This window comes from Jaculus jaculus, chromosome 1 (genome assembly GCF_020740685.1).
Source record: "Jaculus jaculus isolate mJacJac1 chromosome 1, mJacJac1.mat.Y.cur, whole genome shotgun sequence".
NCBI classification, from domain to species: domain Eukaryota; kingdom Metazoa; phylum Chordata; class Mammalia; order Rodentia; family Dipodidae; genus Jaculus; species Jaculus jaculus.
The window spans coordinates 48979398-49089877 of record NC_059102.1 but is presented as its reverse complement, the minus strand read 5'-3'; the positions used below and the strand labels follow the sequence as shown (position 1 = coordinate 49089877).

At 40.2% G+C, this 110480-nt stretch overlaps 1 protein-coding gene and 1 pseudogene across 1 annotated transcript; one reads left to right on the top strand and one right to left on the bottom strand.

The window, feature by feature from the left end:
- Positions 1–22090: 22090 nt before the first annotated feature.
- Asah2 (N-acylsphingosine amidohydrolase 2) lies at positions 22091–108797 on the bottom strand. Its single transcript, XM_004653001.2, has 21 exons — positions 108736–108797; positions 105826–105957; positions 101194–101354; positions 99428–99577; positions 90059–90235; positions 89024–89151; positions 86704–86781; positions 75539–75659; positions 73874–73999; positions 70253–70339; positions 67644–67748; positions 66774–66855; positions 48888–49003; positions 47636–47730; positions 45434–45473; positions 44610–44705; positions 40879–40974; positions 39666–39812; positions 28524–28583; positions 25462–25550; positions 22091–22286 (listed from the first exon to the last, which is right to left on the bottom strand). The coding sequence occupies exons 2-21, from the start codon at positions 105950–105952 to the stop codon at positions 22091–22093; spliced, it is 2277 nt and encodes a 758-aa protein (XP_004653058.2). The 5' UTR covers positions 105953–105957; positions 108736–108797.
- LOC105943713 lies at positions 35344–39499 on the top strand (annotated as a pseudogene).
- Positions 108798–110480: the final 1683 nt, after the last annotated feature.

Below are 110480 nucleotides of genomic sequence, written 5' to 3'. Positions count from 1 at the left end.
ACTTGCAAAGCCTGATGGCCTGGGTTCAGTACCCCAGTACCCACAAAAGCCAGATGCACACAACAGCACATTCATCTGGAGTTTGTTTACAGTGGCAAGAGGCCTTGGTATACCCATTCCCTACCTTGCAAATTAAGAAACAACAATTTTAAAGAAAAAAGGAAATCAGCATGGAGGGTCCTAGAAAAACTGGAAATACATCAGATTGGTGACACACAATTATAACCTCAGTGCAGGGGAAACAGAAGCAGGCAGATCCCTGAGGCTTGCTAGCCAATCAGTGTAGCCTAATTAGTGAGCTCTAGATCCACAAGAGAGCCTATCTCAAAACAGGTGGGTGGGATTCCTGAGGAACAAGGTCCACGATTACCCTTGGCCTCCACATGTACCCACATTCAAGTGTAGCTACACACATGTGCACCTGAGCACACACAAATATGCACACATACATATACATGTAAACATGCATTTAAAAATATACAAATGAATCCACCATCCATATGCCCACTCCCAGGTATTTACCTGAAAGCCTCCAAATCAACATAGCAGAGAGATACTTGCACATCAATGTTTATTGCAGCACTATCCATAATCGGTAAGTTATGTAACCAACCTAGGTCTCCAACCACAGAGGAATGGATAATTTCATTATTCTTGAAAAAAAAAATATGTACCGCTTGCAGGAAAAAATGATGCAACTGGAGATCATAACATTAAGTGAATTAAGCAAGTCCTAGAAAGACAAATATTACACATTTTCTCTCATTTGTGATTCCTAGATTTTAAGCATGCACATAAAATCATGTATCTATTAAATTAAATTAGAAATTACCTAGAACAAAGAGGGGTAAAGAGAGAGGAAAGGGAAGGTAGGGGTCATGGAACAAAAGACATATGTTCAATATACAATATGTATCTGTAAGAAAAAAATTTTAACTGTATCAATAGAGAAATAAAGCTTTAAGCATAGTCTGTAGGACTTGTGAGAAGCCATCTGCTTTTATCTAGTTCTACCACTAGACATGGATTTGGCCATATACATAAAGGCACTGTTCACAGAGAAGAATCTTCAATATCCACTGCCTATTTTGCCTTGAGAATGCATACTCCCTTGTGGCTCAGAGCAGAGTTATATCCAAGAAGTGATTTATGAAGAATTTGAGCCTTTACTTCTATTCCCCGAACTTAAAAGAGAATTCAAACACAATGATACCCTCTCTCGGACAGATGTAGTAGTGGCATATGCCTATAATTCCAGTATTCAGGAAGCTGAATCAGAAGGTTAATGAGTTCAAGGTCAAAGCCATATAGTAAATTAAGGTCAGCCTGAGTTACATGGTAAGGAGAGAGAGTGAGAAAGACAGACAGAGAGAGAGAGAGAGAGAGAGGAAGAGAGAGAGAGAGAGAGTTGGGGGGGGAGGGAGACAGCCAGAGAGGGTGATGACTATGGCTGAGAGAAATCAAGTATCTCTCTGAGGAGTGGCACAACCAAGTTCCAACCTCAGGAACCCTGACTTCAGAGCTAAGCATTATTAACTAGTACTATGGTGCAGCAGTCACCTTCTCTTTGTTGGGACAAAATACTGCACCAGAAGCAGCTTAGGGGAAGAAAGGTTTTATTTCAGACTTCCAGTGTTGAGGAGAAGCTTCATCATGGTGCAGAGAGCAGGCAACCAGCTCACAAGTTCACACAGCAGCAGCAGCGTGGGAGCAGCAAGAGCAAGGCAGCCCTCAGCACCAAATCGGCTGGACTCGCCGCCCTCAAGGTCTGCCCTGGGACACACCTCCTCCATCAAGGCTCAGCTTCCTTAAGGTTCCACCAGCCTGTGACTAGGTCGGAGGCTCAATCACCAGCACTTGAGGCTATGGAGGACTTTATACTTTCAGACCGCTGCAGGTGGCTGTGAAGGGGAGCACCCTCACATCGTCCTTTACACTGAAATGGTGAGAGTGAGTGCCACTGGATCTAACATGTCTATCATGAGAGGGCCACAGACAAGGAATAAGTAGTGTAAAAACATTAGAAACTGATTATTCGTGTTTAACGTGGGACTTCTTTACCAAGCTTCATTTGCTGAGGGACCACTCATAACACTTACTGACAAAGGCTTTCTCAAGACTACACTGGTCTGGGAACATTTTTGTCCAATCACCTCTTTCCTGATGTCCTCTCTGCACTGTAGTCTGAAAACCCTCCAACCTGCTTCTCCTTTCTTCCCCTCTGTCTTAAGAACTCTCTTGGAGAGTTCTTTTCTCTTGCATGTCTATCCCCATCTTGGCATCTGCTTCTTGAAAGACACAGAAGTGTTCCAAGAAAATAAGCAAGATAAGAGGGTCACATGCCTAGCTCCTCCACGATCCACCTGGCAAGGAGGACTTCATCCAAACTAGAATGTAGAGCACAGATAGCCCCTAGCACAACTGGAGGCCCAGCTGCTGAAAATTTTCATGCCACAGAGCTCAGAAGATGCCCTGGTAGAGAGAAAAGCTCCTGATAATTCCATGTTTCTGGTATGTAAAGATCTTTGAGGATAATTCTTACAAATACAACAGAGATGGGCAGTAGTTACTAAGATTTACTAATGTCCCAAAGAGACATCATGTTAAATGAGACAAGCAGCTATAGGCTAGTGGAGAAAAACAGAGGGCCTCTAGGATAGCTTATTTCTGGCAGGGACGATACAGACATAGGTGTTATATGAGACAAAACATATTCTACAACGTGGGTCATGACATCTACCACGGTCATATTCCTGTCAGCTAGTTTCCTATGTACTTGTGTGATTTTGTAGTTACATGATAATTAGAATAAGAGAATCAGAAACTCAGCATCTCATCTTGAAACCAATTCTACCCAGAGAAATAGCTCACCTCCCATTAACACATGAAGAAAATGAAGATCGGAGTCACACAGCAAGTGATGACGGAGCTGGGACGCAAAGAGCCCCTCTTGCTCTATTCTCATCTTGAGCATTAATGGTCAACCAACTCTCATCCATAATGTCTCAAAATAGTCTCCCTAAATATATCTTCCGCACAAGTGACCGTCTGGAATTATCTGTTCTTTGATGTCTGTTCCTTGCCGTCCAAGTACGAAATCTACACCCTCTTCAAGAAAGTGAGTTTGAAAATGGCATCTCCATCAATTAAGCTATAAGTGCTGCTTTCAGGACTAAGAAATCCAGGGCCTGTTACAGACATGGGATGGAACTAGAGGTGATGCACCTTGTAACTATTGAGTATTCCCCAAAAGGCTGGGGATGCCTCTCAGTGGTAAACTGATTGCCTAGCATACACAAGAGCCTGAGTGCATCCCCAGCACCACAGGGAAGAAAGGAAAGATGGGCAGGGGGTAAGTTTGAATCTCCCAGACAATGCCTCAGCTTAAGAAGTATGTATGTAGACAAATGTTATTTTTGAAGCATAAAGCCACCTATTACAAGCAGGATACAATTTCCAAAAGCCTCTGTAATATCTCTCTTTGAGGAAAGATCAACTGAAAATGAGAGTTCTTGTGACTCTCCTAGCCAGATCTTTTCCTCAGCCATGTTAAAAATAAAACATCCTGTTCAGAGGGATGTGTGGTATTATTTTGTTGTTGTTGTTGTTTATTTATTATTTATTTATTTGTTTGAGAGCGATTATGTATTTAAGAACAGGTAGAGAGCTGGGGAGTGGCGCAGTGGAGAAATCACTTGCCACACAAGTGTGTACCTAAGTTTAGATCTCCAGAAATACATAAAAGCCAGACACTGTAGTGCTAACATTTGTGATTCTAGTAGGCCTAGGACAAGATGGGAGAGGGACAGAAGCTTGTAGTCCAGCTAGCCTGGCACTCCTAGTGATGAGTGAGAGACTCTGCCTTAAAGTTAAAGGTAAAGACCAACACCAAAGTTGTCTTCCTACTTCTTCACACTTTCTGTGGCAGGTATATCAAATCACAAGATTGTCATAAGGAATAGGAATACACACACACACACACACACACACACACACACACACACGACTATAAGACCTTCTCAAAAGGATTTAATCAAAGCATATAAATGCAGCTAAATTGTGTACTTAAAATAGGTAGTCATCAGTACAAAGCAAGAGATTTCCTCCAGCTTCCATCTAGAGTTCTTCAACAAGCTTTAGATAACTTCCTGTCTGCTCAGTAGATGGCACTGCAGATTCAAATAGGGAACACTCCATGGTGTGACTGGATTCATTCTACAGTGAACGTTCTTCTTTATTTACCTCTAGTGTTGGGTGGACTCTCTTCCGAGAGGGAGCCTGCGCATTTTGTTGGAATGAGATACGAGGTCAAGTAGTACGTGACATAGTTTTTGGCTCCTCCAGGAAGTTCTACTTGTTTATTGGTCCCCTTGAAAGGGGGTATTTATAACTTAGAGAATGGCCTTTCAATTTATATATGCCTTTGTTTCATCTACATAATGATAAATCCAGGAGGTGTTTTATTTTTTGACAAAATCATTTTTATTTATAACACTTTTGTGAAGAGGGGTGGGGTGCATGCACATGTGTGTGCAGATGACCATGTTCTGTGTGCCTGAGGGCAGAGGGCAGAAGAGAATTTTGGATGTAGCACTGGGGTACAAGTATGTTTTGTAACACTTAGCTTTTTATGTGAGCTCTGGGGATGGAACCCAGGTCCTCAGGTTTGCACATCAAGCACTCTTGCTCATAAGCCATTTCTCCAGCTCTTATTTATAACACGTTTTGCAGTAGTATAAAAGTGGATATTATACAAGCCCAATAAATATCCTATCTCTAAAATGGAGGCATGCATAGAACGCCACAGATTAAGAAAGGCAAATATGGCCTATTTGGCCACTATCTTAGACCCTGTGCATGTCAAGCATTGGTCCCCAGTCTCAGCCACTTTCCTGCTGGATCTGAACAGAGGCTCTCAATTGTTTTAGTACGCTTCAAGAAGCTACTACTAGCCAGTCAACAGAGGTACCAAAGGTGAAATCCATTCTACCTACTTATACTACCTGCATACAAGTCACAGACTTCAAGGTCATAATCCTGGTAAGACACAGAGAAGTTAGGAACCATCAGAACTTACTAGATGGCCAGATGTAGTGATACATGTCTTTAATCTGAGCACTTGGGAGGCAGAGATAGGAGGATAGCCATGAGTTTGAGGCCACCCTAAGACTACATAGTGAATTCCAGGTCAGCCTGGGCCAGAGTGAGACCCTACCTCAAGAAAAAAAAAAAAAAGGCGGGGGAAAGACTTACTAGATGATTTATGACAGAATCAGACCAGGGATCCAGGACTTGTGGCTATAATGGAAGAATTTCTATTCCACTCTCAATCCCTCCTCCAAGTTTAAAGCTTAAGGACCAAGTTCAGGTAATCAATCACAAGGGTCTATTTGGTATCCAGGGACCATTCCTCATTTAAGAGAAAGGGAAGGACATTCAGAAATTGAATCCACAAGCAGGTGGTAGCAGCCTATGCCATTTGTGCAGGATAATTTTGTCTTGGTCCAAGATTATTTTACTCTATGGATCAAGAACAAGATGTCTCCTCCTAAGGCTTGCCACTTCCAAATGCCCAATAATTTTGTGACAACCTGATATCAACTTTGAGTCAAAATGGAAGGTCTCTCCACTAAGACTGCTTTCCCAGGAACCTTGTCAGATGTTTCAGTTTCTAATCTATTGACTGAAAGGATTTATGTAAAAGCCAAGGGTGAAACTCTTAACCTATACCCCTGATACTTTTCTTCTTAAACTACTGCTGACATCAGAAAAAGCATTTTCAGTGGGCTTCAGGGACACAGCTAGATAAAATCCAGATAGCATTTTAAAATGCATCTAGATATGGTATTATTGCCCTCCACTCATTCATGAGTTTGTCTAGCACTTTTTTTCTACCAAGACACCTTTCCATGCTCATCAGTCATACAAGTATCTGTTCTGTATATGCCCTTTTTAAGTATGTGAATGAAATATTTTAAGCATATAGAAAAGGCCAAAAGAGTAAAATGATGGATGCTCATGTGCCCACAATTAATCCCAATTCAAAGCTTGCATTGTTTCCTTAATTAATTCTTTTTGTTGTTGTTTGTTTGTTTTGTTTTTGTTCTTTGAGGTAAGGTCTTGCTCTAGCCCAGACTTACCTGGAATTCACTATGTAGTCTCAGGGTAACCTCAAATTTATGGTAATCCTCCTACCTCTGCCTCCCAAGTGCTGGGATTAAAGATGTGCACCACCACACTCAGTTCTAATTAATTCTTTTTAACAAAATAAGGGAAGAACTTGTAAGCCATTTCTGATTCCATATCCCCAGTTTACCTATTGCTTCAATCAGTAAATACTTGTCACCATTAGTAAATACCAATGTACCTCTGCTTTGGGAGTATACAGGAAATGAAACAAAATACCTATCTTTGTGGATCTTACACACCCCAAAAGCTTCCTTCATCCCATATTTGATATAAATAATTACATATTCTTTTGACTAGTGTATACATTAAATACTATATAGCATTCATTTGCATGTTTTCAAAACTTACGTAAGTGCTACTTGGCTAACAGGAAAGTATATGATTTGTAACTTAGCTTTTAGCTTCACATTTTGGTAATGACCTTGAGGGTGTAGTTCTGATTCACACGTGTTAATTATAGTATGCCACTTAATGGTGCATCATAATTTGCTAATAAATTTCCCCTGTTGCAAGGTATTTATTTTGTAATTTTTCAGAATTCCAAACCTACTTGAATATATAACTGAAAACTCCAGATGCTTGTGCCACCTACTGGACATGTGCAACCTTGAGCTTGCATCACCTTTGTGCATCTGGCTTTCCTGGAATCTGGAGAGTCAAACAAAGGCCCTAAGGCTTCACAGGCAAGTGCCTTAACTGCTAAACCATTTCTCCAGTCCCAGAGTGAGATTCCTATAGCTTCTTTCCTACTCTCACCCTCAGTACAATGCCTAGCTACAGAGCTCAGCCACTATGTGCTTTCTTGAATGCTATTCTTCCAGAAACAGCCAGAAGTTTATGAATGGATCACTCTAGCTTTTAGGGAGAATCAAAACTTCTTCCATTGGCCTGGAGTAAAGAATTTCTATATACAAGTATAAAATATAAAGACATGATACGATAGAACTGTGCCTTACAAAATATATGTAACTTCATTGGAAGAATAACATATAGCATGGTGCATGATGACATCTGTATTCTTTGCCACATACTTCATTATACCCATAATGCCCTTTTTCTTCTTTCTAACACAATAACTGTATCTCAACCTTACTTCCCAACCTTCATCTCCCACTAGAAGCACATCAGATGATGTTTAAAAGCATGCACCCTGGGCCCCTCATCCCATAAATCAACTGTAAATGTTTCAGGTTGTTTCATACCATCAATACATTTAAATACTTTTGTTAGCGGTCTCTCATGCATAGCCAAGGCTGACTGCCATAAAGCTAGATACATAGTGGCCATCAACTGTGGGCCATGGCACATTGCCTGCTATGCTAGCTCCCTGTCAATTTTTAGTCAGTATGCACACCTATTTGGGCTCTAGGCAAAGACATATGTGTCTCCTGCAGTTGTCAACTGATCATTTCTTAGCCATATCAGTGTTTGTATAGAGCTACTTACTTATATAACCCCAGGTTATATCCTTCCATGTTCCAGCAAACATGTGGAATTTCTGTGGCACCAATTGAATGTCATAATTATTTTCTACCTGTAGAAGGCTGAATGACCTCCAACCATCTACAGCATGTCTCATTTACCCTTGCTTAGCTCAACATCTGACATTGAGCTTTTATTGTGGTTTGTTTCCTTATTAGTAATAACACTGAATTTCACAGTGTTGTCTAAACTTAGGTCCTGGAATTAATACAATGTCTTTCAATCTATTTCTTCTCTATTTTTAACACTACTACTTGCCTTTTAATCTCTTTAACTGTAGTACAAACCTTCTGTTATAAGTATGTGAACCTGAAAAGACACAATCTAGATGTTTCATGTTAGGCTATGGAAAAGAAAGAGACTAAGAAGGTAACTGATTTTAGTGGAGGTCAGTGTTTTTAAAACAGAAATCGTTTTAGAAATTCAAATGACTTGATAAACCTTATAATGACATCTTTTGACTAGACATGTTGCTATGCTATGGGCTATACTGAGTACAGCATGTATACGTGGCACATGATAATCCATATTCTATTGACTATCTCAAATATGAGGTAAAGTATTATCTCGTGTTAGAGATAAGAAAAACCCAGAACACTAATGGACGTGACCTGGATGCATAGCTGATAATTACTATTTGTCTTTTTGGCATAAGCTTCCTTGAGTCCATTTATCCTTTTTTCTTCTTACCAAAATAGTAATTATGAGGGATGGGATTCAAACCCAAATTATGAGCTCCCAGACCATGTTTCACATCAGTCCCCTCTAGTATTGCTTAAACCATGGTAGATGGTATGGCATTGTCCCAGGCTACTGAGAAAAGAAGATGGATTTACATGTAACTGATGCTTTGTGCCATGTGAAGACCAGCAGATGCTACAGCACCTGCTCAGGTCTGAACTTTGCAATAGAGCAAGTGGAAGAGTGATGGTCAGAAGTGATCACAACCCCCTACAGCATTACAGGCAGATGTCAAAACCATACAGGAGCAATTAGAACCATAATCAAATTACAGGGGGCAATTTAATTTCAACAAGATGGCATCGTGTATTCCTTTTAATAATTGAAATTATTTGGTTCTTTCTGGTTTGTGGCTTTTTTGGCTTATTTAATACATTAATTTATTTATATTTACAGAATATTACTAAGTAAAACAAATTTGTGACTGTTTCTATGTATAACAAGATAGAAGAATATTTTTGTTGTTTATTTTTACTTATTTATTTGAGAGCAACAGATAGATATAGAGAGAAAGAGGCAGAGAGAGAGAGAGAATGGGCACACCAGGGCCCTCAGCCACAGCAAACAAACTTCAGATGCATGCGCCACCTTGTGCATCTAGTTTATGTGGGTCCTGGGGAATCGAGCCTCAAACCGAGGTCCTTAGGCTTCACAGGCAAGCACTTAACTGCTAAATCATCTCTCCAGCCCTAGAACAATATTTTAATGAGGAAAGATTATGGGGATTATAGGATCCATGAGCACTGATTTATTTTCCATTTAATTTCTATCCCAGACATTACTCAAGTTTGATAAACACCAATGTTAACATATGAACAGAGACTTACCAGAGTACACACAGTTCACCCATGATCTAATCATGGCCCCTATGCTTTAGTTCTCCAAGCCCCCGTGATTCCTGGATCAGCCTTGTACCTAGATCTACATTAGACATCTAGCTCAACACCCAATTTTTCTAGTATACTGACTGGTTTTCTCTACTTTCTCAGATTCAGAGATATACTTATCCATAGACCTGGCCCAGCACCACAGGTGACCCTTTGAAATGACCACCCATTTTAAATCTCAAAGAAAAATCAAGTCTGGGACATTTAATCCATCTGTCTCTAATGTGGCAAATTAAGAAATAATATAATTCCTACATAGAGGCACCAAAAAGTGGGACAGAAATGGCAGCAATTTTCCTTTTACCTGGAGCCTATTGTCGAGATACAAAAAAAAGATTCATTTTATTTTCTTCATTTCAGAAAGTTTTTAATAGTTATTTTCAGAAATGGTTATTAATCATGTCATGTTTAGGTACTAAGACTATTAAGAGTAAGCAAAATCCATAAGCCTCTATGTCAATGCTGATAATTGCTGGAAATAAAATGAAACAGGTCGGAGATAAAAGGGAAGGAAGCTACTTAGACTGAATGGTCAAGGAAGGTACGTGCTTCTAAGTTAGGGGCGTTCAGCTAGTTCATAAGAAGACAGCAGTGTGGAGGCTGGAGGGAGCAGACCGCCTAGTGGAGAAGACAAATGCAATGACAAATAACTGACAAACCTCTAAAAATTTGAGATGTCACTGTATGCTGTTTTACAAATGATAATCAATAGCATAACGAGCTAGAAATAATGACCTAGAAAAAATTAATAATTTCCGAGGAAATTAGAGAAACCAAGACTATTTAAACCATTGAGGAATGTAGAACTGAAACAAACAAAACAAAAAAGCTGCTTCAGAAAGAAAATAAAATTAAATGAATAAAAATCACCAAACCCAGGTGATCTCAGAGGAAAATTGTATGAAATATTTAAAGATCAGATAATCCTACAGATAACTATAATCCTAGAAAGCATAGAAAAATAAAAAATGCTTCCAACTTGTGAAGTTCTTTCTATATTGAGTACAATATTGCCATGAATACCTGAGTAATACTGTAAACAAACACACACACACAAAATATAACACAGAACAATGTCATCCTTAAATATTTTTGTAGAAATCTTAAGTGTCAGGGAATAGAACTCAGTACTATAGTTTCAAATGTGGTTTATTTTAAGAATGTAAGGATACTTTAATATTAGATTAATTTTATAGAATATTACATTAATCAAGTAAAGGGAAAAATTGTACAATCACTTCATAGATGTCAAGAAACAAGTTGACACAAGACACATTAAGAGAACCATGTTAAGAGAATTGTTGCAGTCCAGTTCGCATTGCTGGTAGAAATCACCCAACCAAGAGTAGCTTCTGGGAAAAAGAGATTTATTTTGGCTTACAGGCTCGAGGGGAAGCTCCAAGATGGCAGGGGAAAATGGTGGCATGAGCAGAGGGTGGACATCACCCTCTGGCCAACATAAGGTGAACACAGCAACAGGAGGGTGTGCCAAACACTGGCATGGGGAAACTGGCTATAAAGCCCATCAGCCCACCCCCAACAATACACTCCCTCCAGGAGGCGTTAATTCCCAAATCTCCATCAGCTGGGAACCTAGCATTCAGAACACCTAAGTTTATGGGGGACACCTGAAGAAGAACCTAGCATTCAGAACACCTAAGTTTATGGGGGACACCTGAAGAAAACCACTACATTCCGCCCCTGGCCCCCATAAACTGATAATCATACATGATGTAAAATGCAATGCATTCATCTCATTTTAAAAGTCCCCATAGTTTTTATCAATCCCAATAATGTTCATACATCCCCATAGTCCAAGATCTTTTAACTGAGCCATAATACCAAAACATAACCTCAAAAAACCCATAATGGCACAGAATAAATATTCACACTGCAAAAGATGGCATTGGGCATAGCAAAGAAACATTCAACCAATAAAAGATTTAAAACAACCAGGGCAAACATCAAACTCTGTAGCTTCAAGTCCAGCAACTCTAGCCAGTGACAAATCTTCAAGTCTGATAATTCTAACCAGCAACAAGTCTCTGGCATTTCAATTCCACCCCTCCAGCTAGGCTACTCACAGTCCTGGGATACTTCATCAGGGCCAGCAGCTCCTTGGCAGCCATCTCATGGTCCCGGCATCTCCACTGGGTCTCCACTGCAAGCCACAGTTCATCCTCATGACCCCATGGGGTCTCTATGCAGGCAACCAGCAAACCCGCTTCACACTGCCCATGGCCATTTCCAAAACACAAGACCGTGTTGCAAACTCAATGACCCTCTTTCCAGCATTTCTTATACTCCACAATACCAGGTAGGGTGCCAATTTGTTAATCCAGGGGGGAATAAAGCAGACTTTGAAGAACAGGACACTCCTTGAGCATCCAGGCCCTTTCAAAAGAGTCTACATTCTTCTTTTTTTTTTAATTTAATTTATTAGTTTTCTTTTCAGTAAATACAGGCAGTTTGGTACCATTATTTAGGCTCATCTGTGATCTACCCCCTCCCATTAGACCCTCCTTGTTATTGAAAATGGGTCGTGCATTGTGGAGTCTTCTTATTGCCCCAGCACAGGTCAGCTCGCCCAGTCTCAAAGGTTGTGATCTCTCAGTTGCAGCTGAACAGGCAACAGTTCACCCAAAGATTTTTCTTTCTGTGCCATATCCCTCTGCACATACCAGTTCATTTCTACGCCAAGCAACCCTGCACAACTTCTGAGGACATGGGCATAAGAGCAAGCTTTTCACACAAACTGATAGCTCAGTCCAGGCAAAGCTCTTTCACACCCTCATAAGCCAAACCTCACAGTCCATAGTTCTTACTGCCTTCAGGTCTTTCAGCTCTGACCAGGATAGACCATCAAGCTGTACTTACAGCACTGCAAAGCATCTCTTAGGCCAAGGTTTCAACTCCTTCCACATTCCTCTTGAAAATCAGCTACAAAAGGCTGAAGCCACATAGTCAGGTGTCTAACAGCAATCCCACTCCTCGGTACCACTTTACTGTTGCAGTCCAGTTCGCATTGCTGGTAGAAATCACCCAACTAAGAGTAGCTTCTGGGAAAAAGAGATTTATTTTGGCTTACAGGCTCGAGGGGAAGCTCCATGATGGCAGGGGAAAATGGTGGCATGAGCAGAGGGTGGACATCACCCTCTGGCCAACATAAGGTGGACACAGCAACAGTGCCAAACACTGGCATGGGGAAACTGGCTATAAAGCCCATAAGCCCGCCCCCAACAATATACTCCCTCCAGGAGGCGATAATTCCAAAATCTCCATCAGCTGGGAACCTAGCATTCAGAACACCTAAGTTTATGGGGGACACCTGAATAAAACCACCACAAGAATTCAACAAGGCTATATATGGTGACATGCCTGTAATTCAAGCACTTGGGAGGCTGAGGCAAGAGGATTGCCATGAGTCTGAGGTAAAGTTGGGCAACATAAACAGTTCCACATTATTATAGGCTAGTCTCAAAACAAAATGAATAGTACTCAATAAAATAATCTATGGATAATCCCTTGCCATAGTAAATATAGTCAGAGAGAGAGAAAGAGAAAGAGAAAGAGAGAGAGAGAGAGAGAGAGAGATACATTCCCAGCCAAACCTAGTACTTAGAAACACTAAAGCAAGACCAAAAAGTTTTATGTCTGTACTACTGTTTGGAAATCCTAGGCAGGATTTAAACATGAATACTGCATTAATTGCTAGCCTGACAACCAGCTCCAGGGAGATTACATTGGATACTGAAGACACTCAAAGCTCATCAAAGCAGGAATCCAGAGGTTGCAGAGAGCTCAACACTAAAGTAGACATATAACACGCCTTTAAAGACTAAGGGAGCATTGGAAAAGAGGGATAAAAAGATTCTAAGAGTCACAGGGTAGGAAGGAATATCATAAAGCATTGCCCTTCCCAGAGACTGACTGATGTGTTTATACCCCCATAGTGAATAACAATAGCCCCACTGAGGAGGGCCCTCAGAGAAATGGGGGTATGGGAGAGGGGATATAAGAGTATAACCCAATGGGAATAAGATCAGCATGTGATATGTTCATACAGTAAAGTCCATAATTAATAAAAAGAAAAGAAAATCTTAGCTAATACAATTAGACAAGATAAAGCAATTAGAACAGATAAGCTTATTAGAAAAGTAAAGATAGACCTGGTATGATTTGCAGATAATATAGTTATGGTTCAAAAATTCAGAATAGTAAATGAGAAGCTACTACAAACTATTAGAAAATTGCATAAGTTAAGAAGACATAATCAGCATATACTAAATCAATAGCTTTTATGTACACCGATAATACTGTGTTGGGAGAATAATAAAAGAAATATAATAGCTACAACACAAAAGCTAGCCATTGACTTAATAATAAATGTGTAAAACTCATATAAACAAAGTTTAAAGACACTACTGAAAGACACAAAAAGAGACAATTAAGTAAAATTCCAACCATATCCTTGGATAGGACTCAACACGAAGTTGTTTATTGTGCTTGAGTTCACTTACAAAATGAATTAAAACAAAGAAATACCAACAACCTTATTCAGAAGCCTGAGTAAGTTGATTCAAACATTCTTGTAAAATAAAAATAATCAGACAGGTGTGGCAGCGCATGCCTTTAATCCCAGGATTCAGGAAGCAGAGGTTGGAGGATTGCCATGAGTTCAAGGCCACCCTGAGATTACATAGTGAATTCCAGGTCAGCCTGGGCTAGAGTGAAAACCTACCTTGGGAAAAAATAATAATAATACTGAATATCCAGGAATATAAGAATATGCTTTAAAAAAACAGTAACGGAGAAAGAACCTTAGAAAATGTAAGATGTGAGTCTCTACAATTAAAAATTTGCGGCTGGAAAGATGGCTTAGTGGTTAAGTGTTTCCCTGCAAAGCCAAAGGAGCCAGGTTCAATTCCCCAGGACCCACATAAATCAGAAACACAAGGCGGCCCATGCATCGGGAGTTTTGCAGTGACTAGAATGCCCATTCTCTCTTCTCTCTCCCTCCCTCTCTCCCCCCTTCCCTGTGGTGGTTTCATTCAGGTGTCCCCCAAAAACTTAGGTGTTCCGGATACTAGGTTCCCAGCTGATGGAGATTTGGGAATTAACACCATCAGGAGGCAGTGTTTTTGTTGGGGATAGGCTTATAGGTATTATAGCCAGTATCCCCTTGCCAGTGTTTGGCACACTCTCCTGTTGCTATGGTCCACCTGATGTTGGCCAGGAGGTGATGTCCACCCTCTGCTCATGTATCATTTTCCCTGCCATCATGGAGCTTACCATTGAGCCTGTAAGCCAAAATAAAGCTTTTTCCCCAAAAGCTTCTCTTGGTCAGTGATTTCAACCAGCAATGTGAACCTCACTGCAACAGTAAAGTGGTACTGAGGAGTGGGATTGTTACTAGACACCTGACTATGTGGCTTTGGCCTTTTGGAACTGATTTTTAAGAGGCTTGTGGACGGATTTGAAACCTTGGCCTAAGAGTCACCTTGCAGTACTGTAAATACAGCTTGAAGGACTTTCCTGGTCAGAGTTGAAAGTCCTGAATGCAGTAAGAACTATAGACTGTGAGGTTTGGCTTATGAGGGTGAGAAAGAGCTTTCCTTAGACTGGCCTAGAGACAGTTTGTGTGAAAAGCTTACTGTTATATCCGTGTACTGAGAAGTTATGCAGGCTGCACTGTGTAGAAATGAACTGGTGTGAGCAGAAGAATATGGCACAGAAAAAAAAAATCATTGGGTGAATTCCTGCCCATTTAGCTGTAATTGAGAGATTACAACCTTTGAGATTGGGCCAGCTGACCAACACTGGAGCAACAGGAAAAGGTAGACTCTTTTGAAGGGGCTGAATGTTGAAGGAGTGCCTTGTTTTCCAAAGTCTGCTTTATTCCCCCTGGATTAACAAACTGGCACTCTACCTTGTATTGTGGAGTATAAGAAATGCATGAAAGAGGGTCATTGAGTTTGCAACATGGACTTGTGTTTTGTGAAGCAGGTTTGCTGGATGCCTGCATGGAGATCCCATGGAGCTGTGAGGATAAACTGTGGGTTGTAGTGGAGACCCAGTGAAGATTCTGGGACTAAAGGGAGATGGATACTAAAAAGACCTGCTGGCCCCTGATGAAGTTTTCCAGGACTGTTTGTAGCCTAGCTGGAGGGGCAGAATTGGAACTTGTTGCTGGTTAGAATTATTGGACTTGGAGATTTGTCATTGACTAGAGTTGTTGGACTTGGAGCTACAGAGTTTGGTGTTTGCCCTGTCTAAACCATGTGTTGCTTCAATATTTCTTTGCTATGCCCAATGCCATCTTTTGCAGTGTGAATGTTTATTCTATGCATTATGGATTTTTGAGATTATTTTTTGCTATTATGGCTCAATTAAAAGACCTTGGATTTTGGAGATGTATGAATATCATTGAAATTGATAAAAACTATGGGAACTTTTAAAGTTGGAAGAAGGTATTGCATTTTACATCATGTATGGTTATCAGTTTATGGGGGCATGGGGAGGAATGTGGTGGTTTGATTCAGGTGAACCTCATAAACTTAGGTGTTCTGGATGCTAGGTTCTCAGCTGACAGAGACTTGGGAATTAACACCTCCAGAGGCAGTGCTTTTGTGGGGGCGGGCTTATGGGCGTAATAGCCAGTGTCCTCATGCCAGTGTCTGGCACACTCTTCTGTCCCTTTTATCCACATGATGTTGGCCAGGGGGTGATGCCCACCCTCTGCTCATGCCATCGTTTTCCCTGCCATAACGGAACTTCCCTCTTAAGCCTGTAAACCAAAATAAACCTCTTTTTCTCCCAAAGCTGCTCTTGGTTGGGTGATTTCTAACAGCGATGCAAACCTGACTATAACACTCTCTCTCTTTCAAATAAATAAATATGAATACAAATATTTTAAAATTTGGATATATAGCCTAAAGAAACTGACTGGTGGAATAAAATGTCTAGAATATTCATAATGGAACAAAGTATTGATGAACAGATCCAAATGTATTCTAAATGTAATATTAAATATAGAATTTTAAATCATTTAAAACTCTATCAGTTTCATAAGTTAGTATTAGAACACCTGGTTAGTCATTCCGGAAACCTGGAGTGTGTATTATTGCATATACTAGGACAGTTTCTAAATGGATTATTACAAAGCACTATACAGTAGGTAGCTGACATAGAAGAAGTCTAATGTGTCCAAGGTCAAAGTGTCAGCAGGGAGGGTTTCTTGGGGAATATAAGAGAGAGCCTGCTCCAAGATTCTCTCCTTGCTTATGGTGGGTCACTGGCCACATTTGTCCTTCCTACATTTGTCCTTCCTTTGCTTGTGGAGACGTCCTTATAATCTCTGCCTTCATATTAACACTTTAATTCTTTCTTTGAAAGAAATTCTTTCTTATAAAAACACCAGGACACTGGGTTAGGGGCCCACCCAACACTAATATATATCAATTTATTACATCTGCAATGACTTTGTTTCCAAATAAAGTCAGAAGCACAGTCAGAGGGTCATACTTCAGTTAACCATTTTGGGGAAAAACAACAACAATAACAATACAATTTTAGTCTATGTTAGACAGAAAGCCAAAATACAAAGAGGATCACCATACCATTTTCCATAGGTAAGCTTATAAAAAGTCTCTCAGTTTACATAAACCTGTTGATATTTGCCCTGGCTAGAAAAGAAAGGGTCTAAATGGTAGACCTCATGAGGTTCTACACAGCACATCATATTAGATAAATTTCATGTTCCAGCTGTTGTAATCATGAAATGTTAGAGTGAGATATGAGGTAAAAGCTTATTTCTCCTAAATTATTATTTCAGATTAAACAATCCAAGAGGAATTTGACAACTTCAAACCATAAAAGAACCAAGGCATTGTTGTCTTTAACACAAAGTTGCCATCTTTTGGTTCAAATGATTGCCCAAGCTCTTGCCATCATGTTCTGTGCACATCTGATAGGAAGGGAATTCAGACCATGGAGTGTATGCCTACACCTTTTGTGAGCAGTGGTGAGAAACAGAACACATTACTTTGAATGGAATTCAGCAGACCACTGCACCCAGCTTCCTGATGTTGAGCTGGGCTCTGTCAATGACCAATGACTGTCACTAAGGGAAAATGGGAGAGCAGACAAGATGTGGTCACCACCAGTTCTGCCATACCCATTCAAACTAGCATATTTGCTCACCTCATGGCAAACCTTTTCCACTCTCATAAAATTCCTAACTTCTAGAGCCAAAGTTACTCCTGTCCATTTTCTGCACGTTTCTCTGAAATACTTCATAGCACTGGCTTCTTTGGAATTCTTCCTTCACACCCTCTAAGCACTGTTTATTCTTCTCAACAGAAATATTTTCTGATTCACCTTCTTCCTCTTCCTGAAAGTGGATGTTTCCAAAGGCTGGGAATTCAAGTCTTCTTTTGTCTCCTCCATACACCTCTTCTCTCTCTCTCTCTTTTTAGCAAAGTCAACTTCTTTGACCTCAGCTTGAAGTTGATGTTTCTTATGTCTCTTATCCTGTGTCTTGTGTTCTACCAGGGCTCCACTCCCTCTCTCCCTACTGGGCTGGCTCATACCATCCCAACATGTTGACGAAGTCTCTGAGGTCGAAAACTAGATTTATTATCATCTCCCTAAACTTTGCCTCCCTTTCCTCTGATTCTTAACTTGTATTCTCTTTATGTACAGGCCAAGATACCTAGGCATTTATGTGTGTGATTTAGATTTAGAAACGACGTCTCCAGATATTTACTGTGTCTAAAGTGCTTCCTCCTCCAACCTCCCATCCCATCAATCAATAAATGTGTCCATTTTAATTCTAGACTTTTATATACCCACACTTTTCTGAGTCACTCCTAAAGCCATTATGCTGGTTCTTTTCAAACTTCCATTATTTCTGGGTCTATATCACTCTAGCAATCTCTGTTGTCTCCCCATTCTAATTCAGACTATACTCACACCGGGGATGTCAGAGCACAACTTTGGAAAGGATGGGAAAGCATAGCCACCTGGAGCCAATCATGAATCAGTTCTCAACCAAAGAGCTTTATATTCAGTGTCTACTATTTTCCAGATTCTTATCTTATATATTAGCTAACAAAGTTAATAGTTGGGTAACATGAAGCACCTTGTGGCAGTTTGAATGTAATCTCCTCCATAAACTCGTGTGTTTTGAATTCTTGGTCCCAGCAGATACCAATTTGGGAAGGTTGTGGAACCACTGGGAAATAGAGCCTTGCTGGGGGAGATGTGTCCCTAGAGACCAGGCTTTAAGGTAACAGAGCCCAGCTCCAAGCACCTTGCTTAGACTACTTCCTCCCCACTGCTGTGCAGATCTACTCACAGGCTGTCTGCTCTTGCATGCTTTCCCTACCATGATGAAACTTCCCCTCAAAACTGTAAGCTAAAATAAAATTTCTCCTTCCATTAGATGCTTCTTATGGGTATCTCATCCAGCAATGAAAATGCAACTGCTGCACACCTCCACATACCCAACTCTGTGCCAACAACTTTACCTTATTTCAATTTTATAATCCATATAGGTAAATATGATTATTTTTCTCATTTTAGAGTATGAGAAAATTCATCCAAGTTCTCACACTACTTAATGATAGAACTAAGAGTTGAACAAGTTAGTTTCCAGAATATTATCTCTTAACCATTACCTTCAAAAAACCGAAGGTCATTAATACCATGACCAGTTCATAAACCAAGGAAAGAAATAGCCTTCTCAAGATCACAGCCATTATTCAATTCAAGTTGACACGACCCCAGAGCTAATGTTCTACTTCACTGCAGCTTGCTATTCGTATCCCATGGCTATAAGCTACCCTTCAGTTGCTGTGAAAGTCTGCTGTATTTGTTAATGATTAAAAGCAACTGTTAAGAGAGACTGGATCTCTGACAACTTGGCATTATATAGATAAGACACCCCAGCACATATGTGGATGGCTTAGATGTTTAGAATTTATAAGTATTTATGGGATATCACCTAGAACTTGTAGCCCCATCTAAAATGACAGTGGTATTCATTTGCTTATACTTAATTCTTCAGTTGGTACAATTTTTTTTAATTATATATCTGAAAACATAAGATGGACAAAAAACTTCATAAATTAAAAAATCTCAGGCTACAAACATATAAAGGCTAAATAATGGTGTGACACTAATATTGGACACTAGAACCCTAAATCAGTTTCCATGGTTACACAAAAGATGTGTTTTATTATAGAGCAAAGGGCCAATGCATTCAAGAACATTTATGCTATAGGCGAACAGTCTCAAGGATGAAAATGGTAACATAAAACCAAAATTTTCATCCTTGAGACTGTTTGCCTATAGCATGAGTGTGGACTGGAAATGATAGCCACTATTAATTCAATCTTGGTTTCTTTGTTTGCAATTAGCCCATAAAGATATTTCCTACTTACTTACCTGCCTAAAGAACTCACAGTTGCTCAATAAGTTCACAAAATACCAACCACATATACTTTCCCAGCATCTGCTCTTCAGATGTTGGGAGGAAACTGATGAAATGGTTAATTTTGTTGAGTGGCATTGACAGGGGTTCTTCACATCACCCTCTTACTTAATCTACAAATAACCTACAATCATATCTGCTTTTTTTTTTAAAGAAAAAAAAAAACATTCTTTGGGAGGTTGGAGAGATGGCTTATCAGGTAAGGCATTTGCCTGCAAAGCCAAAGGATCTCTGTTTTGACTCTCTCTCTCATGTAAGCTAGATACACAAGAGGGCGCATGCATCTGGAGTTCGTTTGCAGTGGCTGGAGGCCCTGGCACACCCATTCTCTCTCTCTCTGCCTCTTTATCTTTCTCCAATAAACAAATATTTTTGTAAAGAAAGCATTTTAAAAAAGCATTTTGAGTGTTGGTCCTCACCTTCCACCTGATTAGATGCAAGGTCTCTTGTTCACCATTCCATGCACCGCACTGGCTGGCCCGTGTGCTTCAAGGACTCCAGGTGACTTGCCATCTTGCCTTAGGTGTGCCAGCACTATCAACACCCATCAAAGCATCTGCACATCCACATTCTACACGAAGTCTGGGCATCTCAGTGCAGGTACTGAGGCTTGCACAGCAATTACTTTATTCACTGAGGCATTTCCTCAGACTTAGGCCTTTGAACTTTTAGACTAAATAGGATATTATCATCAGAAAACATGATTATAACCCCTGAAAATCCTGATTAATTAATTCTTCAACATTCAACATGTGCAGAAATATCCTCCAGAGGACTGATTTACTAAATAACGGTCCAAGCTCTTCTAGTCCAATCTACTACATTTAAGCAGTAAACCGTCCGTAAATAAAGGCTGGCTTACCCATCATTGTTTTCAAAACTTAAAGTTTATTTTTGAAATGAGGGTTGATTTTCTCTTAAAATTCTCAAGCTTTTACATACATACAAAAATATGAGTTGAGGATTTGAAGTTTACTTTGTACTCTTGGAGCTCCTAGTTAAGTTAGATAACTTTAAATGCAACCAATACCTTCAGGTAAATTGATGTTAAATTGTCATAGATCATTAATTAGGCTGAGTATTTCATAATGCCCCCAAATTACTTCCAGATTAACACTTGCCAGATTATCTGGGGCTTCTTTCCTCCCAAGTTATATTATTCAACCCAGAAAACATACGAGACTTAAAAAATTGGTGATGTTTAAATGTCATTTAAATGTCGAGAATTTGTATGTCCAGTTGAATATGTTATCCTTCAAAATGGCCACTTACACACTCATATCAATATGATCTCAGTTATTGTGCAGACTCAGGCACTAGTACAATGCAGGGCATTTACATTTCAATAAATAGTCTACATTTACAGGGGCATGCGAGTGAGTCAAGTAAGTGACTAGTGATTAAATAACAGAAAAAAAATGCACTTCTCTTTGATGACTGTAGATCCAATGTTTAACACTTTTTGAGTAAATCTTGGGGGTGAGATACTATCTAGCAGGATAAGGACACTTAGAGAAACAGAAGGCATAATCAAATGATTGCAAGTCTGATATTCTCATAATCAGGCTCTGAAGGCAATTCCAGAACTGAGTGGGGCATAAGCAACGACTCTGAGCTGGGCAAACCAACTCCACAGTGAGTGCTGAGGCGTGACATGCTCACTGAACACAGGAGAAGCCAGCATGCTAGTGTTCTGTTTCTCAGTGGAGCTCACACATCTGTGGCAAGGTTACATGATATTTGTAAGTAACACTAGGGCAAGATGTCTGGCAACTTTATTCTACTCTTTAATCAGTAAAGCTTCAACTTTCCCCATCTGTAAAATCAAGAATCAACCTAGACGATTTCAACAAAGTTTTCCAATACTAACATTCAATGATTCTATAAATAAATAGATTAAACATTGTTCACATATTGGCAAACACTCTTGTTGGCATTTCAAAGGCTTCATATTGAAGGGAATTAACTTCTAAATAATCTCAAGGCCTCAAGGAAAACCATGCTTCAGGATGGAGACCATAAGGTACACGGCTGCCAAAGCAAGATAAATGGGACATTTTTATATTTATCCATTCATTCATATTCTATTTTTGTCTCTCTCACTCCTTCCTTCCCTCCACTCCCTCTCCTATAAGAACACACATACAAACACAGAAACACGTACTTCTGTCCCATTAGCAGTAAACTATCTGTCCCCTAAACAGGGACAATTATAGAAGTCAAAATGGTAGTTCACATTCCTGTGAAGTCAGTTCTATAATGTACCTAAAGCAGTTTTTAAACATCTGTCAACTTTTCAGTAAGTGGTTACAACTTCAAAAGCAGAAGAAGTGCCTTCAAATGGAAGGATGACAGCTGGCTTCAGCAGCTGATCCTGCTTCCGGTTGTGTCCAAAATATCGTATTCTGTAGATTCCAGGTTGAGCAGTATCTGGAATATGCCATTCTATCGTTGCATTGCTCCGACCTAGCAATCCTTTGTGCCAATAAAACCTGTTGAGAGAAAAACAAACAAATATGTGGTTAGAAAAACATATGTTTATTCCTTCGAGGAATATTCAATATTCATATAACGAGCAGGACAAAATTCTAGACACTGAGGTTATAGCAATGAACAAGACCTAAATAGCTATATTTTTAATTTTTTGATGCAATCCCAACAGACTTTTTTTAATATGTATATTTTATTTTTATTTATTTATTTGAGAGAGAGAAAGAGGAAGAGGCAGAGAGAAAGAGAAACTGGGTGCACCAGGGCCTCTAGCCACTGCAAATGAACTCCAGACTCATGTGCCCCCTTGTGCATCTGGCTTATATGAGTCCTGGGAATTGAACCAGGGTCCTTAGGTTTCACAGGCAAATAACTTAACTTCTAAGCCATTTCTCCAGCCCCCCAGACTGTCTTTTATAATGCCAGAAGAGGGGTAGAATTGCCATGTTAGGGCCTTCAGCCACTGCAATTGAACTCCAGACATGTGTACCCCTTTGTGCTCATGTGTACCCTTGCATGCTTGCATCACTGTGTGTCTGGCTTACATAGGATCTGGAGAGTAGAACATGAGTCCTTAGTCTTCACAGACAAGTGCCTTAACTGCTAAGCCATCTCTCCTACCCATTATTTTCTTTTTATTTATTTATTTGCAAGGAAGTGCCAGGACCTCCTGCCACTACAAACTTGCACCACTTTGTGGATCTGGCATTATGTGTGCACTGAGGAATCAAAAGTGGGCTTTTAGGCTTTGCAAGCAAATGTCTAAATTGTTGATCTCTCCAGCCCCTAAATAGTTGTTTTCTAGAAGAACAACTTTTAATAGGAACAGCTACTTATAGAAACATCTTTCCAACTCCCTTACTCTATTCATCCCAGAAAGCATTATCTGACATTCATCACACTGATGTCTCCGCTTTCATTGCTACAGACCCTCTTCGTCTTCCTCAGTCTCTACACCCCTGACACTTCTTTTCACATATAAATGTATATGTTGTAAAAACTTGTATTTAGTGAGCACACATATCAGACTTTTCTATCCAAGAAGCACTCACTGAGGATACTGTAGTGATATAGAAATGGGTTAAAGCTTTTGGAAACTTCTGTTCCACCAGGGAGTGGAGGCAGATAAAGGCAATAAACAAACAAATACATTTTATAATTTTAAAAGGAGAAAACACAATGAAGAAAGTAAATCAAATGCTTCTGAGAGATGGCATTTATACTACGTCCACAGCAATGCAAAGGAACAGCATCTTAGAAAGAAGAAACAGAGAGCACAAAGTATCCACATCAGGAACAAACACAATTCAGGGAAGGAGCAGAAGGCAGGTTGACAGGAACAGGGCGTAGCACACCATGGAAGAGTGGGTGAGAGAGCACATGAGCAGTCAGGCTGGTCTCTGCAGACCATGAAAGGGTGCTGAGACACTGCAAGGTACAGTGAGACTAACAGGACAAGGAGAGGAGCAGATGCCCTTCTTATGAATAAGGTAAAGCCCTTGGACACAAATGATGGACTCAACAACCTCTGCTTCCCATGATAGATCACTGCTCAGTGTGAACCTTGGATGATTATTTGTGAGGAGCCACACAAAACTAAACACCTCCTTAATTCTTACTGCCATTCTGAGTTTTTGCTTTTACAAAAGTGAATTGCTCCTTTTGATGATAAGAATAACCATTTATTTCCAACACCAGTCTAAGAGATGTCTTGCATAATATAAGTACAGCTTGATGGACTATTCTGGTCAGAGTTGAAAGACCTGACCAGATTGCAGTTGAATGCAGTAAGAGCTATGAACTCTAAGGTTTGGCTTGTGAGGGAAAGAAAGAGCTTTGTCTGGACTTGGCTAGAAGCAATTTATGTGAGAGCTTGCTATTATGCTTGTGTCCTGAGAACTTATGCAGGGCTGTTTTGCATAGAAACAGATTTATGTGAGCAGAGGTGTCTCTTAAGCCAAGATTTCAAGTACTTCCACATTCCTCTTGAAAATCAGCTCCAAAAGGCCAAAGCCACACAGTCAAGTGTCTAGCAGCAAACCCACTTCTGGTACCTACTTTACTGTTGCAGTCGGGTTTGCATTGCTGGCAGAAATCACCTGACCAAGGGCAGCTTTTGGGGAAAAGGGGGTTTATTTTGGTTTACAGACTCAAATGGAAGCTCCATGATGGCAGGGGGAAATGATGCCATGAGCAGAGGGCAGACATCACCCCGTGGCTAACATATGGTGGACAATAGTAACAGGAGAGTGTGCCAACACTGGCAGGAGGAAACTGGCTATAATGCCCATTATCCTGCCCCCAACAATACACTGCCTACAGGAGGCAATAATTCCTAAATCTCCATCAGCTCTGAACCTAGCATTCAGAACACCTAAGTTTATGGGGGAAACACCTGAATCAAACTACCACATGGACTTTAGGATACAAATATTTTCTTATTTTAGACACATTCTGAAAATCTTGAAATAGCAATTCAGCTGAGGAATTTGGTAGTGAAAGACACAAAAAAAAATTCTTTAAAGAAAGTTCATGATCTTATTTCTACCTTGCTTCAATCTATAAGACTTAAATGTTAAGCCCTCTGTGTTTTATGGCTCAAATGAAGACTTAATGATCATATACAAACACACACTACACATCAGAAATAGAGTCATTATTTTCCCAATAGGAATGTCAAGCTCTACAGAGACATTTCAACTCCTTTACCCAACACTACACTTCCTTCAACCAATCTGTAAGAGGGCTGGTCTTTTTATTGGGCAGAGGGGAGGGGACCTATGACTGTGGGAAACAAAGCTAACAAGACATCTGTAAGATTGGAAGTTGAATGGTGGTATAGCTCTGTGTGAGGGCACTTGCCTAGTATGTACCAGACTGTAAGTTCTCTCCAGAACCACTAGAAAACATACCATACCATACCATAAACCAGAAGCCAAAGAATGGCAGCCAACACCTTGTTAACATTTAATCTTAGAGCTACCTATACGAGGTTGGTTTTAGAAAACACAGATAAAACTAATTCTAATAAATGAATTGCATGTGGCAAGAAGTATCCTCAGGAATTTGATATCATAGATTCCATGTACTGAATTAGTCTTCTAATTGGCCCTTGCTGCATTACTAAGCAACTGTTTTCAAGGTTTGGCAGGCAAAATATCCAGTAAATGTGCTTACTTCGTTTCCCAGGAAGCATCATTATACATTATCTTCCAAGTAGCCGTACTGTCCTCATATTTCTCCACAGTGAGGAAGGTCACATGGGTCTGAAATACAATTAATATAACTTATCAGGCACGGCAGAGTCCCAGAGAGATCCTGTCTGCACTGGCTCCCTTTGGCCACATGCCAATTTACCAATACCTACTATGAATAGGCAGTAGAATCTCAACTCAATTCTTAGGTGTACCCCTTGAAATTCTACTAAATGCCTCCAGAATGCTAGCTTACAACTTTAAAAATATATGACATTTTAGAAATGAACAATATACTATGGAAAATTGAAAAAAACATAATTATGAAGCTGATAGCAAATTTTTCAAATTAGGATTGATGGAAAAACTAACTAAAACCCAATTTTAAAAATTACATAAGGGGGGCTGTAAAGTCGGCTTAGTGGTTAAGGTACTTTCCTGTGAAGCCTAAGGACCCAGGTTCAGTTCCCCAGTACCCATGTAAACCAAATGCACAAGGTGGCCCTTGGGCCTGCAGTTTGTTTGCAATGGCTAGAAGCCATGACACATCCATCCTCTTTCTCAAATAAGTAAATAAATAAAAATTTCTAAAAAGAGATGTATGGCCTTTTATATTATTGCTCTATAGTCTGCGGCTTTCTCCATCAGAAAATGATTTACGAGGAAAAATGGAACTTTCTTCATGTCTCTATCTCTAGGTAAGTGAATTATTAGCTTCTTTGTCTCTGTGAGTGAAAAAACTGAAAGAATACATGAACATTTCCTGTCCTGGAGTGCTAAAGGCAGTTCAAATACTTTTGCATAATGGGGTTCTAAAAACCATATCATAAATGGAATTTATTTCCCATTGTAAAATAGCTGTAAGAGAGCAATTTGTTTCAGCCCATGAATTCAACTGCAAATAAAGAACAGATTTGAATAATATGATAAGCTAATAAATAAAAGAAGTAAAAATTTCCACTTTCCCTCAGTCTTAAATATAGGCCTATGTCTTACTCACCTTTACTCATCATAGTCCTTTGCACCTGTCACCCACAGGTCTTCACATAACTCTGCAAAATTGATCACTTATTCGAAGTTGACTTATGTAATACCTTAAAACTCTTCTCTAATTATTTAGCTGATGATGACATTGTATAAGGAGTCATTCCTAACCATGGTTATGTATAAAGGGTTATGCTATACATTTAGGGCAACATGACTTTGGGAGGGCCTTAGATGGAGTAGGAGCTATGGTGAGCCTTAATGAGTAAGTCTAGAGTAGAGGTTATAGAACAAGTCTAGGCTACCAAATACCATGGACAAAACATGTGACTACTCCTTTCCTGCCTCTCTTATTCTCTTGCAGGTACAGTTACATATTGAATATATTTACATATTATATCTCTCTAGGTCTGAGCTTACTTATCTGTAAAGTCAGGATAATAAAACACAAGGTAGTAATGAGGATTAAATGAGTGCATGTGCTGGTGTATACAAAGTACTTAGCTTAGTACCTGGAAACATTGAGCATTCAACAAACAGAATAAAGATAATATGATTGCCAGTAATAAAAGGTACTAGACATTGTTCTTCACCATCTCAGAGTGTTCTGAGAAATCAGTTCCATTCTTTTGATGGTGCTCTTGGCCTTCTGCTTTCCTGCCACCCCATAGTGATGATGAAAATGCTTCTGCACCCTACTAAGCCTGCACCTTTGAAATCTTCAGAAAATAATGTTATGAACATGCAAATAATTTGGCACAGATTAGCCTCTGAAAGAAATTATTTCAAACAGATGCATACTGACTATCCAAGTAGTAGAATATTTCTCCCAATTTTCAGAGTTGATGATGTCATACTGCTACAGTTATTGTGGCAACAGTGGCATTTGAATAAACAGGAATGGAAAGAGTCATTTGAAAGAAAGGTATATGGGTCCTAGAAAAAATAACTCATCAACAGAGTAAATGTATCCTCAGTCATGGTTAAAAAATAAGTAACCAAGAAATCACTTTCACTCTTTTCCTCCATAAATTACTTTAAACTTGGCAGACATTTTTGTGATTTTGTGTGTGTGTGTGTGTGTGTGTGTGTGTGTGTGTGTGTGTATGTATTGGTGGTGGTTTTCTTGTTTTATTTTATTTAGCTTTTGAGACAAGGTCTTACTATACATTCTAGGCTTGCCTCAAACTTATTTTATGGCCAGACATAAATATGTATATATGTTGTATATATGTATGTGTATATATTATATATAATTTATCATGTGCATATTAAACAAAAAGTTGAAAGTGCTTTGTAACAAACCATCAGGAGTAAGTAACTCTGAAAATTATAGTTTTGGGAAGAGAGGCAATTTCATATTCTAGTTTATGAATTTCCATACTTTATCATTATTTTGAAAATTTATCATTAATTGGAAATTTTTTATGTCATTTTTTATAATTAACAAATAACACTCTTAGTACCAGCAGTAGAGAAAGGGAAAATGTTCAATCAAAGATAAAATAAAGCTCACTGGACGGAACCCAAACCCATAACACATCCACCAAGGGACGTGTGATTATTCCAAATCAGAAAAGATAGGTTCAGAGGTAGCAATGTTGAAAAGGGTTGAAAAGGCCTCAAGTGGTAAGGAAAAGGCCTAAAGACATAAGTTTACTTATGGTGCCTTTTCAATATGTTGTAAAATTTAGTAAACTTCTAAATTTAAATATGTAAATGGATTGTATTCCAATTCATATTTTCACAAGGGATAATATAGACCTGCAGGAATTGTACTATATATGACTATAAGAAAATCCTGTTAGAAAATCTTGTGTTTTGTCTTCCAAATATTCAATTTCACATTAACTCTACCCATTGAACATTTTCCCACCTCACAAAATGAGATGGATAAAAGTGGATATATTTTGTCTTTATGTTGTTAATCTGTGGGATGTTCAAGTGGATGAAAGACTTAAGAGTGGATATATTTTGTCTTTATGTTGTTAATCTGTGGGATGTTCAAGTGGATGAAAGACTTAAGAGTAGATTTAAATTTGTAAGACAAATTATGTTTACCTGGTTTTCTGCTGAATTCTTTGGGTTAGCACCTACAAATGTAACTGCAGCCACTTCTCCCTGAAAATAAAAAGTACATTTAAAGAATTCTGATAAAAAGATTTTTGTAGTGCTCAGGGGTGAAGCATCCTCTATTTGTTCTAATATCCTTGGTGCTGAGATAAGAACTAAAGTTAGATAACCCTAAAGCAGTTCAAGGGTACAAAACTAGGATTACAGAAGATATTTACAGGGACTCTATGCATAAAAGATGAAAGAAGACAATCCCAATCTTGAAAGCATAGAAGAGAATAAATTTCATGAGGAATAGATTCACAAAGGGTACTAAGAAGCAATCCATGTCCAACACAGTAAACCAGCAAACCCCTAGTACAAATGAGGGTCAAAGAAAAAAACAAACAGCTGTCCAAGAAACCCTGAGAAACAACCAAGAAAATATTAATAATTAACAAAATGGGGCTGGAGAGATGCCTTAGCAGTTAAGGTACTTGCCTGTGAAGAATTAGCAAACTTTTCTTAATCATAGGCTTATTAATGTTAATGAGCTCAGGTCACTAAACAAAAGACTCACACTAGCTCCTTGGATTGGGGAAAACAACAAGATTCAATTATCTAGCTTCTCTATGAAACACTCATTGACAAGGACATCCATATTCTGAGCAATCAAGCCAAACTGAAGACAAAGTAGCATGACGATATCTGAAGAAGCCGACTTCAAACCAGAGATAAAGAAGGCCACTACACAAAGAAAGCAATTCACGAGAAGATACAGCAAGACTGTAAGTGATGGCTCAGGCACTGAATCCCAGTACTTGGGAAGCTGAGGCTGGCAGACTGCAATGAGTTTGAGGTAAGCCAGAGCTATTAGTGAGTTCCAGACCAAACTGGACTATAAAGTGAGACCAAGTGAAATGAAGAGAATGGGGCTGGAGAGATGCCTTAGTGGTTAAAGCACTTTCCTATAAAGCCAAAGAACCCAGGTTCAATTCCCCAGGATCCATGTAAGCCAGATGCACAAGGTGGCATATGCATCTGGAGTTCGTTTGCAGCAGCTGGAGGCTCCAATGTACCCATTCTCTCTTCTCTCTCTCTCTCTCTCTCTCTCTCTCTCTCTCTCTCTCTCTCTCTCTCCCTGTCTCTCAAATAAATTAAAATTAAAAAACATGTAAACCAAGAGAATGAATGAATGAAAAGGAAAAGAGGATAATATGTAACTATTGAAAATATATATGCACTAAGTTTGGAGTTTTGATTTCATAAAATAAGCACTAATGTACATAAAAGTCAGATAAGCCCTAACACAGTAATATCCAAATTTAATATTTAACTGGGTCTTCCAAATTGAACATTAACAAGGCAATTGTAGTCCTAAACTATATGATAGATCAAATGGGCTTAACAGACATCTACAGAATACTCCATTCAACAGATGAACTAAACCTTCTATTCAGCAGTCTATGGAAATGTCTCAAAAACAGATTATACTTTAGCTATGAAAATGAGTCTTAAATACAAAACAACCAAAATAAGTTTTATATCTTATTAGATCATAATAGAATGAGATCCTAAATAAATAGCATCAGAAAATACACAAATAATTTGAGACTCAACAATATATTCTTAAATGAATGGTGAATTTTAAGTTCCTAAAATCAAATGAAAATGAAAGTACATCTTATCAGAACCTTTGAGATGCAGCTAAGGCAGTTGGTAAGAGAAAAGGTTACACTTTAAAGTGAGTTCACAAGTAGTTAACTTAATGATGTACTTGAAGTTCTTAGAAAAACAAGAACACGCCAAACCCAAAAGCAATACATGGTGGGAAGCAAAAAGAATGGAGGAGAAATTAATGACATGGAGACTCAAAGGACAATACACAGAAAAAAGTCAAAGAAATGGGTCTTTGGACAAAGAACCAATCTCTAGCCAATCTAACCAAATGAGAAAGAAGACCTAATTAAATAACACTAGAGATGAAAAGGGGGAGTTACAACAGACCCTAATGAACTCCAGAACAGCATTGGGGAATACTTTGAAAATTTTTATTATATTCCAAAATGTCAAAAAAAAATCTGGAAGAAATGCAAATCCTTGTGACCTACAAGATGAAATTAAGAAGACATAAACAGTTCTATGTCCAGCTTAAGAAGGAAGCAGTGACCAAGAGTAAAGCAACAAAGAAAATCCCCAGTGGATGAATTTTAAATCTCTAAAGAGCTAACACCAAGATCCCCTGATGTTCTATAAAGTAGAAATGGGAAGAACACTACCAAACTCATTCTATGAAGCCAGCATTAATATAAAAACTACATAAAAACCAGATAAGGATATACAACAGAAAAGAGAACTATAGACCAATGTCTCTGATGAACATAGACGTAAAAGTTCTCAATAAAACACCTTCAAAACAAACACAAGGAGGAGGCCAGGGCTGCTGGTCACTAGGCTGTGGGGTGGCGGGGGGCACTACTGTGGCCCTGTCCTTCTGTCTGTCTGCCCAGTCATGGCTGCGCCAGCCCTGCCACCACTACCAGCCCTGTTGATATTGCTACTGCTGCTATTGCTGTTACCAGGTGCTCTTGGTGAGGTATGCATGTCTGTCAGCAGCCAAGACCACCCAATACCGGAGTTCTGTCCTGACTTCTGCTATGGTTCCTCACTGCTGCTTTGATGTGCTGAAGAAAGCCAAGTGGGTATGTGTGCCATGCCTGACTGCAGAGTTTCCAGAGACACTGGAGCAGCAAGGCTCCGCGCTAAGATTTCGGTCAAGCTTTGACAGTGACTGCCTGTCAGGGATCAGAGCAACTGCCGCCATTGGCCTGACCATCTCTGTGCTCTCTGTTGTCACCATCATCATCTGCTTTACCTGCTCCTGCTGTTGTCTGTACAAGATGTGCCGCCGACCACATCCTGCTGTGACCACTACCACATCCACCACTGTGGTGCATGCCCCTGACCCTCAGCCTCCAAGTGTGCCCCCTGGCTACCCTGGACCAACATACCAGGGCTACCACCCCATGTCCACCCAGCCAGAAATGCCAGCAGCACATTACCCAATGCAGTACCCCCCACCCTACCCTATCCAGCTGTTGGGCCAACCGACCTTACCATGAGACCTTTGCTGGAGGTGCAGCTGTGCCCTACCCTGTCAGCCAGCCTCTGTATAACCCAGCCTATGTGGATCCCCCAAAGGCAGTCCCATAAGCATGTGCCCACCTCTCCAGATGCCACTTGATGATGTCATGTGTGAGCGAGTGCTGCCTTGTGTGTGGTGTGTGTTCTATTTAGACAAGTGGCTCCCTCTGATGCTGACCAGGTAAGGGCATATTCTTGCCAGAGCTGGTCACTTGAAAGTATGCTTCCAGGAAACTCAAGCAAACACAGATGATGCAGGACGGGAAGGGTCTTTTCCAGTTCCTCCCAGGGTGACTAGCTGTGGCCTGTGACATTAAGGTAGCACAGTTTTTTGAAGGCACATGTCCTACTTTGGGGAGTAAGCAAAACTTTTTTTTTTTTTTTAGTGAGAGGGAATTGGCATGCTAAGGCCTTAGCGACTGCAATTGAACTCCAGACATTGTGCCACCTAGTGGGCATGTGTGACCTTGTACTTACTTCACCTTTGTGTGTCTGGCTAAGGTGGGATCTGGAGAGTCAAACATGGGTCCTTAGGCTTTGCAGGCAAGTGCCTTAATCACTAAGCCATCTCTCTAGCCCATCAGCTACTTCCTGAGACTATGGATTATCCCCAGGGCTTTGAGCAGGTGTCCTGCTCCTCCCTGGCACCCATCTGATCGGCTCCTGATGGTAAAGCACCTCAGGCAGAGTATCCCACCCCCTCACACTGACAGCTTCTGTCTACACTGTCCCCACATCCTTTCCTCTGGGACTGCCTGAAGGGCCACATCTACTCCCAGTTCAGGCTGTCTGTGGGAAAGCTTTTTGCCCTTGTCACCGGGCCCATGCCACAGGTAGGCAGGGGTAGCCTCTGTCTACCAACACACTCAGGTCTCCTCCCTGCAGTGTTTACTTTTGGCCAAACATGTTGCATGCTTTTGGTTTTAAGATGTGTTGTTGTTGTGAACTTTAAATCCCTTATTCCTGGAGGGACATTTACCCCCAGGGGGGAGGGACAACCTTTAATAGTCCCACTTTCCCAAAACCAGCCTCACAGAATACCTGACTCCTGCACCCCAGCCCACTTTTTTCTGGCAGCAAGTACATCAGGGCCAAGAGGCTATCTGGACCAAAGGAGTGGGTAGAGGTAGGAACCTCGGTGTCATCTCTGACCTAGACATGAATACCTCAGTGTTTGCTGCCAATGTTTCACCAGATGTCTTAGCATCGTGTCTGTTGTGTTTCTCAGCATCTCAGCTCTGTGCCCATTTATAATAAAAGCAAACATTTGGAAAAAACAAACACAAGAACACATTAATATCATATACAATGACCAAGTTACTTTCATTTTAGGACGCAGGAGGGTTCAATGTACAGACACCAAAGAATGTAATACAGTACATAAATAGACTTAAGGACAGAGATATTGCAATGGGTACAGAAACTGCCTTTGACATTTCAACATCACTTCAGGGTAAAAGCCATTAAAATAACTAGGAATAGAAGGAACATACCTCAATATATGACAAAACTATAGCTGACATCATACTAAGTGGGGGAAAACTAAATGTATTTCCTCTAAAATTAGGAGTGAGACAAAAGTGCTCACTCTTTCTGTTCTTATTCAACATGATTAGTTGTAGCAATAAGACAAAAAACAGAGAGATTAAAAAGAGCATAAGTAAGAAAAAGAATTTAGGTAATCATATTTGCAGAGGACATGGACCTAAACTTAAGACTTTTCAATAACAGTCAGTTTTGACAAATACTTTCAGCAAAGCAACAGGATGCAAAAGAAGCATACAAGAAGTAGTAACTGAGAAAGAAGTCAGAAAAACATCCCATTCACAGCGGTTGAAAACACAAAGAAAGAAGAGAGGGAAGGAAGAGGAGGGAAGGAAAAAGAAACCTAACCACAGAGGTGAAATAAGATTTAAAAAATGCCCACCACGGCTCAGGGAATTTGCTGTGGAAGAGGGGGCAGAAAGATTGTGGGAAGCACAGGGGAGGAGGGAACATCAAGAGGCAATGTCCACTCACAATGACTGAGTGCTACTCTCACAACCCATTTCCCTCAACCCCATGGTGATACCAGCAATCCCACTGACGAGTCCCTCAGCAGATGAAGACAGGGAGGAGGGAAGTAAGTGATGGTGCCAACATATGATGTGTCCATACAGATTTGGCTTAAGAAAAAAAAACCTTTTAATCTCAGCAGAAAGAAATTAAACAGACAATTGACAATAGAAAGGCCTCCCATGCTCATCAGCACAACTGATATTGTGAAAGTAGCTATATTGCTGAAAGTGACCTGCAGATCTAATGCAATCTCCATCAAAATTACAATGACGCTCTTCACAGAACTAGAACAAATAATATGGAATTCATATGAAAGCATAAATGACCCCAAACTACTAAAGCTATTTCAAGAACAAAAGCAATGCAATGTCGGAGGGATCATGACACATGAAATCAAACTATACTACTGAGCCACAGTAACAAAACCAATGTAACACGGGCACAAAAACTGACCTGTAGACAAATGAAATGAAATCAAGAAACCAGAAATAAAGTCACATAGCTAAAGTCACTTATTGTTTGACAAATGTGTCAGTAAAAACATTCATTGGCAAAAGGACAGCTTCTTCAACAGAGGTGCTGAAAAAGACTGGATATCTACATGTAAAAGGATGAAACTAGATCCATATCTCTCACCAAGCAGAAAAATCAATTTGGAATGGATTAAAGAACCCAACTTAGGACCTAGAGCCTACTAGAAGAAAACATTAGACAAAACACCACAAAATATAAGCACAGACAAAAACTTTCTGGAATAATCTCAAGTAACACAGGAAGTAATCCCAGGAGCTTGATGGGATTACAGAATATGGAAAGGCACTTCATAGCTATGAAAACCATTGACAGAGTAGAGACACCCTACACAACAGAAGATCTCTGCCCACTAGACATCCAACTGGGGAGTAATATCTAGAATATATAAAAAATATTATTCCAAAGATTGGGTCTGAGGAGATGGCTCTGTGATCAAAGGTACTTGCTTGCAAAACCTGACAGCCCAGACTACCCACATAAAGCCAGAATCAAAAGATGAAGCAAGTATATGGTGTTCTTTTGCAGTGTCAAGAGAGAGACTATGGTGTGTGTGTGTGTGTGTGTGTGTGTGTGTGTGTGTACATGCGCGTGCACGCACGCGCGCGCACACACACACACACACACACACACATACAAATAAATAATTTTAAAATGATTTCCAGACATCATATATCAAAACATAAATCATCCAAGCAATAAATGGGCTAATAAGTTGAACAAGATGTTATAAAGGAAGAAATACCAATGGCCTAGGGAAATACTTGAAAAAATATTTAACTTTCCTTATCATGAGGGAAATGCAAATTAAAACTAAATTGATGGGCTGGAGAAATGGCTTAGCAGTTAAGCACTTGCCTGTGAAGTTTAAGGACCCTGGTTCAAGGCTCGATTCCCCAGGACCCATGTTAGCCAGATACACAAGGGGCGCACATGGCTGGAAGCCCTGGCACCCCCATTCTCTCTCTCTCTCTCTCTCTCTCTCTCTCTCTCTCTCTCTCTCTTTCTCTCTCTGTCACTCTCATATAAATAAATTAAAATGAACAACAAATTTAAAAAAATAAACTAAATTGAGGTATCATTTTCCCCAGTCAGAATGGCTATCATCAATATAACAAATGCTGGTGGTGAAGATATAGACAAAGAGAAGCTCTTATATTCTGCTCATGAGAATATTAATTTGTACAGCCAATGTGAAGGTTCTCCAAAAACTAAAAATAGACCTACGAAATGAGTCCACTCCTGAGCATACAACTAAAGGGTTCTAAGTCAGAAGACTTCAGAGATACTGGCACATTAATTTCTATTGCTGCACTATTCACAATATCCATGTATAGATCCCACCTAGATGCCCTTAATAAGTGATTACATCAAAAATATGCAATATGTATACACAAGGGAATTTTATTCAGATAAATTGAATTTTATTCAGTAAAGGATAAAGGAAACTTTACATTTACAGGAAAATGGATAGAATAATAGATCATGTTAATCAAAATAAGAAAGACTTAGAAAAATTCACATCTTCTCTTATATGTGGTATGTAGGGTAATAGATGCATCTATGTATGACATGAAAGTAGAAATGAAACTATGGGGATTATATGCACTCACTTACACAAGTGTGTGTAAGACAGAGAGGAAGAGAGAGGGGCTTGGCAGTAGAATGGGGTCTATGGGACAAGAGAAAGAGGTCTGGAGGGAAGGGGAACAAGAGAGGGTAATGGACTATACACGTCATTAAAGCAAAAGGGAGGCTATTTGAGAGAGGAAGGGGATTGGCAACAAAGAATGGGTGCTAAGAGGAATGTGGGAGTGAATAAAACAAATAAGGAGGGCTGGAGAGATGGCTTAGCGGTTAAGTGCTTGCCTGTGAAGCCTAAGGACCCCGGTTCAAGGCTCAATTCCCCAGGACTCCCTTTAGCCAGATGCACAAGGGGCGCATGCGTCTGGAGTTCCTTTGCAGTGGCTGGAGGCCCTGGCATACCCATCCTCTCTTTCGCTCTCTATCTGCCTCTTTCTCTGTCTGTCACTCTCAAATAAATAAATAAAAAGTAACAAAATTTTAAAAAAACAAATAAGGATATAGGTACATAAAAGTGTCATGATAAAATCCACTTCTCTACATGTTGATCAAAGAAGTTAATGTCAAAAAGAAGGAATTTTTATGACACAGAATCAAATGAGAACAATCATTTTCTACCTCTTATTTGTCTAAGCTCAGTCTGATCCCAGCCACAGAACGTACTGGTCTTGGGTGTTTCTTCTCACGTTTTCTTTGGTAAACTTGGTTGGGGGTGACTATTCCCAGACACTGCAGTATTGATTCCCAAGGCACTTAGTACACACCAACCTAACAATGTTAAAAGTAACGTAAAGCCAGATGCACAGATTGGCATGTGCATCTACAGCTCATGTATAGTAGTGGGAAGCCCTAGCATGCCTATTTCTATGTCTGTCTCTTTCTCTCTCCCTGCTTGAAATTAAGTAATAAATGAAATTACTTTTAAATATAAATAAGCCAGACATCATGGTGCATGCCTTTAATCCCAGCGCTTGAGAAGCAGAGGTAGGAGGATTGCCTGAGACTACATAGTGAATTCCAGGTCAGCCTGAACTAGAGCAAAACCCTACCTTGGAAAAAATTATAGATAGTAAGAAAGATATAGTTATAGACTTATGCTATGAAAAATCCTAAGTGAAGGGCGAGAGAGATGGCTCCGTGGGGGATAGATGAGAACCTTGAGCTCAGTGTCCAGCACCCATGTGAAAAGGGATAGCTGTACAAAGTACTAATCCTAGTGCTGAGGGTGGCAGAGACAGAAGGCCCACAAGTGCTCACTGATCAGCCAGTCTAGCTGCAAAAGAGCATGACCTCCAAGTTCAACTAGACCTTGTCTCAAGGAAAATAAGGGGGAAGAGTTATAGAGGAGGATGCCAATTTCTTCCTGTGGCCTCACTTATATGCCCACAAGGGCATTTATGTGTACACACCACACACACACACACACACACACACACACACACACACACACACCTTATATACATACTTACCACACATATTAAAGACACACCGGCCAGGCGTGGTGGAGCACGCCTTTAATCCCAGCACTCGGGAGGCAGAGGTAGAAGGATCACTGTGAGTTCAAGGCCACCCTGAGACTACAGAGTTAATTCCAGGTCAGACTGGACCAGAGTAAGACCCTACCTCGAAAAACCAAAAAAAAATAAATAAATAAAAATAAAGACACACCAAAAGAATGAAGAAAAAAAAGAGCTCAAGTGAATACACTTTTTCACATATAGCTGAACAAATAATTAAAGAAGATATAAAACAAACCCTTTCCATACATTTTCATAAAATGTGAGAGGAAACAGTTCCCAGCTCATTGTTTGTAATCCTGATGCCAGAAGCAGGCAAAGAAGATGTGTGAAAAGTACAAATATTCCTCATGGGCATGAAACTCCTGGGCAACATATTAGCAAATCAGACTTAGTGCATAAAATACATTAACCACCATAACTAAATGGATTTAATATCTATAAATCAATTAATGCAATATGCAATACTAATAGACTGAAAGAGGAAACTACAGGACCACCTAAGTATCATAGAAAAGAATGTGTAAAAGCCCAAAAGCCACTTCCAGAACAATCTCTCAAGACACTAAGCATACAGAAAACTATCTTGATCTAATTCAAGTTATCTACAAAGGTCATGGAGAAAGCATAAAATTAAATAAGGAGACTGAATACTATTCTCTTAATGTCAGAAAGGCTACCTAGTCTCACAAATACTATGCACAGTTGTCATGGATTAAGTATGATGTGTCTCCCCAAAAGGCTGACGAAGACAGGGATTCCAGGGAGTGGTTCTACTGAGAGCTTATTGGATTATGTGATCACTAAGTTCATCAGAAGGTTAATCTGAGGTTGTGAGTTCATACTGAATGGACTATTAGAAGGCAGGGTCTGGTTGGACAAAGCAGATCACCAGGGACAAGCCTTTGAGGAACCTGGCCCCTTCCAGTCTTTCTGTCTACTTTCCCAGCCACTACTAGGTAGGCAGTTTCCCCTTTCTGCCTCTCCCTGCCTGAGCCCAAAAGCAATGGAGCCATGTGACCAGAGGCTGAAACAATTGAAACCATAAACCAGAATAAATCATTTCTCCCTTTCATAGTTAATCCGCACCATCAACTTGATTAATCACCCAGGAAAAACATCTCAGAGTGTGTCTATGAGGGCGTTCCTGGAAATACTTAAGGATGGAGAAACCCCATGCCAAAGGTGGGCAGCACCGTGCCATGGGCTGGGAGCCTGGGCTGAGTCGGCAGCGGGTGGAGCACCAGCAGGCACTGCTCGCTGCTTCGTGACTCTGGACACAACGTGACCCGTCACTTTACACTTCTGATGCCATGCCCACTCTACCTTCCAACTTTAGCCAACACTTAAACCCTCCTTCCTTGGGTTGCTTTTATCAGGAATTTTGTCACAGAAATAAGAAAGTAACTAATAAAACACTTCCTTAAGTTGTCTTGGACACTCTAGATCATTTAATAAGAAAAGACCATGCTGTACTAAAAAGAAAGGAATAAGTACACCTACTTTATTTTCCAATTACATGATACTATGTATAGAAATTTCCAAGGAATCCACACCAAAAGAAAAAAAAAAACACCTGCTGCAACTAATAAATTATTCAACAAAGTTGTAGGATACTGACATAAAATATGGCACAAATGCTGTTTTTCTGTGTGCTTTTCCTACCCTTGATCAAAAGTCAGCTTGCTTATTCCTATGAAGGATTCTTTAACCATCCATCATAAATTCATTTCAACAATTGTCACCAGGAAAAGAATCAGTATTTCCTATTCTCAGCAGAGATAAGGACAACTATCAAAAATCGTTGCTGGGCTGATAGCACTCCTACCAACACTGAGAACATCCCTAAAACTCACCCAACTTTCTGTAAGAAATGTGGCAAGTATGAGTCTCACAAAGTGACCCAGTGCAAGAATGGAAAGGGCTCTCTCTGTGCCCAGGGAGCACAGCATCACAGCAGGAAGCAGAATGGCTTCGGTGAGCAGACTAAGCCTATATTCTCAAAATAGGCTAAAAAGACGAAGAAGATTGTGCTGAGGCTTGAGTATTGAGCCCAGCTGCAGATCTAAGAAAATGCTGGCTACTAAGAGATGGAAGCATTTTGAACTGGAAGGAGATAAGAAGAGAAAGAACCAAGTGATCCAGTTCTAAGCCAATTTTGCTATGAAGACCATAAAATGAGATTATATTTCAAAAAAAGTCATTGCTGAAGCTCATTCGTGGCACAATTTGAGCCAGATGGTGACATTAAGCATCTTTCCCCTCACTTCCAAAAGAAAGTCTCAGAAATATTTTAATGCTTCTCGTTGAGTCTTACCACTCTGTATTTAGGTCTTGGTGGCTGCAGGACATCCCCAAAATGTTTGCCAATTGGTGTTCTATCAACAATATTCAGAATAAATGGGGCGATCAATTGTTTGAAAAATGGAGGCTCTGGCCCACTGCTCATGTTGGCTACTGTGTCCTGAAATAGAAAACATTTGCTTAATAAAGATTCAGAAAACCTTTCCCCACATCTGTACCAGAAGACACACCTCCTTAAAGGAAGTGTACATGCACATGTAACTATATACATACACTCCAAAAGCTAACAACGTTTAACAGACTAGGAAGGAGACCTGGCTAAAAACTAGATGCCCCAAACTTAAGCTTTTGTCAGGGGAAGAAAGTGTCAGTGGAAGGCAGCTGCTTTACTCTCTTGGAGGGTGTAGTGCAAAATCACAGAGGAAGTATGGAACTCCACTACTGTGGATGAGATTCTGGACACCGGTTTTTGACTGTTTTGACTTGAGAAAGGTACTCAACACATGAGCAGCCTTCATAGCATGACACTGGGCTTAGTCTTGAAATTTTTACATGCTGAGACTCTTTTTCATTGTGTTGTGTGTGTTTGTTTAGATTTTAGTACTTTGAGAATGTATCTTACTATGCAATTCAGGCCTGCCTAGCTTGGTACTCATGATCCTCCTGCTACAGCAGCCTGAGTGCTGGGCATAGCCACCCGGGCCAAGAAGAACATAACTGAAATGTAACTGGTAGTAAAATTCAAGTTCAATCAACATCTTTTAGTAATGGCATCATTTTTCTCATATGTGTTCTACCTCTATACTTATACAACTATCATTTATAAGATGATATGATTATTTTTCTACATTTTTCAGAAGACAAAAAATTCCTGAAGATGATCAGTGTGTAGAATTGCTATAATAAAGTGTTTTCAAATACTTGCCATATTTTGCCCTTCTAAAGAGTAGAATATGTCCTCAGTGCTTGGATGCCTAGGATGCTCATTTTCCTCATTATAATGTCTTTGTTATGGCATTTCATGTGTGTGTGTGTGTGTGTGTGTGTGTGTGTGTGTGTGTGTGTGTTATAAAGGCTGGCAAAGGATGCAACATGTGAATATAAGGATGTTTCTTGCTTTCCTTTGCATCCTCACTTTGAGGCAAGCATATATACATAAACACACACACACACACACACACACACACACACACACACACACACGGAGATACATTCTATTTGATTACCGTAGCAATTGCCTTAGCAAGGGCTCTGAAGAGCTGGATGTAAGCAGACAGAGTATGTGGTCCATAAATTGTAGATGCTGCCTCATACCGCTGAGCCTGTAGGAAGAGCAAGGAGAGATAGACAGTTCTACATATACCAAGCCATTTATAGAAGCTACATCTTTTTGTATTTTTTTATGAGAAAGAAACAGAATGAAAGAGAGAGAATTGGTGTACTAGGGCTTCTAGCCACTGCTATTGAACTCCAGACACATATGCCATCTTGTGTGCACATGTGATCTTATGCGCTTGCATCACTGTGTGTCTATGTGTCTGGCTTACATGGGATCTGGAGAGTAGAACATGGATCCTTAGGTTTTGCAGGCAAGCACCTTAACTGCTAAGTCATTTCTCCAGCTCAGAAGCCAAGCATTTTAAGTGAGGGTGATCTCTGAACATCTCACATTATACAAAACCAGAATAATCTTCAATATTATTTGTGAAAGCAAAGCAGGCCTTTCCATTTACCAGCCAAAGTGAATCAGTCTTCTCCCCATTGCCTTCATTATTGAGGCAGCACTACACACTGCATAAGACGGTCCTCTCAACTAGCCCTGCCTTTCACTCAAGCCCTTGCCTCGTCACCTACATCTCTTATATTCCACAGTAGTCAACTAACAATGTCCATTAATGTGATACATCTACTCTCTGGGCTCTTGCCCAAGTGGTCCTCTCTATAGAAAAGACTTTCTGATTTCTTAAGCTTTTTGTTGTTGTTGTTGAGAAAGAGACACAAAGATAGAGAGAGAGAATGGGTGCACTAGGACCTTCAGCCACTGCAAATGAGATGCATGAGCCGCCTTGTGCACATGAGTGACATTGTGTGCTTGTGACACTGTGTGTCTGGCTACATAGGAGCTAGAGATTCAAACAGGAGTTCTCAGGCTTCACAGGCAAGCACTTTAGCTGCTAAGCCATCTCTCCAGCCTGACTTTTTTATTTTTCAATCTACTTGAATAACATTTATCTTTTGTCAAAAAATCAGACAGCTGTTACACCTTCCTGAACATTTGCCAAGCTTCATCCTCTAACACTCAGCCCAGACCGATGCTTGCAAGAGGAGCCCTTGTTTTCAAACCATCCAGTGAATGCCTTTCCACAAATGGGGTCATCTGCTTTCCCCTTTTCTCCCACTCCATTAGGGCAGGAGCAGACTCTTTTTTTCACTGTTATGCTCTGCGTAAATGACTAGCAGTGTGTGTGTGTCACAATACTTGTCTGTTGAACTAATCCACTCGTTAAGATTTAATAGTGACTCTTGTGGGAGCATAATTCCAGATAAAGAAACAAGTTAGTAGGGGCTCTTAGCTTTGTGCCATGAACTTTGTTACTGAGACAGAGAGCTGTATCCCTCTCAGAATAAAGGTTCTAAGTGCATAAAACAAAATATATGCAATTGACAAAATAAACTAAAAGGAAATGCATTTATTGAGCCACACTAACAAATGTTATGATATGGTAATATATATTTCATTATTATGCTATTTAAGAAGTAGATCTAATAACTATTGTAAAGCAAACATACAAATGAGATCAAAAAATATTTTCATGTTTGTGATAACTGTGTGTCATATTAAAATATCTGTGGCCCACATCATAACTGAATGAAATGCTAAAGAACAGAAAGAAATGGAAAATGACTATAACTGTTCCTACCTTAGTTTACCTCTGTTAAGAACCTTTACTCAATAAGGGTGTCTTTTGGATCTAGAATGTACCCACAAAGGTGCATAGGGTAAATTTTTTGTTCTGAGCAAACTGCCATTAAGCGTCGGAGGAATCTGTAAGAGGTGTGGGGTTCTAGGAAAAGGTCTTCAGGTCAGGGGTAGTAAACCTAAGCCTTTTTCTCTCTCCATTTAGCTTCTCGGCCATGAGATAGATGGTTTTTCTCCACCTCATCAGCCTCCCCAGCAAACATTCAGAAGCAATGACTCCACTAGATTGTGTACTGATGCCTCCCAAACTGTAAGCCAACACCAGCCTTTCTCTTTGAGCTGAGTGACTCAGGCAATCTTTACAGGGATAAAAAGCCAAAAAATGGAAAGGATTTCCCAGAAGTTAGGAACTCTCAAAGCCAACAAAGGGCAGCAGAGTAGATTCCACTTGTCTTACCACTACATATTTGCCCAGGAGTTGGCCATATGCCTCTGTGTGGGCTGTCATGATATACCAGCCAATCAAAAACTATTCATCTTCAGGTTTAATTGCCATTGTTAAAAAATGTTGCTTTCTACCACTGATAATTGGTTTCAGTCTATGTTTAGTTGGTCTCCATGGCTAACTACCCTTTTCTCCTCTAATGCTGGCCCCCTGATTCTACTACTCTTGGGCCTTACCATAGGACCCTGCATTATTAATGCTCTAAGTAGCTAAATAAAGAAGAAAATAAAAAAAAATAAAAAAAAAAACCAACCAGTCAGGCAGGTGGTTTTAAGGGCAGTGCCTGCCACAAAGTTTGAACAAGTAGTTATTTTGATTTTGTTCTTTTTATTCTTGTCAATGTGTTGAGTACAAGTAAAACTCTGATGGAAATGTATGAATGAAAGCTGGTTCTCCTATTAAAAAGACGTGTCTTTAAAAAAAAAAAAAGAAGAAGAAAATAAGTTCAGTTAAACTCATTCTATTGTAGATGCAATACACCTATCTTAGGCAAAACACCCTAGACACTGTTCTTCGCGAGTCAAGGATTTGACTTAATGTCATATGGGGGGGGGGGGAATAAAAAATTGAATGAAAAGGGACACAATAGACGTGTTTAAACATCCACCTGTGCAGCCCTTGCCTTTAGGCAGACATAATGGAGGTCACTACCTAAGATGATCTTCCTGACAGATAAAGGAAAGGATTCAGGAATTGTCACCACAGGCCTTATTGAAAAATGCGTGTCTACCATTAGCTAAGGAATGGGATGACCTCTCTGTTCAATGTACCATGACCTTCCTGTACCTCTCTGTTTCTACATACCTTTGTGATGACATAGCATAGAATGTTTCTTGCTTCATTCTGTCTAACTTTGTATTTTAACTTCCATCCTGTCTTTACAATGAACATCTTGTGGTTTTCTCCAATAAAAGCTGACACTCCCAGCAGTTCAAGGCTGCATCCTGAAATCCCAACCTCTGGGATGCAGACCTGATGCACCAGTCTCTTTCTTTCTTCTTTTTTTTTTTAATTTTCTATCTTTTTTTTACACAATAAAACTTTGCCTCATAAAAAAGTATTGCTTTCTAGACTCTTTATGAACAAGAGAGCAGTACTAGTTATGAGCCTCTCTTACTCCATGTATGATTTTGTTTCTTAGCCTCTTTCATCATTATAACAATACTCTGCTTCAGAACATGCTACAATTTAAGATTACATTTTCAAAATGTTTAAAAGTGCATTCAATAAATAGCAACTGGAAAATTCTGTAGAAGCTTACGGTGCCAGTTGCATTATGGGTACTTATGTGTCACATCCAGGTTTATGACTACTGACAAAACAATGTTTTTAGTGATGATGGATGTCAGTTAGACTGTAATTCTGACCTTCACCTGGAAATGGTGAAATAAAACTCCCAAATACAACCTTTGTCATATTCTCCTATATTACTGACCTAAAACAAATTATCTCTGAAAAACATGTTAAAAGAAGCCCAGAGATTCTGCATTTGGCTCAATAATCATTTAAATAACAAGAGCTTTTTACTTTACCTGGTATTCTTCATAAGTGGTAATGTAATGTGAGTAAACATTGCATAGACCCGAGATAACAACAGTCATATTTCTGATCCCATACGATGCAAATTCCTAGCAGAGAAAAGTTCATCTATTAATTTTCTAACAAAATTACTCTTCTTCTAAAAGTTATGTTTGTTCTAGTTATATCAATATGAATTTTAATTATTAAATGTTTCTCTTAACAAAATTATTCTTCATAAGATCTCCAAGGAAATTATCAAAAAGTTATTGATGTAAATTTAGAAATAATTCCCCAAAGTTGGTCATAAATATCTTAAAGATTGCATTAGCAGATATAGGATCATTTTATTACTAAACTACAGATATTTTTAAACCAATTACCTCAAAATATGAGCTTTTCTAACCCATATTCTTATTTAAAGTAAGAGGACATTTGTTCATCTAGCATTTTAGAACCATCTATAATACTTTCTGAATATAAGCAAAATCACAAATCTAGATGAAAAAATAAACTTGTAAAAATGTGATAGATTTTCTTCATATTGTTCATGGAGCTTCAAGGTACTAGATAAGTAAACCCAAAGGATTATTTACTATTTAATCCATGTAGCCATTATTGATTTTTAATTATTTTATCAAAAAATATTTAACCTGATAATTCCCTCTTATAGTACCAATATTTCTTATTCACCTCTAAAATACTAATTTCAAGAACTGTCAAGCCCACTTTTCTTAGGAAAGAACAATTTAAAAGACATAAAATCATATGGACAAGGGAATTCTTTCCTTTTCACCAAGTAGGAACATCTAGTTGTTTTACTTCATGTTTAACTTACTGTTTTAACTGCTTCTCGAAGTCTTCGTCCAGACATGGTTCTGAGACAAGAAAAACAGGATTCTGTAAATGTTCTCCTATTTAGAGTGCATGCAAAGTACCCAGAAAGATGTATAAAATGCCAAAAAGTTAGTCTGGCTCATCACACATTAGTAAAATATGTAGGGGGATGGAGAAATAGCTTAGCAGTTAGGACCTCAGTTCCATTCCCTAGTACCCACATAAGCCAGATGCACAAGGTAGCATATGCATCTGGAGTTTGTTTGCAGAGGCTGGAAGCCCTGGTGCACCTATTTTCTCTCTCTCTCTCTCTCATAAATAAATAAAAATAAAATATTTAAAAAATAGGTGGGGACAATGATGTAAAATATTGAGCTTTTTTTTTTTTTACTTGACTGTCCTTTCACCAAAGAAAATGCTGAGCTGAAAACAGTCATTTAGTCAAAAGAGGGAAATAGAATCAGAGAATATCACTGGGGAAAAAATATGATCTTCAGATGTGGGGCACAACTCAATGGGACACCTTCCAAGCAGGTGCAAAGTCCAGGATTCTATCCCAGTATCACAAAAAAAGAAAATGGCAACATCACCTTCTTTCATAGATTCAACAAAATAACAAAATATATCAGTTTTGTTGTATGTTAGTAAGAGCTGATTCAGCAAGGAAGTATATGACTTGTCCTACCTACAAATAAGGACCACTTCATTCCTATATTTAACCCTTCAGTAAAACACTGAGCTGGGTACGGTGGCTCATGCCTTTAATCCCAGCACTCGGGAGGCAGAGGTCAGAGGATCACTGTAAGTTCAAGACCACCCTGAGAATGCATAGTGAATTCCAGGCCAGCCAGGGCTATAGTAAGAATCTACCTCAAACACACACACACACACACACACAGAGCATTTGCTACTTAACAGGCTCACTTTTAGGTACCAGTGATTTAATAGTATGGAACTTACATTCTAGGAAGGGAGATGACCAACCATCAGATTAAAAAACAAGATGACAAGCCAGGCATGGTGGTGCACGCCTTTAATCTCAGCACTTGGGGGGCACAGGTAAGAGGATTGCCAAGAGTTCAAGGCCACCCTGAGACTACATAGTGAATTCCAGGTCAGCCTGAGCTACAGTGAGACCCTACCTTGGGGTGGCGGGGGATGTGACAAGATGACAATAATCACTATGAACATAATAAATGAAGATGAAGGAAGTGGTGGTGGTGGTGGCAGCGGCACTGGTGCTGATGTGACATGACACTGGTAGGTACAAATGGAAATGATGAGCTGAACAAGCATCCCTATTAGATGATATTTCAGCAAAGGATAAAAAACAAAAGGATTCAGCCATGAAGATATCTGGAAGGAGTATATTTTATGCAGAAAAAAAAAAAAAACCCAGAAAGTTCTCAAGCCCTTCCTTTCTCGATCTAGCAAGGGCATGTGTAATTCCCTCCATACAGAGGGAGATGATAAGAAATTACATCAGAGAGCTTGCTGAAGAACATATTGCATGGAAACTTGTAGGATAATGTAAGGATCTGAGTATTTCCCTGGGATGAAATGGAAACTGGTTAGGAGCTTTTGAAGAGAGAATTGGCAAGACATAAGTCATGTTTTAAGGGAACTCATCAGGATGCTGTGTGGAGAAAAGACTACATAGCAATAATAAAGATGGGGCAGACCCAACAGAAGGTTCTGAAATAATCTGGTTGAAGGAGAACATTGGCCTGAGGGGAAAGAGAGGACTGAATGTGTTGGGCAGACTGCATAGAATTGACTGAATAATTGAAGTAGGAAAAAGAGAGAGACTTTGGGAACAATTTCAAGAAAACTGTTATTTACTGAGATGGGAAACATAGAATAAAAGGTAGGTTCTGTGTTTTTTATATCAAAAACTGCACTTTCAATATCAGAACTAATTGCATGAAGTCCCATATTTTTACATTATTTCAAATCTATGTACCTGCTTAAGTAAACCTACTGCACTGTCTTATAAATTTTCAGGTGGGCCTCACCCTGCCCACTGGAAACAGGCATAAAGAGATTTGTTCTTCAGGGGTCCTCACCAAAAGTGGGGCAAAAATATTTGTCATTATTATTGATTAACATGGTATAGTAGAGATCAGTAGACAACTGTGTTCACATAGAATTGATTCCAATAGAACACATTTTTTTATTAAGAAAAAATTTTTAAAGAACTTACGTAAATTCTCCAGGGATAGCAGCTATGGCCAGTGACCCAATAGTGATAATCTGAACATCAACAATATCTGGATGCCAAGGATGAGGTTTTGTTAGCTAGGATCCCAGAGCAAGGAAACAGTGTTAGATGTATTATGCTTCATATGAACAATAGTCATTCACACAAGTTCTTTTATTTAAAAAATTCCCAATGCCTGAAGTTAGTTTTGCTTTTCTACTATAACATAGGATTTATTTCTAATTTATGGCATAGCATTAAATATACTCTGTGCATATCCATGTCCTTGTGATAACATGTGAATCTCAAATGCTAACATTACATGAGCCTCAACTTATCAGTGAAGTCTTGATGGATTTGTCATTTTGGAATAAGTGTTCTTCCAGCATAGTGCGAGTGACTGTTCTTTTACTCAATGAATAAGGAATGACGTGTGGAATAGATTAATGTAATTGTTTGCCATTTTCACCATAGAAGCATTTTAAGTTTAGAATTCCCAACTCTTGCCTTATCTGGAAAGTTTCTCCAAGAAAGACTTCTCCTCTTCCATATTCAAATTACTGTAATCTCTATTCCTTTGTTCCCCTCTCTCTCTCTCTCTCTCCCTCTCTCCCTCTCTCTCTCTCTCTCTAAATATATATACATATATGTGTGTGTGTGTGTATTCTTCCCTAAGAATTTAATAGAATATTAGAAAAAAATCTATTTTTAAAAGTTGTTCTTCAACAATCCATATTTCTATGTATATTGAAATGATCTTTTAAGCTTAAAATGTAAAAAGTTATGTTCTATGGGAATGTTAAATGAAAGTGCCTTTGATTACTAGTTTTGCCTCCAGTGTGAAAGAATTGACACATGAATATGGTTGTAATATGACCCACATGTTTTCCTCTGAAAAGAATTCTCCTCAGATTGCTGACCTGGAGCTTGAATAAGATGAGTGTTAATCTTGTTCTTTCTTCCCCACTGTTCCAGTTGTCTCATTTACATATCAAGACTATGGCAAGATAAGGCGGTATGTTTGATAAACACAATTCTATTCCTCAGGGTTAGATTTGTAGGATTTAAGCTTTTAATACTAAAAAATTTATAAGGGAGCATATATTAAAGTTCCCAATAAAAATTATTTTTAAAAAATTTATGAGGGAGTAATTAAATATCTCCTATTTTAATAGACATAGTCTATTAATTATCTGATTGCTAACAAATTAAAAATTATAATATACTGTTCACTATGATAAGTCAAATATATTACCTCTCCAGTATGAAGTAGGATTGGCTTTGGTTTATGGCATTCTTTAATTTCTTCAGATGGCCTGCCCAGTAGCTGATCTCGAATGGTATCCCAAAATGGGTCTCCTTCTGTTGTTCCTATTAGAGTTGTTTTGATTAATATGGTTCCTTGAACTAACTCTCTGAAAAAAATCATTATTTAGACAAACATTGTACAAAGTCCTTTTAGAAGTTTCAGACACTTTGCTAAACTAATTAATGATTTGTGCAATAGAAGAGGCAGTGTGCTCTGTGTATTACAAAAAAAACTTGCCAATAATTAGGCCCTCAGTTTGGACAAGACAGTAAGAGAATATACTTTATTTAATATCTTCAGAAATTTTGATCTATTATCCTTGCAAATAAAGACCATTTTATATAATTAACAATAAACTTGTGAAATAAATCACATTTTCCTATTCTAAAAACTAACCAAGATACCTCTAAATTATAATACCAGTTATCAGTTGTCTGGCTTATGGTCATTGAAAGACTGCCTAATCATCATTCAAATCACACACACACACACACTATTCACATGAGTAACAAAAACAAAAAATAATCATAAAATATATAACGTAAGAAAAAACTTTAATTAACTATATAATCTGTGAATTAATAATCTATAATCCAATGGGGAACTACAACAATTGTAAGCATATATTTGATTAGTAGCAAAACAATAAATACATAAAATAAAACTGATAAAAAATAACTGCTTGGAAATGAAGGAAACAGAAAATGATTCACAATAATCATGGGATTTTCAATAATAAATATAACAACTATATCACCCTAATACCAAAACTAGAGAGAGATACAACAAGAAAAAGATATATATATATATATATATATATATATATATGGTCCTATATCCTTGATAAATTTAAATGCAAAGCTCCTGAACAAAACCCATGCAAATTAAATTCAACAACACATCAAAAGCATTATCCACCTTGATCAAGTAGGCTTCATCCCAGGGATGAAGGGACGGTTCAACCAACATATGGAAATCGGTCAATGTAATACACCACTTAAGTAAATTTCATCACAAGAAACACATGATCATCTCTATTGATGAAGAGAAGACCGTTGACAAATATACCACCACTTCGTGATCAAAACACTGGAAAGAGTAGGCATGTAGGATTTATATCTCAACACAATTAAGGTCCTCTCTCTCTCTATCTCTCTCTCTCCATATATATATATATCCCCTTAAGCCAAAATAATACTTAATGGGGAAAGACTCAAGGAGTTCCCATTGAAATTGGGAACAAGACAGGAGTGCCCACTGTAATAGCCCAAGCAATAAGACATGAGAAAGAGATAAAAGGGATACAAATTGGAAAAAAATAAGTCAAGTTAGCCCTATTTTCAGATGACATGATCCTATACATAGGTGACCCAAAAGTCTCTATCTCAAAATTTCTAAAGGTAATTAATTCCCTCAGTAAAGTGGCAGGATACAAAATCAACACATACACACAAAACAGTAGTCTTTCTATGTGCAAAGGACAAATGTACAGAAAAAGAAATCAGTGAGGTTGTTCCATTTTCAATAGCAACAAAAAATTAAATACCTTGGAATAACACTAACCAAAGATGTAAAAGACTTATATAATGAAAATATAAACCAACTCAAGAAAGAAATTGAGGAGGACTTGAGAGAATGGAAAGACCTCCCATGCTCCTGGATAGGTTTAATTAATATTGTTAAAAAATGGTAATTATACCAAAATCAATATACAGATTTAATGGAATACCAATAAAACTTCCAGCATCATTCTTCACAGAGATAGGAAAAACTGATCTCAAAATTCATATCATGAACAAGACAATGGTGTCCACTCTCCCCACTTTTATTTAATATAGTACTGGAAGTTTTATCCATAACAATAAGGCAAGATATACATATAAAATGGATACAAATTGGAAAGAAAGAGAGCAAGTTACCATTATTTTCAGATAACATGATTCTATACATAAAGGACCCTAAAGACTCTACCAGCAAACTATTAGAGCTGAGAAACACCTATAGCCATGAAGCAAGATACAAAATAAACACACAGAAATCAGTAGCCTTCCTATATGCTAACAACAAACACACAGAGGATGAAATCAGAATCAATCCCATTCACAATTGCATAAATAAAAAATACCTTGGAATACACCTAACCAAGGAAGTGAAGGATCTCTAAATGAAAACTTTAAAATATTCGAGTGAGAAATTGCTGCAGAAGATACTAGGAAATGGAAAGACATTCCTTATTTTTGGATTGGAAGAATCAATATTGAAAAAATGGCAATCTTACTGAAAGCAATCTACACATTTAATGTAATACCCATCAAAATTCCAATGGCATTCCTCATGGGAATAGAAAAAGAAATCCAAAAATTCATTTGGAAGCACAAAAATCCTTGAATATCTAAAACAATTTTGAGCAACAAAAATAAGGCTGGTGGTATCACCATACCTGATTTTAACCTATACTACAGAGCCATAGTAACAAAAATATCATAGTACTGGCACAAAAGCAGACATGTAGATCAGTGGAACAGAATAGAGGACCCAGATAAAAGTCTGGGCAGCTACAGCCACCTGCTATTCAAAAAAAAAAAAAAAAAAGCCAAAAATACTCATTGGAGAAAACACAGCCTCTTCAGCAAGTGGTGCTAGGAACACTGGATATCTATCTGTAGAAGGATAAAATTGGATCCTTATCACTCTCCATGTACAAAAATTAAGTCCAAATGTATCAAAGACCTTAATATCAGACCTGAAATTCTGAAACTGCTAGAGGAAAAAGTAAGGGAACCCCTTTGACATACTGGTCTTGGCAAAGACTTTCTGAATATGACCCAAGTTGCTCAGGAAATAAAACCACAGATTAACTGCTGGGAGCTCATGAAATTACAAAGCTTTTGTATAGCAAAAGACACTATGAATACAGCAAAGAGGCAATCTACAGAATGAGAGAAAATCTTTGCCAAATATTCATCTGATATAGGATTAACATTTAGGATATAAAAAGAACTCAAAAATTAAATAATAAGAAGTCAAACAACCTAATTAAAAATGGACTATAGAACTAAATACAGAGTTTTCAAAAGAAGAAATAGAAATGGCATATAAACATCTAAAAATATGTTCTATATCCCTAGTCATCAGGGAAATGCAGATTAAAACTATGTTGAGATTCCATGTCATTCCTGTCAGATTGACAACCATCATGAAAACAAATGACCTGCTGATGAGGATGCAGAAAAACAGGAACCCCTTCTACACTGTTGGTGGGAATGCAATCTGGTCCAGCCATTGTGGAAATCAGTGTGGAGGTTCGTGAAACGGCTAAAAATAGATCTACCATATGACCCAGCTATACCACTCTGAGGCATATATCCTAAGAACTCGTCTCACTACCTTAGAGATACTTGCTCAACCATGTTTATTGCTGTTCCATTCACAGTAACTAGGAAATGGAACCAGACTAGATGTCCCTCAACTGAGTAGTGAATAATGAAAATGTGGCACATTTACACAATGGAGTTCTACTCATCAGTAAAGCAAAATGAAGTTATGAAATTTGCAGGAAAATGGATGAATCTGGAAAAGATTATGCAAAGTGATGTATCCCCAGCCCAGAAAGCCAAATACTGCATGTTTTCTCTCATATGTGGATCCTAGCTACAGGTGATCGGACTTCTGTGTGAGTAGAAAGAAAACTCAATAGCAGAGCCCAGTAAGCCAATAAAGGAGATATAAAGAGAACAGAAAGGGAGAATGGGGGCACTTAATAGGGTGGTATTATGTAAATATATAAGTAGAAAAACAGATTAATTAGGAGTGAAAAGGGCTAAAGAGACTGAATAAAGGAAAGGTAGAGGTAGGGTTAATCAAATTCTAAGAGGATATAAATAAGTCATAGGGAAACCTACTTTTTCAGACAATGGAACATACACGAGCCATCGATTGTTCTTAGAAAATTTTTGATGCTGGAGATGGAATACCTTCCAGTGAGCTGTTTGTCAGGGAGGTGCCTGATGCCCCCAAAACATTACAGGCTATTGCTGAGGCCCTTAGTTTCTCACCAGGAATAAATGGTAAGACCCTATTGCTGAAGACTCCACATACTTGAGCTGCAAGGTTACTGAGAACCCCTGCTGGAGGTGAGCTGCAAACCACCTCTATGTAGACCAGCTGAGAGAAAGCTGAGAAAAGCCATGTTGCATGCATTTCAATGGGAGAAAAAAAATCACCAGTGAAGATACTCAACAGTGGACACTGCAAGCCTTATATTTGGCCAGCCAGACCAAATGAGCCAACGGGTACAATAGTGGCACATCTGTTATGGGGCAAATCAACCTTCCTCTAATTTGACTGGAGGCCTGCTCCATGGAAGGGAATACATCCCTGATATGGAACACCTACAACAGGGGTAGTCATGAGCCCTAGGGGTGTAACATCCGCTGCTATCTGGCTAAATGTATATACTCTGCTCACCAAACTGCCCAGTAAGCACTTCTCTTAATGTCCATATACATATATTAATGTTACTCTCACTTTTGGTTAGAGAAGCTTCTCTTTTCAGATGGCAGTGACCTCAGGATGACTCAGAAGGCACCATGGTGCTGAGAAGAGGTGGAAGAGGAGTGCTCAGCACTGACATATCTCTATCATACCTTCTAAGACTCAGGGTCCATTGTGGAAGAAATGGCAGAAAGAATGTAAGAGTCAAAGGAAAGATAGGACTCCTAACAACGTGCTCCTCCAGACACAAAATGGCCTGGATATCCATGACCTCACAGTGCCTGACACTACCTACACAAGACTATTATAATAGCAGTAAAGATCATGACATCAAAATAAGAGAGAGACTGATTGAGAGGGAGAGGGGTCATGATGGAGGGTGGAGTTTCAAAGGGGAAAGTGGGAGTAGGGAAAGAATTACCATGGGATATTGTCATGGAAGTTTTACATAAATAAATAAATAAAAAGTTATACAGAATGGCATAAGGTCTCAGATATCCAAAAATATCCTCAGTAAAAGCAAAACCTCTGTAAGTATTACCATATCCAATCTAAAGCAATATTACAAAGCCACAGTAACAATAACAGCATGGTACCGGCATAAAAACAGAAATGTAGACCAGTGGAACAGAAGTGAAGACCCCGACCTTAGGTCAAGTAACTGCAGCTACTTGATCTTTGACAAAGGTGCCAATAGTGTAGCCTGGAGAAAAGACAGCATCTTCAACAAATGGTGCTGGACAAATTGGATGAACAAATGTAGAAAAATAAAACTAGACCCACTCATCTCATCTCATGATACAAAATAAATGAATCCCAAATGGATTATAAACCTCAATATGTGACCTGAAACTCTTCTCCTACTGGAAGAAAAAATAAGAGGAACTCTCCACAAGATAGGAGTGGGGAAAGACTTCCTGAACAAAACTGCAGCAGCCCAGGAAATTAAACATTCACTGAACCAATGGGATCTCGTGAAGCTAAAAAGCTTTTGCACAGACAAATAGACCATAAACAGATTACCTACTGAATGGGAGAAAATTTTCACCAGCTATACCACTGACAGTAGTCTAATATCTAGAATCTACAAAGAACTAAAAAGTAGACATCCCACTCCAAAAATGGGGCAGAGAACAGAATAGGGAGTTTTCAGAGGAAGAATCATAACTGGCTAACACACACTTAAGAAAATGTTCAACAATCCTAGCCATCCTGGAAGTGCAGATTAAAACAACTATGAGATCCACCTTACTCCACTAAAGGTGGGAAACATTAAAAAATCAAAAACAACAAATGTTGGGGAGGATATGGGGAAAGAGGAATGCTTTACTGGGCATTTTCCTAAATGTTCCATACTTCACTACAGTGATATTTTCTCAACCATGTTTCTAGCTGCTCAATTCATTATAGCTAAGAACTAGATCTGACCCAGATAGAAGTTGTGGAACATTCATAAAATGGAATTCTACCCAACAGAAAAAAAAAAAAGATACAATAAAATTTTTAGAAAAATGGGCAGACATGGAACAGATCATACTCAGAGAAAACTCACACAATCACAAAAAGACAAATGCCGCATGGTCTCACTTATCTGTTGTTCATGACCTGGACCAGCTCAAGTTGCTGACATATCCGATAGATAAGTCAATGGTCAGACAATAAGGATGGAAGGGTTTGAGGGGAGGAGAATGATAGGGTGGGGAAAAGCAAACACAAAACTAAATCCAAAATGAACTGGTACCATAGAAACATTTATCTTTGGGGGTAGACTAAAAGATAGAACCCTCGACAGGAGTTAAGGGGAAGCATCTGAAAAGAAGGGCACTGTAGAGGGTAGGATGAAACCTAAGCTTAAAAGAAAAGTTGGGTTTTTTTTTTTGTCTCTGCCATGTAACTCCTAGTAACAGAAATTAATTGCTACCCATATGAGCTGTTGATCAGAAAGACCTACAAGGTCCCCAAAACAAGACAGGTCTCTGTCAAAGCACTTGATTACCCACCTGAGGAAAAGGGTAAGACCCTATCACTGAAGACTTCATAAGCTGTTGACACAGAACGTGGCGAGACCTGACTGGAATCCAGAAGAGAGACAGTCCCCAGACAGTTAGCATGTCTAGTGCTGGGAAGCACTACCTGAGCTGCTGGGGGAAAGTGGCCAACAACAGTCTGAGCAACCAGAGGTCTAAGCTACTCGGAAGCAAACACCCTGACAGGATGTACACACCAGTGCATTAGTGGCACACAGCCTTGGTGGGTAACCGATAGCTTTCTGACTGGCTAAGAGATCCACTCAGTGTAAAGGAGCCCATATCTGGAATTGGAAACCAGATCACAATCTTATGGAGACAAAACTTATGCTCTCCAGTGTCAAGTTCTCACTTGTCTTTGGCTAAAAGAGGGGCTACAGACATCAAATTTTCCCTAAATTAACCCCATTTAAGCTGTTGTAACTTCACTGTCTGTTGGAGAATCTGTTTTTCTTTTTCAGAATTTAATAGGACCTGAGGAGATAAACTACCCCTCACACTTCAGCCAAGCAACAGCTGAAACCACAGAGGAACTGAGGAGATGAGCAAGAGTGCTGCTTCCATGGTGAGCCTGACAATCAGCACCAGGGTGAAGGAAACAGGCCCAGAGAATACTCAACACTTACCAAAACAGAAATCCAGAGGCTCCTAACACAACCAACACGGCTCAGGGAATTTGGTGGAAGAGAGGGTGGAAAGATTGTAATAGCCACAGATTGAGACATCATGTTCAGAGGCATTCCCTCCCTCCCTCCCCACCCCCCCCATCAAAAAAAAAAAAAAAAACCTGACTACTGCTCCCACAGTGCAATAACCCACAACCCCATGGGGAATACCTGCAACCCCACTGAGGAGGGTACTCAGAGGAATGGAGGCTGAGAGGGAAAAGGGGGTTCCAACACATGATGTGTCCATATAAAATTTGTTGTTAATAATAATGATAAAAATTCCGGGCATGGTGGCACACACCTTTAATTCCAGCAGAACCCCTACATTGGATCCCTGACTTGTGGAGTGAGGGCTTTTATGGTTGGAAAGGAAAAATGGAAGCCATTAAGGCTCCCGAAGAAAATAGTGAATCCAAAACAGTATTGCAGCCGGGTATAGTGGTGCATGCCTTTAATCCTAGCACTCAGGAGGCAGAGGTGAGAGGATCGCCATGAGTTCGAGGCCACCTGAGACTACATAGTGAATTCCAGGTCAGGCTGGGCTAGAGTGAAAACTTACCTCAAAAAAAAAAGCAAAAATAATAATAATAAAATAAAATATAAATAAACAAGACAGAGCCTTACAGGGTGTAATATACACATTTTAGTTAGAACTAAACATTCAATCATTATTTATTCTCATTATTTTGTTCACTTAGGAATGTCTGTAGTTACTGCTACCTAATGCAAGAAAAATCTACTCTGACAAAAGCTGATAGCAGCACTAATCTATGGGTATAAATATAGTTATTGAACTGGAGAGATGGCTTAGTGGTTAAGATGCTTGCCTGCAAAGCCTAAGAAAGCTTGTTTGAATCTCCAGGTCCCACGTAGCCAGACATACAGTGATGCAAGCATCTGGAGTTCATTCACAGTGGCAGAAGGGCCCTGGTATGCCCATTCATATCCTCTCTCTCTGCCTCTCTCATCAAAAGTAAATAATTTTTTGCTTATTTTTATTTATTTATTTGAGAGTGACAGAGAGGAGGAGGAGGAGGAGGAGAGAGAGAGTGAGAGAGAGAGAGAATGGGCACGCCAGGGCTTCCAGCCACTGCAAACAAACTCCAGATGCATGCGACCCCTTGTGCATCTAGCTAACGTGGGTCCTGGGGAACTGAGCCTCGAACTGGGGTCCTTAGGCTTCACAGGCAAGCACTTAACCACTAAGCCATCTCTCCAGCCCAAAAATAAATAATTTTTAAAAGTTGTTTTAAAGTTTCATCATTTTTTATCATTACATGTGTGTGTGTGTGTGTGTGTGTGTGTGTGTGTGTGTGTGTGTACAGATGTTTGCATGCCTCAGATCATGTGTGAAGGTCAAAAGTATTCTCACCTTCTACCTTATTTGAGACAGGGTCTCTTGCTCATTGCTTCATGAACCAAACAAGCTGGCCCACAGCTTCCAGTATTATTCTGTCTCTCCCATTTTGTCACAGGAGAACTGGGATTACAAATGCTCAGTGTTACACTTGGCCTTATATAGCTTCTGGGGGTCTGAACTCAAGTACCACACTGTGTAGCAAGTACTTTTACCTACTGAATCATCTCCCTAGTCATAAACATAGTTACTGCGAAGGCAATTTGGAAGCTGGAAAGATGGCTCAGTGGTTAAAGGTACTTGCTAGCAAAGCCACACATAAAACCAGACCCACAAAGTAGCTTCAGAAGCTAGAGTTCATTTGCAGAGGCAGGAGGCCCTGGTATGCCCATATGTTCTCTCATTTTCTCCCTCTCTCTCTCTCTCTCACTCTCTCTCTCTCTCTCTCTCTCTCTTAAGTAAATATTTTTTTAAATAAGGCTATTTTATGCACACAATATGTCCATTTAACAAAACAATAACAGTAATTCCCCAATAGATCATGTGCCCTCCTCAGGCATGGGATTCTGACCTGGTTACAGTACCAGATGTGGATTCTTTCCCACGGAGTCGGCCTCAAATCCAATCAGAAAGTAGTTGGTTGCCCCCATGACAGACTTGCCACCATTGTACCAGTGGGCATATCATGCCAGGTTGGTCAGTAGGGCTGCATGCAGAGTTCAGCTAAGTAAGACTAATGATAACAATTCTTCCCTAGCAGTCTGCATAGCACCTCCCAGCTAGCCAGTAGGGTTAATTTCTCTCTGTGTGTAATCAGAATGTGTGGAGTCTTTAGAAATAGGGTTTTTGCAATGTAGTTCAGATGGGCAGCTAATAGCAGTAGCACTAACCTGAATTGTCCTAGGGGTCTCTGAGGGTCCCCTGGCTAATAGGAAGGTAGTTCATCACTGGCATTTAACAACCTGTGGATTCTGACAGCTGCTTTATCTACTCATGCAGAGTACCTCTCTTTTTGATAGAATTATTATACACCATGAGCAGTGGAGATTTTCCAGAAATGGAAGATTTATTTAACATTCAAAAACTGATTTAAGGCGCTAGAGAGATGGCTTAGCAGTTAAGGCGTTTGCCTGCAAAGCCAAAGCACCAGGTTCAATTACCCAGGACCCATGTAAGCCCAGATGCACCAAGTGACACATGTGTCTGGCATTCATTTGCAGTGGCTTGATGCTCTGACACACCCATTCTACCTCCTTCACTCTCTCTCTGCCTCTTTCTCTTCCTCTTTCTCTATGCTTCTCTCTTTCTCATATTTTAAAAATTGATTTAAAATACAAATTTAGAACTTCTAAAAATAATGTGATTACCTCAATAGAAAAAAAAAAGCCTTTGAAAAAGCTCCATTACTATTTCATAATAACTTAATGCACATGCCTGATCATGAACGACTAAATATGTTCTCCTGCTATCAGGAATAATAGAAAATTTCTATTATTTTTACTCCTACTTCAACAATGTGCTGGAAGTTCTAGCCAAATTAAAAAATAATAATATCTGTCTGCAGATAAGATAGTTTTATAGAGAGAGAAAAAAGTAGTTCTGGGCATGTAACACAACTGGTAGTGCTTGCCTAATATGCAAAAGGCCCTGGGTTCAAGCCCCAGTACCACACAAACTGCACACGGTGACACGTGTGTGAAATCTCAGCACTGGAAGGGAAGAGGCAGGAAAACCAGAAGTTCAAGGTCATCCTCGCTACACATGCAACCTGTTGCAGTCAGGTTTGCATTGCTGGTAGAAATCACCCAACCAAGAGCAGCTTGTGGGGAAAAAAAGAAGTTTATGTTGGCTCACAGACTTGAGAGGGAAGCTCCGTGATGACAGAGAAAATGATAGCATGAGCAAAGGGTGGGTATCACCCCCTGGCCAACATCAGGTGGACAACAGCAACAGGAGAGTGTGCCAAACACTGGCATGGGGAAACTGGCTATAACACCCATAAGCCCACCCCCAACAATACACTCCTTTCAGGAGTTAATTCCCAAATCTCCATCAGCTGGGAACCTAGCACTCAGAAAACCTAAGTTTATGGGGGATACCTGAATCAAATCACCACACAACCTCTCTCAAAAAGATAGAAAAGAAATCTAAATAATCAATTTATAAGCTATTAAAAATAGCCAGCGTATTCAGTAAGGTTGCAGAACATAAGACCAATACACAAAATCAATTGTATTTCTGTACATTTGCAATGAAAACTCTAAAAATGAAATTAAGAAAATAATTTCATTTTCAATGACATCAAAAACAAAATACTTAGAAATAAATTTTACAAAATAAGTATTAAACTTTCTCCTGAAAACGATAAAACATTGTTGAATTAAAGAATTATCTGGATAAACAGATGGAGTCATGTTCCTGAATCGAAAGCCTTAATATAGTTAATATGGCAGTATTCTTCAAGATAATTGATGCAAACCTACTCATAATCTTATTTGACTTCTTTGAACAAATTTACAACCTAGTTTTGACATTTCTGTGTGATGAGAAACAGCTCAAATGAGTCAAAACAACCTTTAGAAAGAATAATGTAAAAGAACCTATAAGTCCCAATCATATTGGAAATCATTACCATAAGCAAATTTTGCCTGACTCAGAAAAGACAAATATCACATGTTTTCTCTCATAGGTGGAATTTATATTTAATGTTAAAGAACTAGAAAGGGCATCATGTGAGAGAAAAAGAGGGAGATGGGAAATCCAGCAGGTAACAGGATGCACTTAAGCAATGAATCCATGTGCCCACTGATCTTTACTGGCTATGTCAAAGGTCAATAGATGCAAAATGGAATTTTCAATAAACAGTGCTGTGATCACTGAGTAGCTATGTGCAAAGAATTAAGGCAAGTCCTCAGAGTAAATACAAAGGTGAGCTTGAACTGGCTCAAGGCCTGTATTGATGAGATAAAACATTGAAACATCTGAAGAAGTAGAAGGTCGGCACTCTTGAATCTTAACTATGGTACCAAACCACTAGCAAGAAAAGAAAAAGTGCTTTGGACTTCATAAGAAATAAAGTACAATAGTGTTTCGAAGACTATAATCAAGAAAAGAAACGGGAAAAAGGAAAGTAAGTAAAAAAGCAACATGCATAATGAAAGAAGTTATTCTCTAACTATATATCTGATAAGAAACTTATACACAGTACACATAAAGAAACTCATAGCTCAATAACAAAAAGTTAAGCCCAAATTTTAAAATGTGAAAAATAGGAATATCATCTCTCTAAGGAACATATCTGTAAATATATATGTGTATGTAATATTCAATAATCACAAGAAAAGATATTTGACATAATAATCATGGAGATGAAAACGGGAAATACAATAATATATCATCTACATACACTATGGCAGTAGAATGTCAGTAACTGCAAGTATTGACCAAGGTGTGGAAAGGTAGCAAGTATATACTGTAACCACTTTAGAAGTTGATCCAGCAACTCCATTATTCAGTGTATAACCAAGAGGAAAATAAAGATACAGGCCCCCACAAAAATATATGCACAGGCAGTTACAGCAGCATTATTCATAATAACCAAAAAAATAGAAAAATCAAAATGTTCAACTAAGCAATGTGTAAATAACATCTTCTATATTGATGCAATGAGATACAATTCACCCATAAGAAAGCATAGAATGCTGCTCTGTGTTCTACATAGAACTCCAAAAGTGGGATACTGCACAAAAGATGCCAACAAAAAGGTAATAATTGTGTGCTACTACTTATATGAAAGTCTAAGGAAATGTAGAGATGGAAAACTTAGTGGCTGCTAACATATGGGGAAGATTGGAGAAGAGGGCATGTGAGAGCTACAATTTGTGGTGTTCTTGAGAAGTGATAAAAGTGTTCTAAAACTGACCACATGCAAGAGGGTATACATGTACACACAGGGGCTGGGAGATTGCTCAGGGGGGAATGTGCTTGCTGTGTAAGCAGGAGAGCCTCTGCTTGGATTCCAGCTTGCACACATAATCCCAGTGCTGGGGAGGCCAAAACAGGAGGATCTCTAGGGTTTGTTGGCTTGCCAGTCTAGACGAATTGATGACCTTTAAGTTCAGTGAGAAGCCTTGTCTCAAAAAATAACACAGAGAAAAATCAACTCCTACCAAATCAGAGAGCCAGAGACCCAGAGGCCCTCAACACCTCATCACTGAAGTAGACCAAAAATGAACCCAACATGGCTCAGGGAAATTTTGTGGAAGAGGGGGCAGAAAGAATGTCAGAACCATATGTTGGGTCATAATATGTAGAGACATTTATCCTACCTATAACTGAGGGCTAACTCCACAATGCATGACCCATATACCTCAACAAAGAGGGGCCAAGGGGTGGGGGTAAGTCATGGATGAGCCTAATCATGGTACCAATCTGACTGTATTTGCTGAATACAAAACTAATTAATAAAAAAAATTTTTTTAAAGGTAGAATGTGGCTGAGGGAAATAACTGCCTTCAGCCTCTGGCCTTTGCATTCATGGATGCTTACCTGAATACACATGTGCCCATGCATGTACAAACACATACACATACCACATACACCTGGCTAAGATGATTCACTAAATATTTCTTAACAAACCTGTTACCAAAAACGAAACCATTGTGTAGAACATTACGCAAAGCTTGGTGAGCAATGCCCCAAAATAACTTGCCAAATATATCAAATTGAAACAAGATTCATTAATTTTTAAATTCATACTTCTAGTATATATGTATGAAATAAGCCAAGATCTTACTTAGAAGGGAGACTCTTCCATTTTCCATTTAACATGATAATGTATATTATTACAATAATAAAGAAGTGACATAAAATAATCTTTCATAATTTTGTGAACATATATGCAGGAAGAGGACCTGGGACAATAGACATTGAGCATCTGAAGACCCCTGACTCAACTAATATTGGCTCCAATGAATTACTCAGGGAGTCACTAGACCAAACAGAACAGCTTGTTCAGGCTTCTGATTTTTTTTGTGTGTGTGTGAGGTAGAATCTCACTTTAGCCTAGGCTGATCTGGAATTCACTTGGTAGTCTTAGGGTGGCCTCAAATTCACTTTGATCCTCTTACCTCTGCCTCCCAAGTGTGAGATTAAAGGCCCGGTCCTTGTAGACTTCTAAAGGCTCATATTATTGAATGAAAATTCCCTTCCAACCTCCCCAACTCTACTCCAGCCCCAATCCAACTTCAGATTATTCATCTGTTTACCCCTGTTCATTGCATCACTACTCACAATTAATGAGTCCACTAACTGGTGAGCAGGTAAGAAAATGTGATGTTTAATAAACAGTGGAACACTATTCAAGCACAAAAAAAGAAATCTTTTAAGCACAAAAGAAAGAAATTTTGTCAGTCACAGAAACATGTGACATCAAAATTAAATTAAATAAGCCCAACACAAAAATACAAATATCACATCATTTCATTTATGTGTGGAATAAAAATACCAAGTCAATAGAAGTAGGAAGAGAGCAGGGAAAGCAAAGTAAGGAGAGATTGGCTAACAGACACAAAGCCAGATAGAAGGAATAAATTCTGATATTGTGTTCATAGAGGGTGATGATAGTGGACAGTATTGTACAGTTCAAAATAGTGAGATAAGAGGATTCTGAATATTGCCATCACAAAGAAATCACAGATGTTTAAGATGACTGATATGCTAAACATACTAAGTTGATCATTACATAATATATAAATGTACCAGAACATCACACTGTATACCATAAATAATATGTACAATTACTAACATAATTGTAAAATAAATATACCAATTATACTAAGTTACAAAAGACACCTACTGTATCATCACCCCAAAATATTGACAGTAGATCTCTCTGGTTTTGAATGAGTTTATTAGAGATGCGGCAAGCAAATGTAAAAGAACTGGCTAGTAGCAGATCAAGAATAGAGGATCAATCCAAGCTCATCCTCAGCAAAAGAAACACCTCTGGAAGTATCACCAACCTGATCTAAAGCTATATTATAAAGCCATAGTAACAAAAACAGCATGTTGCTGGCCTAAAAACAGGAATGTAGACTGTTGCAACAGAATAGAGAATCTGGACTTTGGGTCAAGTAATTATAGCTACTTGATATTTGACAAAGTCCCTGACAATGTAGACTGGAAAAAAAGACAGCATCTTCAACAAATAGTGCTGGACAAACTGGATAATCATATGTAGGAAAATGAAACTAGATCCACACATTACACCATGCACAAAAATCAAGTCCAAATCTATGAAAGACCTCAAGATAAGAGTGGAAACTTTGCTACTACTAGAAGAAAAATATAGGAGGAACTTTCCATGATATAGGAGTGGGGAAATACTTCCTGAACAAAACCCCAGTAGCTCAGGAACATAAACAATCACTCAACCATTGGGATCTCATGAAGCTGAAAAGCTTTTTCACAGACAAACATACAATAAGCAGAGGCAATAGATTACCCACAAAATGGGAGAAAACTTTTGCCAGCTTTACAACTGACAGAGGCCTAATTTCTAGAATCTACAAAGAACTTAAAAACCTAAACAATAAAAAAATCATACAACCCACTCACAAAATGGGGCAGAGAACTGAACAGGGAGTTCTCAGAGGAAGAACTCCAAATGGCAAACACACACTTAAAAAATGTTTAACAACCCTAACCATCAGAGAAATGTAAATTAAAACAACTATGAGATGCCGCCTGATCCCAGTAAGGATAGCAAGCATTAAAAAAATCAAATGAAAACAAACGTTGGCGAGGATGTGGAGAAATAGGATCCCTCATTCACTGTTGGTAGGACTGTAAGATGGTACAACCACTATGGAAAGTAATATAGAGGCTCCTTAAAAGGTTGACTATAGAGTTACCAACACACCCAGTTATTCCCTTTCTGGGCATTTACCCTAAAAGCTCCATGCCTCAGTTCAGAGATACTTACTCAGCCATGTTGATAGCTGCTTATTTCATAATAGCTAAGAACTGGAACCAACCCAGATGTCCATCATTAGACAAATGGATAACCAAGATGTGGTATATCTACACAACAGAATTCTACAAAGCAGTAAGGAAAAAATGACACAATAAAATTTGAAGAAAAATGGTCGAACTTGGAACAGATCATTCTTAGTGAACTCATCCAATCATAGAAAGACAATCATCACATGGTCTCACTCATCTGTGACTCCTAACCTGGATCTTCCCTAGATATTGACATACCTAATGGGCATCTTGAGGACTGGACATTAGGGAGGGTGGGGCAGGAGGGGAGGGTAAGGTGGAGGTGGATACAAAACTAGACTGAAATGGAACTGGTACCATAAAGTCCTATATCCTGAAAGAGAGTCTAAAAGGCTGAACCTTCATCAGGTCTTTAGAGGGAGCACCTGAAGCAAAGGGCCCTGGAGAGGGTATGATAAAGACTAACCTTAATTTTCTCCTATTTCTCTCTCTCTCTTCTCTCTTTCTTTTTTATTTTTTTAAAGATTTGGGTATTTTTATTTATTTCAGACAGAGAGAGGGGTGGGAGGGAGAGAGAGGGAATGAGAGCGAGAGCATGGGCATGCCAGGGCCTCTAGCCACTGCAACAAACTCCAGATGCATGTGCTGCCACATGCATCTGGCTTATGTGGGACCTGGAGAATCAAACCTGGGTCCTTAGGCTTTCCAGGCAAGCACCTTAACTGCTAAGCCATTTCTCCATCTCATCTCTTTCTCTTTTATATTACCTATCTTTTTCTTCCTTCTTTTCCCTTGGCGCTGGTCTATAACTCCCAGCACCAGGATGTGGTTAACATCCACAATGAGCTGTTGATCAGAGAGACATGCAAGGTTTCCCAAAAGAAGACAGATTTCTGTCAAAGTACTTGATGACCCACCAAAGGTTAATGGTAAGACCCTACTGCTGAAGACACCATATGCTGTCAGCTCGAAGCATGGAGAGACCTGGCTGGAATCTGGAAGAGTCAGTTCCCAGACAGTTAGCTTGTCTAGTGCCAGAAGGTGCTACATGAGCTACTGAGGGAAAATGGCCAACATCTGTCCAAACAAATCATGGTCTAAGCTAATTAGCAGAAAACAACCTGACATGATGCTCACCCAAGTGCAATAGTGGCACACAGCCATGGTGGGTAACCAACTGCTCTTGGATTGGCTAGCAGATCTGCTCAGTGGAATGGAACCCATAGCTGGAACTGGGAAATAAGTCAGAATCATAGCCAAAAAAAGAATTTGCTTTCCAATATCAAGCTCCCACCAATCTTGGGCTATAGAGGGCCTACACCTACTAAATTCTCTCTAGAGCCAGGCCTGGTGGTACATGCCTTTAATCCCAGCACTCAGGAGGCAGAGGTAGGAGCATCACCATGAGTTTGAGGCCACCCTGAGACTACTGAATGAATTTCAAGTCAGCCTGGGCCAGAGTGAGACCCTACCTCAGAAACCAAAAAAAAAAAAAAAAAAAATTCTCTCTAAACTAAAATGGTTATCCCATTTATCCAGTGCTGACTTCGCTCTCCATTGGAGAATCTGCTTTTCTTTTTCAGAGGGATGCAGAACCTGAGGAGAGATTCAGCCCATGGTGTCTCACCAGGGCCCTAGCTGAAGCCCATCCCTAACAAGGAGGGTCCCTTTGGATGGTGGAGGACAGAGATGAGGTTAAGGATGGTACCAACATGTGCTGTTTTTCACACTGAGTATGTACATAACTAATAAAGAAAAAATGGTTGAAAAAAAGAGTAGAGCATCAAGCCAGACACAGAACCTCCAGCAGAAATGACTGACAAAGCCCCAAGAATAAAAGGTCCTAGTAGAACACTTTCTCCTCAGGTGAAGCTTCCAGTTAGCATTTCCCATCACAGACATTATTATACCATGGCAGGAACAACAGTAATTTTAAGTTTTGCAAGGGAGTGGGGCAACAGACTGCCTGGGAAGTAGCTTACCATCTATCTGTTCTCAAGGGTTAAGTGTTTTGCACTCATGCACTGTTTTTCTGTTGTCCTTTCATCCTGTGACAGGGCCAGGGGTCTCACAGGACCCTTTGAAATAAACATGTTTGGATCTGAGCTGGAGGGGGCTACCACATCATTAGTACCTCAGTAACTACTAATCTTAACTTCTATTCTGGGCACCTTGCACACCTGAAGCCTCCTGAGCTTAGACAGACAGTAATAAGTGCACCACCTGCAGTCTAGCCTTATTAGAGAACCCGGAGGCATGCATGCCCCTGCCCCCTCCTCACCCTGTGTAAAATTGAGGCCCGAAACTCCATCAATTGTGCCAGCAGCAAAACTGTAGCCCAGCGCTGGTTTACACGTTTTCACCTAAAGGAAAGATGACAGAATGAAAAGCAAGGACAGAAAAGTTAAGACACAAGTAACAATGTGGTCATTGCTGCATTCTGCCTGAGTGACACGATGAAGGTCCTCAGCCACAGGCTGGGGCGTTTCAAACTATAAAAGCATATTTGTCCAGGCATGGTGGCGCATGCCTATAATACCAGCACTCAGGAGGCAGAGGTTAGGAGGATTGCCAAGAGTTCAAGGCCACCCTGAGACCACATAGTGAATTCCAGTTCAGCCTGGGCCAGAGTGAGACCTTACCCCATAAAACCAAAACACACACAAAAAAAGCATATTTGTCCTGCACTCTTCGGGGAGGAATCTACACATATGAACTTGGAAACAGCTCAGCATGTGCACATTGCTAATGGTTCATTTGCTCTGAATTGAGCTGAGCCGTCATCCAAATGGAGGCTTGGGAAGAAGGCAGAGCTCAGTGGCCTTGCTTGCAAACCCTTACCTGCTACAGAGAGAGGCTGCCCTAGCAGAATGCTCTCCTACTTCACAAAGAGGCCAAGAGCTTGAGCATGTGAACTGTCTCCAATCTACTTGGCCAGAAGGGCAAGACTGAATTTTGAATGAATCCCCTGCCTTTGTTCTGATTCCCTATGAAATCTTAAGGAGAAAGAGATGGAGCAAAACCGATCTTTGGGATGTTAATCTGCTATCTTCTGTGATTGCTAGCTCTCTAAATAAAGTGCAGCTTAATAATTCAATTAATGGTCTTTTACTTCTGTGCTTAGGCAATACAGATGGCTTATAATACTTACTGCATGCGTGGCATTAACCTGGACGGTCACATCTGTCATGTTCACCCACTGGTGAGCAGCTGCCACTGGTCCACTTACCTCCTGGGAGGCAGAGGTGTACAGCTCCTAGAAAACCCACACAGGCTTACTGTCCTGAGGACAAATGCTGAAGTGCTATCAAGCATAATGCTCAATCACATCCTCATTGCTGGGGCAAAGTACCCAACTAGAAGCTCTTAGGGGAGGAAGGTGTTTATTTTGGCTCATAGTTTCGACAGCATATATCTATCATGGTGGGAGAAAGCATGACAGGAAGACAGCTGGTGCCACATCTTCACATCAGCAGAGAGGAAGCAGGAAAGTGCAAAAGCTAGACCATAACATCCCTAAGCCCACTGCTAGTGACATGACTCTTGCAGCTCCACCTCTTAAAGACCATCCAGTTTAGACATGCAGTTCTCAGCAGCACTGAGAAAGACACTTGTTTAGCTGGCTGCTTGAAAGCAGCTGACCCCCTGCTTGGTCCTTTCTGCCAATGGCAGTTGGTTCCCAGAAGCGTGAAACCCCCAGGACCGTTGGCCTGCACCCATTCCTCCAAAATATGAAGTTACAGTGAACCATATGTGGCCCAAAAGGCCCCCAGCTTCCCAGGACTGCAGCTCAAGGACATTGAAAATGAGCACTGGGGTGAGACCAAGCCTTTGCTTTGCCAGGATGACGATGTCACTACGGAGTATCCCTCTCTGGGCCTGTGAATCCTCCCACAGGACTGGTGCCAAGCAGTGACTTGAACATTTCAGGTCTCTCTCTCTCTCCCTCTTTCCCTCTCAACCTCTCTCTCTCATTCTCTCCCTCCCCCCCCCCACTCTCTCTCTCTCTCTCTCTCTCTCTCTCTCTTTCTCTCTCTCTCCCACACACACATATGCACAGGCCACCCTTTGATGTTTTTTCTTTAAAAAAAAAATAAGGTCAACTGGTGCCTTTACAATCCTATAAGAAATATGGAAAACATTTTGAAATTTTGTGCTCATTCATCCATATCATCCCATGCAGCCAAATCCTCCTGAGCACAAGGCTCTCAGCCTTCAGCCCAACCCATTTCCACTCTGTCCCCAGAAGCCACATGTGAGCTCTCAAGATAAGCGGCCCCAGCTGCAGCCTGCCTCTCCAGATTAAGAGGAAAGCTGAGCCCCGCTGCAAAGGGAACCCAGATCTGTACACTTCGAGGTCCAAAATGAAATCCTGACACCAAAGTGTGTCACAGGCACACCCTGTCCTGCACACCCTGTTCTCCCCTAAGCAGCTTCTAGTTAGGTGCAGAATAACCCACAGCAAATAAAAATAACTGACTGTTGCTCCCACAACACATAAACCACAACTCCCTGGGGAGTACCTGCATCCCCACGGAGGAGCATCCCCAATGGAATGGGGGCAGGGACATATGAACATCTTGTTAATAATAATAATAAACATAAAGAAGAAACTGAAACCACAGCGAATGGTGGGCTACTGCTACCAATTTCATGTCTGATGTTCTTAAATGTGCCTTTCTTCTTGAATTGTCCTGAAACAGGATCTCTGGGAATTGTTTATTTACTTACACACGCGACAAAAGATTGAGCGAGGTGTGAGAACAAAGAAATTTAACTCTCTTTACCAGACACCTGTTGGTTGGAAGTCAGTCTCTCTTTAACTTTTCCCTCAGAAATGCCTCTTAAAAGCTGATGCAAAGCAGAGGGACAAAGTGGAGGGTAAAATTTAGATGGAAGAAGGCAAAATAGTTCGTAGTGATCTCATGACAAACTAAGTTCTCCCTTCACTACAAAGCTTCGGTGTGTTTTGGGGTGTCTTTTCTGTGGGGAGGGGCAGGAGAGCACGGCTGACAGGATTTCACGTAACCCAGGCTGGTCTTGAACTCACTGTGTAGCACTGACCTTCTGATTCTCGTGGTCCTACCTCCCAAGGGCTGGGATTCTAGGTGGGTGCCACAATACCTGAATTTTTATTTACTTTTTATTGGTGTATTTATTTTCACAATGCTGGGCACGGAATCCACAGTTTTGTGCATGCTCTAGAAATACTCTAGCAAGTTGGCTACATTATCAACTCTTTTCACCACAAAGTGTTTTAAACGAGCAAAGAAAAGAATGATTTTGTCCCTTTCAAAGAAGCCTGGGAAAGAATGGACATCCATTATGTCTCAAGTATTCCATTCAGCTCTGTCGCCTGAGGCCATGTTCAGAAATGGTCAGTTGGCTTTGGCCAGGCAATGACCTGAAAGATTTCTGAGAAATTGGATCAGATTGGTCCAATGTAATGTTTTGTTAATTGAACACTTCAAAATCTATCTGTCTCCATCTGGCTGAGGCAAGAACTCTGACTTTCCAAACATTATAAATAGAATGTTTTCTTGACTGGTTTTAAATGTATCAAGAAGGCTGACCCCATCAGCCAGAGCTTCTGTGTGGCTCAGGAGGGCAACCTTCCAACTCAAAATCTTCCAGACTTCCTGGCACAGCCTGAGCTTTCTCTGTCTTCCTGGCAACTATTGACTTCCTAATGAACAATGTCAGTGGGTTTTAAAGAACAATTTTAAATGAAGATGAAAAAGAGTTGGGCCCCTGGCCTACCTTTGCTTTCTGGTAGATCATCCGTCCAATAATTTGGGTGCTGTCTAGCATATCATGTCCAGGTCCGTGGGCTATACACATGCTAGACTGGAAAAAAAAAATGAGAAAAGAGGTCTCTGTCATAAAATGAGTGGATGTTTTAAGAAATGGAAAATTACAACTGAATCTAAGCATTCTGGCATTTCTCTTCAGGTATTTTCTCACTTTACCAACTAGAACAAACATAATTATATATGCAGTGGTAGCATTGTCTTTAGAGCTCATCTATTCCAATGACTTCTTTTTTAAGATTAGGAAACTGAAACTCAGCTGGGTGATGAGACTTGTTGCGCATTTCACAGGGAGCTAACCTCTGAGGTGAGATGGAAGCCAGGCCCTGCCCTTCCTTGTATCTGTACTTGCTTCCTCTTGCCTAGGGCTCTTGCTCATGATTGTGATAACCTGGCATTTCGTTATGATTAGAACATGAGCTGTCCTTCCAAGGAAAAATGTCTGCCACTGTACTTCTTTCTGATCAGAAAGTTTAAGAGTGTCAAATACTTAAATATTAGTATTATCAAGAACATAATGAAAGTCTACATAGGTGAATATATGTTATAGTCTGAGGGCATGAAAGACTCTTATAATGATAATAAGGAACAGGCTTATTAATTTGATAGCATGAACATTTTAAATGTATATTATAAATATGGAAGGGAAACACATGTAAAGCTGAAAGACAACTGATATACTAGGGAGTTTGGATTTAATATTTATGTGAAATGCATTCTTATTTTATTAGAAACTTGAATTTTTTTAAAAGGAAAAAGTACTCCTTGTATGGCTGGAGAAATGGCTTAGCAGCTAAGGCACTTGTCTGTGAAGACTAAGGACCCAGGTTTGATTCTCCTGTACCCACGTAAGCCAGATGCACAAGGGAGCACAAGCATCCAGAGTTCATTTGCAATGGCTAGAGACTCTGGAATGCCCATTCTCTCTCTCTCTCTCTCTCTCTCTCTCTCTCTTTCTCTCTCTCTCATAAGTAAATTAAATATTTTTAAAAGTACTCCTTGTATATCCAATGGGGATAAATTCATTAAACCAGTTTTGGGTATTTCAATGTTTATTGCAGCACTATCATAACAGCTGAGACATGCAGTAAATCACTAACTGCCCACTAATGGATGAATACATAAGGAAAATGTGCTATACCTACACGATGGACTGTTACTCGGCCATAAGATAGAATTAAATGCTCTCACTTGGATCAACATGGGTAAAATGAGAAGTTACTCTGTTATGTGAAACTGGCCAGATCCTCAAAAACAAATAACTCATTTATGAAAACAAAAACATCAGTTCACATATGAATGGAGTAAGAGAGTGTATGCTAGAAACTGGAAAGGGCAGTGGAAGAGAGATGGCAAGAAGTTAGACAGTGATGCCACAGTATTAGACAGAAGGAATTCATTGGGGTTTTCTATAGAATAGTCAGGCAATAATTGTTTACAACAATCTAGGCTACCTTTCAAAATATTGTAAGAGTAAACAAAATATAAAATATAGAAATGACTAACATTTGCCTTTAATCCCAGCACTTGGGAGGCAGAGGCAAAAGGATTGCCATGAGTTTGAAGCTACCCTGAGACTACATAGTAAATTTCAGGTAAGCCTGATCTAGAGTGAGTCCCTACCTCGAAAACAAAGAAAGAAAGGAAGGAAGGAAGGAAGAAAGAGATGTCCTTATTAATACCTTTTGATTGATGTATATTGAGTTGAGGTTTCTCTTAAGAAAAAAACATCCTAATGAATACACCATGGGATACACATGAAATTCACTTAAAAATTTGCTTAAAAAGGTAATTCACTTAAAAAATGCAAATGGCCATTCAATATTAAAATATATTCAACCTCATGAAAAATGAAATGAAAATTAAACTTCAAGAAAGGCCTCTTATTTTAAAATGATGACATTGTGCTTTATTTTAGTGAAGATGATGTAATGGGAAATTTCTGAAAGTTAAATACTTCTATAAAATATGATATAAGAGTTGAATTAAAGATTCTATTCCAATATTTGAAGGCCAATAATCTGTACAAGGCAATAAAGGAATTGCTGAGAACTCACAGACCCATGGAATATGTCTGACAAGATAGTGATTACAGCAGAAGGAAGAAGAACAGGAGGGAAGGAAAGAAAAACCCACGAGCAGATCATCCACTAACTAGGAAACAGTACTTAAACTAATGAAGCCAGTGTAACAATGTTTCAGAGCATACATGTTGGAAATGAGAACAAGGTCACAGAATGGTGTTACTGTGTTACAGTACTATTGTCAATTGTCGACGTGACATGGAGCTAAAAAGCTGTCTTCAAGACTGCTCACCCGGGTCTGGAAAGCCACCCCCAACCCTGATCAGAAGGACACAGAATTGAGGAATGCTGTGAATCTTCTTGTAACTTTTCTTACTTATATGAATAAAGGATGCCCATTGTAGAAAAGTATGGAAGTGACTGAGTAGGAAAAAAAAAAAAAACTACTGATAACAGCACTACAATAAAGTATTGCTAACAATTAAATATGCTTGCTTCTTTTTACTATTACTATAACATTTGTTTTCAGAAAGCTACAGCTATAATGAGGGTGCAATATTGAATCTAAATTTTCTTACTCCACATTGTGTATTATATGATGTTCTTCACATTATTAAATACCCCAACATGCAACACCACTGCATAGCATTCTGTTTCAAGGAAGTGTAATCAACTTGACTTTGTGTGAAAATTGGCAAATGAAGAATAACACAGGTAAATGTCTGCATAAAACAGAAAAGTACAGTACAATTGTCAAAGCCATGTTGCTCAGTGGGTGGCTTGCCTAGCCCAGAGTGTGTAACACACATTGTAGTACTGGGAAAGGCTTCACTGACAAAGGAAAATAAAAACCCAGAAACTGGTATCTACTGACAAGGTCAAGGTTGAAAACAGATCTAAATGAATTCCAGGAAAAGTAGGTAAATAAACTGGAGTATAACTTTACTTGTGGACTTTCAAAAATTGCCACAGGACATAGGAATAGATATATCACTAACAGAAATGAGATGGAAATCTCAAGTCTTAGAATCAATAAATCAGTCAGAAAATTTTCTTTATTAAGGCAGATAAACATTTTGACAATGGAATGAGAAAAATAACTTCTGAAAAGGACAGGTGGGTGAATAAGGACTTATAATTTTTAATTTTCTGCCTTATTTAAATTTTTACTTAAAAATGAGTTTTAATTTTAAAAGAAAGAACATAAAAATCTGATTTTTAAAACCTACATATTTAATAATCAGTGAGCTATGAGTAGCAGGCAGTTATGATACAAACTTTAAATTTCAGATATTCTAAAGCAATATGTTTTAGACTACCCAAATTTGGGGCAATGTACTTAATTTTTACCTTTAACATAACCATCAATCAAATAGAAAACTGCCACTTAACCCACACAAAATTTACAGAGGGTAAGACAAGTGCTTTGGAGGTGAACAGGGAAGAGCAGACTTGAGAAGAATGTATTTATAGATTAATGAGGAATGCTCAAACATGAGAGATACATGACATCAAAAGCAAAGATTTCATGCACCATAAATACCTACCCCACCAATGGGACAAGTGCTATTGGGATTGTCACAAGATTCGCCTGTGTTGACGCAGTGTGGACCGAGAATGTTGGGGGACACGTCTCCTAGGTTGGATGACGCAAAACCTGCTACAAATGGCCCCTGCCAAAATAAACACAAAATAAACAGCTGCCTGTTAGTCTTCTTATTTCCCACAGTGATTTTCATTAAAAACACAAAGATCCAACCCACTGAGACACACTTTTAAAAATCACTTGCAGACAATAAAAAGAAGATGGACAATCTCCTATAAATGCATTTTTTTCTGAAAAGGCTTATATTGCACTCAAAAGATATGCATGTGTATGTTATTACTGAAAATATAACAGTCAACAAAATCATTTCAAGGAGGAGTATTTCAAATGCCTGACTCAAATAAAAACATTTTGACAAGAAATACAGTATGCAAAAAATTGAGTCTAACCCATCTGTCTATGGAGTTTTATCCAGGGCCAAAACATCTATTTTCCCTTTACAAACAAAAGCCCTATTGTCTTAAAAAGACAAGTGCACCAGAAGGCTTTCCTATGGCAAAACCACCTACACTAACCACTCACTGACCAGCCCGCCTTCTGTGTGCTCAGCGTGCTCTCGAGAGCCAGGCTAGAGACTCAGCCCTGATTCATCTGGTCTACCATTTCACCCTCAGGGTCTACATTTTTCTTAGGGAAAGACATAGGCAAACCATGCTATAGCATGTGCCCTTTGCAAACATCAATAAGAACCTCTTTTCCCTAACAGGCAAGCTATACACAAGGGTGTGGAGGTATACTCCCCAAATCCCAAGACTCAGGAAGCTGAAACAGGAGGACCATGAATTCAAATTCAGTCTGGGCTACATACTAAGAACCTCAAATATAGAAATAAAATGGAAGCTAACAAGAGGAATTAGCTTTGTCAAAAAAGAAGCTAAAAAAATCAGACTGAATTTTCATGGAGGTTAGTGTTTTTAGAATGGAACATTCATGCTCCACAAAGGCCCGGGACTCTTGCCCCATACCCTGTTTTTCTGTGATACTTGTGTTCAGTGCTAAGCAGAGTGGAGTCCTTCTTCCCTTCTCTGTCTGCTGTCACTGGTTACTTAGGGCTAAAGAGCTTTCTGTAGCAATGGATTTGCTTCCTGATCTGATTCCTTATCTTGTCACTAGGCGAATTTCAAGGTCACAAGGAAGTCTCATGGGTTAGGGTTGTCTCTGAGTTAGGTTTTATTATAAAATGAATTAGTTATAACAAGATAATCAGAAGGAATATCACATTCATAAAGTCTAAACTAGTGAAGAAGAATCATCATCTGTCCTTGTTCAGTGTTATTATAACGTGAACAAGGTACTCAATACTTTCATATCTCTGAAAACGAAATTGAACATCAACACCATTTACTGTGTTTCCAGCTTGATCACAAACTATTATATATTGCAAAAATCTTGAACTTGAACTTTCTTATACAATTTGTTGTAACCTTATGAAACTATCAATATAAGGAGTAACCACCACAAGGATCTGAACTTTTCCCTTCATTATTAGGGAGAAGAATGAACTCTCTCCATCCAAGCATAGCAATGAGGTCCATCATGGTGCTTCATTCTAGAAATCTGAACCAGCTAAGTGTTGGGTGAAGAGTTCCATGACAGCCCTTCTTACCTGCCCAGGCAGATGCCCTCTGTTCTTCTCCTGCTCTAAAAGGTAGGCTGCATAGCCCACGTTGTCACTGTTGACAAGGTGATTGGTGTTGTTCATGCTGACCGGATGGATGGCAAACCAACTGTTCAAAGCAAGAGCCGCAGGTCAATCCAGAGAGCTGAGACTTATGGCGACCACACAGCTTGGGGTTTTTTTCTCCATGAGGAAAAACTATCGTAAATTCTAGCCATTCCACATTTAGGGTTTTTTTCATTGTTAATGGGCTGAAGTGACAAGTCATCTACTCAAGAAGTCTGATCACTTACTTTTAAAATTACAGAATTTCTGCAGGGGAGATAGATGCTCAGCTGGTAAGAACATCTGCTACGTATGAGGGGACCTGACACAGACTGATTTGCTCTGAGTTCCTTTCCTCAGCACCCACATAAACAGCTGGGCATGGCCATGCACAGTAAGTAGGGAGCAGAGAACAGAGTATCACTGGGTCTTACTGGTTAGCTGGTCTGACAGAAAAAATAGAATGGCTGCTCCAGGTTTAGTCAGACTCTGTCTGAAGGAAACATGCAGAGGAGTGATGGAGAAGGACACTCATTGTTCTCCTCTGGTCTTTGCCTATGTGTGCACGGGGCAGGTGCATCTGCCCACACGTGTGCATACACCATACACCGCACTACACGTTCTACACACATACATGCAAAAAATTCAGAACTCCATTTTCATGAACATTGCGTCATCATCATCCTCATCATCTACAGGTTTATAACAGTCATCAAGGCTGTTCAGTTACCAGATTATATACTTAAATAATCGGGATACAGACTTTGTCTCTCAAGACAGGCAAAAAAAAAAATTCAAATCAGTCCAATACAATTAAATTGGCATTTGTTACGGGTTAGCTGTATGCCAAGCACAGTATAGTGGCAATTTCCTCCTAGAATCTTATAGAAGACAGAGATGTGAACAATTGCCCTTAACACAGTGGGACAAATGGTATAAAGTAATAGGCATAAAGCATTTGGAGACCACAGATGACTAGCAATTAATTCTTACAGAGAGGAGGAACAGTGGAATAAATGCATGAAGGCATAAAAGAGGACGTTATGCATAATTCATTCTGTCCTTGTGCATAGTAATACCTTGTTTAAGTACAGAGCTATACAAGTTACAGACTAATTGCACATCTGTTCCTTTATTTCACAACCCCGATGGGTTATTTTCCTCTATCTGCATAGGTGACTCAGAGGAGCAAGATGATGGCCCACTTGTCTTAGAAGACTGCCGTGTCTGGGTTTTGGGACGCCTTATCTCACAGCATTTAAGGTCAAATTCTCACACAGGTGAAAGAGATGCTGATATGGTTTGGTTATAGGCTCGTGTATCTGAGCACTTGGTCCCCAATTGAGAGCACTCTTTAGGGAGGTTACAGAGCTATTTAAACATGCCGCCTCGCTGGCAGATGTTAGGCCATAAGTGTGGGGCTTTGAGAGCTACAGGCCAGCTCTGCTTCTGGCCTGAGCTCCCTGCTTCTGGGTTAACGAGCTTTGAGGGCTTCCAGCCACGTGCTGCTACACATGAACTCTACCACACCCTTCCTTGCCATGATGAACCAAGCTTTCTTAAACTATGAGCTAAAATAAATCCTTTCTCCCTTCAGTCATTAGTATCTTGTGACAGCTTTGAGGAAATTTAACTGGAAGAGATGTTGGCAGCAAGAAAGACCACAAGGCAGGTTTAACTAGACTGCTCAAGAACAAAAGCCAGTTCATGAAGTTTCACATTAATTTATGCATTTTAAAACTCTTTTTGATTTAATTGTATGATGAAAATTTACAAAACATTTTAGCTTATTTTCCTACCTAAATGACATAGTACACAAAACTAAACATTTATGCAATGAGTAAGCAGACATTTTAGGGCTTTGAGATGCCCTCGTGGGTCTCTGTTCTCATTGACTGATAGAGGTAGGGTAGAGGTGTCAGACCAAAGCCCAGTGAGCGGAGCACATGACAGGAATGAGTAATTCTGAGAAGAACAATAAAGCTGGTGCTGTCCTGTAGAGAACTGGAGGCACCTGCAGACACTACAAGCTGCAGCCTCCACAGGCTCCAGCCACTGTTGCCTTGTGGAAACGCAAGCCTGTGCTGCAGCTCTCCCAACACACACACGCACACACACACACGCACACACACACACGCGCACACACACTTAAACAAATAAAAATAAAGTGTAAAACTTTATTGATATGTTGAGTTAAAATTATACACAGATTAAGTAGTCAATCCTTTGCAAGAAATGATTTTTAATTTTGTTGGTTGGAATAATAAGCTGTGGTTATATGCTTTTTTTAAAAAAAGGATGGCTTGACTAGGTAGAGATATACACTGAATCTAGTATATTCACTAGTATTCACACTAGTATTTGTGGAGAGCAAAACGAAAAATTTTGCTCTTGATAAGCCTACAGATTCGGTCTCTTATTTATTCCATCTAATTTAGGAATTATAAAATCAACCAAACTCTTGCCCTCTAAACTTGAATCCCAGGGTAAATGAACGAAGTTGGCATAATGATGTGGGTCCCCTGTCTGGAACAAATGTCCCAGTCTCGTGAGGGACACTGATAATGAGGGAGGCTGGGCATCTATAGGAACTCTATAATTGCTCTAAAATATAGCAAAAACCTATGCCTAGCACCGGGGCAATGCTACTTCTACAAGTTTCCACTGGTCAAAACAAGACCAGGGCCAAAGAAGGAGTCCCGGGTCTTGATGAGGATGGGCAAGCTCATGTGGGATGAGAGGGACCATCAGCATTGTCATCAGATTACTGAAAACTGCAATCAGCCATTCGAAGATACATTTTAAATCTCTACAAACTTCAAAAAGAAAAGATGATAAGAGTGATGAGAGATAAGAATGCACCATTGGAGGAGACAGGTAGTCCAGAGTGGGGAAGCGCACAGAAGTCCAGCTGAGAGCCAGGCGTGGTGGCGCACGCCTTTGATCCCAGCACTGGGGAGGCAGAGGTGGGAGGCTCATGGTGAGTTCGAGGACACCCTGAGACTATGTAGTGAATTCCAGGTCAGCCTGGACTAGAGTGAGACCCTGCCTCAAAAAAGAGAGAAAGAAAGGAAGGGACGGAGGGAGGGAGAGAGGGAAGAAGGAAGGAAGGAAGGAAGAAAAGAAAGGAGGGAGGGAGGAAGGAATCCAGATGATCAAAAACAAACACTCAGCCAAAGAACCATTCGATCCCCTCAGTGCATGAACGTAACACTGCTAACACATCCTGCAGTCGGTGCATGTTCTTGTACACAGTGAGGGAAAACAAATCAGTGCCCGTCTTTACAGAATAGCCTTTTATTCCTGCCTGTTTCCCATGGAATGTTCTGGATGGGAAGAGGAACAGGAAAGCATGGACTTTCCACCCATAGTGGATTTAAGGTAGTACAGCTGTGAGTACTTTTCTCTTCTCCTATCTGCTTTCCTACATTTTTTTATGGGGAGCACATCTCATTCATAGGCTGAAAAATAAAACTTGGAAAAGAACCAATAGTTTGACAGGTTTCTTTGGGTTAAGAAACTTCCTAACAGTCTACCCAAGTCTTGCAGTCAGGTTCGCATTGCTGGTAGAAATCACTCAACCAAGAGCAGCTTGTTTGGGAAAACAAAAGGTTTATTTTGGCTTACAGACTTGAGGGGAAGCTCCATGATGGCAGGGCAAAGCGACGACATGAGCAGAGGGTAGACATCACCCCTTACAACAGCAATAGGAGAATGTGCCAAACACTGGCATGGGAATACTGGCTATCATGCCCATAAGACCACCCCCAACAATACACCACCTCCAGGAGGATTTAATTTCCAATTGCCATCAGCTGGGGAACCTAGCATTCAGAATACTTAAGTTTACTAGGGACACCTGAATCAAACCACCATACCAAGGTACTCAATAATGAAGTAAGTAACTTTCCAGGTATCTCTCCAGTAATTGAGCAAGTCCAAGGTCCTCCACCAACTGGTTTTTATGGCTTTGTTTCCCAAGCTTGGGACAAATCTATCAGTCAGCTGTCATCACTGTGTCATCTGAAAGCTCTGATCCAGCAGCACCTTCCCTTTGTAAGAAAATGGAGCAGACACATGACCCGGGCTTCACTGGACAAACAAGGTAGCCCTGGAAGATTAGGATGAGCGGCAGTACCAACCTTCATCACAACTCCAAAGAGGCAAGGGGTTGAACCACAGACACTGAGGGCAGGCCTTCCAAACCAGTCAATGCTGGTGATAAGACAAGGAGGGGCTGAGGAGGGGGAAAGAGGAGTGAAGAATGATTTAGGAAGCCAAGCCCAGCGCTTAGCACACCCCTGTAACCCTGATACTAGGGTGCCTGGGGCAAGGGAATTGTGAGTGTGAGGCTGACCTGAACTAAATAATGAGACCTTGTCTTGAAAAGAGAAATAAGTGGGATGGGGGAGCTGGAAAGCCTGCTGGGGAGCATCTACTGGGTGTGGCAGCCCCAGGCTGAGGGAAGAGAACCCCATCTCAAGAAAATGCATGGCTGGGCCATGGAGAAAGATACCCACAGTTCTCCTCTGGCCACTGTTCACCCGTGTGCATGTACTGTGGGCACATCTGCACCTGCATGCATCACACATATCATATTATCACACATGCACACACACACACACACACACACACACACACACACACACACAGAAAGAGAGAGAGATGAGCAAAAAATAAATAAATGTCTTAAAGGATGTTTTAGCAAGCCTGGTGTGGTACTGCATGCCTTTAATCCATGGGAACTCGGGAATCAGAGGTGAGAGAATCACTATGAGTTTGAGGCCAACCTGAGACTACATAATGAATTCGAGGTTAGCAAGCAAGACCCTACCTTGAACAACCAAATAATAAAAAAAGAATGTTTTAGTGAAGGGCAGCCATGGAAGTTTTAGTATTTGCTATTTGAGTGGCTTAAGTGAACTTAGAAGAAAGAAGGTAGGGTGGAGCAGAGAAAGATGCCAAGTGCAAGCACAGCAACTCTGAGTTCTAAAAGTCAGTATCATTTGAATAGATCAGTATTATTTCAGGTTGGATTTTTCAAGGTCTATACAGTATCCCAATAGTTTGAACACATCGGTTCCCCTGTTTTTAAGACGTTCACGTATGAGGCCCCTTATAAGGCCCATTTCTGTAAGAATTAAAGGATTTTCAACATATAAAACAGAAGGTAAAGGAGCAACCATCCAAAGAAGAGAAAGGAGGGGGGTGGAGAGGAGGAGAGAAAGGGAGCGGGAGGAGAGGAGAGGTACTGCGGATGGGGAAGGGAGGGAGTAAAGGAATCCATGTCCTGCACACAGAAGCAGAGGCAGGCCAAGGGAAGAAAGGCCAGCCACTGCCTGCTCTGCTGCAGCACGCCTCCGCACGTCAGCCTGTCTTCCCAGCTACCACTCCCAGCTGTTCCCGGGGTGGCTATGTGACAAGTGGCTCCTCCACTCACCAGAACTGCTGCTATTCAGGTTATCTGCCTGCCTGACTTTTTTTTCTTGTTCATTTTTGAAAAGCCTGTTTTGCTTTCTTCCTTTCTGTCCTCTTCATACACATGCTGTCTTGCATCAGAATCTCTTAACATTCAGTTTTGTTTCCACTAGAGGCTGACAGGTGGAAGTGATTTCTAGCATCTGCCAAAATGGAGCTTTTAAAATGCTACGCAGCTTATATTTTAATTCAGAACTCAGAGCATCCTAAGCATGTTGTTTCTGCTTGGAGGACAACCATTTTGTGCTTTCGATCAAGGGGGGAAAGGCGGAGATAGAAACACATGTCACAGAGGTCAGCTGGGACAAATGGAGGGATGGCCATTGTAGAGGGTTCCGCATGGCTTATAGAATAGTCCACACACATTATTCTGTTTCATTTTGCACATCATTGTTCTTCCTAATCCTTCAACATCCTCACCACACCCTCAGCCTAAAGTGCTCTGGGAGAAGATCAAAATATTTTTGGGAGGTTGGCTTCTTTGAAACAAGTTGTCACTATGTATACCTGACTGGCCTGGAACTTGGTAGGTAGACCAGGCTAGCTTCAAACTTGCCACAGTCTTCCTGTCTCTGTCTTTATAGTGTTGGGATCACCCATGTGGACTCTCATACTACCTTGGCAAGATCAAAACCCTTATCCTGTCATCTATCTCTGTCTCACACACCCTGCCCCTTTGTCCTCTGTGCTGAGACATGCAGATAGCCTATCAATTCTCTGAACAGAACAGGACATTTTTTGCACGTGCTTCTTTGCGTACATCAAATGTTCTTTTCCATCCCCCATTTGCCAGTCAGATCTTTTTCTTCATTTCTCATCTCTGCTCTCCCTTCCTTGGAGAATCATTTTCTAATCTCCCTGGCAAGATCAAATGCTTTTAAGAAAATTTTACATCTGCTCCTTTCTCAGTGCCTAACCCAATTCTCATTTACTTAAACAATGCCTAGCATTTACCCCAGTTATAACTATCCGTGCATTTGAATCCTTTCTATCTGTAGATTGTAAATCCTATGCAAAGAGCAACTATGTCTTCTTTCATTCATGATATATCCCTAGGAGCATGGCTCTGTTCAGAATCCATATAATCTACAGACAACAACAGAATGAAAGGATCACCACCTCTATGTGAAGACAAGATGGGATATCCACATTGAGAAATGTGGGGACTAGTTTCAGAGTCTAAGGAGGAATAGGCATTTGATTTCAAGGTACTTAAGGATCTTAAGACAAAAGAATACATCATACCAAGGGCTTAAGTATTACATGGGACATCACAGGTGCCCAGTGGAGGCTTGTTGACTAAAGAAATGAATGTGGGATAGAATGGCTAGGTCGAGTCTATGGCCATGCCACCCTGGCCCAATCTCAGCTGATCTCAGAAGCTAAGCAGGGCCAGGCCTGGTTAGTACTTGGAAGGAAGAAGGACTAGGGTGATGGCTCCATGAGTAAAGTGCTTACCATACAAGCATAAGGACCTGAGTCTGGATACCCAGCAAGAGCTGGGTGTGGTGCTGCATGCCTGTAATTCCAATGGCAGCACTGGGGAACCACATACGGGAGGATCCCTGAGACTTACTGGCTGTGCCGGCTCACTAGTCTAACCAAATCGCCAAGTCTTAGGTTCAGTAAGAAACCCTGACTCAAAATAATTTTTTAAGGTGAAAAAGAAATTGAGAAAGATGCATGACACTGACTTTTGGCTCCTCTGGAACACGTACATACCCCCACACATGTGCACGCATACATCTATGAACCTACATAACACATGCACACATACACGTGCCAAAAGAAAAAAGAAGAGAAGGTAAGAAAGAATTATGAACCTGAGTACAGTTTTCATGATGAAAAGGATAGTCTTGGCTGTGACACTGGGCAGATCACTTCACCTTTGTTCCCCAGCTAGGCAGAACTAGACAACCTCGGTGGTCTGCAACCTGATATTCCGTATTTCCCACCTCCTCATCAGTGGGATCTGTCGAATGTCAGGCACCTACATATGGTGGCTCAGTGATTCTGCAGCATCACATGACTTCCTGTTTTGGATCATTTTGAGTGCATTCAAACAGTAATTCTCACAATGCAACAAGAGGCAGTTGTAGGAGCAATTACATCAAAGGCAACATGTGGCAGCTATAGACACAACGGAAAGTTACTACGGGATGTTAGCATCACAGATGGAAAAGCTTAGCTATAACCTTGACAAATGACCCTGGGAATCTCCACTTACATGCAAAGGAGCAAAGAATATCTGGCCAAAAAGGTAGCATGTTTAACTGTCTGAACACATTATTAAATGATTCAAAACTAGAAGAAAAAAAAAAGGTAATTTTAAAAAAACGAAAATGAAAAGGACTGGAGGGATGGCTAAGTAGTTTGCCTGCAAAGCCAAAGGACCCAGGTTCAATTCTCCAGGACCCACGAAAGCCAGATGCATAAGGGGGCACACGTGTCTGGCGTTTATTTGCAGTGGCTGGAGGTCCTGGCACACCCATTCTCTCTCTCTCTCTCTCTCTCTCTCTCTCTCTCTCTCTCTCTCTCTCCCTCTTTCTCTATCAAATAAATAAATTTAAAAAAAAAGAGAACTATGAATGGCTCTAATCACTCAGCCAAGAGTTAAACAGAAAGTGTAAGGGTAAGGGATCTTCTCCCCCAAAATATGGGCTACTTGGTGTAAGTAGAGATGGAGAGACGGATGTCCCTATCCTGACTCTTTCCTAGCCAGAATTCTCATTGATGTGCTCTGTAATCTACAGTCCAATTTCCCAGCCACACCCTGACCCAGGCATACATTGCAGCTTTGCCTGCCTCTCTGAGTACTCCTTGACTCTTTCAAAGTCCAGCTCAAACTTCATTTTCTCTCAGTGAGGGCTCTTAAGAAGAATTCAATGCTACCTTCTCCAATGTCCAGTGGCCACTTGTGGGTCGTTTGGTTTATAACATTGTTACTCATCTGTTTATCTTATGTTCTGCTGCAGTCACCCAACTAGCACGCGAGATCCTTGAAGACAGGAACTATGTGTTTTCAATCTTAACATAAGCCCGAGCACACCTAATATTTAGAAATGCCCAGTCAAAAGCTAGGGAACAACTAAGAAGGAGATGAATTAAAAGGGAAGAATGAGTTTTATCCTGTCAGGAGCAAAGTTTATCAGGGCCATTGAGTGACCCTGCTTTCAAACCAAAAAAGCTAAATTCATTGCTGAGAATATCAAACACTGGTGTTTGAAGTTTATTTGTTATTGTTTTGTGGGTCTTTTAAAAATATTTTATTTATTTATTTGCAAGGAGAGAGAGAGAATGAATGGGCACACCAGGGCCTCTAGCCACTGCAAGCAAAGTAGATGCATGTACCATGTGGTGGTTTGATTCAGGTCTTCCCTATAAACTTAGGTGTTCTGAATGCTATGTTTCCAGCTGATGGAGATTTGGGAATTAAAGCCTCCAGGAGGAAGTGTATTGCAGGTTTATGGGTGTTATAGCCATTTCCCCCTTACCAGTGTTTGGCATACTCTCTTATTCCTGTTGTCCACCTGATGTGGGCCAGGGGGTGATGTCTGCCCTCTGCCCATGCCATCATTTCTCCTGCCATAGTGAAGCCTCCCCCTCAAACCTGTAAGCCAAAATAAACCTTTTTTCCCCACAAGCTGCTCTTGGTAGGGTGATTTCTATAAGCAATGAGAACCTGACTGCAACAGTAAAGTGGTAATAAGGAGTGGAGTTGCTGCTAGACACCTGATTATGTGGCTTTGGCCTTTTGGAGCTTATTTTCAACAGGAATGTGGGAGTATTTGAAACCTTGGCCTAATCAACATCTTGCAGTGCTGTAAGTACAGTTTGATGGGGCTTTTTTTTTTTTTTTTTTTTTTTTTTCGAGGTAGGGTCTCGCTCTGGCCCAAGCTGACCTGGAATTCACTCTGTAGTCTCAGGGTGGCCTCGAACTCACAGTGATCCTCCTACCTCTGCTTCCCGAGTGCTGGGGTTAAAGGTGTGCACCACCACGCCTGGCTTGATGAGCTATTCTGGTCAGGGTTGAAAGACCTGAATGCAATAAGAACTATGGTCTGTGAGGTTTGGCTTATGAGGGTAAGAAAGAGCTTTGCTTGACCTGGGCTAGAGGCACTTTGTGTGAAATGTTTTCTATTAGGCCCATGTCCTGAGAAGTTTTGCAGAGTTCCTTTGCATAGAAATGAATTGGTGTGAGCAGAGGGATATGGCACAGAAAGAAAAATCTTTGGGTGAACTACTGCCCATTCAGCTGCAATTGAGAGATTACAACCTTTGAGATTGGGCCATCTGAGCAGCACTGGGGCACAGGAAGAATGTAGACTCTTTTGAAGGGGCCTGAGTGCTCAAGGAGTGTCCTGTGCTTTAAGCCTGCTTTATTCCCCCCTGGATCAACAAATTGGCACCCTACCTTGTATTGTGGAGTATTAGAAATGGAGGAAGGAGAGGGTCATTGAGTTTGTAACACAGTCTTGTGTTTTAGAAATGACCATGGACAGTGTGAAGCAGGTTTGCTGGATGCCAGCATGGAGACTCCATGAGGCCATGAGGATGAACTTTGGACCACAGTGGAGACCCAGTGGAGATGCCAGGACCATGAGATGGCTGCTAAGGAAAGCTGCCAGCCCCGGATAAAGTTTTCCAGGACTGTGCGTAGCCTAGCTGGAGGGGCGGAGTTGGAATGTCAGGGACTTGTTGCTGGTTAGAATTACCAAACTTGGAGATTTGTCATTGACTAGAATTGTTGGACTTGGAGCTACAGTTTGATGTTTGTCCTTCTTAAATCTTGTATTGGCTTACTATTTCTTTGCTATGCCCAATGCCATCTTTTGCAGTATGAATGTTTATTCTGTGCCATTATGGATTTTTTTGAGGTTATTTTTTGCTATTATGGCTCAGTTCAAAGGCTTTGAATTATGGTGATGTTTGATAAAAACTATGGGGACTTTTAAAGTTGGATGAATGTATTGCATTTTATACCACATATGGTTATCAGTTTATGGGGGTCAGGGATAGAATGTGGTGACTTGATTCAAGTGTCCCCCATAAACTTGGGTGTTCTGAATACTAGGTTCTCAGCTGATGGAGATTTGGAACTTAATGCCTCCTGTAGGCAGTTTATTCTTGGGGGCAGGCTTATGAGTGTTATACCCAGTTCCCCTCACCAATGTTTGGCACACTGTCCTGTTGCTATTGTCCACCTTGGGTTGGCCAGGGAGTGATGTCCATCCTCTGCTCATGCCTTTGTTTCCCCTGTCATCATGGAGCTTCCCCCTCAAACCTGTAAGCCAAACTAAACCTCTTTTTTCCCCACAAGCTGCTCTTTGTTGGGTGTTTTCTACAAGCAATGCAAACCTGACTGCAACACACCACTTTGTGCATCTGGCTTCACGTGGTTGTTAGGGGACCAAACCCAGGTCGTCAGGCACTGTAGGTGTGTGCCCCAACCACTGAGCCATCTCCCAATCACACATACATATTTGAATACTCAAAAAATCATGATACTCCTTTTTCATCCACTATTATAGTCTCTTTCCTTCTTCCCATAATTAAGGAAAGACACCAGACAGAGAAAGAAAAGGGAAAAAAAAAAAACAAAGGGAATGTGGGAGAAAGTGGTGGAATACCTGACGAGGCCTAAGTCCTCTCCATTCAAGTTCACCATTTTCAAGACCACCATTTCCTTGTCTGTGTTTGAAGAATACCTAGTCAAAAGAACAAAGAAACTGGTCAGTTTATATTAGAGTGGCCCTCAAGTACTGTAGACAATGGAAGAAGACCAAAAGAAAAAGTAACAAAAACAAAAATACCTCTTAGTAAGTGATATTCCCTGGCATACAATACTTCTCCATATCCTGACACTTAACACTTCAGTATTACCTTAGTAAGTTCCCTGGCAGGGATGAAGAGATGGTTCAACATTGCTTGCAAAGCCTGCTGGCCAAAGGTTCATTTCCTCAGTACCCATGTAAAACCAGATGCACAAACTGGTGCATGTGTCTGGAGTTTGCAGTGGCAAGAGGCCCGGCCCAACCATATTCTCCCCCCCTCCACTCTCAAATAAATAAATAAATAACCCTTTTAAAAGATTCCATGGCATAAATAGTCCGCCACACTGTGCCCAATACTACCTCATTGTCCAGCTAAACAGTTGCCTTGCAAGAGGCTAGAGAGATGGCTCAGCAGTTAAGGCACTTGATTGCAAAGCCTACTGGCCTGGTTTTGATTCCCCAGTAGCCATGTATACCCAGTTGCACAAAATGGCACATGCAAATGGAGTTCATTTGCAGTAGCATGAAGTCCTAATATACCCATTCTCCTGTTCTTGAACTCTCTCTCCCTCCTCTCTCTGTCTGTCTACTTGCAAATATATATGTAATATAAATATATATAAATAAATAAAAGAAAATGGTTTGCAAGCATAGTCCATAGTAGGGTGTTATATCAACTAACTGAAGCTAAAATATATTTATACAAAATGTGTGATAGTATATGACATACATCTGTTTCTTGCAAAAGGGAATTGTATTTGAAATTTCTACTGATACCAACTTTTACTAGACTATAAAATAGCCTGAAGGATGCAAACTTAAAATATTCAAGACTTGTAACTTAAGTCTTGTTTTGTTTCAAGGAAAGCAGATTATGTTTTCTAAAAATAAACAGCTATGAAAGCTACAAAATATGTAAATTTAATGTGTCAAGTCATCATGTTGAAACTGAGCTATTACAGTAAACTGCCACACTATCTAAGTATGTCTCTATTCACAAAGCTGGTTCATCACCTTAAAAAATTATCTCTATTAATCTTTTCACTGAGTTATGTTTTGTGTCTTTCTCTACCTTCTAGAGTCTTTATTGTTTTGTTAATATACTTTACTTATTTATTTGAGAGACAGAGAAAGAAGTAGAGAGAGAGTGAAAGAGAGAGAGAGAAAATGGGCACGCCAGGGCCTCCAGCCACTGCAAACGAACTCCAGATGCATGTACCCCCTTGTGTATCTGGCTTATATGGGTCCTAGGGAATTGAACTGGAGTCCTTTGGCTTTGCAGGCAAATTCTTTAACCACTAAGCCATCTTCTCCAGCTCCAGAGTCTTTATTTTTTTTAACATCCCTCCTTGCTCTACCAGGGAAGACTAAGATGATTCTTTTGAATAATATAATAATAATAAAATATAATAATAATAAAAGAACTGTTCATTAAAAAAAGCATGTTCTGCCAGGTGTGGTGGCCCATGCCTTTAATCCTAGCACTCGGGAGGGAAAGGTAGGAGGATTACTGTAAATTCGAGGCCACCCTGAGACTACATAGTGAATTCCAGGTCAGCCTTGGCTAGAGCAAGACCCTACCTTGGGAAAAAAAAAGTATGTTCTATACATTTTTACTGCCCATTTTTAAAAATATACTTTTATTTTATTTGAGAGAAAGAGGCAGATAGAGATGGGCGCTCAGGACCTGCATCCACTGCAAAAAAACTACAGATGCATGTGCCCCCTTTTGTATCTGGCTTATATGGTTCCTGAGGAGATGAACTCGGGTACTTTGGCTTTGCAGGCCAACATCTTAAGCACTAAGCTATCTCTCCAACCCTTATTCCTCATTTTTTAAATGAAGAAGCTAAAAGTTGATAAATTAATTAAGTCCCTAAAAGTCACACAAATAGAAAATAATAAAGCTAATCTGAGATCACAGTTGTACCCAGGGTCCTTCACGCTTCTGTGTTGTCTCCCAAAGCCAACAGAGCACAGAATGGATTTGTTTTAAAAAGGTCTTTGTTTCTACATTCACTTTTTGTTTATCTTAGATAAACATGTTTTAAATTATTTGATCATTAACCTTATTTTAGAATCCCACTTCACACAGCAATTAAGAATTCTGAACTTAGACTTTATTGCTGTTCTCGAAAGGAAATGGGGGCATATTATGTTGATAATTTCCCCTCACCTAGCTCTCTCAGAGGGTGGATTCTTAAGGTAAGAAAAAGGGCTTCGGTTGATCTGTACTCCAGCAACATTTCCTTTGTTGATAAAGATTTTGCCTGGTTTCATATTTGTATGTGCCATCTCAATGCTCTGAAAGTTAAAAAAAAAAAAAAATTGTAAGCTACGTATCCTTGTGGAGAAGAGTTATCTATACAAGCAGAAGAGTACAAAGCAGAGAACTTCCTTTGTTTGTAATGTGCCCCCCACTATAGTGAGTTTGAAGCCAGCCTGGGCTGCACAGTGCAACTCTATTTCAAGACAAAAAAAAAAAAAAAAAAGAGGAGAGCAAAGGGGACGGAAGGGGAGGGAGAGTGTCAGTGGAACAACAGATACTTACCCTCCTTTTGTCTGGCATTACAAATTCTAAAGAACAGCCACATCTCAAGGATTCATTGCTAGTTGCTGAACGAAATTAATTGCTTATTTGCTAAATTATCTTTCTTTAGATTTATAGAGTGTCTGTAACATCAGAATGTGCAATGCCCTCCTTCCTTTCTAATCCTGGATGGCAACCAATGTAAATCATGAAAATTATGATGGTATTTAACTTGCAGAATAGAAGCATAGTATAACTAGCACCTGCAGGCAAGGATCTACTGCAGATGTTCTGGACACTGGGAGAACAAAAAGATCCCATAACCTGGGTAACGAGTGTCCAGCGAGGCATAGGGCCTTCTGTATATTGTTCCACTGCACATCCCTATAAAATCCCTGCCACACCTGAGTTCCTTAAGGGATTTTTTTCCCCTTTTTTGGAAGTAGGGATTGTGGCACCTTTCTCCACAACATCCAGGGTCCCAACATCTGAGTAAGCCTTATTTTCTTCCCATCAGGTTTAATTTCCAAATCACAGGCTTTTGTACAGTAGGTTGACATCAAGAAACAGAAATGTAGGTAGGTTCTAAGCCTGTGCTTAGACTCAGATCTGATAGGTACTTTCTCTGTACCATACCAAAGGAGTCCTAAAACACCTTAGAGCCTCAGGCTCTTCACCCACCTTCACAATACCAGAGACCATGTACTCAAAGGTTCGATTGCTAAATCCTTCACTGGCAAGTACAAATAGAGTATACTGAAAAAATCCTGCCGGAGCTGAGTGTGTGTGAGTGCCACTCAGGATGACGTTGTCTCTTCGGTACAGGGAGCCATATTTACTCTTCAGTCTGTTTAGGACCTTAAAGGGAAACGAAAAGAGAACTAAGAAGTAAAATCCCATAGAATCTCAGCTCAATCACAGGTCCATCCCACTGGATTCTCTTTCAAGAGACCTTCCACTCTGTGTGAGAGCTGCCCATCATACTAACACCAAGTACAATAGTGGTCCCAGGGGCTAACATTTTGTAGACTTGCTATGTGCCAGCATAATCCTAGATATTTATATACATTGTATTGTTTAAAATATTTACAGAAACCAAGAAGTAGGAATAGCTCAGAACAGTGAAATATATAGAAGTTAAATGATTTTCTCGCTGATTCAAAGGGTAGTAGGGCTAACTCCACATCCAAGTCCTTCTAACCAGAATTCTTACCTCGTCCTCATTCAACATAGAGTATATTAATATCTAGTCATCTGTTTTAAGCATGAGGAGTAAGCAAGTTCCTGCTTTGATGGTAATTTTATACTAATAAAGAAAAAGAAACAATACACATATACTATTATATCATCTAGTACCATTGATGCAACATTTTGGATCCAGGGCAAGATTAACTGCCATAAGGATGTAGAAGATCCCAGGTCTCTGGACCTCAACTTTTGGGTCCTTATCCAAATTAACAAAGAATTGAAAAAAACAGACTGTGAGAAGGGCAAATTATGAATCATGAGATTGATTTTAGGGAGCATTTAGGATCAAAGGGGAAGGCTAGCTGAAAGACTCAAGCCAGAAAGGAATTCTCCCCCTTGCCTGGCTATAAATGGGATAGGAGGAGAATGGAGAGAATTTCCTTCCCAGAGAAATCTCCAGGGAAAAAGCCTATGGGGAAGATACACAGACATGCACATGCACACACGCACGCACAGAAAGAAAGCATGACACCCCAAACCAAGAGACACTTTCACCTTCACCTTCACAAGGGGGTCAGAAAAGACTAAGAAATAGGATAGTAAAGGACTTTTTAAAAATCATGCATGTAGTAAATATATATATATATATATATATATATATATATATATATATATATATATATATATATACACACACACACACACACACACACATACACAGAGAGAGAGAGAGAGAGAACAAGCAGGAAAATGCCCAAATAAAAAAATCCCTCCCTCTTCCCAGCCTGAATTACCAAAGCAAGGACCAGGAGATTGAGACGCCAGGAGAATGAAAATGGGTCAAGCAAGACTTAAACACGTGCCAGGCCAATTTATGGGTTAAATATCCAACTAGGGACGAGCCTCATCATCCTGCTCAGATGTGTAAGGAGAGACCCAATTGCTTAGTGGACTCCAGAGGCTGACTCAGAAGGGAACAGCCCACCCAGGTATGCCAGGCCCAGGAAAAGTTGAAGAGAAAGCAGGAAGCACTGCTGAGTTGATGCGTGAAGACATCTTTAAAGAGACAGGATCAGACATGAGCTCTAGTCCTGCCAGGGCAGGAAGGAGGCATCCATGTTCTCTTGGGCCTTTGTCCATGGCTGACTGCCTATAAAAGGCTATCTTCCTCCTGATCCTCCTTCATTATGAGGGGAAAAAAAAAAAAAAACTTCTGGGTAAGGAAGAAGACAGTGTTGGGTTAGTAGTGAAGAAAGACCTTTTTGTGCATGTAGGTGTGAATAGAACGAATGTGTGTGCATGTTTGCATGTGAATAGGTGCATGTCACTGAGGGGGTGTATATGCACTTGCGTGGACACCTGTGGGGGCTAGAAGTCAGCATCAGGTGTCTCCTTCTACTACTCTCCATCTTATTGTTTGAACTAGAACCTCTCACTGAACCTGGCATTCACCAATTCAACTAGACAAGCTAGCCAGCAAGCTCCAGGGAGCTGCCAGTCTCTGCCTCCTCAGTGCTACAATCACAGGCACATGCCACCATGCCTGGCATTTTAGCTGGGCACTGGGGATCCAAACTCAGATCCTCAAGCCTGCATAGGAAGCACTTTACAAGCTGAGCCATGTCTCTAGCCTACGAGAAGATCTTTCTGAAATGGGACTCTCTTTGGCAGAGGCTTAAATGAAGAAAGAAGCTGGTCATGCTGCCTCTGCAGAAAAATCATCTACACACAGTGAATAGACTCCGTAAAGGCCTCTGAGCTGCTCCCCTGCCTCACTTTCCAAGCTGAAGAACTCACTGTTCTCTGAGTAGGCTCTTACACCACTTGGAAGGAAGGCGTCCACTGTGGGTGAGGAACGCCCTCCACTCACATGAGGAATCCTACAGAAGTATGTGCGGAGAAGAAGCATCCCATAGCACTAACATGCTAGCCACATGAGTCAGCAACCTTAGAAAGAGAGTCACAGCTTCGGCCAAGCTTCCAAACCACTGTAGCCCCAGCCAACATCTGCATGCTGACTCAGCACAAGACACAGAAGGGGTAATGTGAGACTGCTGCTCTAAGGCAAGTCAGAACTGCCCCACCTGGGATTTCCAACACACAGCTCTCCACAGCCATCACACGGGATTGTTGTTGCTTTGAACCACTAGGTTTTGGGATGATTCGTGGTTCAGCAATAGATGCTTAATACAAAGGTCCTCTATAAATGTTCATCCAAGCCTTTAAATGCTGCTTTCATATGGTGCGCCTGCACCAGTAAAAGACAGAGGAAGTTAGTGTTGCTGAGTCCCTACTTCTCATTGCGTTGAATCTCCTAAAGCATAAACTTTGCTCTTCACTGTGGCTTCTATGTGACAGAACACTGAAAGAATCCAGCAAAAGTGTCAAGCTCAGGGGCCAGGGAGATGGCTCAGCAGGCAAAGGCACCTGCCACAAGCACGAGGGCCTAAGCTTGATTTCCTGGGAACCACATGAAAAAGTGGGTCTCACGTTTCTATAACCCCAGTGGGGAGCAGAGACCAGGGATGTGCACACACTCACCAGCCAGCCAGCGGGACAACGAACCTCAACTCTGAATTCACAGAGACCCTTTTCAAGGGAACACCTGGCATTCTCCTCTGGCCTTTACGTACCCGCCAGCACATCTGCACATACATGTTCAATACACCATCCACACCCACACTCACATGCACACCACACGACAAATGTACACGCACAAAGTGTCAAACACAAAGCAACCTTTAGCAATGTCCACTTTGAGTGTGACACCATTTGACAGAGTGTCTCTGGAAAAATAAGTACCGTTTGCCAATTTCTGTGGTGTAAATGCTCTCACCACAGTCAACTTCAAGCAACCAACTCATCACTGGTCCATAGGAGCAGCAGCTTATATGCTGAGCAGTTCCCATACTTGAGACATTCATTCAATCACTTCTACTTGAACTGAAGAACTATAATGCCCTCGCTCATCATGAGAGCATTAAGGCAAGAAAACAAAAAAAAGATTTTGTGATTACTTTTGCTTCCCTTAACCTTGCCATGCTTCAAAGACAAAAGTTCAACAACAATGCCCACACGAGCAATGCTGCCACACGAAGGGAGTGTGGACAGCACATCCTGTGATATACATAACTAACAACCCCTTTGACCTCAATCTTCATCCCAAAAAGTTTTTGTCTTCCTTCTATTTGACCCTAGGTCTGACCTCAAGGCCTTATCCCTCTCATACATTTTCTGACACAGTAACTATCTCATTTATGAAGAAGAAAGGTCTATAAAGAAAAGGGACATAATGGTGCTAAACTAAAGTCCAATGCTAATATTCTTCAAATCCCCAACTGAGACAGGAAGGTAGTAGAAAAACACAACAGAACTACAGATGAAGTTTAGAGCCACCAACAACATTCATGTTTTTCCTAATGAAATATAACACTGGGAATTTAAAATTATTTATTTATTTATTTATTTGAGAGTGACAGACATAGAGAGAAAGACAGATAGAGGGAGAGAGAGAGAATGGGCACGCCAGGGCTTCCAGCCTCTGCAAACAAACTCCAGACGCGTGCGCCCCTTTGTGCATCTGGCTAACGTGGGACCTGGGGAAGCGAGCCTCGAACTGGGCTCCTTAGGCTTCACAGGCAAGCGCTTAACCGCTAAGCCATCTCTCCAGCCCAACACTGGGAATTTAGAACTACGTATATTTCCTCATGGCTACTCAAGAATCAAACTCTTAAGGAGATAGTACTTATGAATCTTGAATTTTAGAACAAAAAGATACAAATAACGTAGAGATAACTTAGGAAGCCAGGCACATGGGGAGCAGAATAGAAAAACTGCTGAAAAGTCATCCTATCTTCCTGCCCCGCCTCGTGGCTCAGAGACCTTCCTAATCTTCATTCCATGCTGGAAACATCACCAGTCTGCATGCTGACACTGACACCCTATCTGAAGCCATAAAGTGTATAAGCACTGAGCTTATCTTAGGGAGGATTAATGCACTTACTTAGCTGCATTTATTTTTCCACCTTCCCTTAGATTGACTTGGGAAAGCTAAGTGGGTCTCAGATGGCAGGAAGAACTGAAAACAGAAGAAGAGGTTCAATGGCCAATAAACTCATAGCATCTAGAGACCACACCATTAACCCTGCTATCATCCTGTCTCCATCCCCAATGCTTGCCTTTTTTTTTTCTTTTCACAATTTTTAGTAACATTTTCCATGATTATAAAAAATATCCCATGGTAATATCCCCCCACACACACTTTCCCCTTTGAAATTCCATTCTCCATTATATTATCTCCCACCAATGCCTACCTTTTGAATCTCATGTTCTTGCTAGTGACTCCACCAAACCCAATCAGAACCATGTTTAAAAAATATTTTATTTATTTGCAAGCAGAGAGAGAGAGAATATGGGTGCATCAGGGCTTCTAGCCATTCTAAATGAACTCCAGATGCATATGCCATTTTGTGCATCTGGTTTTACATGGGTACTGGGGAATCGAGCCTGGGTTGTTATGCTTTACAGGCAAGCGCCTCAACCACTAAGCCATCTCTCCAGCTCCAGAACCATTTTTGATTCCGCAAAAAAGCAGCACAGTGTCAGGCGTGGTGGCACACACCCTTAATCCCAGCACTTGGGAGGCAGAGGTAGGAGGATTTCTATGAGTTCAAGGCCACCCTGAGACTACATAGTGAATTCCAGGTCAGCCCCGGTTATAGCGAGACCCTTTCTTAAAAAAAAAAAAAAGGAGTACAGTGGTGCAGTGGTAATGACCAAGGGCTGTGACGTCGGGATACTAACGTTCAGATACCAGCTCTGACAATCCCACACCATGTACATCTGCTGATTAACTTGATCATCTGCAAGCTGGTATCTTAATCTTTCTAGTGCCAAAGTAATAACACCCCACCAGAGCTGTTTGGAGAATGAAGTTAGTATATGTGAGGTGCTCTGAGCAGTACTGGCTCACCATGAGCACTAAGTCAGCACTTATGTCAGTCCAGCCCCAAATGTTATTGGCATTTACTTTCATGACCTATCACCTTATAGTCTCAGAGCTGTCCATGGGTTAAGATGTTTGTGCCAGCATCACATGACTTTGGCAGCTCCAATGCCCTTGTCACAACCCTAACTTCCTTTTCTTATTCCTTAAGTCCTCCAACACCTTACAAAACTCCCTTGAATTAAATGTTTTTGGTTTCAGCACATAATATGATCACTAGTGTCCTAGCTGGACTCTTATGAATACAGCCTCCATATTAAAGAATCTAGCGATGAATTACTTCACCCCTAGTTCCACATTATTCCAATCCACATAAAGTATCACTATATAATTAGAAATATTATACTAAAATTGTGTTTATATTACTCAAAAGTGTTCTATGACTCCACATTACCCATATAAATTAAAACAAAATAACATCCCAGGCCTCCATAGTTATGACCAACACAACTTCAATGTATATCTCCAATTATACACTTCCCTATGTCCTAATGAAACTCTTCTGATTCCTAAATACAAAGTCTACATCCCTCCGTTATGACTCTCTGTGTTCATGCTGCCCCTTAGCTCTGACCTCTTCCTCTCCACTTTGACCATTTGGAATTCTGTTCATTCAGTGCCTCTTATACTTTGAAAATGCTTTCATTATTCCCATTTTGTGCATCTCCTTGTGATAGTCTTAAAAGACAATATGTTCAAATGTTTTTTAATAAGTCTCCCTTCAAACTAGAAACTGTAGCCAAGCATGGTGGCTCTCACCTATAATCCCAGCACCTGGGAGACTGGGTCAGGACGATCATGAGATTGATCATGAGTTAGCCTGGGCAAAACAGTGTATTCAAGGCCAGCCTAGACATACACAGTGAAACATTGTCTCAAAGAAAAAGTAGTATTAAATTTCCATTTTCCTTTTTTTTAGTTTTTAGTTATTTATTAGAGTCAGAGAGAGAGAGAGAGAGAGAGAGAGAGTGAGTGAGAATGGGCATGTCAGGGCCTCCAACCACTGCGAATGAACTCCAGAAGTGTACACCCCCTTGTGCATCTGGCTAGCATGGGTCTTGGGGAATTGAACCTGGATCCTTTGGCCTTGTAGGCAGATGCCTTAACTGCTATGCCATCCTCCAGCCCTCCATTTTTCTAATGTGTAGGCTGGACTTGCTTAATGAACAGAACAGGGTAATGGTGTGTGACAACTGAAAGTGGGCTGTAAAAAGCTCTTGTCGCTTCCTCCATGATTTTTTCTTGAGTCACACTCTCTGGAGGAATCCCTCAGAATATGGAGCAAGGAACTCGGGTTTTCTGCCAACAACCACATTGGCAGCCTAAGTCAAGCGTTCAAATGTCTGCGTTTGCTGTCATTATCATAGCTGCCAGAGAACCTAAGTCAGAAACATGCAGCCAGCCCAGCCCTGAATTCCAGTCTCACCGAGCATGTAGGATCATAAATGTTTATTTACGTGGTGATATTTTTGGTAAAGTATTACATGGTAACAGATAACTAATCAATGATTGTACTTTACTCCAGTGAATTGTGGTTGTCTATGCGCTTATGTTACAGCCTTTTCTCCTTGACCTCAACTAGACAGTGGCCTCCTGAGGGACATGGATTATGATTCCATTAGCTGTGTGTCCTCTGCAAACACTAGCAAAGTGCCTTGAACAGGTGGACGAGGCACTTTTCCTTCTAAAAGAATAGTATCTAGGCTTGGGATGTAGTCAGTTGGCAGAGTACTTGCCTACCGTATACAAAGCCTGTGTTCCAACTCTTAATGCTGCGTGAACCAAGTGCTGTGATCCCAGCACTCAGGAAACAGGCAGGAGGATCAGAAGGCCAAAGGTCTTCCCTAGCTACCTAGTGAGTTTGAGGTCAGCCTGGGATACATGAGACCCTGCCCCCCCCCAAAAAAAATGTAAGGGGTAAGGGATCATTCCACTGGTATAGCACAAACATGAGGACCTGAGCCTGACCCCCAGAACCCATGTAACAGCCAGGTGGGATGGCCTGTGCCTATAACTCCAGGGCTTGGGAGCCAAAGACCAAGGATCCCTGGACTTGGGGGCTGCCTTCTTAGCTAGTAATTTTGTCTCAAAACATAATGTGGAGAGCGATTAAAGAAGAACTTAACATTACCCTCTAGTTCCACATGCACACAAATGTGCATCCACACATACAGGAACACACATACACACATGCATACCACACATACATATAAACATGTGCAAAAAAATGTCTCTTTAAGAACGTAGGTATATGTTTTCATAACTAAGCTCTACCATTTTCTAACTTTCTGAATTTTGGAAAGTGTCCCAACCTTCTCTAAGAGTCAGGTACTTTATCCATGATAACGTAAGAATAGCAGAGCCACTTCACATTTGGTTTTAGCACAGGAAAGAGACGGGAGAGGCTTTCACAATAGTCCTCATAAGGGAACATTGGAGCAGTGCCTTTAGGTCATCTCACTGGGGCCCCTCCACAGCAGAGCAACAGTGTTTAGCAGGGGAGGCTGACTAAATGAGTTACTGCATGACTGATATCAGTCACTACTCTGCCCAAGCTTCTCCCCTTTGTCACGTAGTGGAAATGTGAGCACCTGTGGAGCCATCACTTGGTGACCAGGTCCTACACAGAAAGAAGAACAGGGTAAACCCTGAGACACTAGCTGAGAAGACAGACTGAGTCCATGGCTGTCACTTCACTTGTCCTTTCTCTCTCTCCTCTGCCCTGTCTTCCCCTCTCTTCTCTCTTTCTCTTCCTCTGCTCCTTTGTCTCTCAGGTACCTTTGGACCCTTTATGTACCTTTCTGCTAACCTCATCTTTCCCCACTCTGAGCTGGAGAGATGGCTCAATGGTTAAGAGTGCATGCTTACCCCTGAAGCATGAGGACGTCCTGGGCAGAGACCACCAAGTTAAACTCCCTAGAGCCCACATGAAAGGTTGAGCATGGGGAGCTAGGGAGATAGATCAGTAGTTAAAGGAATTTCTTTGCAAAGTTTACCATCCCAGGTTCTATCCCCCAGTACCCACATAAATCCAGATACATAAAGTGTATCTAGAATGTATCTAGAGTTCATTCTCAAAGGCAAGAGGCCCTGACATTTCTATCCATTTCCTCCCTCTCTCCCATATACTCACTACCTCCTTGTAAATAAGTAAAATAATTTTATTAAAGTTGGACATAGCCATGAATGCCTGCCTGTAACTCTGGACTGTATCTGGTAGAGATGGCAGAATGCCTAGGCTCACTGATGGACAAAAGGCCCTGGTTGAGAGACAGACTGCATCTCAAGGAAATACATAGATGAACGAGAAGGATACCAGAGGTTGTCCTCTGTCTTTCCCATGTGCATAGGGTACATGCATCTCATATATATGCATACACACATCCCACACATTATTCCACACAAATTTCAAACTCATATAAAAATTATCAAACTAATATAACAAATCCTCACGTGCCTGTCACCCAGTTTCTTCAATTCCCAATTCATGGCCAACTTCACTTCAATGCTGTACTTTCATTTTAATCTGATCTTATATCTATTTTCAGTTGCCTAAGACTTTGAAAGAAAGATTAATTAGATGGTTAAATGGAAGAATACATGTGAAGGTGAGTGGGACATTCAAGAAACATTTCCACTCATAACAATGAGGACCCATCAGCATCACTAGAAACAAGTTTTGATCAATAACACTTAGATTGTCATCATGGTGATCCTTCTCCTTATATACTTGTCTGTTATACTATCAAGAGCTTACAGAGCTTATATTGTCAGTTAGAGAAGCATGGTAGATGAGAGACAGAGTTCCCATCATTTGCCCCACAGATTTCTTTCCTTCCCATGTTTTCATCACTCACCTCCAGCCTGAGTCTTTGGGAAACCATGCCTATCTCAATGGTGATGAACGCCATTCTACTTGACCCATCAGGCTCTGCCACGATGAAAGCCCGACTGTACAGTCTTGTGAGAAGACCCCGTGCATTCTGGCCAGATTTTCCATAGCCCATCTGAAGAAAAAGAGAGCCTCAGAGTTGCTGTGGCTTACTCCTCTGCTCTAGAATCCAGGCACCAATATACAAGAACAGAATATGCAGGAACACACAGGGAGAAGCCACATGACACTGTGACTTAATGAGATAATCGAAGTGTTTAAAAATATAAATAAATAAGCCGTAATCATAATTTTGTATATTTATATTTTATACATTTTATAATATCTTTATTTTTGCTTATATTTTAGTTTTTTATAAAATAAAGCCTTCTGGCTTTAATATTCTGTGCAGAAAAACAACGTGAAGGTAAAGTGCTGATCAGTCGGGTAGAAGCCTTAATGGGCAACTGGCAAGGGGTGGCGCTGGTGGCTCAGACATTCCACTGCTGTACCTTTGGGGGCTGTCTACTCCTTTCAGGTAGAAGCTTCTCTTCTAAGGTGAAATAAAGAAGAAATATTTCCCTTACCCATGCCCCACATGGCTCTGGAACAGCCTACAGATTGGAGGCTCTCATGCATTGTTTATATGGTATGCTAAGTTGTTTTCTGAAGAAAATGGTCTTATGATCAGGTAATATTCACTAAGTCTACCTCACTCCACTTTTACCAGTTTATCAATCTCTAGACTAAGCCAAGAGCACATACTCCTGTTCTAAGACCATTCCCTCACTGTGTCTTAAAACCCTACTGTAGCAGTTACCTTCTTGTTGCTAGGACAACACACCCAACCAAAAGCAGCTTGTGGGAGGAAAGGGTTTATTTCAGCCTTTATAATTTCAATGGGAAAGCGTAGCTTGAAACTGGCTCACATCATCATATATCAACAGGGAGACAGCAAAGAGTATGAGCTGAGCTATGAGCACTCAGTAGGGATGGACAAATAAACCTCAAGGCCCTCCCCCAGGGACATATCTCTTCCAGCATGGCTCTACCTCCCAAACAGCCACCTGCTGAAGACCAAGCATTCAAAACACATGAGGCTATGGGGGACATTGCACATTCAAATCACCACATCCACCCATAAAAATTAAACCCAGTTCCTATACAGTTCTCTGTATCTTGTATAAGGTGTTCACTTAAGTACCACATTCTTGCTTGAGTCTTCAGCACAGACAGCTGGAAGTAATTGTTAGAACATAACAATCATTTGGTGGAAGGGAGCAAATTCCAGGGGACACCTTTATGCTCTGGTTTCAAGTAAGTAGTGACCTAAGTGGGTATTCCATCACTGTGTCCTTATGACAGTTCAGTCTATATAGAACTGCTTTATTTGGTTAACATGACATTGACCTATAATAGATTTCCTGTTTTTACTAGAGTTAACTACATTTTTTTTTAAATGAGGGACTTAAAGCCTCACTTCTGTAACCTAGAGATTCTCTTAATAAAGTAGATGGGGAAGACATGAATATATGGTACCATCCGTAGAAAGTGATCAATGGACTTCACAAAAAGTTATAGTTAGATAAAAATTTCCCTCTTCCTTCTAAAGCAATATTAGTAATGATAGACAGCAGAGATAACAGAAAAACTGGAAATAATGACAATGAAATGATTAGGAATGAATGGAGGATGCAAAGTAATGAAATTACTTGCTTCACAGCCTCCTAAAGGAGCCTAGCATTTACCTACCAAAGCAATATCTGCCACTTGTCCTGTGCAATCAGCTCGCCCAACGCCAATATAGTAGCCACTGAAGTTGTTGGGAAAAGGAGGGTCTGGAATGAGAGTCACTGGAGAGGATTGGGTGGCCATGGAGCCCTGGGTGGTTGAAAATCCATGAATTCCTGAATCTAAAAACAGAGTAAGATATGAGAAGAAAACACTCTATTCGACTCACTTGGCACCAATTAGAAAGTATAGGTTCAGATTCCTAAGGAAAAGTATCTCTCTCTCTCTCTCTTTTTTTTTTTTTTTTTTTTTGGAGACAGGGTCTCACAATGTAGCTCTGGATAGCTTTAAATTCAAGATCCTCTTACCTGGTCCTCCCAAGAATCACCATACCTGGCTTTATATATTCTCCTACGTATATAAGGTAGATGATGAGAAATAGGAAACTATCTGAAATCATAAGTTTAAACAGAATTGTTTTCTTGGACTAGACACATTCCACATTAGAAAGGAAGTCTTTAGCCAATGTCCTTCAACTACTCATCAGCATTCTGCAGGTACCTTCACCCACTTCACTGTTCCCTGATGCTTTGTTCATGCCAAACAAAACATGTACCAGGTTCTTGCCACTGTGTCTATTGGGAACTTTTTTCCCATTTTCTCCAGACACCTCACTCTTCTCTGCACTATTCACTCCAAAGTAGATCTAGCTCCATGAAACTTATATCCAGCTCAGCTCTTCATACAGGATATCACCCAGCTATGTCTTCCCTCTTCTGGTCCTCGACATTCTGAAGCCTTTTTTATTTTTTATTTTACGTTTTATATTTATTTATTTATTTATTTGAGAGAGAGAGAGAAAGAGGCAGAGAGAGAAAGAGAATGAGCACACCAAGATCTCCAGCCACTGCCAAACAAACTCTAGACACATGCACCACCTTGTGTATTTGGCTTACATGGGCCCTGCAGAATCAAACCTGGTCCTTTGGCTTTTCAGGCAAGCACCTTAACTGGTAAGCCATCCCTCCACTCCTCTGAAGCCTTTTATTAATGCAACCAGAATCACTGTAAACTTGGTCACATATTCTACCTTATTTCAATTCTTATACATTTATATACGTTTCATATTTATGGGTATATCTATACACATGTTTATTTATAATATGTAAAAACTCATGAACATCAGGAAACACAGAATGACATAGCCATTAAAAGGCTATTACCAGAAACAAACTGCATGTTTTGAAATCTGATGCTACTAATTACTAGTCAAGCAATTTGCCTCACCTAGTCCTTTTAGCTTTCTTTATTATAGACAGAATCATATTGTCCTCTCTGGTGTAGTCTTGAGCAGTAACTATGTTAATACAAGTTTAAAGTTTAAAGCAATGGTTGGTATATAACTTTAGTTTTCTTTACATATCCAAACATTTTATACATGCGCTTGCTTGTTTATTTTCCACTCTCAGAAAACAATCAGGAGTAGACAAGACAGCAAATGTCAGTGTCACAAGGAATGCCTTGAGGGCAGAAAGTACAAGGGTTAGGGACATGAATTAGTGGTTAAGGCTTGCCTGCGAAGCCTAAGGAACCATGTTCAACTCTACAGGTCCTGTGTAAGCAAGACACACAAAGATGTGTCAAGTACAATCATCTGGAGTTTGATTTCAGCAGCTGAGACCCTGGCATGCCAATTTTTTCCCTCTCTCTCTCTGTCTAAGATTCAAAAAAAAAAAAGAAAGAAAGAAAGTATTTAGGAAAGAGCTTTTCATGATTTCTGATATTTCTGAATTTTAGAGCTAAAAAAAAAATAATAATAAGGAGGTCAACTATTCCAACCTCTTCCAAGTTTACAGATACAAAACCAACACTTGGAAGAGTAGTTTAACCAAGACTTCATACAGAATGTGTGATGACTCCAGTGCCCAAGCCAGACTCAGCAGGATCTGATGCTCTTCCAAGAGCATTACATGTAGAGTCAGCAGCACCCATGCCCCTGCACATCAGTTGCTTCAAGGGCAGAAGTATTACTGTTGCTTTTGCTACCCTGCTGCTAACATAGAAACATGAGCCCACTAAAGTCAATGAGGGCAAGCTCTTTGCAATTGAGGTTTCAGGTTCTCTACTTTGTAAAGTGGCATCAAGACTAGGGACTTACTCAGAGGGCATTTTGTGGGAGTTAGATGAGAAAGTTATGTAGAATACTCACTGTACAACCCTATAAAAAAGTCACTATGTAGTAAGTACTAGCATGAGAATAGTTACTGTAACTCTTAAATTCCCTGAATCTCTACCTCCTGATTCTAAATTCAAGAGCAAAATAAGTCCTAAGGAATCCTTTATTCCTAGCATTCTGAGACCACCCGTATAACAAAGGATCATCATTCCTGTGTATCCACAGAGAGTTGAAAGCACCAGGACATAATAGGGGAAGCTGTTAAAAAAAAAAAAAAAAAGAGGCCACAAAAAGGGAAAACTGACGAGAAAAATACTATCTCCTTTTCCACTGTACTTGAGATCAGTCTTCCATTCAGTTTGGCCAAGCATCTAGCCCTCATCTGTGTTCTCTACTTGGTTAGCAACTCTGTGTTCTTGCACTAAACCAGACTCTATCAAAAATCCTTTGCCGGGCTGGAGAGATGGCTTAGCGGTTAAGCGCTTGCCTGTGAAGACTAAGGACCCCGGTTTGAGGCTCGGTTCCCCAGGTCCCACGTTAGCCAGATGCACAAGGGGGCGCACGCGTCTGGAGTTCGTTTGCAGAGGCTGGAAGCCCTGGCACGCCCATTCTCTCTCTCTCCCTCTATCTGTCCTTCTCTCTGTGTCTGTCGCTCTCAAATAAATAAATAAAAAATTTAAAAAAAAAATCCTTTGCCAACATTGGCTATAAATTTGGCCTGCAGTGCCTTCAGAAACTAAATCTTATTCCAGTATCACAAAAAGAAAATCAAGAAACAGTTCCCATGCTTCAGTACATAACTCTCTACCCATGCTCAGGCAAGCAACCCTAATTAAACTCAGTGGAAATAGGAAGGTGACTACTTGGGAAGAAGGGGTAAGAGGAGGGAGTGAATATGACCAAAATACATAATATTGGGCTGGAGAGATGACTCACCAGTTAAGGAACTTGCCTGTGAAGCCTAAGAACTCATGTTTGACTCTCCAGGTCCCACGTAAGCCAGATACACAAGGTAACCCTAGCATGCAAGGTTACACATGCTTACAAGGGGTTGCACGCATCTAGAATTTGATTGCAATGGCTGGAGGCCCTAGCATGCCAATTGTTTTTCTCTCTCTGTCTCCCTCTCTTTCACTCACTCTCATTCTATTGCATGAAAGAAGAAAAGGCCAGTCTGTTGTGCTTGCTTCAAAAAAATTATATTCATATATTAAGTCATCAAAAAGAAAATGAAGTTTTTTTATATTTCTTTTGAGTAAGTGAGGACACCATACTTTAATGAAGAAAAGCATTTTGACAATCTAGGTCTGATTCATTAGGACGTCTATTAAGCCATGAACTCATAGGGAATAGGCTCCAGCAGCTCCGGCTCTTTTCCATTAGTCCTCTCTGGGCAGAGCGGGCTGCCACTTCAGCTGCACCCAGGTTCCCTTCTCTTTGGCCTCCTTCTTCTGGTCATTTTCCTTCACCCCTTTCAGGAAGCTGTCTCAGCTCTTAGACTGCTTAATATGCTCAATACGCACACGAAATCTCTTGGCAAGAATCTTGCCCTTGACTTGTTTGTTCACAACAATGCCAACAGCATGCTGGGTGACATTGTAGACTCTTCCAGTCTTCCCATGGTAGCATTTATGAGGCATTCCTTTTAGGACAGTACCCATTCCCTTGATGTCTACAATATCACCCTTCTTGTAGATTCGCATATATGTGGCCAATGGAACAACTCCCGGTTTTCTGAAAGGCCTAGAGCACATGTACCGGGTGCCTCTCCTCTTTCCCTTTCTGTTTGCCATCTTGGCAAATTACTGGAAGATGGCAGCTCTGGCCGAAAAGAAGAAAATGAAATTTTTAAAAGACAATCAGACAATATTTAAGATCTTACTTTCTAGCTACCAAAAAAAAAAAAAAAAAAAAAAAAAAAGCCCTCGGGAAAGCTCAGACTACAATGTGAAGACTGGAAGCACTAGCAGTACAGCAGCTCTTCTTCCTCACTGCTCTGCCGTTCCACTGCACCTTACGTGTAGACCCTCGTGGTGATTAAAACCCTCTTTTCTCTAGCATATCTGACTTTTCACAGGCTGGTATTTACTGCCTTTTATTGTTGCTGTTACTAATTTTGTTTTGTTTTATTTGCTCCCAAGAGAAGATGATGGTAATGAGCGGGCAGAGAAAGACTCAAGGTTTGGTGGCCAAAAATGAAGTTACAAGACTTTGAAGAACTTCGGACTATGAGTTCATCAGTAGAAAGTATAAAAGCAAGTATGTGCATATTTCTATCATCTGGCAACTTGGGGACAAAGGTAAATATGATAAAAGCTACTGTCAATGAAGAATAAGAAATATAGCAGAAGGCAGCCATCCCCTACTTCTCGTGTACAAAGTCCAATGGATGCCATTTCTCATCATGGTATTCCCCACTAATCAAGAAATCTCCTGAAGGCCTAGGAGTAGCATCCAAGACAGCCCTTGAACCTTACCTTTGTTGTTTTCAATGGTCCCACTGGTGATGAACAGGAGGCTGAGGAGGGCCACTGTGATGGCAGTCATGACAACAAGGAGGAAAATGAGAAATGACTCCAACATGGAGAAGGTGCGCTTGGCCATTTCTCCTAAGACAAAACAGAGATGGAAGAAGAATCATGAGAGAGGAAGAAAAAATATAGAATCATAAGTTAAAATACATGTGCTTTAAGCTGCCCAAAGCTATGCTATCTTATCTCTTCCCTATCAGCAGGTTACCTCTAGGATGGCAAACACAGAGCACACTTACCACTGGTTCCATGCCCCAGTCCACAGAAGACACAATCAACCGTTTACAAAAGTTACACTACTTTTTTTTAGAAACACTCAAGTGTGATTTCCAAATCTTAATCTTTCTCAGCAGAGAGATGTTCTTGGTAACCATACCTATGACTTGACACTGGCAACTAAGGAAAGAGTCTGTTGATACTCCTTGTCTTCACACTGCAGTGATGTTGCTTATGGGTCAGTACATGGGTTTGGGATAGAGGTGTATGTCCTTAGTATGATTCACACACACACACACACACACACACACACTGCCTGGGCTTGCAGCTGTACTCTTTATAGATTAAGTAAAATTATCTTGTCCAGATGGAGGTGAAGTCCATAACATTGGTGTTTAATCTCTGTGTTGTAATTCTCAGTCACTGTCTAGTGAGAAGAAGGGGACTGGCATTTCTGGTCTCAATCTCATGAGTAAAATTTTCCTTTCAGGCATCAGAACAATGTCACACAATTTGAAAATCCTGTGTTCTACAAAAGTATTTCTCCCATAATTTTCTTAAAATGTTTTTAAAAGAATTTATAGTTGGGAGGGATGGAGAGATGGCTTGGTTATTAAAGCTCTTGCCTATAAAGCCAAAGGACCCAGGTTTGATTCCTCAGGAACCACATAAAATCAGATGCACAAGGTGGTGCATGTATCTAGAGTTATTCTCTCTCTCATAAATTAATTAATTAAGATATTTTTTAAATGAATTTATCATCATCACCCAAAATGACTTTAAAAGCTAAAAACTCCAATAAGGTAAGAAGAATAACTATAATGTGGTGGCTAGAAATTAGGTTAAGTCTGAGTACAGACTCCATTGAAACTTCATGTCTTCCGCTTACTGAGTGACCTTAGGAAACATTCCTGTAATACTAAGCCTCAGTTTCCACATCTCCAAATACTGATATGACAGTTTCCATACTATGCTACAGAATTCCAGCAAAATGAGATGACATGCTATAAGTAGTACTTGTTTTGTCCCATGGCATGTAGTAGGTATTCAAATGACACCCTTTATCTGTACATTGCAAAGCTGCACTCCATTTGAAAGAAAATTTATAGTATGCTACTGAATAATAGGTAGAACTTTCAAAATCTGTTTTCCTAACCTATACTTTAGGAAATCTGACCTAGAATCCCAGAACTTGTCCTCAAAATGAGTAATGTATGGTTAAAGACATTGCTACCCCATGACTTGCAAATAGCAATAAAATAGATGCATTTAGTGAGGTATAGACAAGTTTTTGTTTTGACTTACCTTAGATGACAAGAGAAACAATATTGCTTATGTTTATAAATGCAAACACTCACATTTTCTCTTAATGTGTTCTTAAAAAGTGGCTGTAACTACTATCCTCTAAGTGCTTTATGAACTCTCCAGCACACTAATCCTTATTACTGAGCTTGATCTATCTAAATTATGGCCTGGTATCTCTGTAACCATTTGACTTCGTAATTCTGGGCTACAAGTGAAACTCAGTCTAACAGCAAGCACTTTTGAGGTAAGGTGGGACTGGGAGTGGACACAAAAGTGACCATCATCACACATTTCCTTACTGCTGATGAAACCATCCTCACCCTTTCATTAGAACCATATCCATCATCGCCAACAACAGTGACAACCCTGAAACCAGGGCAAAACAGAGCTAGATAGAGCTGTGGCTTGGTCTCAACTTCTGTTGTAAATCCCAGAAGCCAGGAAACACATATCAAATGGGCCTCTGAAACTCTGATACGTGAAGCATTTTATTCATGATCAGCTGCTGTTCCCACAGCAAACTTCAATCCCATTATAGCTAGTTTTTGTTCAAGGCTTCATTTTGGAAGAGCCTTCCTACAAGTCTAGATGAAGAACAATTGGGCATCCAAACCCCAAAGCGTCAACATGCAGATTGTATCTAAATGTGGCCACATGGTCAGAGCTTGTGTATGAAAACAGAAATAATACAGTGTGTGTGTGCGCACGCACATGCTCTTATTTGGGGCTATTTTAATATTGTCAAACTTCTCCACAAGACAATAAGGCACTTACTATCTCCTTGCACTTGGACTTGAGTTATTCGCCTCATCTGGCATGCTTCCGCACTCCTGTTAGCTGGGAGAAGTTGCTAGCACATTCACACATTCTTCTAAAACCACTTTAGCTGACTTTACTGACACCTTTTGGAAAAGCAGAATTTGGATCAACACTGTCTCTAACAATGGTCACTCCTACCCTAAACCTGAATAAATTCAAACATTTGGGCAGATACCTTGTCTGTTCTTAGAATGCAAATGCACCCTGAGGAGCTGAGCCTTCGGTTACATCTTAAATGATTCTAGATTTCATAATGGTTATGAGTCACTACCAAGCAAGCTCAGAGATGAGGCTCTAGGGCCACAATAGCAGGTGATGTGCCATGTCTTTGCCATACCAGGGTCCCTCTTTTATCAGAAGTTAACAGTGAAAATGTAACAACTCCACAAAAAATGAATTTCCAAAGCAATTAAAATGAGGTGGAACTACAGATTTCTGTCAACATCTCTCAGTCAATAGGATTATCCATAAATCCTGTGTCCTCCCTCTCCACAAAGAAGAAATCATCATCCTTACCTGGTTGTAGAAATCACTACAGCATTTGCCTCCCAGGAAAGAATCCACCATTCAGAATCCTGTTCCTTTATCCCTTCTAGGTCGCTGCACTTAGACTTCTTCAAATCTCCTGAGGAAAGATTTTAATAATCTGATCTAGGAGAGTTGAAGCTCTTTCTCTCTCATTAGCTTACCAGTGTGGGCTTGTCAGAAGAAGGCTAAAGTGCATTGATAACAAAAAAAAAAAAAAAAAAAAAAAAAAATTTACGCTCACATGCAAAGCCTCTGAGTCAGCCAGCTTTTGGAAGAAGATGTGGCAGAAGACCAGTTAGACTGAAGGTCACTTCAGCCTTAAGACAACCCTTCCAGTATGGCAAGTTCTGTGGGAAGCCTATAACCTGATCACAAAGTATGTACCTGCTATGTATCCCACTGATCATTCAATCAGCAATCAGGAATGGTAATGAATGTTGGACATTAGTGTGGGATATGAATACCATTGGGTAATACACCAATTTCAGGACAGAAAAGTGATTTAATTTTTTACATTTGTAAACACTCATAATGAGAATATAAACATGAAAAACTATACTGTAACCAGGCACAGTGGTCCATGCCGGCCAGCCTAGCTATTTAAGAGTCTGAGGCAGGAGCATCACTTGAGCCCAGGAATTAGATACTGTGTTGAGCAACACAGCAAGACCCTGTCTCAAAATGATAGTGATGATGATTGGTACAATAAAATTATACTGAGAAACTTTAATAACATTTAAAAATTACCAAATAGTGGGCTGGAGATATGGTTTAACACTTAAGGCACTGGCATACAAAGCTAAAGGACCCAGATTTGATTCCCCAGGATCTACATAAGCCAGATAAGTTCATTTGCAGTGGCTAGAGGCCCGGGCACATCCATTCTCTCTCTCTCTTCCTCTCCCTCTCTCCTTCTCTGCCTTACTTCCCTTCTCTCTCTCAAATAAATAACAATAATTTTTAATTAGCAAATAGTAAATTGTCTCGAGTTGACAACACCATATGATCCTACTTTGTAACATGCTGACAAAGCACATACATGATAAGAAAAGCACAGCAAGCTGGTAGGAAGTGCTTACCTGGGGATGATGCATGGCTTTTTCATTTTTAACTTATTGCCTCTTGGTGCATCATTTTATGGTATAAAAAAAGGAAATGCTTTTTCTCCTCTTAAAGAATGTATTATAGGGCTGGAGAAGTGGCTTAGAAGTTCACGTGTTTCCTGCCAAGCCAAAGGACCCATAACCCAGTAAGCCAGATGCACAAGGGGGCACATGCATCTGGAGTTTGTTTGCAATGGTTGGAGGCCCTGAGTACCCATTCTCTATCTGCCTCTTTCTTTCCCCTTCTCGTTCTCTCAAATAAATAAATAAAAATAAATATTAAAAAAGAATGCATTCTATAAAACAGTATGAACTTGAACAATGGCCCACGAAGGCTAAGAGTATAAGAGATAGGCTTCTCCTCCTACTTGCTTTTTATTATTGGTCTGGGTCAATCCAAGATCTAGGAAGCAGCTTGTTTGCTTCTTGTAGAGTCAGAAAAGAGTGGTCCCTAAAGTTGTAAGTCAATGCTTTTAGAAAGGTCATTTAGTAATGTATCTTAGATGTCTTTCTATCACTGCAGAGGGGAACAGTTCATGGTAGCAGTGTTGTTTTATTTTTAATGCATAGCCCAGGCTGGCCTTGAACTCCTGATCCTCCTGCCTCCAGCTTTTCAGCAATTTCCCATAT

What these genes read in the sequence shown, in the direction of transcription:
- Asah2 (XM_004653001.2), bottom strand. Translation starts at nt 105,952, where the DNA reads ATGGCCAAGCGCACCTTCTCCATGTTGGAGTCATTTCTCATTTTCCTC. An exon ending in GCTATCCCTGGAGAATTTAC is followed by an intron (nt 45,474 to 47,635) that starts GTAAGTTCTTTA and finishes TTCTTGTCTCAG; the next exon opens with AACCATGTCTGGACGAAGAC. An exon ending in AGAATTCAGCAGAAAACCAG is followed by an intron (nt 25,551 to 28,523) that starts GTAAACATAATT and finishes ATTGTATTTCAG; the next exon opens with ACCCATGTGACCTTCCTCAC.